At 44.3% G+C, this 144,179-nt stretch overlaps 4 protein-coding genes across 5 annotated transcripts; 3 read left to right on the plus strand and 1 right to left on the minus strand.

Annotated features, from left to right (window-relative positions):
• The first annotated feature begins 430 nt into the window (after window positions 1-430).
• On the plus strand, window positions 431-65,177 carry NOS1AP (nitric oxide synthase 1 adaptor protein). Of its 2 annotated transcripts, XM_053250663.1 has the most exons (11): window positions 431-796; window positions 21,345-21,416; window positions 47,154-47,249; window positions 49,297-49,355; window positions 51,879-51,987; window positions 52,637-52,778; window positions 53,238-53,398; window positions 54,914-55,081; window positions 57,254-57,419; window positions 59,666-59,818; window positions 64,788-65,177. In XM_053250663.1, exons 1-11 carry the CDS (start codon window positions 446-448, stop codon window positions 64,898-64,900), a joined length of 1,590 nt encoding a protein of 529 aa, XP_053106638.1. In that variant the 5' UTR covers window positions 431-445; the 3' UTR covers window positions 64,901-65,177. The 2 variants fall into 2 exon arrangements, with proteins under 2 accessions (XP_053106638.1, XP_053106637.1); XM_053250662.1 differs by lacking the exon at window positions 64,788-65,177 and having other exon boundaries at window positions 59,666-64,712.
• Window positions 65,178-72,853: 7,676 nt separating this feature from the next.
• SPATA46 (spermatogenesis associated 46) lies at window positions 72,854-75,414 on the minus strand. Its single transcript, XM_053250671.1, has 2 exons — window positions 75,243-75,414; window positions 72,854-73,510 (listed from the first exon to the last, which is right to left on the minus strand). Exons 1-2 carry the CDS (start codon window positions 75,346-75,348, stop codon window positions 72,954-72,956), a joined length of 663 nt encoding a protein of 220 aa, XP_053106646.1. The 5' UTR covers window positions 75,349-75,414; the 3' UTR covers window positions 72,854-72,953.
• A 139-nt stretch (window positions 75,415-75,553) lies between these two features.
• Window positions 75,554-86,572, plus strand: C4H1orf226 (chromosome 4 C1orf226 homolog). Its single transcript, XM_053250670.1, has 3 exons — window positions 75,554-75,699; window positions 80,213-80,528; window positions 84,483-86,572. Exons 2-3 carry the CDS (start codon window positions 80,224-80,226, stop codon window positions 84,934-84,936), a joined length of 759 nt encoding a protein of 252 aa, XP_053106645.1. The 5' UTR covers window positions 75,554-75,699; window positions 80,213-80,223; the 3' UTR covers window positions 84,937-86,572.
• Window positions 86,573-101,293: 14,721 nt separating this feature from the next.
• On the plus strand, window positions 101,294-125,798 carry UHMK1 (U2AF homology motif kinase 1). Its single transcript, XM_053250664.1, has 8 exons — window positions 101,294-101,920; window positions 104,508-104,800; window positions 105,826-106,017; window positions 107,755-107,849; window positions 111,446-111,522; window positions 112,374-112,472; window positions 115,230-115,318; window positions 121,737-125,798. Exons 1-8 carry the CDS (start codon window positions 101,647-101,649, stop codon window positions 121,881-121,883), a joined length of 1,266 nt encoding a protein of 421 aa, XP_053106639.1. The 5' UTR covers window positions 101,294-101,646; the 3' UTR covers window positions 121,884-125,798.
• The last annotated feature ends 18,381 nt before the right edge of the window (window positions 125,799-144,179 follow it).

Here is a 144,179-nt window from a genome sequence, read left to right on the forward strand (position 1 = left end):
GCGAAGTTTGAACGATAGAAAGTACCGGGGTCCGGGGCTCAAAGCTGCCTCATGACGCTCGGATGATGGGCTGGTGACAATTATGCCAGGGGAAAGTCAGATACTGCGCATATGTCTCCAGCCACCTCCAGAAAGAATCTGTCCCGGAAAGCGAGAACGAGCCGCCGTCGGATTCTAAATTTGAAATTTGGACGCGCCGAGTCCTGCCCGCTTTCCTTGCTGGAACCAAACGGAGTAAGCAGGTGGATCGGACGGCCAGACCTGATCTACCAATGCATTGCGAGAAAGACCTGAGCCACGAGGCGGCGGGAGAGGACACTTCCTCTCCCCCCCCCCCCCGTGGTTTAGTTATTGGAATTTGGAGGATCCTGGAGGAGGGGGAAAAGGGAGGAGTCCTGCAGTCTGGCGACCGCGACAACCCCACCTTCCTCCTCGGGATTAACGCATGCGCAATAGCAACAGTGGCGCCGTCTTGCCGTCCCGGCATTGCCCTACTTGGGGCGTCAGCAAGGGAGAGTCCAGCCTCCTCCCCGACTTCGCTCCTCCCCGCCCGGGTTCAGGCGGAGGTGGCGGCCGCGGCTGCTGGAGCGCTCTCTTCTCCGTCGCCAGCTGGACGCGCGCCTCACTTGGCTTGAAGCAACTTGCTCCGGGAGCTGCCCCGCTTCTCTCCGCGATGCCCGTCGGCGCCTCCCCCTCCGCCAAGTCTCGATACAACCTGGTGGACGACAGGCACGATCTTCGCATCCCGCTGCACAACGACGACGCCTTTCAGCACGGCATCAGCTTTGAGGCCAAGGTAGGGCCGCCCGGGGAACTGACTGACCGCTGCTGATTGGAGCCGGCCTGGGACCCTTTGCTGCGCGGCGCCCTAGAAATGTCGACACCCGTGCCTCTAACGTGTAGAGAGCCTTTTCCTCCCCTAGCATAGTTAAGCAATGCGTGCTTGGGGTTAGTCAGCAGAGAAGGTCGGGCTTGCCTTTCGGCAGGCTGAAAACCTGGTCTTACTCGGTGTATCCAGCCCCAGTGTTGTGTCCTGGGACGGAGCTTTCTCCGGAACTCTTTGGGCCGGCCGTACTTCTTTGGGGCGAGGAAGATGCCCTTTGCACGTGCTCGAGATCACCCTTGCTGTCTTCACAAGCCCCATACCCATCCCACGGAACCCTGCATTAGGTTTTGCGGCCAAATCCTAACGAGCCTTGGTCTGGACTCGTGCTTTGGGGTCTGGCTGTTTGGTGGTTGATGGAAGAAATCGGGAAAGGGAGAGATGAGCTTCCTGGCCGGGCGAATGGCTCTGGTGTTTGCCGTTTTCTGCCCCTTCCGTGCCTCGGACTGCGGTATTCTGTTGCTTGGGCTGCTTTTGAGGGGTTCAGCCTGGCATAGCTTCAGCCATAAGTGAAGCTCACACTCTGGTTTGGAGAGGGGGACGCAGTTGTGCTGCTGCGAAAGGCACTGCCAAGGCACCATTTCCAATTAACTTGAACTGGCTGGGTGGCTTTCTCTTTTCTTTCATTAGTTCATCCTCCGTGTAGCCTGACGTTCTTGCCTTTATTCTGGGGAAATTAGTTCTCGGTTTGGTTTGTATACTTAGCACGAACTTCCTCCTCTTGTTCAGCTCAGGTTCATCAACTAAAGTTCCAGGAGCAGGTGCTCTTGTCTCTATTCCAAGAGCAGGTGCACTGCTCTCTTTCATGCATATAAACAAACACTGCCACAGCAATTACAGGGTTGTGTTTAGCTCTTGGCTTGTTCTGGATCAAGAATTGGCAGCCCTAGAAATCCCATGGTGGATTGCTATCTTTCTAAAATCCCCACTCCATCAAATATCTTGGAGCAGGATCTCCCCATGCCAGATCCTTTGGCATCACCTAGTCATGCTAATAAAGTATATCTTGAAATAAAATTGGACCAATGTTCTCTTTTCTCTGAGATTGGCCTTGGACTAAAAGCAGGACTTTTCTACCAAGGATCAGATCCAGGGCTGAGAAAGTGACTGGTTCAACGAAATTCATAGGATTGTTGTTGGTTGGGTGGGGTGAATTAATTTATGCTAATTAATAATTAACTCTATAAGGAACTTTCTAATGCAATGTAAGATGAGATAACTTTTCTAATATTCTCTTATGCTGTTCACTCATTGCTGTCTAAAAACCTAACATTGCTCATGCGATGTCCAAGTTAGTCTTGACACAAGGCAAACCTAGATGGTTATCTAGGGCAATAGTTTGTAGAGAATAGCCCATTTTGCTTCAGCAGCAAGTGAGAGGGATTGCCCTCTGGGTACCATCTTGGTAGTTGCATGCTGTCCATGCAGGACAGAGGCAAAGGAAAGGTAAGAAGGCTTGATAGAAGTGATCTATTGCCTGCTTCTCTTGGAGCAGTCAACTGGCCAGGAAGGGCGGTATAAGTACTGTGGTCAGGATTTGGGCATAGCAAAAAGATGAGTTAAAGAGTATCAGCAGCAAACCACTGGCGTCTAGGACTCATTGTGGAGATAACTTACCCAATGTTGTACTTCAGGCAAAGCAAAATGGGCAAGTAACAGGCGCTCAAGAGTCCAGTGTAGGGGAGAGAAATTTGGACTCCTGAAATAATAATTTGCTGCAATCAAACTTGAAATCTTTGTAACTTCAATAAACTTGACACACTGACCAACAAAAAAGTCCAGCACCTGTTGTTTCTTGTACAACTTGCGTGTGTTATCTGTATTGCATCCAGTCCTTTATCTGTTTAGTGTGCAGTTTCTAAAGTATCAATCTTTATGCAAAAGACTTCATATATGTTTGGGAAGATATCCTTCTGCATCCACCACTCCATTCATTAGACTTCTGCAATTAGATAAAACTGGGTGTGTGCATTTCCACCTATTGACTAATCCCTACCACCCATTTTTGACTCTGGACGTGTGAGCAGCTTTATGCTTGCTTCCAAAATCATTTTGCATCCTTTGAGCATTGAAGTTGAATCCTTGGAAAGCTGCAAGGCAAATCTTAGTGTTTCTAAGTGCTTGAAGGGTGCAAATGCCAGCTCTCTCCCCTAGCTGTCACCTTGTCCTGCTTCCCCAAGGACCAAAACAAAAAAAAAAAAAACTCCACCTTGGAGGAGGGGGACAGAGTAGCAGCAGTGAGAAAGACCTGCTGGGTCTCTTCTCTTGAGAGAATGATGCTCTGAGCATCTTTTTCTCAACAGAGGCGAAATCTGGTTGGCCTTTTCCATCATTGTTGGAGCTTTCTGGGGGCTGCAGCCCCGTTCATGAGGTGAGGGGGGATTTGTCCTTGGAAGAGTGAAACATGGTAGCTGCCTTTGGAAGGCACGGGTGTGAGCAGAACTGAGTGACCTGTGTGAAGTGAGTTGTGCTAGGAACATAGGAAGCTGCCTTATACTGAGTTGGTCCATCTAGCTCAGTATTGTCTGCATAGACTGGCAGCGGCGTCTCCAAGGTTGCAGGCAGGAATTTCTCTCAGCCCTATCTTGGAGATGCCAGGGAGGGAGCTTTGAACCTTCTGCTCTTCCCAGAGTGGCTCCATCCCCGAAGGGGAGTATCTTAGTGCTCACACATGTAGTCTCCCATTCACAATCAACCAGGGTGGACCCTGCATAGCAAAGGGGACAAGTCATGCTTGCTACTACAAGACCAGTTCTCCTCGCTTGATTCTCACCTTGTGCTCATCTTGATTCTCCTGAGAGCAATTGAAGCTGAGATGCTCACATAGTAGAACATCTTAGATCGAATGCTCATGCTCATGTCATTCCTTGTTCTGTCATTACTACTACTGCTATAGTGTTCTGACATTGTCCAGCCCTGGCTACTTCTGAATCTCACAGAGAGTCATTGTTCGCTACTACAGCCATCAAGTAATGAGCATGTGAACCAGTCTTTGTTGGGCAGGTAAGAGCCTGTTCTCAACAGTCAGGCATATGGGCTATGATATGGAACTTTAAGGCTTAGCAGGTTAATTTGCCTCTGAGCAGGAGTTATCTCCAATTTGACCAGGAAAAGAAGCTTTATAGAAATGGATTTTTGTTTTGTTTATGCTATAAATTGCTAATGCAGGTGTGTCTAGGTAGATGATTAGAAAACATAAATGTGGACTAATGACTTGTTTGCAAGACTGAGATAAGAGAGCCAGTGTGGTGTAGTGGTTAGAGTGATGGACTAGGACCGGGGAGACCTGAGTTCAAATCCCCATTCAGCCATGATACTTGCTGGGTGACTCTGGGCCAGTCACTTATCTCTCAGCCTAATCTACTTCACAGGGTTGTTGTGAGGAGAAACTTCAGTATGTAGTACACTGCTCTGGGCTCCTTGGAGGAAGAGCGGGATATAAAATGTGCAGTAATAATAACCTGTATGAATGCCACCTGAGCATCTTGGAGAAAGGGCAAGATACAAACTTGAGAGATACATATTTCACCACCACATTGAACCTCCAGAGTGGGTTGTGATTCCAGAAGAATGAGGTAATTCCTTTGGCTGGCAAATATAATCATTAGGAAGAAGCCAGAGGTAGTTTTCAATTGACAGCCCTTTACCAGTTGAAAAACAAAACAAAAAAACAGGTTTGGGGAAAGTTCAGGTTCCTCCATGGGGAATCTCTAGCAATATACCGCCCAAAACTTGTGTTTTGGGCGGTATAGAAATGTTTTTATTAAATAAATAAATAAATATAAAGTTGCTTTGCTTCAAGACCTGTTTGCTCAATCTGTTATCCTGGTTTAATGCCTCCTACCTCTGACATGTGCAGGGGGGAGTAGATCAGAGGTTATAGTGAGCTGGTCAGCCAGCAACTTCTGGCAAGATGAGGGACTCTTGACTCTCCATTTCTTATTGTCGAGAAAGTAATCATGGCAGGATTGTTAACTTTGCATGGCTTTCAGATAATAAGTGGAAGTCCCAGGGTAGTCAGCAAGAGAGCCAGTAGCCTGCCCTTCCCAGTAATTCTTCATTTGGTTTTGTTTTGAAGGAGAGGGGGTTGCCTCAGGAGAAGATATTTGACATATTTGTGAAAAGAAGCCTTCTGTTACTATGGTGCAGCAGGTCAGACTCTTTGAGCAAGTTTCCTTAAAATCTCACAACAAAGTTTACCCCACAATTTGAAATTTTGCTTATACAAGAAATGCGACATCTAGCTCTGGGAGAAGGCGTGACAGCCAGTTGCTCCCTTAGCCCTGTTACCTCAGGAAAATCGACTGTTTTCCCAAACGGAAGGCAAAATTCATAGACATAATCAAGGAACAAGGCTACAGGTTTTGGCATAATGTTGTTTGTTATGTGGAGGAACATGCTGCACAGCTTGGGAGTTAGGAGGCCTAGTTTCCCTGGCCTTGTGTTTTGACATGTGAAGAAATCTTTGCTTTCTCATTCAGCTACCCTTTCCACAAGTTTGGAATTATTATGTAGGTCCATGTCTGATCAAGTCAAGCATTTTGCTTCCTTCAGACTCTTTGAATTGGTTCTTAATCCTAAACTATTCACTGTTCAGCTGTTGGTTAACTTCCAGGAAAGTTGGCAGTACCTGGAATCCCCTTGAGGGCAGTTGCTCTGACTGAGAGACTCTGGGCCTCCCTGGCTCTTGGAACCTGAAGCCATCCAGCTGCTCTCTTACTATATGGTAGTAGTAGAAACTAGCAAACATTTGGTAGTGCCCCTGCTAACTGGCAACGAGGCACCTCTTAAACTGGTGGCTCTCTCTTATAATCAGCAGAGGGAGAGCAACTATCTCTGTTCAGCCCAGCACCGCATCCTTCCAGTGACTGTCGCTGATGTCTCCCTTGCATTTCTTTTTATACTTTGGAGGCAGGCAACTATTGGAGGCAGGCAACTAGGATACCTTTTACCCTTTGGAGGCAGGCAACTATTTTTGGTGTTCCCTGTCCCTAATGAACTTGTTGCATTCCTTGAGAACCTGGTGCCGCTGTTGAAAAGCAATATATACATCTTAATAATAATGTATAGCTTAGAAAAAACAAATTCTTAGAACCACCATGGCAAAGCAGGTCAAACTATAACAGGCACAGTCAAACAGACAAACTAACGGGCACAGAAAACAAAAGAATGTAACCTTGCTGGCTAAATACACTGCAGCTGTGGCACCACTGAAATTGAAGGTGTTTCAAGGATGTAATTTTACTGTGTGCGTGATCTGGCCATTATTGAGAAGCACTAGGCCAAGGTGCAGAACTTGGTTACTATTCAGTCTGGGAATCCTGGCCAGAAGCAGAAGTTTATATTCTGATCTCAAGTTCTGGTCAGTTGGCAGAAAGGCAAAAGATTTTTTTAAAAAAATGTTCCAGATCTCTCTCTTTGAAGATAGCAGACTGTGTGTGAAGGACTTAAGTCACAGTGTAGTCAGTCTCACTGATTCTTTCCTAGATTTTATCAATGCCAATTAAATATTTAAATTTCAAATGCTGGACATAAACTAATTTCCAATAGGCATAGTAAGATTCTCCCATTAGAAAATGTTTTCTTATATTTATATCAACAGAGATGAGTTTGCTAGAAAAATATGAGACTTTAAATCTGTGGTTTTGGTAATCATAGTCCCATTACACTGATGTTGCAGTTAGGGTAGCATAATGTTGTTGTAACTTAAAGGTAAAAGTGAAGTGTGCCGTCGAATTGGTGTCGACTCCTGGCGGCCACAGCCCTGTGGCTGTCTTTAGTAAAATACAGGAGGGGTTTACCATTGCCATCTTGCACGCAATATGAAATAATGCCTTTCAGCAACTTCCTATATCGTTGCTGCACAATATAGGTGCTTCCCATAGTCTGGAAACATACGGTACTAGCGGGGATTCAAACCAGCAGCCTCTGGCTTGGTAGTTAAGTCATTTGAAATCTTATACTCTCCCAGCACAAAAGTTGAGAAGGAAAAACAACAAAAAGTTCACAGCAATCCTGCCAGCCACTCCTCTAGCATCACTGGCTGTCAGTGTGTACCAGTCCCGACCATGGGCACCAGGCAAAGAGAAAGCAAGTCCACCCACTGTGATGGGAAGAAGCCTCCTTGCATCACCACATCATAATGATTTCACATCTCCCTTGCATGAACTACTATGGGACAGGCAGCAAGTGCTGGGAATGGAGAGCTGCCGGAATGGAGATGTTTGAATTCCCTTATTACTTGTGTGCACCCACACACCATTAATAACCATCTTCTTGACTGCACAACACAAAGGGAAGAAAAATAGCTCCTGGGATGGTAGGGAAGAGTGGAAATGTACAATAAACACACAGGCCTCCCCAGAGCAAGACTTCAAGCCCTTCCCACAATGCCCCCCACCACCCCCAGAAGCAATACTCAACTGAGGGAAAGAACCCTTTTACTAGGAAGGAACATGAAATAAGCAGCAGAAGAAGCCTCAGCTGCTGTTTTCTAGGAGTCCTCTTCATTAGCTCACTGACATAATGCTCTGGCCTGGGAGTTGGATTGCATCAGAATCACTTTATTTCAGTCATCAATCAGACAAGATAACATCACATGAATACGTTTTGAGATTTGCAAATTATATAACAGAACTTGGCCACTGAATTAGAAATTATAGCATTAAAATTGTACAACAAGAAATCAAGATAAAAGTCATCAGTATGGCCAGAAATGAGATGAATTGCACTCAGATCCATTCATTGTTATGAAAGAATTGTATATGAAACAAATAGCAACATCCAAATTAGCATTATGCGCATGCAATACTCTAGGTTCCAGACTACCATTGCACTGATGCTTGAGTGGGGTAGCAGACTATTTTCACCAGCCTTCCCTTCCCTCATTCATTCATTCAAAGTCCATTGTAGATCTCCAAAAGATGTCCTCAAGGGTCTGAGTGACTGCCCCATTCATCAGATTTGCAGAATTATTACCCCCACCCCAGAGCTGCATTTGTTAGAGAGATGAGGAAGTGGCTAAGCCTCTTAATTAATACACAATACAAGTCATGTGTCGTTGGACCTGAGTTCAGATCAGAGTTTCTGGAGATACTGGAACCATGGTGAGATTCAACCCCCGGTTTCCTGCTGTATTCCTTCTCTTGTAAAGAACCTTCCCTGAAAACCACATCTTTGAATGTAGAGATACTGGTTGATGTGTTGCCAGAATTCTTTGGGGGAGAACTGAGTGGGATGGGGAGCTCACCAAGCTTTTTCCCCACCTGAGTCAGGCAGGGAAACCAGATGCACCCAACATTCTGCTTCAGAAAAAACTGGTGTCTGTGTCCTTACCCTTATTATTCCCAAAGGTCCCTATACATCAGAGCAAAAAAGCGAAGAAAGTCAGTGATTTTGATTGTTCTTAGTGGAAAGTCAGTGCAGGTTTCCAGCTCCAAAACCGCATTGTCACGGTGACCAGATGGGCCACAGAACAGAAGCAGCCTGCTTGCCAATACCAATACTCTGGGCTCCTCCAGATCAAGGATGAGAGTACAGTTAATCCCTAAAGCCCCAAGGGTTGACAAAAGGATGGAGGCAGCTTATACAAGAATTTCTGGGGAAACCTACACATAGATGTCAGACGGACTTGGCATATGAAGATATGGAAATATAAAGTAAGAGATGTCAGCCAAGACAGCAAGGCAAATGTGTGTCATTCTGGAGAAGCAGGAAAAGTGAACCAGAGTACTCTGAGCCAGCAAATAAATAAATCCAGGAAGCAGCAGATCCAGAAGATGACCCAGAATCCCGATATTTCCTATTACCAGAAATAAGACCTGAGACACCCAGAAGGACAGAAGAAAGCACTTTTCGGGAAGCTGGGCACATACTGCACAGCCCATTCAGAAGACCAATGTATACATTATATTGTTTAGTCCTGGATTGTTCCTATAAGTGTTCTCTGTGGAAAGATATGGATGCCAGAACAATACTTCTGTCAACTCCTTTATAATCAACCCCTTCTGCCCAATCATCATCATATATTAAGGTGTTTTACATGACCACAAAGAGGTGAGCTGTGGGGAGGCAGGAGCCAGCCTATCTGTCTTCCCCCACACAACCAGAGCCCGAACAGGCCTCTACCGCCTGCATGCCCAGATGAGCAGTGTGGCAAGCAGGAGGCAAGGGGAAGGAAGCCAGGATGCCAGGCATCCCACAATGCACAGAATGAGCATTGGGAATGCTCCCTGCTATTTCTTCCCTCGGGCTCTATAGCCAAGATGGCTGCCGGCAGCCTGGGACCACCCACACGGCCAGGGTATGAGGTAGGAGAACAAGCACGCTTGTCCTCCTACCTCACTTCAAGCCTGGATTCCAAACAAGGGCTACCACCAAGTGGCCTATTCAGATATCCCCTGGACACGTGCTCTGTCAGGACACCTTGTACCGCCTGTAGTAGTTCAAAACATGCTTCTTTTGATGTGCTGAGTACTGCCTGCTACACTCCTGCTGGGAAAACTCTCTTATGCTTTCTCATCTGCTCCCTTTTTAGATCTCTTTACCTATTATATCAGCCTGATCAAACCATTCCTTACCATTAGATGTCTAATTTTTGATACATAAAGCACACAAGGTGCTCACACAATTTAAAGCTAATTCTGCAGCTGCCTCTGGAGACATAGGATAAATATTTTTAGAAGTGTTTCTGATTCTCCCACCACCACCACCCCCGCCATCAGAACTCAAGGCAGCTAAAACAATTTTTTTTTAAACAAAACAAAAAAACACACCCCATAATAAATAAAATAAAAAACTAAATCCAGGACTGTCATTCCAGTCATGAAAAATGATTAGTTAAATCAAAATGACTAGCTTCAGGCTGTCTCAAACTGGGATACAGGCAGTTGTTGACATCCAGACTTAATAACTCATGAGTAGTCCCACTGAAGTTAGTTAGAAGTTAATATCAGTACTGCCTGAACTTGGAAGATAGAGGTAAATCCCTGGGCTGGATAAGGTTGGGGGAGGGACTTGCCATGTAATAATACAACTTGTTCTCTATAATACTCTAGCTTTGTAAAGTTAGCTTTGTAAAGAGAGCCAGAGTGGTGTAGTGGTTAGAGTGCTGGACTAGGACCGGGGAGACCCGAGTTCAAATCCCCACTCAGCCATGATACTAGCTGAGTGACTCTGGGCCAGTCACTTCTCTCTCAGCCTAGCCTACTTCACAGGGTTGTTGTGAGGAGAAACTCAAGTATGTAGTACACTGCTCTGGGCTCCTTGGAGGAAGAGCGGGATATAAATGTCAATAAAATTAAGTGATCTGTGTAATAGCCTATGTGTAACTCACTGTTTCCATTATAGGTTTTAGGATATTTTTGTAAACTTCTTTGGTTTAAGAGTTAAGGTGTTTGCAGGTTCACTCATTTGTTACAGTGGTATCTTGGGGGACCCAGAGCTTCAGGTGAGGGGATTTTGGTGAAAAAAACAGCATGGAGTAAACTTCTCCTTCTGTGCTATAGTCCCGGTCTGGATTAGACCTCAGCCTTGCTGATATTTCACCTTCAAGATAAGCCCTTGATGGGATGGTGTGGATAATGCCACTTTTAGTTTGGCTCAGCTATGGTGATTGCTCCATTCCGCTGACATCAGGATTTCAGTAAATTGGAATTGTCTGATTATGCCAGATGAGAAGTAACTGTAAACTCCCACAAAAATCGTCCTCTGTAGGCATTTCTATCTCTCTTTAGCTACAGTTCAGGCCTCCTGAGTATCTAAATCCCAGATGAGACTAAAGGATGGTGTGCTCCAACAGGAGGGAATGTACACATTCTCCTTGCTTAAAGATTCTTTCAGAGGACCCCTCAGGCATTTCACGCAGTCTTTTTTCCTCCCCCTTAGTCTTGCAGAGTTTCTTCAGTCAATTGGTGCTTGTTAGCAGATATTTTTAAAAGGTGAAACATGAGGATGAGTTGTATGAGCTCTTGTATATTAAGATAAGGCTTGACAAATCCCAAGTGCCAGGGAGCCATGGTGTCTAGAAATCTAAGGGTGAGACCTAGAATAGAATATCAGAAGTAGAGTTGTTTAATAAAACAAGTAGTTGTCTCTGTCAGCCCTGTTTCTATTCCAAGTATATTACCTGTAAAGGGGATAAAGAGCATTTACCCTCTCCCCACAATCGGACTCATTCCACACCCTCTAAGTCCGATAATTCTGTCAAGTGTCCATTATCTGACTCCTAAACTTTTGGGCTAGCTCCTAGATCCAAAGAAAATTTATCAGGTTATCAAATTTGACACCTTGACCCTTTATTAAGGCCTTCTAAAAGTTAAAGTATATCATCCTAATACACTGTAGTCTAGTTCTAAGTGAACATTGGAGGCAGGCAAGAGCCCCATTCAGACATTATAGAAAGAGGCTTTACTCTTGTACAGCAGCCAACTAATGGCGCAGTGGGGAAGCAACCCAGTAGCGATATAAGAAGGTGCTGAAAGGCATCATCTCATACTGCATGGGAGAAGGCAATGGTAAACCCCTCCTGTATTCTACCAAGAAAACTACATGGCTCTTAGGTTGCCAGGAGTCAACACCGACTCAACAGCACAACCTTTCCTTTTTTCCTACTATCGCACAGCCTCTGAAAACTTACCAGAAGTCCTGCTTGGCGCATCAATCATTCAGCTTTCCCTATACATCCCTCATGCCTACAGCATTCATCTAAAGAGGTGAACACTGTAAGCTTGGTGGCAGGCGCTTCTGTGACTGGGAGCACCTCCCATTCACAGAAGTGCCTGCCATCACACACTTAAAGCATTCACCTCTTCAGACGAACATTGTAAACATGAGTCCTGCGTTGGGAATGCTGAATGATTGACACACAGAGTGGGACTTCCAGTAAGCTTTCAGAACTGTCCCCAAGTACAGCCTCCTTTTTATAATGTCTGATTGGGGCTAAAGAGAGATTGCTAAGATGGAAAGAGCAGGAAGCCTAGTTTGGTAGAGCGCTTTGGGGCTGGAAACTAGGAAGAACTTTGGAAGATGAATTCAGCACCGGAACAGGCTGCCTATGGCAGTTGCGGAATCATAAGAACATAACAATATAAGAACAGCCCTGCTGGATTAGGCCCAAGGCCCATCTAGTCCAGCATCCTGTTTCACACAGTGTCCCACCAGATGCCTCTGAGAAGCCCACAGGCAAGAGGTGAGGGCATGCCCTCTCTCCTGCCGCAACTGGTATTCAGAGGCATCTCGCTCAGACTTACACGTGAGTGTTTGTGTGCGCACATGTACATGGTGGGGGTGAACTGTAGGAGAAATTCCTTCCCCTGGAACAACTGTATGGGGCCAATGGGAGGTTGAACCCTCCCTTCTCCTCCCAAAACAACTTGCACTTACGCGCGCACACACACACACACCCACCCCACTTCAAAGGGAAAGAAAGAGCTTAACCTCCCTCTGGCCTCAGTATAATTATTGGGGGAAGGGATTTGGATTTGGTGACAAAGTGTCAGTTGTCTTCAGCTGCTGTCTTGTTTCTCTTCCTCCTGGGCTCAGCCTTCATTCACCTACAAATCAACCATTGTGTGTGTGTTTGTGAAGGGTGGGTGTATGGATGTGTATGTGTGTCTAGGTTCCATTTGTTTTGGCTGGAGGAAGTGAAGAGTTCTTGCTTCCTTCAGTTAGCCTCTTGTCCTTGCTCAGGGCTAAACACTTGCATACTGCCCTCTGTTGTGGGATATGAGCGGAAAGAAGGCCCTCATCCACAGTTGGAGCTTGTGTTTGGGGAGAGGTAGGGGCCTGTTAATCTTGAACTAGTTCTCTGCAAGAAGTCTCTCTCCGCCATTGGCTGAGAATCTCTCTTACCCTGACCTCCCTGTACCATTTGCATTTTAAACATAGCTACACACCCACTTCACTAAGACTAGGAGATAATGTAATCAGGATTGGGGTTCTAAGAATCTGAGCAAATGACTGGCTAATTTGGCAGTCTACTGTTCTCCCTTGCACATGTGTGTAAAAGCTGTAGGTTAAACTTCTTGTCAGATATTCATGTAATGGAACACGTGGGCAATGTAGAATCATAGAATTTCCGAAGGGACCTTGGAGTTCCTCCACCCTCTGCTCTGTGCAGAGAAAGCTGCTACAGCCTCCCTGACAGATGGCTATAAAGTCTCTATTTGGAAACCTCCACTGAAGGAGAGCCTACATTGCATGAGGCAGTTGCACTGTTAAATATCTCCTCCTGTCTAGCCTGATCTACTTGCTTCCTTGCAATTTCAGTCCATTGGTCCTGGAGAGATGCCCTCAGAAGCAGCAGAGAACAAATCCACTCCTCCTCCTATGGGACAGATATTTGAAGATGGCTGTCCTATTTCCCTTAATCCTCTCCTTTCCAAGCTAAATGCACCCAGCTCCTTCAACTGCACCTCATAGGACTTGGGTTGCCCTCCTCTGAACCTGTTAGATTTTATCAATGTCTGTCTTAAAATGTGGGGCCCAGAGCTGGACACAGTATTTCAAGTGAATTCTGACCAGCACAGAAGAGAATGGAACTATTGTTTGTCATGATCTGGACACTATGCCTCTGTTAATGCAGCCTAAGATTGGATTTGCTGTTTTAAACAGCTGCACCATGCTGCTGATCTGCTTGTAGATTCAACTTGTACTTGCTGATTCAACCTGTAGTCCTCTAAGACACCTATGTCCCTTTTAACCTTTACTTCTACCAAGCCAGGTCTCTCCCACACCCCTATCCTGCATTTGTCTCTGTTAAACTTCATCTTCTTGGCTCTGACCCAATATTCAAGCCTATCCAGATCGGATTGGACATTCTTTCTGTTTTCCAAGGTGTTAGCTGTCCTCGCCAGCTTGGTGTCATCTGCAGATGTGATAAGCTTGCCCTCTACTCCCTCCTCCAAGTCATTTTTGAAAATGTTGAACAGCACAAATGTTGCATAGAGCCCTGTGGCACTCCACTCGATACCTCCCCTTCAGGATGATATGGAGCCTTTTAATTATAAATATAATTATAATTATTAATTTATAAATATAAATCAAATACATAAATTAGTGCTTGCTATAAATACTCATCCAACCACCTGTGAATCAACTGAACTATAGCATCAACTAGCTCACATTTTAGCAACTTGGAAACAAGGATATCGTAGGAGACTTTGTCAAATACTTTGCTAAAAATCAAGATACACTATGTTCACAGCATTGCCGTGATCTACTAAACTAGTAACTCTGTTAAAAAGGAGATGAGGTTAGTCTGGCATGACTTGTCCATCTGGCTCCTGCTAATAGCCACATTCTTTCTACGTGCTCACTGACAGACTGCATAATAGTCTGTTCAAGGATCTTGCTAGGTATCAATGCAGATATTTTTCTGTCAGTCTCTTTGCAGATCATTCACCTGCTTATGAATCCTTTGTGTACAAGTGGGAAGAATGGATGGCTTTAAACAGGATAGCACCTAGTGCGCGTTTCTTGCTCTCTTCTGTTTTGGAGAGGAAAGCTGCAGTGGTAGAACCTTAGATGGCAAAATAACACTTGAGCCCTCTGTCAATGAGCTGCTGCTGTGCCTGCATCCTCTTGATTATTTAGGCTGCTGCTTGGTCACATGCAGTTGCTCCAGGTTGCACATTTTGCTCATGTTAACTCTGCTTGTGTGATTCAGTAGCCACAGGAAGGGAAAGAAAAGGGCTGGCTTGCTCAGTGTCACAGGATACACTGACTCCTGCTTACTGTGTTCTGGTCTGAGATGATCTTTTTGACTGGATATGGCAATTCACTTCAGTGCTGTGTTCCAAATATTACGATGTGAGGGGAGTCGTGGATTTTTAAATTTTAGTGCAGAATAAGTGGAATGTGAATTTCCCTGTTTCCACTTTTAGTCTTTCCACTCTAGAAGCTTGTTGCTAAACCAAAATTGGCAAAAGATTAGTTTATTTTTCATTTTCTCTAGTTCTGCATTCAGGTAGTTGAATGCCTGTCAATTTGGACACAAAAGAAGGCCTCTCAAAATAAGGTAATGGTTTTATGTACTCAGGTATGCCTTATCTCCCTAGGTAGATAAGTTTGTAAATGGAAAGAAAACACACTTCATCATCATCAACAACAACACAACAAATATGATGAGATATTTATATACTGCTTTTCAACAAAAGTTCCCAAAGCGGTTTACATAGATATAAATAAATAAATAAAATGGCAAGAGTTTATTTATATAATTACAACTCAAATGGCTGATCGAGTTTCTATTTTCTGTGTGAGCGTTCAAAATGTTCAGGGCATATAGAACTCCTCTCATTGTCTGGAAAAAGGGAACTTGCATCTCTTCTGTCTTTGCTACCTTTTGTTAGATGAACAGGGCATGCTGTTGTTTTCCAGTTGCAGGCATGCTAAAATCCGAGATTATTCCTTTTTCATCTTTTTAAAATGTGTGTCTCTTGTACCAGTTCATGGTGTATTTCAATTGAATTGAATTCAGTTTGTGACTGGGGATGATGGGAGTTCAACAACAGTTGGAGAGCCCAGGTTGCCTCCCCCTGGTCTAAAGAAACTATCGAAATGGGTAAACTAAGTGAATCTGTCAGCCAAATCTATGGTTGAGGACAGTTGAAATGGAATGTGTCAGTTAGAAAAGACACAGGACAATGGGGGTAGGGGGACAAAGAGGGGAAATTGGCCTGGAACATAGGAAGCAGTTTTATACCTCATCAACCCATTGGTCCATCTAGTTCACTATTGTCTACACGGACTGGAGAGGCTTCTCCATGGTTTCAAGCAGGAGCCTTTCCCATCCCTTCTTGGAGATGCCAGGGATTTAAATTGGGACCTTCTGCATGCAAATTAGATGTTCTTCCACTGAGCTACAGCCCCATCCTCAAAAGTGACATACTAAAGAGAGAGAGAGAGCCGCCCATCCAGGTACTGACCACACCAAGACCTGCTTAGTTTCAGCAAGGTGGCTGTTTTGTGTGCCCTGCACATCAAGAGGGCTGGATCTGGCCTGCAAGGACTTATTTGCTGGCCCTGTGGCAACAGCAGGGGCCATCAAGAGCTCTTGGCCTTTCCTGTTGATGAGCAATGGCAGCTGAATGCAGTTGGCTGCTTGAGACCAGATGTCCCCTGTCCTAGGCTGGAGCCTACTGATACTTCCTCTCGCCTTCCCCCCAGGCTCCAACCTTCTGCCCCCCTCACTTTTATTAATATTTTAAATAATTACTTTTTAATATAATATGCTGAAAATTGACCTCGGCCCTGCGCAGCAAACATACCCACTGGGGCATTTGAGTTGTGCCCCCTTGCCTTAGACCATGTTCGGGAACTTGCTCATGCCCTAACACATCACAGTAAGCCCATTTGGATAATACAGGCATCCACTGCATGAGGAGAAGCATGTCCACCTGGTGCACTTTTTTTTCCTGTATCTGCCTAGTCGTCAGGGCGATGGGACTTTGAAGTAGTAAACTTTAAAGTAGTATTTAAATTGTGGGCTTAGGGGTGGTTCCGACTTTCTGCCTTCCCATATCACTATGCAGTGGAACGGCACAGTGCTGAATCAACACTGCCTCCCCTGCATTTTGCCAACTTAAAAACGAGCAGGGGGATTTTTGCTGGTTTCATGTAGGGCCATGAAACTTCCACAAATTGTTTGGGATAGATGGTGGTTTACCTGTTTCTTCTCCTCCTCCTCTTCTCTCTCTCTCTTAAAAAAAAAAAAATGATGCACCTCTGTGGGTGGTGGCAACAGCAGAACTTCCAGCACTTCTGCTGTTCTTGGTGCCTGGTTCCTGCCAGCCACTCCTCCTCACAGACACCACCCACCCCCGGAATGCTCCAGGAATGACACTATGGTCTTATATGAAATGATAAACATCATTGTGGCAGCAGGTGGATGCCACAGATATTTCTCCTGGAATGACGCTATGGAAAAGGTGACCTTGTATATTATTTTTCTTGGAACAATGTCTCCATGTCGTTGCCCCAGTGCATTTTTAAAAAGCAAATGACTTGAAGCTGTGCTTTGGAAAAAATGTCACTTCTCTGACAGGGGTGGTGGCAGCAACAATTGTTGGCGTATCCAGGTTTTCCGATCATAGGGAGGATCTTAAGAACAACCCTGCTGGATCAGGCCCAAGACACATCTAGTCCAGCTCCCTTTTTTCACACAGCCCTCTCTCTTGCTGCTGCTCCCCTGCAACTGGTATTCAGAGGCATCAGAGGCATCTTGCAGTCTGAGGCTGGAAGTGGCCTACAGCCACTGGACTAGTGGCAAATAAGAACATAAGATCTTGCCCCAGCCAGGCACAGTGTTTGTTTCTATTCACAAATGCTGTGTTTGTGGATAGTAAGGGGAGAAGCTATTGAGAGTGTGTAGGTAGGCTCTCTTATCTTCCGAGTTCAAATCCCCCCATACACCCATGAGACTTGCTGGGTGACTCTGGGCCAGTCACTTCTCTCTCAGCCTAACCTACTTCACAGGGTTGTTGTGAGGAGAAACCTAAGTATGTAGTACCCCGCTCTGGGTTCCTTGGAGGAAGAGCGGGATATAAAATGTAAATAATAATAATGCCAGCTCGAGTACTAACATAGTATGACTTTTGACTTGGTTGTGACTGAAAGGATCTCTTTTCTTTCTTGTTTGGGCCAATTTACTTGAAAGCTTAACTTTTAGAACATCTTGGGTAAATTGCAATTCATTTTCCCAAACTTTCACTTAAGAGCTTCTATGAGAAAGTCTGGTGTGATATACATGTGAGGATTTTAAAATCACACAAGAGTCCTGTGTGCAGTGTGATTCACTGTAACTGCAAAATTCCCCAGACGCAAACCTTGCCCAGCAATTGTTCAACTAGGTTCATCTTAAACATTTCCAGAGCAGGAGATTCCACCTTTTCCCCTTGAGCAACTAGTTGCATTGGCCTTTTGTTCTTGCTGATATGCAAGCAGAGCCTGCTGTTGCTCATCCATCTCTAAGATAATGGTAAACGGTCATTTCCTGTTTCGTGTGCCAGCATTTCAGATATGAATTTGGAAACAGCAGCAGATACCTTAATTATGTCACCTATGGAGAACAAGTTTTACTTGCATCACATCTCACTAGCAGTGAGGAAAAAGGCTTAGGGCTGACATGAAAACATCCAGCCTTGTTATCCTTGCTGGGAATACCATGGTATCCACTTGGAAGATGGAAAGGGGAAATGTTTTCAAGAATTCTTTGGTTTCTTCAGACCCTTACCACATCACACACATTTGGATTTTTGTTGTCATACATTTTATCATCTCTGCTGTCCTGAATCCTCTCCAGTTTGTTTGAAACCTTCAGGTGTGAAAGTCAAATGCAGTTTTGTTCTGTAATGTCTGTTTTTAGCCTACTTTCTTTAAGGAAAGTAAGCTTATAAAATCACCCAGCATTCTCTGTGTGTGCATGTCCCCCTCTATCAACTTCACAATGTTTGGACCAATATGAACCAAATTTGGTACAGTTGTGGTGAGTGACACATAGGGACACCTCAGTGGTGTAGTTTGTGGTGATGTTATCCACCCCAAATCAAGATGGTGGACATATGCATATCTGAGGCACAAGTGAAGACTCAATTAAGATTATAGTGAAAGGAAAGTAGGCAGATTAGTTCTTACCAGAACAACTTGTTGGAAAATATTACTGCTTTTGTCTACAGCACTGGCTTTCTGGGTCATAATTTAGCTTAATCATTATTTCTTGGCCCATCCCCCCACTATGCTTGAGGCTAGCAACTGGCCAGTATGACACTTGAGTTAACATTTGAGTTTTGCTAATCCAAGATATATGTTGTTGCCCACAGTACTCTTTTTCTCTAATAAACCAGTCATTTTATCAAGGAGGAAGCTAGGTTTATCTGATGTTATTCAGTCTTAACCAATGCCTCTTGGCTTTTTGTATAAGGTGGCTGTCACTGACTTTATGAGAACCTTCTGATGAAATACCTACTCCTGTTTTTATTGACTAAGAACCTCTTATGTGTGAATGATGCATGCCAGACAGAGCTCTTGAATGTCTGTACTAAACAAATAGCCTCACAGCTATGGATTCTCTGCTGGCCAGGGGCCAGAGGAATTGGAGAAGGTGAATGTGGGTCACATCACATATCTAATGCCCTGGTGTCTTATTGCTTAATTTTAGCATTATGATTAATGCACAAGATTATTTACCCTCTTTTGCAAAGGACATAGAAAACTGTTCCATGTAAACTGTGAAATAGAATGTAGAAGAAAGGTTCATCCAGTAACTAAATTGACAGAAAACTAAAACTTACAATGAATCATTCATTGTCTGTTTCTCTGCATTTCATATGCAAAAGATGTCCCGGATTTGTTGCACCGCCTGCTAACAAGGCAGTTTCTCAGCCTATCTAGATCAGGCTTCTCTCATAAGTGGGGATACTAGTTTTCACATGCATTAAAATTAAATTAATTACTAGACTAGGAAACGAAATGCATAAATCTATTTATGAATGGGCTATTGATGTCTTTCCCATAGCATGACGTCATAGTTATTTTTTTAATTTTAGAGAAAAGCCTGTTCTCTGCATGATGGCCGCATATTAGGGTCCAAACCTTAGCTGAGGAGCTTTAGGACATCGAGACTGATAAAAGCGCTTGTAACTGGCTTAGCCTGTTGCTGAATGTCTCCTTTCCATTTTTTGTCAATAGAACTCAAGGTTGTATATATGGAGTTTTGAGGCAGTCTCCCGTCCAGGCACTGACCAGACCCACATCTGCTTACTTTCATGAAGGTTAAATCATGTGGCTTTAGACTATAGCCTTGGTGCATGTATGGGCTGTATCACAGTTGCTATGTGCTGAACCAGTCAGGAGAACAAATCCTTTTGTTGAGAAAGTACTTTTTATAAGCTTTTGGATCCTGATATCATGTACAGTCCACAAGGGCAACTTAAAAGTGAATTGGTTGCACAGCCAAGTGTGCTTAAATTCTGCCAAAAACTTGGGCTAAACCAGACAGTGCACATATTGTGTGACTGGCATCTATGTTTTTATTTTTTAATGTAAATAGCTGCATAGAGCTCCAGTCTAGATTGGGGCTGTGGTAGAGGAGAGGGGGACTTTAATGCTCCCCGTCACATTCTCTATCTCAGTTCTGTCCCCATCCCCAGCAACAGCCACAGCTGCTATTCCATAGTTTGAATATTAGTCCTGTGAAAGGTACTGTCCCATTTGCTGTGGGTGGGTGTGGCAGGGATGATGTCCTGTGGGGTAATTCTATTTACAGTATTTTGATTCATAGAGAGTAATTTTACAAAGTGGTGCTGTTCTTGAAAGAGGTTTCCTAACCAGAGAAAATCTGACATGGATTCACTGCAATTTATCAGGCTCAGATCCTTATAGGCAGATGGTGGGGAGGAGCTTGGGGGATTGGGTGATCCATGGGCCTGAATGGAGCTGAAAGATGCAGTCTGGCCTGAATATGCAGAAGCTTGTGGCCTCTGATCAGAAAACATTGCTGTTGGGAAAATGATTTCTCTTCAAGCCCAGGACATCTTACCCTTACGTGTCTTGGGTCTCATGGGTATGGGCCCTGTCTTGCCAGACTTGGAACCTGGAAGCTTTTTCAGACAGCAACTTTACCACCACTTTACTTTGGGAGGGTGTGTGTGTGTCTTTGTTCACATCAGCCAGCTTTACCCCCAAGTCTGTGTGATATTTCAGAGAGCGCTTCACACACAATTCAGGTTTTTCCTCTGTATTGGAACCTAGCCCTATTTATGTCTGGGGTTAAAAAAAATTCCTCTTTTTGCATTGGAGTATCCATTATGCCCCGAACTCGCTGTCAGAAAAGCCTCAGAAGCTTCTGGAGATTCCTCTCTTTGGCTTATCCATTGTCTTCCTTTCCCCTATGCTCACTTCTTAACTTCTTATCTGGGAATACACATTTTCTCTTTCCGCCCCATCAATCCCCAAGCAGCCAGGGCCTCTGATTGTCCTGTTGGCCACCTGGAAGTGTGCCCCATCTCCTCACATAGTTTTTCAGAAGAACAGTGTTTGTTACAGTGATAAGCAGCTAGTTTTCCATCCACCACTGTCCATAAATGACCATTCAGGGCAAGACCCTTTGGCTAAATGTATGTTTACAGCACAGTGGCAGACTTAGCCAGGTGGATGATGGGTAGAGATTGGCTCTCCCTTTCTCCTACTTCCTTAGAGCTTCAAAGTCCACTTCCTTAGAGTCCACAAGAGTAAGAGCTACCAAGTTTTGTACCACTGTAAAGATTAACAAATCCATTTTTATGGGCTAGAGCTCACTTGGATATCTGTCCTGAGAGAGAGAGAAATAAATTCAGCATTTGGTAGGGGTGGGGGCAGTGCCCTGGAAAACTGATTTCCAAGGAAAGTTTGGCTATACCACTGTTCAGGATGTTTTTGGTAATACATTGTTCTGCCCTAAATTTGCTCTTTTCTCCACTTCCAGTATATTGGTAGCCTAGATGTACCCCGGCCAAACAGCAGGGTGGAGATTGTGACTGCTATGCGACGCATCAGGGTAAGTGATGGCAATGTCGTTGCTTTGATCCCAGGTTCTTTGTAGATCTCTACTGCATCCCAAAAAGAGATTGGGCTAGTTGGAATGATACCAAACTATGATTGGGCTAGTTTGCATGATGTATTGAATAAACAAACACCTCCCCAGCCTACATGGTTAAAAGGGGGATTCACCTACTGCATGCCTGTCATGACATCTTTCGTGATAACCTCACGCCCTCCAGGTGTACCCCTTTATTGCTTGAAGGACTGTTCATTCGAATTGCATCTCTGTCTCTCCCTCTCCCCAACTGAACAGCCCAGCCAACACGATAAAGGGATATGACAGGTGGGCATTGGGGCATACGTGATACCCTGCTCTGCATCCCTCTTTTAATTGCAGAGGCTGGGGAAGTATTGTCTGAACCAGCCCATAGGGGTGTCTAATTCAACATGTCTGCCTGGTTGAGTGTCTCTTGTATGCTGAACCCCACAATACTGTGCATTCCCTAGAGTCTTTATTAAAGAGGACAGTAAGCTAGCTAGTCCTCATGACTCTGAAGAAAAGGTCAAAAATCAAGAAGACCTGGCTGGAACGTTTAATACCTGACTGGTCAGCCTGCGCATGTCCCTCTCCCTAAGCAGTCATGGCTCATCTCTGCCCCATGTCCTCAGTTTCTGTTGTTGTTGTTCATAATAATATTAATAATAATTTATATGGTGTCAGTGTGCAGTGTGCACTTTGCAGTGCAACAGGAGGGCAGGTTCCTTTCCCAAGTACTATGAACAATCTAAGCTTCAGCAAAGGGCAAGCAGGAGAAAAAGATGGAGGCAAGAGTAGTTGGGGAAGAATATGCATTCTTTTTAGTTCATGCACATGAAATTCTTAGTTTTAGTAGAGGATGAAAGCATAGGCTTTCGATACTATTGACCAGTATCCTTCTGGAGCAGACTTCCCCAAACTATGGCCCTCCAAATGTTGCTGAACTACAACTCCCAGCATACCCAGCCACAATAAATTATGGCTAAGGATGCTGGGTTGTAGTTCAGCAACATCTGGAGGGGTGCAGTTTGGGGAAGCCTGTTCTGGAGCATCTGAAGGGGTTGGGGGTGGGAGGCACTGTTTTACAGTGATTCCGCTCCTACCTCTTGGACAGGTTCCAGATGGTGTCAATTGGAGATTGTTGCTCTTCAAAATCTGAGCTTAAGCATAGTGTCCCTCAAGGCTCCATACTCTCTCCAATGTTTTTTAACATCTACATGAAACTGCTGGGAGAGATCATCAGGGGATTTGGAGCTGGGTGTTATCAGTATGCTGATGACACCCAGATCTACTTCTCCATGTCAACTTCTTCAGGAGAAGGCATATCCTCCCTAAATGCCTGCCTGGAAGCAGTAATGGGCTGGATGAGGGAGAATAAACTGAAGCTGAATCCAGATAAGACGGAAGTACTTATTGTGCGGGGTCAGAACTCCAGAGACGATTTTGATCTACCTGTTCTGGATGGGGTCACACTTCCCCAGAAGAAACAGGTCTGCAGTCTGGGAGTACTCCTGGATCCACACCTCTCCTTGGTTTCTCAGGTTGAGGTGGAGGCCAGGGGTGCTTTCTATCAGCTTCGGCTGATACGCCAGCTACGCCCGTTTCTCAAGATCGATGATCTCAAAACAGTGGTACATTTGTTGGTAACCTCCAGAGTTGACTTCTGTAATGCACTCTACGTGGGGCTGCCTTGTACGTAGTCCGGAAACTTCAGTTGGTTCAGAATGTGGCAGCCATTTTGGTCTCCGGTTCATCTCGGACAGACCACATTACTTTGCTGATGGAATTACACTGGTTGCTGATAGGTTTCTGGGCAAAATACAAAGTGCTAGTTATAACTTTATAAAGCCCTAAACAGCTTAGGTCCTGGGTATTTAAGAGAGCATCTTCTCTGCTACGAACCCCACCGCCCATTGAGGTCGTCTGTGGAGGTCAGTCTCCAGCTACTGCCAACCTGTTTGGTGGTCACACAGAGACGGGATTTTGTCGGTTGCTGCCCCGAGATTGTGGAATGCGCTCCCTGCTGAGTTACATTCCTGTCCATCTCTGGCTATTTTTTTTTTTTTAAATTGAAAGCCCTTTTTTAACCCAAGCTTTCTCAGGTTTTTAATAAAAAATACTGTTTGTTTAATTTTATGGTTTTTAAATTATTGTATTGTTTTAACTTTATATGTGTTATATGTTGAACTGTTTTAACTTTTATATGTGTTTTAATTGTTGGCTGCCAAGAGACATAGGTTTGGGTGGGGTATAAATGTGATAAATAAATAGTTAAATAAATAAGTAAGTAAGGGTTTTTGCCAAAGGTGGTGTTTGAAAAGATGGGTTTTGAGGAGGCACTTGAAGGAAAAAAGAGGTGGCATCACATAGGTGTTTCAGGAAGTTTGAACAGTTCCTGCTGATAACAACAAAATTGTCTTCAACAGCCAAACTCAACATATATGAAATGCATTTATGGTTTATCTGATTTTGGAAGGAAGGGCTCGGTTCTTAAGTTACTTTGTAATTCATATGTGCACAAGAAGAGAAACATGAAATTTCATTGGAAGGATTACTTTAATCTTCTTGTATAACCTATTGAGTCACCTGCGCAACACGGACACTCTCCCCCCCCACACACACACACATTGCACCAAGAGATTTTCTCATTTAAGCAAAATGGAGAATGTGGAGAAATATTGTTGGAATTTCTAGAAAGGTTCAGGGAAAGGATAGATCTGGAAGCTTTATTTCCCCCCTTCCAAGCATTGGAAAGGTTGGCACACAGAGAAGGGGAGAATGAAGCCCCAGACTCGCTCCTGGTCACCTCACCCTTTCTAGAAAAACAGGAGTCTTTTCTTCCCTGCCTCTTCCCCCAACATCTGGTGTGTCCTGGCACAAAACACACCTTACCCTTCCTCAATGAGTGGGATGTGATCTTTCCAAAGTATGAGGCAGGTAGAGCTGGTTAGGGTGGGGTGTGGGAAGATTTGGGAAGATTTTATACCAGCTCTTACTATTCCACTTCCATCTACTACCAGGCCGCTTGTGACCAGTGCAGGAGGCAGTTTAACCCCCACCCATCCTTCCAGCAGAGCCAAACCAGCCAAAGTCGGTCTTCCCACAGCTGTTGCTTCTTCTGGAAAGCCTTCCCCTTGGCGCCAATCGGCAGTCGATTGTGTGAAACAGGAGGTGTGAAACAGGAGCTGGCTGGCTTACCTGCACCACTTCATTGTGGAGTATTTTCCTGCCCAGTAGAAGGCAGGGGCAGCGGCTGCAACAGCAGCAAGCAGTGGGTGAGCAAGTAAGCAGGGAAAGAAAGCATGCGGCTGCAAGTTGTTTGGCTGGCTGGCTGGCTGGCTTACCTGCCCCCACTGCCTCCTGCTGCTGCCAAGAAAGCTGAGTTCCTGAGACAGAAGTGGGCTGCTTCAGACAACTGTCTGCGGGGCACTCTGTTCCCCAACAGGAACAAGTGGCGATGGCAGTGATGAAGTAGCCAGTCAGTGGCTGTAGTATACAGTATACCAGCACTTGAATCACTGATGTGCTGCAGCCTCCAGTATGTTAAAAAGGGAAGTTAAAACACATTCACGGAGCTGTGAGCCTCCTTATAATGCTATGTATTTTTACTGTAAACTGCGTTGCCTGTTATTAAATGGAAAGGTGGGTTAAATGTGTTTATAAGAAATACATGTATGTGTATCCACCCTGAGAGGTTCTGCCCTCTTAACTTTAGCTGGATTCAGGCACTCCCTTGATGTCGGTTTTCCTGTTGGTCTGCTCTTCTGCTTGTTTGTAACTCTTCCCACCCGCCAGCCCCTTGTCAAGCAGGCTCACAAGGTGAAGGTCTCTGGCAGCTTGAAGTTCTTCCCAGAGTCCACTAGTGCTGAAGGCAAGTGTAGATATTTTGGTGGTGGTTCTGTTTTTCTTTTTCATTCCAAGTAGACATTTTCTACCCAAAGCGTATCTTTCTTCATTTGTTGGTATTAGTAGGGAATTTCTGAGCCTGGAGCTTCATATCTAGCCCTGAACCAGCTGCCTTCACTTGGAGGAAGTACTTCAACTCATAGCAGCTGCTGGAAGGCTGAAAATGGGTATATAACATGATATAAAAGCGACACAATTATGAAATGAATAGAATCTCTGTGTTAGTTATCTGTCCATATTTAAAATCCAACACTTTACAGTATTTGACCCAGTTATTTGCTACTTTCCTTGTCATATTCTTCTTTTTTTTTTAAAAAAAAGAGTCCAGTCATTTTCCACATCTTTTTTTATCTAGTGTTCTGCTAGGATTTAATCAAACTTCTTTGCTTCTGTACTATGTCAGCAATTAATAAATGTCTAAGTATCTCCATATTGCTTCTTGGGAATATCTTTGTTTTTTTACACTATACACGCGCACACACATACCCCTAAGTAATTTTGGAGCCTGGACCTAAAGGCCTTGGAAGGCTCTCCCCCCCCCGTCCCCAGTATTTTTAACACGACCACACCACCTGGGACAGACTAAAATGGATTTGGGGGTCCTCAGAGTGGATGGGGGCCCTGGACCTGGGCCCAGAAGTCCGGGGGTAAGAACGCCTCTGTGAGCGCACACCCCAACTTTATGCACTTCTTAAAAGGCTCCAGGGAAGAAGAAGACTTTTTTTTTTTTTTTAAGAATTTCACCCTATCCCAAGTCGCCATAAGTAATATTCATTCCTAATTCCACATCTCAAGCATTTATCATTCTGAGAGTCCTACAATTCATCTGCTGAGTTTCCCCTACTTAAGAATCAGCAGCTAGAAAGAAAATGCTAGACCTGTCTTTCTCCAGCATCTTGAACTAGGGATGTGCACGGAACCAGGTGGGGGTGGTTCGAAGGCGCGGGTGGTGCTTCATCTTTAAGGGCAGGAGAGTGTGCACTTACCCCTCCCTCCGCTTTCCCCCTGCCAGCGCTCCATTTTCTTAAATTCCACTGGGGCGGCAGCGTACCACCCTGTTGCCCCCTTTACCGGAAGTATCCAACACACCTGCATGCGCTGGGCACGGGTGCGTGTGTCACGCCTGGTGCGCTCACACACACACACTTGTGCCCGGCATGCACAGGCACGCTGGATACTTAAGGCAAAAGGGGCAACGGGGTAGCAAGGAGGTACACTGCTGCCCTGATGGAATTTAAGAAAACAGAGCTCTGGCGGGTCTGTATGCAGTCCTTTGTAAGGGGTGGAAGGACCTGGGTGTCCCTGTGACTTTGGGAGATTGCTGTCATTTTCATTTTCACTGTGTAGGGCAGTGGGCACATGGCAAAGGGTCTGGCAGTGGAGTGGATGAGAGGGGCCTGCTCTGAACTAGCAAGGGAGGGGAAAATCTGGCTGGACTGTGGCATGAGATGATACTGGCCATTCACGTGGAGGGGGCTAGTAAGGGAGAGTGAAGGAGCTACCCTGGCCAGGAAGGTGGATGGGATCTGTGGGCTGGAATGGATAAGAGAAGTTGAATAAAAGTGGGGAGAGAAGAGAAGAGATAGTAGAGGGGGTCCTTCTGGTAGCTTTGGTGCTGTCCTGAATGGCAGAAAAAGAGCACTGCTGCTTCTAGTTACTGTCTGCAGAATTCTCAGTTCGGGGTCTGGGGGTGGGGTGGGGGAGAGAGTACTTAAGGGAGGGAAGGAAGGAGCCCCAGCTTCTGCACGGTCAGAACCTAAACACAGGTGATCCTTTGCAGATATCTCAGATATCCCTCTCTAGGAAGACCTGTTCCCACAACTTGAGTCTAAGGTGTTAGGAACAGTCTAGAATCACACAGGATCAAACTATACATTACTTCTTATGTATAGTTTGACCTTGAATGATCCTAAGTTATTTCCCAAAGACTAGGTCTCAAACTGAGTGTGGCTTCACCCTACATATCTCAGTTTTATTGAATAAATAGCATGTGAGGTAGAGATATAGGAGGCTTGAACACTTTGGCCTTCTCCACTCCTAATCTAGATTGCCTCCTCCCCACATGTACTATTTATCTTGAGGGGGAAAGCTCCCTTTGGTATCAAAGGAAACTTTCCTACCCCACCCACAACAAGGTAAATAGCAGGCATGGGGGTGATCCAGATTAGAATTGCAGTGGGAGGAAAATATTCAAGGCCCCCCCCCCCCACCACCAGCCATTTGTGCTACTTATACAACAAGACCAAGACATGCAGGGTCAAACTATGAATTTTCAAATAACTTATATTTTGACCCTCACTTAATGTCCATGTGAAGAAGGCTCTGAAATTTTTTTGTCATTGGTGGTGAACACAATTCGGTGATACTGGGACAGGGCTTTCTTTCCTGGAAGTTAAGTGCTGCTGACCCAGTTATATTTGACCTGCTCAAACAGGCACCAATGGAATCTAGCCTCCTTTTTAAAATCTCCCCCCACCCACATCCCTAATCAGTCATGTACTAATTGACAAAGCCAAAATAATGGGCATTCCTGCCTTAATGTGACTGAATTCCATCTTGAGATAAGACAGAGTAGCCTGCCTATGTGGAGTCTTGAAAAGGGAGGAAGTCAAGATCTTACTGATATGGAGAACTTGGAATCATCAGGCTGGGGTGTGATGGAATGGTGGCAACACTTTTAAATGTAGAACAACCAGTTGTTCACTGAGGTTGGATCCTCTTCATTATTATTGACCAAACCTGCACTCTGTGCGACACAATGACTGGGAGGGAAAAATGTGGGGTATGCCAGCACCCAGGACTGGACTAAAAAGGATGCAGTGACTTAACTGAGAAGCATTTAAAATGCAAAACTGGTGTTGAAAAATATTTCATGTGCTAGCATTAGTTAGCAGCCTGAGGTTTTTCCAACTCTGCGTGAAATACAAATATGTTTACATTAGGATATCACCCAATTAAAGAAAGTTTATTCAATGAATCCTTTGAGTTTGACAGTCAGTTGATTTAGTGATTGGATTTGCACAATGAGAAAACAATAGTTCTGAAGCAGAGAAAACTCTGTCTATTTTTGGAGGATGCCCACATGTGTCATAGCAGGCATAATTTTAGAAATATTTTCCTGAGAGAGGAGGGATACTTCTTTTAGTATGGTACTTGCATGCTTCCGTTCTTGTCAGGAAAGTTCTGTGGGGTAGTGGAGAGCAATTGCTCATCATCTTCTCAAGATATTTTCAATAGAATGTGTATCTCATAGTTGTTTTTAGGGATGTGCACAAATCTATTTTTTGGATGCAATTTGTGCCTCAAAACAAATCACCCCTGAGAGCTCTTCTTCTTTGCCTCATTTTTTGCCTTTTGGATACCTTTTCTCCCCCCCCCTCCCCTGCTCTGTATCCAGATTGTGCAAGGGTGGGAAGGGAGCTGATCTTCTAATTCATCCTAAATTCCGGTAAACTAAATTCCGGTAAACTTTTTTCTGTTGCTAATTCAGCTAATTGGACAAACCTTGGATAAAACTCATTATTTTTATTTCATTCCCCATCTTACCTATGGAGCTGGCTCATGCCAAAGAGCTCCTTTGGGGCTCCCTCTCTGAGGGTTCACAGCTTCCGCAGGACTTGGGCAGCTTACAGCATGCCGCTGGTGCTTCCCTTGCACAGCCTGAGCTGGCGTTTTCCACTCCCCCCATTCCCTCCCTTGGGCCTCCTGAGTCACAGGCTTTGGGGGTCTCCCTCAAAAAAGCCTCCAAAAAGACCAGGCACTGTGGAGAACAGCCCCATCCTAAGAAGAAAAAGCGGAAGCACTCGCCAGGACCTGAGGCACTAAGCTCCGTTCGGCTCAGCAAGCAGCTGCTGATCAAAGCAGTCTGCTCCAAATCAAAAATGAAAGCACGTTCACACAAGCCGAAACTCCCTGAGACAGACATCCAGTGCCCTTCAGGGGGATCCCTGACATCCTTGCTCTTACCCATGAGGGACCCAGTGTCCGAGGGGAAACCGGCTAGCCCACGCATCTCCTCCGCACTGCCATCGGATCCTCCAACGCCTAGCATGCCTCCAGAGGTTTCCCTGGCTGAGATTCCAGTCCCCCCAGTTCCCGTAAATAACGCTGTCCCTCCTTTTACTCCATAAGTTGTAGACTGGCTAAGGGACTACAAAGGGAATGTGTAGCACCTAATGCTCATGAGCCACCTGCAGCTCCAAGCAATATGCCCAACCTGCCAGCCCCTGCGGTCCCTATCAGGCAGCGTCCTCATGTGTCTGGGGCTCCTAGACGGGGAAGGGAGTGTTTATCTTCCTCTTCTGATTCCAGTACCCGCAGGTGGGCCATTCCCCTTTCTGAGTGGGGTCTCTTCCCTCGTAGGAATTACGATTACTCTTCCTCTTTGGAGGATATACCACAACCAGTGCGCCCTAGGTGTCCCCCTTTCATACCCGCTTCTACCCCCCACAACCCTCCTCGGAATCCTATACCTCCTGTGGCTCCTGCACAACCTGCTGCTCCTTTGCCACCCCAGGTACCTGTTATCCTGCCCTCTCACCCCTCCCTTTCCCTTCCTCATGGTCCTCTCCCTCCTCCTGCCAGACCCACTCTTCCTGCATCTGGGTCTGAGTCCTCACATTCTGAACCTGGGGAACCAATAGACCCCATTGATTCCCATAAAGAAGACGGGGAGTTATCTGATGAGGAAGTGGCACTGCCAATCCCAGTCTGCTCCAGACTGTTTTCCTCAGCAGATTTTGACATCGTCCTCTCTAAAGCTAAGAGGACTATTAATGATATTGTGCCCTCTGAAACCACTGATCCTTCTCCATCACTAGATCAAAATGTTTTTCCTTCACACACATGTTCCACTGCCATGGTGCCCTTCCCATTGCTTTTTTGCAAAGTCATGTGTGCCGAATGTGTGCCCTGTGTCTCCCAAACCTATTGGCAATATCCCTAAAAAGGATATCATGATTTTTGAGAAGACTTGGGTGGGTGGGTGGGTGGGGCAGGGGGGGCAGAGGAAGGCATTATAACCTTCCACAAGATGTTATGTCTCTCCTAGCTACTCCAAAAATAGGCCCACCAGTGGCACAGATGGTCTTGGGCTCCACTGTCAACGCAGAGGGCCACAGACAGCTAAGAAATCGGGAGGACAGGAAGAGTGATTTACTTTTGAAAAAGGTGCATGATGCCATGGCCATCAGGGCAGTTACTACCAACTCTGTTTTTGCCCGTGCCTCTGTCCTTTGGGCCAAGGAACTTGTCACCTTAGTGCCACCAGAAAACACCAGGCTCCGTCAAGGAATCAACAAGATGGTCAAGGCAGTGGCCCTGGTGGCTGACTCCAGTCTAGACTGCATCCAAGAGGCCTCTAGAGCCATGGTGGCTGGGGTAGCAGTACGTGGGTCTCTTTGGCTAAAAGGGTTGGAACATGGACACCAAGTCCAAACTCGCCCTAGCCGCTCCCCCCTTTTCTTGTAACAACCTCTTCGGCCTGGCCTTAGACCCCATTCTTATTGAAACTAGAGATAAAAAGAAGCCCATGCCCTCTAACCGCAAGGAGTTCCTCAGGTTTTTTCAGGCTACACCCCAATCCTTTCACCCCTACAGGCAATTTCAAGAATCATCCTCAATCTGCCCACTTCAGAGACTACCGTGCCCAGAACTACAGAGGTTTCGGTAGACCACAGTGGTGCCAACGCTACAGAGGCAATTCCAGAGGAAACCATACCAGTTTCACGCACCGCGGAAGTAATGACTGGGCACCAGTGGGTGGTGGCAGGTTGTTGGAATTCACCACAACCTGGATGTCCATGTCTCATGACAAATGGGTCCTAGAGACCGTTTCCAAGGGCTATGCCATCAATTTCATCTTTCCACCACCTCACCGCCTCCTACCTTCACTGCGTTCCCACAATCCAGACAAACATCTTCGGATGCTCCAGGCAATTAATCATCTTCTACAGATTCAGGCAATAGAACTGGTGCCATCTATGCAAAGATTTCAGGGCATGTACTTCCTTCTTTTCCTTGTCCCAAAGAAAGACGGTGCCTGGCGAGTGGTCCTAGATCTGAAGCTCTTCAATCGATTTGTCCAAAGACAGAAATTCAAAATGGAATCGCTACACACGATCAAGGAGACCCTCCGGCCCGGGGATTATCTTGCACCAGCGGACCTCTCAGAGGCCTACCTCCACATCCCCATCAGGAAAGAACACAGAATTTTCCTCCGTTTTTCATACAACAACCACTACTTTCAATATTGGGCCCTACCATTCAGCCTTTCCTCTGCCCTCCCCCCCACCACCGCCCAAGTCTTCTCAAAAATCATGATAGCTGTCATAGCACACCTCTGCCTCCAGGGGTGCATGTGCAACTTATATCTAGACAACTTGCTCATCAGGTCTCCCTCATTCTAGCAAGCGCTAAACAACATTCATGTCACTCTCCAGTGCCTGCAGGATCACGGCTTCGTAGGGAACTATGAGAAGAGTAACCTCATCCCTTCCTAGTTGCTCATCCACCTGGGAGCCTTTTTTGACACTGCTCAGGACTCTATCTCCCTTCCACCAGACAGGAGGGAAGAGATTGCTGCTCAGTTGCACCCTCTACTTGCCGTCGGTCAGCGGACATCATGCTCATCTCTCAAGCATTGGGATCCATGATAGCGTGCATGGAATGCACCCCATGAGCCAGATGGCACTCCTACCCCCTTCAGTGGCTGCTCCTGCCATTCCAGGAACTCATCATGGCCTCCACTCACAAACAGATTGCCCTTCCCCAAACAGTCTGCCAATCCTTCAGGTGGTGGCTGTCCCCTAGCCCTCTATAAGGGCCTTCCACTGTCCAAACCTCTCCGACTTGTCATTACTAGACGCAAGTCTCCTTGGCTGGGGAGCCCATTGCTTCGGGCAACTAGCCCAAGCTCGGTGGTCCCCATCCAAAAAGAAAAGGTCCATAAATTGGTTGGAACTTTGGGTAGTCCGGCTTGCACTCATTCGCTTCTACCATCTAGTCCGAGGCAAACACATCCTAATAAGAACAGACAACGTCACCATCAAAGCACACATCAACCAACAAGGCAGTACACGTTCCAGGTCACTGATGAAAGAGTTGAACCTTCTTTTCCACTGGGCAGAGGCCAACCTGACATCCATAGCCGCCGAACACCTGAGCAGCATGGAGAACACTCAGGCCAACTGGCTCAGCCGCCAGTCCTTGAATCCAGCAGAATGGTCTCTCCATCCGGAAGTCTTTCTCCAGATCACCCAAATCTTCAGGATGCCACTGGTACATCTCTCCACATCATCCTCCAACCGCCGCCTCCCCAGATTCTTCACAAGGTTCCACTCTCCACAAACAGAAGCAGTGGATGCCCTGACATCACCGTGGCCAAAGGCCCTCTTGTACGCCTTCCCCCTGACTGTGATAATAATGAAGGTTGTCAGAAAGATGGCTCTAGAACAGGCAGATCTAATCCTCATTGCTCCACACTGGCCACGGAGGCCATGGTTCCCCGAGCTCATCAGCCTTTCAGTCAAGCCACCATGGCAACTGCCCGTTCGTCGCAATCTCCTCTCCCAGGGCCCTCTGCATCATCCAGATCCCGAATGGTTGAACGCGCAAAGTTAGCATCGCAAGGCTACTCTAAGTCGGTTCAAAATACCATACTGGCCTCCCGTAGATGATCCATGCATAGAATTTACCAGACTACCTGGTCTGCCTTTCTCTGTTCGTCCTGTTCACACCACAAAGACCCACTGCAAGCCGGTGTCCCAGAGGTATTGGCTTTTCTCCAATCTGGACTAGATCTCTGTCTCTGACCCAATACCCTGAAACATCAAGCTTCAGCGTTGGCATCGGTCCTCAACATCTCCTGCCCAAGTTCGATTTCTCCCTTGCTTCATCCTCATATCTCCAGGTTCCTTCGCGGAGCATCCAACTTTGCGCCACCTCCTGTGTCACGTTTCCCATCCTGGAATCTCAACAGGGTTTTGAATGCCTTTTCAAAAAAAAAAAAAAAAAAAACACCACCAAAAAAACCCTTCAAACCTCTGTCTCCTGTTCCCCTTAAGGTGCTGTCTTACAAAGTCCTCTTTTTAGTAGCCATTACGTCCACCCGGAGGGTGTCTGAACTCAGAGCACTCTCTGTATGTAAGGAAGTCTGTACCTTCCAGTCTGACTCGGTGGTCAGATATACACCAAAGAATCCAAACACTTGAAAAATAGTAACCACATATTTTGCTCCATAACTCCACTTCTACAAGGTCTAGAGCTTAGCTTTTTTATTATTATTATTTTAAATGAAAGCTGGGAATCTGGGGAAATTGATAAGAGGGACCTGAATCTCAAATCGAACTGAATCTAATCAGGCGTGATTCGATTTGTATCCAAATCTAGCCAGTGGACCACAGGGGTGATTTGTTTTGTCTCCAAATCACCTGAATCAGCTAGATTTGGGTACAAATCATTTTGTACATCCCTAGTTGTTTTCTTGTACATCAATCTGTTCAAAGGTACAAGAGGCGATTGGTTACGATCAGGCAGACAGCAACCAACATGACTGACATCATAACGGGCAGAACAAAGGATGTATGGCCTGGGAAGAATAAAACTACAGTACTATTCAATCATGGCCCTGTCCTCTATACAGACAGGAATGCATAGTTTATTTTAAAGGTTTGAGGTAATACCAAAAATCTAAACATCTTAAACAGAACTGCTTGAACAAAAATAATGTTTTTTGCAAAGCACACACCACCACCACCACCCACCCCAGAAGATACAAATGGATGATGGATCAGCATCAGATTCTACAGTGCTCTTCCTCCAAATATCTGGGTGTTCATTTTTCAGAATCCATGTCCTGGCAGCCTCATAAATCTGTAGTTAAATTATCAACATTAAAATCAATAAGAGCCTTTTGCAATTTTTTAAAATTAGAGGCAGGCATCTAGAAGCACCTATATTAAAGATATTTGTAAGGAAAATAATAGTGCAAATCCTCTGGTTCAGAGATCTGGGATTTAGCCAGCTGACTGACATGGAAATGATTCAGAATAATTGTATAAGATATACTTTGGTTCTCTCATCTAGTATGGAACATATTCTGGTTCTCTCACCATAGAACATCAGGGTGGTGTTCTGTGGGTGGGGACTTCAGTCATCTCCCCATTGTCATGGATGGATCACCTTCTGGTTAAGGTAGAACTTGCAGTCATGACCACCTCTGCAGGGATGAAGGATCTATTAGATTGGTCTGCCCGAGGAGGTTATTGGATCCAATAGGATTCCAAGAAGCCTTGGAAGGGTTTAAGGTTGGCTCTGCTAATGATTTTGATGACAGGTGCATAACAAGGTTAGAGTGGACCCAGAGACAGGATTTTAAATGCCCCCCCCCGCGCGCGCGAGCGCGAGAAGCTCAGCTCATTTTGTACATTGTGGACGATGCAAGTCATTTAATGGCACTAGAGAAAGACATGCTGTTCTGGTAGCTCCAGGTCTTAACACTCACCTCAATTTCGGAGGATGAATAGAACTGAAGGAAGCCTGGGCGGGTGCGTGGCTGGGGGAGTCAGTCATGTGACTTGCCTCTGGGGGGCCCCCAAGACACTTGGCCCCCAGACAACTGTCTCCCCTTGCCTTATTATAGTTACGCCCCTGTTTTATGACGTTCTGGTACAAAGATGGAATAATGAACTCACTGGAGCAGTAGACACAATAGCTCCTAAGCGTCCTCTCCAACTTGCCTTAAAGACAGCCTCATGGTGTTTGGATGAGTTACAGGAACTGAAGTGGCGAGGTAGACAATTAGAGCGCAAGTGAAGGAAGACTTGGTGTGAGTCTGATTGGGCACAACACAGAGCACATTTGAAGGCCTATGCACATTTGAAGACATATGAACAGCCTCCTAGAATACACACAAAGAAAGCAACACACACACACAGCTGCTCAACAGGGCTGGATTAAAATATGCTGAGGCCCTAAGATATGTGAAGCTTGAGACTCCATAGTAGGGGTGTGCACGAACCATTCGATTGCGAACCAGTCTGCCACAAACCGGGCCAGTTTGACAGTTCGGTCATGAACCAGACTGATCTCCAGGAGAGGTGGGCCAGTCCACAACCAAGCCCAGTCCTCAGTGGGCCAGTTTGGTGGTTTGAGGGGCTATGCTTGTAAAGTGGAATCCTGGCTTTAAAAGGTTTCTAAAGGGTGGCCGGGATGGTGATGGGCACCTTTAAAAGTAGTTGAATTTTTTTCTAAAAACATCCCCCCCAAAAGTCCTATAAATGGCTCATCCAGCACTCCCCCAGCAGCCTGCTTCCTGAATGGACATGGCCTGCTCCTGGCCAGACAAGCCACTTATGGGATTTTTGGGGCCTTTTAAAGCCAGGATTCCCCTTTGCTTCTAATCTTCACCAGATTCCCCTTTACAAACATAGCCCCTCTAGCTGGTTTGATTGAATGGACTGGACTGGCTGTTTCGACCAAACTGGTTCGTGCACCAGCTGTTTGCTCTGAATTTGATCCAAACTACTATGATCGGTCCATGCACATCCCTACCCCCTAGCATTCCAAAAAGCCATTCTAACAAAAAGGTTAGTGAAAATAGTAATGATAAATGTTTAATTTTTTCATATATACTTGGCAGAAATGCAATGAAAAACTAATAATCTAAGAAAAGCAGTTATCTTGCAATAAACTATTTACACTAGAAATATCTTTAACTGAAAATACAGTATGATTTCTTTAAAAATTTCAAAGATGTGTTTCTTGTAAAAACACAAGAACAGTTATGCAGTAATGCTGATTTCCAAATTGAAAGGGTAATGTGTGTGGTGGGGGACATATGCCCCATGAGCGCCTCCCCACCTTGTTTGGAAATAGCACACTCTTTGCTCTCCCCTCCTACCTCCCTGACGCAGGGGCAATCTGCTGGCTCCTGATCAAAGTGTGGAGAGTATATGTTGTTTGCACAGGAGTGAGAAAGAGGGCATGCCAAGAATGCTTCCTGCCTCCCAGTCTATTTCATTCTTCTGCAGCAAAGACACCAGGTGTGAGCAGGGAGAAGAGGAGGGTGAGGAGCCCCATCTCCACTTCTACTCCTTTCTGTGTCCCTGATACATAGAATGTCAATGTTGCATAGTTGGAACTTCAATATCTGTGGATTTGTGTATCCGCAGTTGGGAAATAGTCACCTGACCTTGACATATGTGGGGGAGGAACACATTGATCTTGCATATCTGCAGGTCAGGTATGGTCGGAAATGACCACAGAGATAATTTCTGGCTGCCATTTTGTGTTTTGGAGCCTCAAAATGGCCCCATTTAAAAAACAGAACAAAACCCGGTGATTTCCAGCCGATTTGGGGGCATCCCGGGGCACAGAATGACTCCGTGGGAGCAACTAAGTACAGTAGGCAGCTTCCCCCTACATCCCCCACCTCATGAAATTTGATGTTTTGTTGAGGTTTTCCCTGACTGGGAACCTATCCCCAAATTCTCCATTGCTGCAGTGACTCGATATTTGTGGTTTCTGTATCCGCAGTTGTTCCTACCAACATCCTATACTTACCAAAATGTATGTTTGGCAATTGTATTATTTATACATACTTAATTTACACAGTTCCAGTCACCAAACTGTTCAGGCCTCTCTGGTGTTTTAATCAACAGACTGAGCACCCTTACAGCCTTCTGTATCTTGGCCTTTGTTCCTCCTCCTCCTGCATACCAGGATGTTTCCCTCCTAAATGAAACATTATTTCTTAAAACAACACTACCTCAATCATCACAGTAATAAAGCCTATACTCTCAATGATATTTTTTCCTTTCTTTGTTTTTTTCAACCAATTATGTAAAACTTGAAATTTTAGTCATTTTCTGTATATAGAGGCCCTAAGCTGTAGCTTGCTTAGCTTGTGCCTAAATCTGGCACTGCTGCTCAATCACACACACCTGCCCTTATAGTCTGGAGGCTTAGTGCAAAAATATTTATCTTCTAGCTACCAGCATGTTGCAGGAAAATGTTGTATGTATATTGAAGTTTGCTCATCCACTGGGAGACACATTCTCACATGCATGCACTGGTCTTTAGGGGAGGCATTGCAAAACAGTCTCACTGTGTCATTGTGGAGGTTGCAGATGGTTAAATGGTATAAATGCCACTCTCTTCAACCTCTCTAAGTGGCCACACCTAAATGCACCTAAAGTTTTTCTTCTTCCAAATTTGGCTTGTCATATAGGAATTTTTGAATGCCACTCGTGTGCCCCAAAGACTCAGTCATATCACTTAAAGGACACATGGTACAGCAATAGCATAGCTTGGCAGCTAAGGCTAAGATCAAGGTTTTATGTATATGTGAATTTTTCCTATTCTGTTTTTGGAATTCTTCCCCCACCCCATTCCTTTGAAAATGCTACTCTGGATAGAGTCTAGGAATGAGCAATTGATGGCTCAATCCTGCTCCCTGCCTCCCATCCTGGCATGGCTCCCACTTTCAAGGCTGTCTCCCTTGATTACGTACCTCCAGATGCACCCTTCCTTGCAAGCCAATAAAAGGCAAAAGACTGTTCACAGCATGGCCCTGTTACAAATGAGTTGCCAGTTCAGGCTCTGGTCCTGCACTCCATCACTTTCAGATATCAGGGTGCTGTGCTTCAGCAGAGGAACTTCAAAGCGAAACAGCAGCACAAAATAGCTGAATTAGAATGTATCAAGATGTTCAGTTGTATCCACACAGATCTGAATCAAGATGATTTCCTAGCACATTATAGTGTTGATTATTGTAAGCCTGAACTAGAAGGATTTTATCAGCAATTGCTGCAGTTGTGTTGTGAATTGTCAGTTTGCTTACCTCATTTACACAGAATTTAGTCTGTAGTCCAATTCAGATGTTATTTAATGGAAGCTGTATTTGATTAGCCTCCATTAAATGATATCTGAATCGGGATTGTAACTCTTGCATTTAAAAACTATCTAGTGTGTGTGGTCCCCCCCCTTTTCTCTTCATCTGTGAAGAGAAACATATATAATCGTGTGTGTGTGTGTGTGTGTGTGTGTGTGTGTGTGTGTGTGTGTGTGTGGACACTTCTACACCTACCCAAGTTCCAACACTGATGAAGTGGACTGTTACTTATGAAAAGCTTAGTCTTTAGGGTGCCACAAGATAATTTGTTGCTTTTATGCTCAGATTAACACAGCTACCCCTCTGGAAGATATTGGGTTGTATCAGAAGAAACCTAGTCATGGCTAACTCCCACTAAAATTAACTTATCTCAAGTTAGTCACAACTGAACTTTTCTCGTTGATTTCAGTGGTGCTTAGTCACGGCTAACTTCCTTTGGACAAAATTCGTTGCTGCTGCTAGCTTATAGTCCAGAGTCAACTACGCACACATACAAATAAATCAATGAAAACGTATGTCAGATTTAAATATGAGGTGTGTGTCTTGCCCTTCCTCCTAACCATTTCTCTGTAGCTGCCTCTGGGCTGTGAGCTGGCAATAAATCCGGAACAATGTTAATATTCAGAAGCCAGATGAAAATGATGGAGTAGAGCTGATCTGGGTCTGGCAGATGGAATTCAAATTGGTACAGGAAATATGTTAAGTCTCAGGCACCACACAGAGCCCCTTGGCTACAGCTCAGAAAAGTCCTTAATACAGGCAAAGGTGAAAGGTCTCATACAGCAGCAATTCCAAGCATTCCAGACAAATGCCAGAGGCCACACTTCTTCCTCCCTCTACGAGCTGCTACTCTTCCTATCAGGCCATGAGATGTGGGAGAAATGAGAAGAGCAGGAGATGAGTTCAAGGAAGGAGGAGTTGGAAATGCTCCAACGGGCAACCCACACAGGCAAAAGCAGCACAAGCAGACAATGAAGGAACACCTGAGTAGCCATGGATTGAAGGAGCAGCTGAGGTAGAAGAAGAGTGCGCAAGCAGTCAGCCAGTTATAGAGCAAAAGGTTGCTATGTCACACTCAGAAACAGCACTCTCCAAGTGTGGCACAGAGATGCCACCGAGAGTCTCCTGGCATCTCCCAGTCTTCACAAGCTGAAAAAAATGGAATCTAGTCCAGTGCTGCTCTCTTTGCAGACTATATTATATGGCTGGAGAATGGGCCAACCAGATAGGTATACAAGATTTTCTCTAGGAATCAAGGACCAATGGAATGTGGAGTCCTGCTCTTGACTTGTGCTAGGGCTCAGCTCTGGAACTTCTTTTCATAACTGAGACACATACTGTGTTTCAGTCAGGATAATCTTATTTGCACATAGGAAGCTGCCATATACTGAGTCAGACCATTGGTCTGTCTAGCTCAGTATTGTCTTCACAGACTGGTAGCGGCTTCTCCAAGGTTGCAGGCAGGAATCTCTCTCAGCCTTATCTTGGAGAAGCCAGGAAGCGAACTTGAAACCTTCTGCTCTTCCCAGAGTGGCCCCATCCCCTGAGGGGAATATCTGACAGTGCTCACACTTCTAGTCTCCCTTTCATATGCAACCAGGGCGGACCCTGCTTAGCTAAGGGGAAAAGTCATGCTTGCTACCACAAGACCAGCTCTCCTCTCAGGATTGCTACGGAAAAACATACACCACCACTCAATAACCACAGCCGGTCTCCACACATCAGGGGGCTGGGCAGGCAGCTTGCAGGAAATTCTGAACCCAGCCTCCTCCGCTGTGAAATTAAGCATGGCCACATTCCATCCACCGAAGACAACATTCACTGGGCAGCAGTAAAACTTCATGCAACAGAAAGCTGAATGTGCAAGCCCAAACACGTCAGACAGAGCATCAGCCAGTGAGCACCCTCTTCCAGCTCACCGAAGCTTCCACATGGAAACAAACACACAGGCCCTTCTCAGCTTAGCTTTCTCCAGCACCAGTGCTGGGATAGCTTTTAAAGGCCCCCACCTTCACCATCCTGCATGGGGCAGTTGCCCCACATACAGCTGCCTCCTCACGGTCGTGGTTCTGAAATGAAATTCTGATTTTTCCGATGTGCACAGCCCTACCTCTGCTGCTCTATTCAGAACAGTGCCATTGACTGATTTGTATAAAAGAGCTACTGGCTCCAGCCTTTCATTCATAAAATTCTCTCTTGTATACAAGAGGTAGATCAGGTGCATCATTTCGCTGTTCTGTACCACTTGTTTGCATAAGGATGCTTGGACCCTCCTCCAGGTATACCAGTCTGCTAGTCTTCAATATGTATGACTTCACAGAGACCATAAAAGATGAAAGGCAGGTTGTTTATCATTCTTAAAGTACTCCTCTGTGCAGATGTAAAGTCGGCCTACCTTCCCCACTGCAGGCATCCTTGCTTTCTACAGAGCTATGTTTACAAAAGTCGGGCCTGAGTGCCTGCTCTCAAATCTTAGCTCTAGAACATTTCAAATTGTTCTGCACAAACACAACATCCCATATGGGTGACTGTACAGATGACAACTTGAAGAAAGCAATTACAGGTAAGCAACCTGGCTTTCCCCATTGCCTGGACCTGGGTGACAAGAGTAGGTAACTTTTAAGTCTTTGTGGAATAGAGAGAAGGAAGTACTCTGGAGACACAGAAAAATTGAAGAGTGGCACCCAAGTGACCCCCGCTTTGTATGAAAGGTTAGCCTCTTCGTTTAGTAATAATCTGGCAGAAATGTGTGTGTTCATGTTTCCCCCCCCCCCACTCTAATTTGTAAACTATAGAGATGTGAAAGCATAGTACTTTAAAACTGATGTATCCTATTTCAAATGCTCTTTTGAAAATAGACCCTTCTAGAGCTTTTGGCACCAAGCCTATGACCTTCTGTGACATAGTTCACTAAGAAGTCCAGCATTTTTCATAACATTATAATTCTCCCTCCCTGCCTCCAGCAATGAATATGCACAAAGACTGTTGGGTTATTTGTGTTTGCAAATGAAGAATTCTAACTTGGCCTCTCACTGAATGGATTTGGGCAAGTCTGCCTCAGTTCCTTACTGACAAAATGCGGGTAATAAAATTTACTGCCTGCATTGAGTTGCTGTGTGGATTAATAAGTGCTCTAGAAATTGTGTGAAACAGTTTCACGTTGTGCAGGATCATGTGGAAATAGTGCCTTTTAAAACTTGATACAGTTATTTGTTCACAAGGTTTGTTCTGACATTGCATGTGAATCGTTTTATGCATGTATGTATATATGTATGTTATTTGACATATTTATATACCACCCAAAACGCAAGTCTCTAGGCGGTTTACAATACAATAAAACAACAAATAAAAATGTTAAAACATTACAACAATTTAAAATTTCCCCCAAAAAAATCAAATATCTTTATTTCAGTCAGCGACAAGCATGATTAAAAATTTAAAACAATGTTAAAATTATTACAGTACAACTTGCAAATTAATGGTGGGAGAGGAAGTCTACATGGAGGTGACCTCAAGATTTGTGTGGAGGACTGTGCTGTACTTCATATCCAATCTGTTGTTGATGTTTGTACTTCACATAAGCTCAGTTAATAAAAATTAAAGGAGAGAGAAATAAAAGCAACAACCACCGTGGTGTTTACTATAGATAAAATGGAAGACATAGACAATGCTTTTCTTAGATTATCACATCTTCAAAGACACATTAGTAGGAATGAAACAAAGGTCAAGGAAGCCGTAAAACCATCGCTTGAAGAAGATGGTGAAATTACAGCAGGTGACAGAGAGGAGGTAGAGCTGCTTAACACCTGTTTTGCATCTGTCTTCTCCCACATGGGAAAGTAACCAAACTGAACAACAGATGCACAAATAAAGAATGGATGGACATGCACCTCAAGATACATAAATGTGAGGAGCAGGCAGAGGGGAAGCTTGAGAAGCGACTCAATTTTTGTGGGAGAAGAAGATAGATACTTTTTGAGAGGAGTTATGGCTTATTTGGTTTGGTGGGGAGAGTTCAGTAAAATAAGGGGACAATTTGGAGGGGATCTGTCCCTTCCCTGGTAAAGAGACAGTAAGATAATACCTAACTAAACTAAATGAGCATAAGTCTCCAGGCCTAGATGAATTGCATCCCAAGGAACTGAAGAAACTTGCGGAAGTGATCTCAGAAACACTGTAATTTTTGAGAGCTCCTGGAGAATACATGAGATGCCAGAAGACTGGAGATAAGCAAAACATGTCCAGCTCTGGGCTTCACATTTCAAGAAGGATGCTGATAAACTGGAATGGGTTCAGAGTAGGGCAGCCAAGATGGTGAGGAGTCTGGAGGAATGGTTGAAGAAGCTGGGTATGTTTAGCTTGGACAAGAAAAGACTAAAGGTTTCCCGTAATCTCCAAATGCATCAGAGTTTCAGGGGGGGTATAAACTTCTATATCTAATGAGATACCGCTTGTAGAAGAGTGACTATGATGTCAAATCCAATGTTTTTGAGGTCAAGTAAAACAAACATGTTGCAATGACTGTTGAATATATTGTAACTCAACCATGGTATCCTTCTGGACTGCCTTTCAAGTATGGGAATCAGAGATACTGCTTTGGAGTGGCTCCGGTCCTTTCTTGGGGGCAGGGTCCAGAAGGTGGTGCTGGGAGACTATTGCTCGGCTCCGTGGTCATTGGCCTGTGGGGTCCAGCAGGGTTTGGTTTTGTCTCCCATGCTGTTTAACATCTACATGAAAGCGCTGGGAGAGGTCATCCAGGGACTTGGACTGAGTTCTCAGCAATGTGCAGATGACGCTCAGCTCTCTCTCTCCTTGTCACCTGATCCTAGGGAGGCAGTGAATGTCCTGAATTGAGGGCTGGAGGCCATGATGGATTGGATGTGGGCTAATAAACTGAGACTGAATCCAGACAAGACAGAGGTAATGTTGGTCAGTAGGAGAGCCAATTGGGATGAGGAGATTTTACTGGTTCTGGATGGGGTTGCACTCCCCTTGAAGGAGCAAGTACGGAACTTGGGGTTATTACTGGACCCGTCTCTGCTTTTGGAAGTTCAGGTGGAGGCGGTGACCAGGGATGCTTTTGCACAGCTTCGGCTAGTGCGCCAGCTGCATCCCTTTCTCGAGAAGGCAGATCTAGCCACAGCTACCCATGCCTTAGTCACGTCACGGATGGATTACTGTAACGTCCTCGACGTGGCACTGCCCTTGAAGAATATTCGGAAATTGCAGCTAGTGCAAAATGCGGCAGCTAGGATTTTATCTGGAGCTGCCCATTGGGATCATATCACACCCATTTTGAAAGAGCTGCACTGGCTACCAGTTTGTTTCTGGATCCAGTTCTAGGTGCTGGTCCTTAACGGTTTGGGCCCAGGATACCTGAGGGACCACCTGCTCCCAAGGGTTGCTGCCCGCTTGACAAGGTCATATGAGGGGGCTCTGCTCTCGGTGCCGACAATGAGGGAGGCTCGGTTGTCGTGCATGAGGACAGGGCCTTCTCTCTTGCAGCCCCTAGACTCTGGAATGCTCTCCTGGTGTCTATTTGCTCCTCAGCCTCCATCACAGTTTTTAGAAAGCGTGTTAAATCTTGGTTTTTACCCAGGCTTATATATGATTGTCTCTACTTCTGCTTCTTTGTATTTTGTACAGTTCTTATGCTTGTATTTTAAATCTTTTTAGTCAGATTTGTTTTATATTTTAGCTTAATATTTTAATTTTGTCATTTTTATAGTCGTTTTTAATTTTTGTTTGAACCGCCTTGGGATTGTTTTAATGAAAGACGGCATACAAATTTAACAATCAATCAATCAATCAATCAGTCAACAAACTAATCGGAAGATATAAGACCAAACACAACATGACATTAAACACAAATTTACCTAATTGGGTCAGTGCTTTTATGCTAAAGTGGTATCTGTGTAGGATCATGATCATGATCTGGAATGCATCACAGAGGTGGTGAGCATTTAACCCTTGACTTATGTGCTGTTTCCCACCAAAATTCAGTTCTTCTTGGAAGAGCTGTTTAACTCTGAAAGAACCATTGTTAGTAAATAGCCCTCTCAAGTTTAAATAGCTACTTCAGGGGGGTTGAATAATGCAATTAACATAATGTCTGGTGTGATCCATAGATACAGACTGTTATGCCTTATTTCCTTCTTTTATACGAGACTGTATAATGCAGGTTACATATAGGAACATAGGAAGCTGCCATATACTGAGTCAGACCATTGGTCTATCTAGCTCAGTATTGTCTTCACAGACTGGCAGTGACTTCTCCAAGGTTGCAGGCAGGAATATCTCTCAGCGCTATCTTGGAGAAGTCAGGGAGGGAACTTGGGTCCTAGATTCTCTTCCCAGAGCGGCTCCATCCCCTGAGGGGAATATCTGACAGTGCTCACACTTCTAGTCTCCCTTTCATATGCAACCAGAGAGGACCCTGCTTAGCTAAGGGGAGAAGTCATGCTTGCTGCCACAAGACCAGCTCCCTTGCCAGATACAGTTCAGATACATTTTTTTTAAAATGGCAGGATATCACACTAGCATAGAGGTGTTGCACCCAGTGCTTGTATTCCAGACTAGTGTTGTGCTACAGCAAGAATGTGTGCACTTGTGTAACTGTGGCATGTCTCATTTGTTTTAAATGGAACTTTTGTGTAATTGTGCAAATCTTGGGTGGGGGGTGGGCACACAACTATTTCCCCCACTTTTCCTTTATTGCAATAAAGTTACAGTATGCAGACATAATCAAGGATAATAATCATACATGTAATTATAACTAAAAGAAAAAGAAAGTGGGGGGAAATTCCTTAACACAGTTTAACATAATAGGTTACAACCAACATGGGAGAGGAAAAGGAAGAGTTTGTTTTTGTATTTTTAAGCCCACCTTCTTCAAGCATATTTGACTTCTGTTTCAAAGCATAAACAGTTCATTGAAGTTCGACCAAATTGCTAAGAATTCTTCATGTTTACCCTGATCAAAACAAAAAACAGTTCAATGCAGACAAAGAACATATATCAGTAATCCAAAATTGTTATTCAGGAGTAAATCTGTCCTTTCAGTGTTGTATTATAATCCTTTTGGCAACACCCCAAGCATGAAGAATCCACAGTTCCTGATGTAGTACTAAATTCCATATGCTGGGGATATATTGAGATTACATGAAAGTCCTTAACGGGTAATGATAACCTCAATGTCATATTGACTACCTTATGAATTTCTGCAACCATTCACGCAACTAGGCTGTCTTGTACTTGTGCAACTCTGCTCATTAAGCAAACACTTCATTAGTTAGCATGTCAGCCAATAAGGTGAGCACATAATTACATTTATTATTAAGAATAAGAACTATAGAAATATATTTCAACCACTGATTTGATGGCTGTATCTCTGTTGCCATTATCACTTCAGACTCACTTTTACAGACATCAAGTATATAAAGCTAGTAAACCAGCTAGAATTAGTATAGTGGAACAGTTGGTGACACTATGTGTGCTTGTTGCTATAGAAATGTTTGGTAGGCAGCTCTAAGCATATGGGGAAGCAAGGTGCTGGATGTCGGAGGAAAGAGTCTCTCAGTGGCACAGTTATTAGATTTGGATTCCACCATCTAAACCTCAGCACCCTTTTTTGTGCTAGATAATGCTTTGCTTGTACACTTTTCACATGACCACAACATACCCTGACAGCAAATGCCAAAAGCCATATCGCAAATGATTTTCTTGTCACATTGAAATCTCTGGGACCATTCTGGAAAATCTAATTCTCGTAGGCTTCTTTTCATGAAGTCACGTTTGACTTCTGGCTGCATGTTTGTGTGTGACACACTCCTGTCTGCCACTGTATATGGTGTGCTTGCATATGTGTATGTGCATGCACATGTACATATAAGCATGCTATGTGCCACTGCGTGTTATTGCATGTTGTATGGCATATTCTGCATGTGTTTGTTCATGGATTGGTTGTAGGGGGAGGGAAAAAAGGGAATTGGCCATTAATTGAACTTAGTATAAGGAGGCATACCTGAAAAGAAGGTTTCACGTATACTCCTTTTCAGGTATGTCTCCTTATTGGCTCAGTTACAGATTTGCTCATCTCAGCTGAATTAGCAGCAAGCCCTGCTGCTAACCTCCTTTGCAGTGCTGTGAAGTCTTATTTCATCAGTAGTTCCTAGGAGCAGACAGGCAGGGACCAGTACTAGTCAAAGCACAGTTTAGACAGCAAGGATTAGATGCCGATCTTACTTAATCCACACCACCACCAGCAGTGATGGCCTGTGCAGATGCCCTGAGGTATGGCCATTGAAACTGGAGTTGTGGCTTTGTGTGCCAAAATGAAATTTTTGAATAATTGTGGTGTGATCTCACTGTGGGGATGTTGAATATTTGAGAGGGCAGTTTGATATTATGGGGGTTTGGTGTTGTTACAGTTAGCCAGGTAAAACTGAAAATGATGGTGGCTGATGCAGGATCTCCTTTGCCTAATCAGATTCACTGAGCTCACAAGGCTGTATTTTTCTCTCTCGATATGCAATTAAAGGGGGCTCAGAACCAGGAAGGCCCTTTTCATCCGTAGGCAGTGTATGGACCACATAAAGCCTGATGAATGTCCCTGATTGGAACTTCTACATCTCACTCATACACACCTACCTAGCTACCTACCTACCTTTCTTTATCTGCTGCTCACAGTGGGTACCAGTGTTCTCATCCAGCTGCCACATGTCCTTTATAATACCGCTCCTATGAAACTGGATGCACTTGCAGTACCACTAGGAAACACGGTGACTATGCACCAGAGGTGTATGACATGGGTGATGACCTCTGGGTTGTCAGGTCAAAGTGGAGCTGATATGCCCCACAGTTTATTTCATGAACACTGCTAAAAAAAAGTTTAATACTAATTGTGTTTTCCTCCACAGTATGAGTTCAAAGCCAAAAGTATAAAGAAGAAGAAGGTAAATCTGTTAGTGTCCGTAGATGGTGTGAAGGTGGTGCTGAAGAAGAAGAAGAAAAAGGTACATAGTTTCTCAAGCTGCAGGGAGCCTGAGCCCTGCTGGTGACATTCATTCAAACTACCAAAGGAGGCTTAGGTGCTACCTTTGGGGATTCTGCGCTCTGACATGCTGCCTTTGCAACCCCTACTATTCTCTGTGTGTCAAGCAGGATGAAGCCTAAGAGACTTCAGTCTCCCTTTGACCCTCACCCTGTAATCTGACTGCTCCTTACGATGCTATGATGCTTATGGCTTTGCACTTGCAAACCACTTCCCTGGTGAAAATCCTCATGTGAAATCTTCTGTCCACATCTGCTCATCAGGCTGACACAACTATTCTGTCCCATTCTTATACTTGTTTGTTGGTCTTAGTTACAATCTGGTCTCAATTGTACATGAAGTCTTGGGTGTGAATAATATATGAATGCTTTTCTTCATAGAACTGGCTTACATTCTCTAAGATACTAACTCCCCTGCTGTTTAAAAGAGGCCCATAATGAGGAACCCAATGGTGCTCCTTCCTTGGCAAGTTGATAACCATGGGGGGGGGGCACCATCTTTCTTGCTGCAGCCTCATTTCTATAGCTCTGACTTTGGAAAGCTGCAAACAGTGGCTGCCACCAAGGTCTGCGGAGTCACTTACCTCTCTGCCTGGTCCTGGCTGCCCAGCAGTGCGCCTCCTCCAGCTGAGAGTGCTGCCTCTGTGCTCTCACTGACTTGTGTTATCCCCAGGCTGCTGGACTCTTTCCTGCATAGGAAATCACTGACTTTTGCTCCAACTGTCTTGCTGAGATACTTGAGGGTGCTGGTTGCCACCTACCGCCCAAGTAGCCTCAATGGTCTCTTGGCTTGTTCTGTGCATTCCATCCCAGTTTACTCTTTTCCTTTTATTTGTCTGCCTTCCCTGTCTGTCCAACTCAGCATGTCCTGTCTGTAGCCTCCAGTCCCTGTGTGGATTTACCAGACTTTGCATGCTTTCCTGTTCCACTCCTCCACTTCTGCTTCTGTGATGATAACTATTGATATCCACCCACTTGTTGGACCACAAATATGCCCAGCTCTTTGCCCTCTTCCTAGAAAGACTTATATGCCACTGCTATAATTCACCAGTACAAGATTATTTAAGTTTATCTTAAATAAATAGACTCTCTTTCTTATTATTTAGAATACTTATATATTGAAGTTAATTATGTAGTAAGCAATTGTGACTTTTGTTGGTCATTGTTCCTGGAGATGTTGCCTCTGGTCGAGAGTCTCGCTTTCCCCCTGCATCCTGCCCTCCCCAAATTGCAAACAAGTCATGAGCAGTGTTCCCTCTAACAGGGATTCCTAGATGTTGTTGACTACAACTCCCAGAATCCCCTATTGCAGCTGGAGATGCTATTGCAGCTGGAGATGCTGGGAGTTGTAGTCAACTTCTGGGAATCCCTGTTAGAGGGAACACTGGTCATGAGGGCTGCACAGAAGGAGCCTATAGGCATTGAACTGGGGGTGGCAAAACTTGGGTTATGTATGATCTACAAAACTGGCCCCCAGTGGCCATACCAAATTTTAATTCAGGTGGGAAAGCTATTTGACACTTTAATGTTACATCTCTCTTTGCCTGTAGCAGCAAGGGCTTCACTGAAAGAGCACAAGCACCCAGGCACAAGTGATGCCCTGCTGGTGCCTGAGTGCATGCGCTCTTTCACTGAAGCCCTTGCTGCTACATTTATTTTATTGTTAAATTTATATGCCGCCTTTCACTAAAACAGTCCCAAGGCGGTTGTTTTGCTACAGGGTTTTGTCTTGATGGAAGAGTTAGACCACATACAGCCATCTGGGCTAGTGTTCTGGCAAGAGAGTGTCCCCGCACCCTGCCCCAATAATACAGAAGTTGGCCCTTGGTTCCATAAAGCCAGCAGGAAAATGCAGCTATAAAAAAGACTTGGCCTCAGAGAGAGGACGCTCTGAAATGACAGTACTGATGTCTGAGGGATGATCAGGGCATAAGACCTTCCTTAGGGGTTCTGCAGTCTGTGCCACTCAGTGAGGCATCTGTCCTGCTTATACGCAGCTCTCTTTTGCAGAAGAAAGAGTGGGACTGGGATGAGAGCAAGCTGCTGGTGATGCACGACCCAATCTACAGGTGAGAGCTTGTGAGCAAGGCAGGAACACCAGCTTGCAGCTGGCCAGCAGCATTGTTTACAGAGCTTGTCACTGATTGGAAGGACAGCATTAGCCTCTATGATATAGGGGAGTCTTTGATGAACCAGGTGAGGTTCTTTTTTTGCAGAAGACAAAATCGTATGTGGCCATGTTGAAGAAAAATCCACGGTAGGGGATTTTGTTATTGGGACCAACCAAAATGTAAGGAAGCAGGGGTGGAGAGGGGGCATGTTGAAAGTGTCCCAAGAATCTGAAGAAACTGTGTGAGATGGTTTCAGTGCACACACATAGGGCTGCTCTGTGTGTGTATTGAAGCCACCGCATACCATTCAAGAGTCTGTATAAAATCCTGTAAATTCCATCTTAGATTTTACAAACTGCAGACTGGGTATCACCAGCATGCCCTCTTTCTCCCCCACCCCATCCTCTTGCTTATCATGTTGCCTGATAAAAAGTTCTTTTAAAAGTTTGCTGATTGATGCTTTGCTATCTTTTGTTTGGTCCTAATGGATTCTACATTGGATTGTGAATTTTTGCAGAAGAAGCTTTTGAAGAGAGATTTGGAGGAAGAGGGAATAGAGAAGAGGAGACTGTTCAGTCAAAGCAAGCTGCCTGGAAGGAGGCATAGAGATGAGAGTTTAAAAAGGGCTGATAAATATGCCAGAAGACTCCAGAATTAAGGAAGTTTCTATCATATTATATGGGTCTGTCTCCTCCTATTCACTTTGGTACAGGCACCAGGCCATCTGAAATCTGTCTCCAGTCCAAAATGAATCTGTATTGACATCCAGAGACTTCTAGGCCCTTATGAGAGCCTCATGGTGTCATCACTGCCATGTGACAGCCTGGACTCAGACCATGCTTCAGCCTTCATTCTATGGCAGATCTCCTTCTTCACGCTACTTTCTAGAAGGCTTAGGCTACGTTCACAGTGTGAAGGCTGCAGACAAACTCTGAAGCCCTGCATGCTCTCATACATGAAGTATGCAAAGGGAAATAATGGAATCATGGAAGATGTAGTGCTAGAATTCCGATTATAATTCCAGCTGGGATGCTACATTCTGTAGGGTTGGCAGTAAGTGACTAATAATGTGCATCTTTAAGACATGAGATGTTCATGGAAACAGTAGGAAATGGCATTTGAATTTAAATGACCATGATGCACTTACAATATTAGCAATTTTGTTTACAGTTAAACTAAGCTGAAAGACACACACACACACACACACACACACACACACACACACCACCCTTTTCTTTTTTAGACTCTGCTGGCTATGTGAACAGCTGCCCCAAGCACGTTTTAGCCTTTGCTTGATGGTCATGTAGTCCCATTTTAAAGTTGAGTACAATATTCAATCCAAGTATAGAGTGTGGGGAAGGGTGGGGTGTGTCTTGTTTTGTCCTCTGCCCCTCTAATAATAAAATAATAATAATAATTATTATTATTATTATTATTATTATTATTATTATTATTATTATTATTATTTCTTGTTTGCACAGTCAAACAGGTGTTACTGACTGGTTTGTTTTATCCAGACATTGAGTCCTTCCCAGTCCTGGGATGCCAGAATTTTGTTATCACTATTGTTGTTGTTATAGGTATCGCCACAAAATATGGGCTGTTCCCAGTAAAGTTGTTTTGTTGTTGTTATTATTTTATTTATATAATAAGCAGGGCAGCTGTGTGTTCCACTGCTGAAGAGTAGGAGTACACAGTCTCCAAATAACTAAACCATGTTTCCAGCTATGGTTGATGAAGTGGTCAGGGAAGAATTATTGCAAAAGGAGAGGTTAACCTGTCTTTTAGAGTGGTGCTGGAGAGCCACAAGGAAAGGGTATTCTGTTTTCAAGCATTTACAAATAATATAATAAAATAAAAAAAATCACTAAACATGGAGAAGAAGTGGCCCGGCTAATCACTATACACAACTGATAATGGATGCCCTCATATTCACATTCCATGCTGCCACTGACAGGTGGATTTTTCCAGGAAAATTTATTTGTTTGAGGTCAAATGAAACTCGCATAGTGCTGAGCTATGTGCTGTCCCATCCACAAATATGTAGCATTGAGAGAACTGGACTGTTCACAGCTGGGATGTAACAAAGGCATCTTAATTTTAAAATGAGAAGAGCCTGGAAAGACCCTTAGTGTTGCTTGTGAACATGCCCTTGCATCACATGGAGCCGGGGGTCCAGTGTTCCCTATAACAGGTATTCCCAGATGTTGTTGACTACAACTCCCAGAATCCCCAGCTGCAGTGGCTTTTGCTTGGGGATTATGGAAGTTGTAGTCAACAACACCTGTGAATCTCTGTTAGAGGGTCATTCATTGCTGACTCATGCCCTGCATGCTAAAATAACAATTCCAAAGGCAGAAGTCTTTCATTTGAGCTTGCCCTGTTCCCTTCTTAGTTACTGGGAAAGCAACATGGGAACCCATTACTCCACCCACACCTCAGTACACAACACATATACACACTGTTGTGATGTTCCTGCAGGATATTCTATGTGTCCCACGACTCCCAGGACCTGAAGATCTTCAGTTACATTGCCAGGGATGGCTCCAGTAACATTTTCCGCTGCAACGTCTTCAAGTCAAAAAAGAAGGTAAGCTGCAAGCTGAGTGGCTGACCAATGGCAAGCCTGATACTCGTGGGTCAAATGGGCCATAACCCAAAATTGGGCTTTAAAAAAGCCAATCTGGCAGACTACCAAAAAGACACTGTCCTTGTTCTGCCTCCTGAGCTTTTGGAGTGCCAGTTGGCCTGCCAAATAAGATAAAGATGGATCCATCATAGCTCTAATATCAGAAACCAGAGCAAGGAATTGCAACCCTAGGGAAGAATAAGCAGGGGCTGGTATCTTTTAAACCATGACCATTGTGTTGTGGATCTTTCTCACCTCGTATGTGCTTTACAAAGGAGCCCATGAAGCCAGGTTGCCTCCGCCGCAGGTACCTTCTCAGTCGGAGTGCTGTTGGGCCTTACAGAGACTGTAGGGAACAACGTCTTCAGAGAAGCAACAGAGAGATGGGCAAGTCCATGGGCATACATACTAACCCTTCTGGACTGTTTGAATTGCCAGGCTCCTGGGTGGCTTTACAATTACCTCTGCTTCATTCCTTGGTGTTCTCCCTAGCACATGACAGGGGACTCTTAGTGGGTGGCCTGGAGCTCTGTTTCACAGCAACAGCTTGGCAAGAGGCCTGGGAGGAGCATCCTTACGTCTCCCTTCCTTCCCCCTTCTATTTCTGCAGAGCCAGGCGATGCGCATTGTCCGAACAGTAGGGCAAGCATTCGAGGTCTGCCACAAACTGAGTCTGCAACACACTCAACAGAATGCTGATGGCCAGGAGGACAGCCAGAGCGAGAAAGGCAGTGAGGACTTGGGGGCACCAGGTACATGGGCAGTGGGGAGGGAAAGTAGACTCCTGCTGCTCTTAGGTTAATACTCCTAAGGCTTTGCACCTTCATGGACAGAATCCAAGCCCTTAGGACAGGCACTCTCTGCCTAGACCAAAAAGACTGGCAAAAACTTCTATAGAGTGCAGAACGGCTCCCTGAAACTTGCTCATCATGGCATTCCATAGCAGACAGACTGAATGTGATGAGAAATGTCCCCTTTACAAAGCTTGAGGAATGCTCTGACCCCTCTAATACAGTCTGGGAGGGCCTTCTTCCTCCCTTTGTATGCTGGCCACATTTCAGACTCCACTGTCCCCTTCAACAGTGGAAAGTGGCTCACGGACTCATTGTCACTTTTTGCTAAGAGCCTCTTGATAGTCTGGGTCCCTTTATAGGGTAATATGGTTAAATGCACCATTCCCCACCTTGACAGTGCCAGTGTATCTCTTGCAGCCTCTGGTGTGTCTGAAGCGGAACCTGTTGGCACTGCTGAGGAAACTGACATTGATGCTGTGGACGCTGGGTTGCCAGGAAGTGACCACTTGGAGTTCAACCGGGGGGTGACAGACCTTGATGCTGTCAACAGAGGTTCACCTGGCCTGCTCTGCACCAAGGTAGGTTTGTCCCTATAAACCATCTCTGATGCCTTAAGGAAGAATGACCAGGTCTGTCTATGAGCCTGCCAGCTCATAGAATCAGAGGGCTGGAGAAGAGCAGATGGTAATCAAGAAAAGATGGTACTCAAGCCCAGCAAACACACATCCCCCCACACACAGGCACTTAACTTGATATCAGTGTGCCATAAACAGGGAGTAGGAGCAAAGGAGGCTCCCGAGGAGCTAAAGGCTACCAATTATTCAAGCAAATGCATCAAGCCACACAAATTTTAGGGAAACAAAAAGGTCCTCTTAGGTCCACTACTTGATCTGATCAGTGAGGATGAAGATGCTTTTTAACCTTTCTAGGATATGACAAATTATTTCAACCTCAGGGGATGGGGGAGGGAAAATTACAAAGAAATTTTATTGTTGATCCCCCACCCCCACAACAACTTATCTCAGTACTGGATGCACCAAAGAAAAGGGAAAACAATATTGTTCATAAACCCTCCTGAGTGGCCCAGACTGAAACTCCCCTCTCCAGTCCCAAAACCTGCTCTTCCTCAGGACTGTACTGCCAAGTAGCTATTGGCCCAGACAACTAGCTTCCATCTTTGGGGGTTTCCCATTCTGCTATCACTCCTGATCCTGCTCTCTTCACAGCCATGGTCCATGAGCCTGGATGCTGATGCCTGTTTTGATGGGGGCAAAAAGAGGGCAGGAGCAGCTTCTCACATGTAACAGTGAGTGGGCAGCCTTTTGCTCTACCCATTCCTGTTAGTTCTTGCCATAGGGCAGACATCCTATTCAACACATTGTGTTGTGTGAGTGAACAGATACTACAGAAAACAGATACTACTACTACTAGGAATATCTATATAATGCTTTTCAAAAAAAAATTCTCAAAGTGGTTTTTCTGTATATACTCTTGGATATGTTTTGTGTCAACTACAGTACACCTTTTAAAAGTGAACCTGGATACACGTCCCTCAAATGCATGGTAAAGATAGGAAGTGTACTGCTGTACCTGTGTTCACAATAATGTGTGAATAACTGTACTTCTGTACACTGTACACCTGTCGTATGAGTGTTCAGCATAATGACTGAATAGAGCTACTTTCACAACCAAAATGAAACAGTTGTGTTTTGAGAATGGGGATGGGGCACTGCACATGAGGAGATGATAGTGCGGGATTTTCTGACTCTACTGTTCAGACCAGTTCATATCCTGCTAGATATGAACCGGTTGAATGAATTGGTCAGAAGGGATATCTGTTTACTTGGTATCTAGCTTCCTGGAGAGTGGAGTTAGCATGTACTACTTACTATTACTATGCATTCTTATGTACTGCTTTATATAAGACATCTATAGGATGTAGCGACTGTGCCCTGTTCTCTGCAGATGTGACCATGAGAGCTTGTGTGGCAGTCTCCTTTCTTGTATGGGGGCAAGTTTGCTTTTGGCTCTTTAGCCCCATGCTTTCTGTTTTCTGATGGCTTTTGATCCTTGCATCTGTTTGTATTTTTCAGGACTTGCTTCATAAAGAGAACATTCTGATGGCTTCTCCCAAAATCCTTCTACCTTCCTCAGCCCAGTTGCCCGAGGCAGGGGTCCCGCTGTCTGCTCACCACCAAATGCAGTTTCTTCAGCAGCTCTTGCAGCAGCAGCAGCAACAGACTCAAGTGGCTGTGGCCCAGGTGACTAGCCATTCAGTGGGACAGCAGGAGAGAAGAATGCAGAGAAGCCTAGCACTGACTGAGCAAGACCAATACATGAAATGATCCAGCCTGAGCTCAGCTAAGAACCTAAACAGCAAAGCAAAGCTTCTTAGTGCTCAATTCCTGCTTTTTAGCGGAGAGCCAACAGGAACAGAAAAGAGTTGGAGTCCTGGCTTGTGGGGAGGCTTGAGTTCAAATCCCCATTCAGCAATGAAACTAGCTGGGTGACTCTGGGCCAGTCACTTCTCTCTCAGCCTAACCTGCTTCACAGGGTTGTTGTGAGGAGAAACCTAAGTATGTAGTACACCGCTCTGGGCTCCTTGGAGGAAGAGCGAGATATAAAAATGTTTAAAAAAAAATACAGGGAATTTAGGGGCCTTGGTGGTGGTGACATGTCATAGTGTATTAGGTCTCCATGACTCTGTTCTAAGGCATTTTCTTCCTATCTTTTGAATTGCTCACTCTGAAGAATCTCCTTGACTTTCTCCCACTTTACCCTGGGGATGGTTATGATACCTGCCATTTTGTCTCTACATGCTGTCCCTTGATGCTGAATAAATCTGATGGCTTCTGGTATCACCTATACACTGATGGCACACAACTGTTCCTTTCTGCCCCAATCCTGCATCTCCAAGTGCTTGTCTGATCGACTTGGATGTCTAATTACCATTTCAAACTCAATATGTGCAAGACAACTCAGTCTTTCCTCCTAAGCCTTCCTCTCCTCAATTACTCTCTGTATCCATTGGCAACGTCACCATCCATTCTGTAGAATTGGCACAAAGCCGTGTCAACTTTGCTTTGATTATTCCCTCCCTTTTGCTCTCAGCATTCAATCAGTCGCCCAGTAATGTTTCTCCCACATATGCAATTGCATCCAGATACATTCTTACCCTTCTTTCTGTTATCTTCCCCTCTTTACAAAATGTCCTCATTCCACTGGGCAAGGATGTGCCTTTTGGCTTATTTTACACCATAAAGCACTATGTACTGTACACCAGTAGTGCTATGTTAATAGTAACAATAATAATAACACTAGCTTAACCCACACAGAACATCTGCGTGCTAGTACTTGATTTCTCCCCTTACCACCTGCCACAGCCCCCATCACCTCAGAGATATCTCCACCCTCACCTGAGCCCCACTCCTGCTCCTCCTCCTCCATCCGGTTGCTTCCATCACCCCTCTTGGTCACTCCTCCATCCCTTTACTCCATACTCCTCACCCTCTTGGCGGTGGCTGCAGCGTTGCTGGCATCTATTGGGCAAGCTACAGCCCCCTATCCCCAGAGACCTCCCCACCCTCATCTGAGCCCTGTTGCTCCCTACAGAAGCAGCAGCGGTTGACCAGGCCTTTCCTCACTGCCGCCTTCCCTTAGGCTGCTGACAGGCCCGGGCTCATCCCTTGCCTGCCTCCCTCCCTCCACCATTGGCCCAAACAGCAACCGTGGTTGACTCAGTAGCCCCAAACAGAAGCAGTTGTTGACTAGGCCTCCTCCTTATCTGCATATGGAATCCCCACTGCCCAATCAGGTGCTTTTGCTCACGAACTCTTGCGAGAGCTGCCACACATGGGATTAGCCACGGGTATGCCTTAGAGAATTAAATATATAGATACTTTGCACCCATTCTGTTGACAGTGAGAGCTGTGTTAGATTGTGCTTTGTCATGGAGTCTTTTTTAGCTGTTCCTGATCACTAGAGTTTGCACACACACGCACACACCGTCTTTAAGCTAAACAAGCTGTTACTCATTTCTTCTTTGTGATTTGCATCCTTGATTGCAGGTTTGGGGTACTGCTGGGGTTTTTTGGTTTTGTTTTGACAGTTACAGTTATGACAGTTATTTCTTATGTCCTGATTCCTAAGTTTTGAATATTCTGGATTGATGCCTCTGAATTTAAGAGCTCTTTGAAGCTTTTTCAAGGTAACAATAGTGATTCTGGTTTAAAATAGAGCCATATCCCTGCTTTCTCTGGGATATCTGGTCTGAATGGCAAGTTGCCACAGGGCCAAACTGCTGCAGATGTGCAGATATTTGTGCCTGCATATATGCACAGCTGTAGTTTACTTTAGAGAGAGGGTTTGCTGGCAGCAGACCCACTTCCTCCACTCAAGTGCATACAATCAGGTCTCCTCTTCTGGTCCTACAGGTGCATTTGCTGAAGGACCAACTGGCAACAGAGGCAGCTGCCCGCCTTGAGGCCCAGGCCCGAGTGCACCAGCTCCTGCTGCAGAATAAAGACCTCCTCCAGCATATCTCACTTCTGGTGAAGCAGGTGCAGGAACTCGAAGCAAAGCTGTTGGGGCCCAACACCAGTAAGAGCTCCCCCTTCCAATCTGCTGTTTCTGCTTCTCCTTTATATTATACCTTCCATTTGGCAATTGTGTTTCCTCTGTGTTAATTCTCACCATGACACAGTGTAGTAGGGGACATCATTGTGTCCTGTAATACTCATGTAAGTAGCATTATGGGGATGGGACCATAGTTCTGTGGGTGAGCTCAGATTTTGCCGTAAAGGATATTAAATGATAAGGCTGAGAATGATCCCTGCCTGAGAGCTACTGCCAGTCGGTCTGGACAATCCTGGGTCACATGGACAGCAGTCTGATTCAGGATAAGGGAGATTCACCATCTGTATTGTTATTTTAGAGAGGTAACTGAAGCAAAGGGCATGTGACGAATCCAGAAAGACCTTGAGCCTTAACTCACTTCTGGCTCAACTGAGCCTTTTTCATGTCAAACGGAATTATGCAAAAACTCCTCTGAGAAGTCGCTGTTATCCTATCAACATTCTATTTTAAGGCTGAGCTGAAAGTTTTCATAGAACTTTTGCCTCAAAATTGGGGAGCTTATGGGGGAGCACGAGGTTTCCCAAAACCACCCCACCCATGAACCATTTTTCACTGCTGCCACCACCTGTGTTGTAGCCATAGTGGCAGCAGCGTTTGGATTGGCTTCAGAATGATACGGTCATCATGTAGCATTGCTCTGAAACCAGAGGCAGCACTTCCTACCCCTGCTCTAGGGACATGCAGGGGACAGAGAAAATAGTGCCCACTAGCCACTAGTACTCTACTCCCAAGAACTCTGTTGTGCTGGCAACAAGTTCATTACTGGCTTGCATGCAATTTTCCTCTTCCCCAGTAGTGAACTGCCCTGCTTTTCCCTGGAAGTTTTTCACAAAGGGCATTTAAATCCCTTTAACTCACATTGCCTCCGGAATGAAGGGCATGTGTCCACATATCAGCCAGATTTACCCCAAAGTCCCTGTGAGTTATCAGGGAGCAATTCACACGCATTGGGGTTTTCCACTGCACATTAGAGTGTAGCCCGATTTATATCCGAGGTTAAAAAAAATCCACTATTTGTGTCAGTTTTTTGGGACAACTTCAAGTTCACAGTAAAGCCTTCCAGTAAATGCGTGGTAAAGCCTTCTGTGTGTAAAAGTTCCTGGAGATTCTTAATAGATGTTTTTCCTGAGCAAGACTTTCAGATTTTGCTTTAGGTGAAAATACGTGGCAATTGGGAGGTGTGTGACTCCTCCCCCGCACACCTTCTCTAGAAATTCCTACCAGTGTTTTGCTTGAAATTTAGTGGCAATCCTAGTTCTGATTGGCCTGGCTGCATCCCATCATAGAACTTTGGTGACCACCTTATCTCTGCTGGCATCTTTGATTTTATGAAATTAATACCTGTAAAAGTAGGGAAAGGGGCTTTATGCACTGAGGGGGGCAGGGTTTGTACTAAAATTGTTGGAGAATGCAGGTTTCTCATTTTCACTTGAAATTTTTTTGCAAATATTTTTATTTATATTTCCAGTTATAGGTTCTGTTGTGTTTTTTTAGGAATCTAGAAATATAAGGGAACAAATTCTGCATTTATAAAGTTTTGCCCTTAAGACTGTTGATAAAATTGTGTGAATGTTTCATGCCAGCTGCAATGTACAGCAATATATTAATGACTGTCATCCAGACTGAACCTTGTGCCAATGCACCAAGTTTTCCATTGTGCAAGGGGCAGGGGCAGTTTTGGTGATCCCCCCAATTCCCACTATAGCCACCTGTGCCTTTTGAAATTATGTCCCTGAAGGTCTCCCAATACTCAAGGACATAATTTTGGAAATCACAGGTGGCTGCAAAGGAAATGGGAGATTACCCCCCCCCCCCAAAAAAATCACACCATTATCTTATGCAAAACTCTGGTCTGTCAGTGCAGGAATTTTCTGGATGTCAGCCAGAGCAGCTGGGTTGGGCTTCTTCATGTTTCCCTTAGGCCCAGGATGGAACGAAATGTTACATCGGGAATCCCATGTTTCCCTTGTATGTGGGTATTGAGGAGACAATTACAGGGAAGAATAGTGGGCAGGAAATTATAAGGTCCTTCAGAGGCTGTCACGCTTAGCACTGGGCAATGAAATATTGAGAAAACCTGGACTAGGGCCAGAGTGCAGGGAATTAGCTTCTGGCACAGAGGACAGCAGCCCTGAAGCTGGAAATTCTCTGAAGGTAGGTGCGCTGCCTTCTCCAGGTTAATGACATGGTGTTGCTTTTTCTCTCCTCAGTGGGTTCTCAAGACAGCTTGCTGGAAATTGCTTACCGATCGGGTGCCCTACCTGTGCTGTGCGACCGCAGCACTCCTATGCCTGAGGACACCCACCTTCTCCAGCTGGACCACAGCTTCTCCAACATTGCCAGCTCTCTGGGCAGCCCCTTAGGTAGGAGTGACTGCTTGGCCAAGCTGGAATGCTTCCGCTTCCTCTCCAGCACCACCCCTCCTCTGGGCAGCTTGGAGCTCATCAAGTTCCGTGAGTCTGGGATCGCCTCTGAGTACGAGTCCAACACGGATGAGAGTGAGGAGTGGGACTCGTGGGCCCAGGAGGAGCCGCTTCGCCTGCTCAGTGTTCTGAACAAGCAGGGGCTGGGAGATAGTCTGGATGATGAGATTGCAGTGTAAAAAGGAAGCAGCAATGTCTTAGGGGTGTGACAGCCAGAGGGTTTAAATTGCCTTGCAAGGAGGCCTGAACAAGCCTGCCTCTCTCATTGCAAGTAGCCTCAGAGCTGTTTTCTATGTCAGGGTACAGTTCTCTCAGCAGAGAAGAAACACGGCCTCTTGGGGAACAAGGTGGCAGTGGCAGCTGGCATCGCTTTCTGCTGTGAGGCCTCCATGAGAAATGGGAGTCAGACGACTGTTTTCCTGCTGGAAGTAGTGGCCATTTTGCAGGGTGTCCTAAGACCCTACAAACTCTTAGCACTATGTACATCCTATGAATCCACCCTTGCACTAAAAAAAAGTGCAGAACCTGGTATGAGGTGCAAAGTTGAATATCTTGAGAATCTTGGCCTTTCTTTCAATCAGGTTTCTAGCCTGTAGTTAGCCTTAGAAGCCTGATGAAATCTTGAAAGCCGAAGATGAGACTGAACAGGGCTTCTGGTGACCAGGAGTGTCTGGTTCTGTACCATGTATAACTCTTTGCTCCTCCCCATAACTATCAGCAGTGGAACAAATTAGGCAAATCAAATCAGTGTTTGATTTTTTTGCTCTATTTGCATCATATTTGCATCAAAATTTGCTCTATTTGCATCATATATACCAGGTGATAGAAAGCAGGGCTTTGCCTGCAGAATCTGATTGACTTTGGTGCAGAATTGTATTGTGTGTATTTTGAGTTAGAGTAGAGTATATGCAGCCCTGCTCTTAGCTGAAATGTTTCTATTTGATGGCTTCCCTGTTGAGGACTGCCACTGTTTAACATCCAGAAGGAACCAGTAGCCTTAAATGTATGCATACTTATGAAAGATACAGTTTAGTTCAGTTGTCTGTGGAGAGATTGCCCGACATTGGTTGAGCCTTCTCTTGGAACTGTGGACCTAGTCATTTCCCATATTGTTCTTGATTTTCACTTACCTTGTTGAAATGCCAGTTCCAATGCCAGAAGAGCAACCATATTGTTTTATCATTGCTACGGCACCTTAAGAGATTTACTGACTTGGTGTGGCAGTAATCCTCCACCATACCTCAGAATTATTAGTGTGTGCACGTGTGTGTATAACCACCCACCCACCATGTCTTCGGAGATCTTTATGTTCCCCTTCATATGTAGCTGCAGCGATATGAGAGCAGCTTTCCCGTGGTGTCATCCCACACAGTGCAAGCTGTGTATGACTGATGCAACTTGATGGGCAGAGCAGTTTGCATGGGCCTTTTATACATGTTCGGTTCCTTTCCTTTCAGTTGGGTGCTGATTGCACAGGAAAGACCACAATGATGGTGGTATCACACCACAAGGAGGCAACCCCCATGCTGCTGTAGCTACATGTGAAGATCCACACCTTCAAATATTGATACAGACTTTTGTCTCCAAAAGCTCAGGCCACAGTGAATTGGACTCTAAGGTGCCCCATCTGTAGTGCTGCTTCTGTTTTAGTCCTAATGATGTGGTAGAACAATCATTGCCACAGACCTTAATTAAGCATTTACCCTCTAAAGCAAAATATTTCATCCATTCCAATGCTACTATCAAGCACTAACAGAATACCTGGCATAGACTGCACTGATACCACACACATACACACACACAAAAACCTACATATAAATTATGTAGCTACTTCCATGATTTGTCACATGTATTTATGTTTCTAGAAAGGCCCCACAGGAACACTGCAACTCCCTCCCTGGCACTCCTATCCAACTCATACCCGTTTTTACCAAGGTGATTTCCAAAGGCCAGATCTAGCAGGTGTTGTCATTTTGCCTTCTGAAACTCTGCTCTGTTTTTTTCTTAACAAAGTAGCATCCAGACTTTTCTGTTTTAGAACAACTTAGTAGAAAGGCAAAGCCTCCAATACAAAAAGTGAGCTAGGCAGAGAGGAAAATGCTTAAAACTATGGAGTGTACCAAGGTAAGGTGAAGGAGGGAAGAAGGTTGCACTCTCTTCCCCTGCTCTCCTTTTGTGTAACAAGGAGACCCACCCCTGCTCTATATGTGAATGGGGCAAATACATATTAAACAAGAAGAGACCTGTTTCCCCTGGGCTCACCACTGCCTCTAAGGCAGGCCTGCTCAACTTAGGCCCCCCAGCTGTTTTTGGACTACAACTCCCATAATTCTCAGCCACAGCAGCCAATAGCCAGGGATTATGGGAACTGTAGGCCAACATCTGCAGGAGGGCCGAAGTTGAGCAGGCCTGCTCTAAGGATAGCATTGGCAGCAGCAAGAACACCAGAAAACCTGAGAAGAGGCTTTATCATTGCATTCCCGCAGCACCTCTCTTATCTGTCCCACCAGCATAGCTTTGTATTGAGTCGTAAAATCTGTTACAAGCCATCCTGGGGATTTTTTGGATCAACACGTAGACTATAAATCTTCACAATTAATACAAATACATAGTTGCCCAATATATTCAGGTTGGCCATAACACTCATTAATGCAAGGGATCAGTGTTCCAAAAATTACATTTCTTGGAACTAGAACTATGATGGCTGCACCATATTATGATGGGCAGCCAGCCAAAAAGTGCCTGGCCCCTTTCCAGCTTATAACTGTAGCTGGAGCGGGGTGCTGTAGGGGGCACTGATGAGGAGAGCTGTTTTTGTGGTAGCAAGCATGAATTGTCCCATTTGCTAAGCAGGGTCCATCCTGGTTACTATGTGTGTGAGCACTGTAGTAACCAGGAAACAACATGTGTGAGCACTGTAAGATATTCCCCTTATGGAATGGGGCCACTCTGGGAAGAGCACTTGCATACAGAAAGAAGATTCCAAGTTCCCTCCCTGGCATCTCCAAGATAGGCTGAGAGAGACTTCTGCCTGCAACCTTGGAGAAGCCCTGTGTAGACAATACTGAGCTAGATGGACCAGTGGTCTGACTCGGTATATGGTATGCTATGTGCCTATGATGTAGGGGAAAATAAACATTCCCTCACTCCCTTTGAGAAGCAGTGCATTCCCAAACATGTTTTGCTCAGTTTGGCTTTCCCTCAGAAGTTTAATAATGTTTTTTTAAAAAATCTTCTGGATTTTGTTCTGCTGTCATTGTGGGCATTGCTATTGTTCCATTCATAGAGAATTCCCTTGGCTTGTGAGAAATGATTATGTCCAATCATTCAACCTGGGGGAATTAAGGCATTCATGGAAGATCTACAATAGGGCATTCTGTGTGCTTGTGAATACTGACTATGGGATGTGGCAGGATGTGCCTGTGGTGTACATGAAAAGATATCTGCAGCTACACAGGGATATGTGGCATTGGGTAGTGTTTCCTTTAATGTTCAAAGGTGGGCTCCCACTCAATTTTTCCCCTCTTTTAGTTTTTTCGTGTGTGTGTGTGTTCTTTATGTGGTTTTTGAATAGTTGTGCAGATGAAAAGCTCTTGAAGATCAGTGAGGAAGGAGTTGCTTCAAGTTGCATCACATAATATGCAGATGGTTCTAAAATTTCAGCTGTTTCCAGTTTTCAGCACTGGAAGCTACTGGACATCAGAGTAGACCTTTTAGAAGGGAGGACTATACTTTAAGCAACTGTATGTGAGTGACTGGGATGGGAGTATAATGGGGGAGTATGGCAGCTCTGAGGGCAAGTAACAAGTAGCTCCAAGGGAAAGACATTGTCCTGCCTATCCTGAGGAGATTCTTGAGGTGAAAGCTGAGAAAGGCAGGCTGAGGAAGATAAGGCCTATCTTTCTTTTCTGTGGTGGCCCATTTCACCACTTTCACCTTTACGAACATTCTGGATCTTCCAGACACCAGGCCAGCTATAGCCAAATGATCCTCCCAAAAGAAGTCAGGCTTGTTATTTGCTCATTTACTGAGTTTTCTGGTATCAGACTCAGGGAGAAGTGCCTTCAGAATGAATTGGGAGGAGGATATATTTCACTACCCCCATTCTTTAGGCTGCCAGTGAGATAGAAGGGGTTAGCAATTATTTCTGTGGCGTGGCAACAGTGACTAAAGTGCTGTGAGAGAGGTAATTGCTATTCCTAATGCATGCTGTGTATCCTTGATACTAGGGCCTGCTATGGAAAAGTAAATCCAAGGTCTTGGTAAGGGCAAGAGGGAAGCAGGGTGTGATGAGCTGGAGTATCCAAAATGAATGTCTGTAGATGGAAAGAGTATGTATAGTTTGAATGGGTGGGAAAGCAGATGTTCAATGATATGAAGAATGAGAACAGAAGGAGGAGGTCCTCAAGGATGAGGCCTGCAACAGAGCAGGACTACCAGCATACCCAGCAGTCATCTTGGCAGGTGCTAAAGATGCAATACCAAAATGAATTGGCCTATTCAGCTCAGCCGTATCCTCTTAGCAGGTTGTGGGGTGTTGAGCAGGGACAGCCCATCCACCACAGCAGCAGATCTGTGGGCTTGAGATTATATCCCAAGGGCCTTCCCTCATATGATCTGCTCCGGAACCCGCTTCGCATTTTTGTACGTTAACATTACAGATGGTTCTTGCATAAAGGTCTTTCATTATGGGATTTCTGTGTCTTTTTGTTCTTTCCTTTACTAGAACAATTGTTGTTACTGAATGACTTTCTATGTAAGTGCACTTAACCCTGGGTAGGGTGGCAGCTTCTTGGCTTTTGCTAAATAAATCTTTCTTATTTCCAAAACATAACTGTTGTTTCTGCTTTCTTTGCTTCCTTTGCTTTCATTCTGTTTTCCCAAACCTGCCTCTTTTGTCTTCCATCAGATGAAGCTCTAAAAGAGATGGCCGATTGGTTCAAGGTTCCGTACAAACATCAGTGCAGCAACCTTCATTGGGAAAAAGACCTTAAATGCCCCAATTTTGGAAACGTTTCATGAGAATCCACCACCAGTAGTGACAAGTCTACGGCAGTTTGTGCACACCCAAAGACTGCTTGAAAATACCTGTTTCATGCCTCTGTAGAGGAACATTCCCCACAAGAATAGCAGAATACAATACCAGCTGCACCAGACACTTTATGAAGACCTGGAGCTCAGGGGGCAGGATTACCCAAGTCCAGAGAATCACTTTAACCAAATTAAGTTAGAAAGCCCTCTTGTGGCACTTCATCCATCAAAACTTCCTGGCACTCTGATTCTAATGTTGTATTGCAGACAAAATAAAAATCAACATCGTCTTCTTCACTAGTCAGTCAACTGTTCAGGAGGAGAGTAAGGTTCAAACAACACACTAGTCTTAGTGGCCAGTGATGACTTGCATAGCCTTCCCTGGGTTAGCCCCAAAGGGACAATGACATGCTCACTGAACCTAGGCTGGAACAGGTCCTGCTCAGAAAAACTGGTGCCTTCCCTTTTTCTCAGCATAATATATTTATCTTTATGGTGGTACTTACATAATAAGGAATAAATGAGGGCAATATAGAGTGGATGTACAGCCTGGATCCTTTATCTAGGCAAATAGATTAAATGGTAAAAGGCAATATAAGAATCCAAGTGTTTTTAGATAATGTTTTGGGAAATGACATCATTTGGATGGACCCCTTTGCCTTTCTGTGGTAGGAAGTGCCCACCTACCTACTCTTCAGGGGTGGAGAGGGAAGAGTGGAAAGGGAGTTATTTCTGGTGCTCTTGCCATGGCTGTAAGGATGTAGCTTCCACCCAGTGGAAACATTCAAAGAGAAAGTAAAATGGCCATCTGGAGCCAAGGTTAGGAGCCAAACGTATCCTTCAATGATAATATAAAAAGAGCTCTCCTGGGCCACACCATCTAGCCAAGCATTGTGCCTCACACACTGGCCAGCTTGATGCTTCCAGGAAATTCATATGAGGAGATGAAGGCAGCAGCTGTCCCTTGCTCTTTGTGCCCCCAGCAAGTGGTATTCAGAGGAATACTGCCTCTGATCCTGGAGGTTCCATATAGCCATCATAACTAAGAGCCATTGATAGTTCTTTCTTCCATGAATTTGTCTAATCCCCTTCTTAAAGGACACTGGCCATAATGCCAACTGAACTCCAGTGAACTCCATCCATCCATTATATATTTTGAGAATAAGTCTTCATGCCTTTTATTAGCTTCCTTGACTCTACTCATTAACCACACTGGCATCCTTTTGGATCTTCTTCTTCTTCTTCTTCTTCTTCTTCTTCTTCTTCTTCTTCTTCTTCTTCTTCTTCTTCTTCTTCTTCTTCTTCTTCTTCACTTCCTTATCTTAATTCTGTGTTCTGTTTGAGCTTCTGTTGTCATGGTTTTAAATAGCCTCCAAGCTTTTTGAAGGGATTTGACCTTGACTATCCATTTCTACCTCCTTTTAACTAATAATCTCATCTTTAAGAAGTTCACTCTTTTGAAGTTAAATGTGATACTGTTGGACCTTCAGGGTAACTTGCCGCTCACATCTGTGTTGGAACTGGCAGTCCTGTGGTCACTGTTTCTGAGGTGTTCAACAGCACTTCTACTGTACACCAGATTCTGGGCACCACTCAGGATTGCCAAGAGTTGCTTCTCTTATAGTCAGCTCTGTGTCTAGGGTGTAGCCATTTATATCCTCTAGAAATGATAAATGAATGTTTGTCATGATTCAAATGTACACTTACCCAGTTGATGTGAAGATGACTAAAATGATCCACAACTACAACATTTCCCCCTGTGGCTATCTCCCATCCGAAGATTACCCTCAGAGCTTTGACCAGGAGGTGATGATATGCCCCCAGTATTAATTTACTTTTGGGGTCTGGTATAAACACCCAGAATGATTCTGTGAAGGATCCTAGCTTATTGTACTCTCTGCCATCATTGAGATACAGAGCAGTGCCACTCCTAATGTGATTCCCCTTGTCCCTTCTATAGACTTTATGTTCAAGAAGGACGGTACTCATGGCTTCTCACTGTTCCACCAACTTTCAGATAGGCCCCATGTCTATATTCTCTTTTAGTACTAGCTACTAAAATTATCAAAACTATTCCAGTTCCCCCACCTTGGCTTCAGGGCTTCTAGCATTAGCAGTGTTTCTTTCCAAGTGTCCCTGTTGTGTGTAATTTTATTCTTTAACTCCTTGGCCCCTTTAAATGGATTCTATTTGTTTCTATGAGATTATTGTTAAATTCTACCATATTGTTGTCAAGCTCTACCTTACCCCACTTGGACAACTGAAGCATCTACACCATCATCCTTAAGGGATGAGTCCTGATCCAGAGGCTCTCCAGTCTGTCAGCTTTCCTTCATAAAATAGCTTATAAGCTGCTCTAGAACATTTCTGATAAGCACCAGCCATTGAGTTCTATGGCTGTTCAAGTGACACCTACCCTTTCCATACAGGCTCAACTTGTTCCAAACTGTTCCCCAGTCCTAAAAAACCTAAAGCCTCTTCTTAACATAGCCACCTCTTTCACATATTGAAATCCCTCAGCTCTGCTGGCCCCGGATGTGGAACAGACAGCATTTCTGACCATTTTACTGTGAGGTGCTGGATTTCAACATCCTTGCAACTTTCTGATGATGTCTACTTGCTACCTAATGACCAAGTCATAATGAGTCAACATGCCTATTGCAAAGTCATAACTCTAATTATCAGATTTCCCACCACCATGGTGCCCATTCCCATGTCCTTGGTGAGAGGATTAGTATTCAAAGGCCCCTTCTAAGGGATTGTTTCCCTCTTCCTCAGTGTGTTGCCACTGAGACGAATCCAGAGACTTTCATTCTCCATATAAGCAGAGGAGCTGTCAGAATGGAGAGTGGGGCCTTTCTGCTATGTTCCAGAGGGTCTTGTCTAAGCTGCTCTCAACTTTTACAGCTCAGTTCACCTTGGCTTCAAAACTTGTACCTTGGGAGCTCATTACATTGAACACATACTCATGACTTTTGCCCAGTAGGTAGGCAGTCATACATGTGGTCACCATGTCACCTCTTCCTCTCTTCTTGTTCTGGCTTTAACTGGATTCAAACAGGCTGATCATTTGCTGAGTTGGTTCACCCAGTGAAAGATCAGCCCTGCACAACTTAAGTTAAATCTAGGGCAAAAAGGGAGAAAGATAGAGGCAACCAGGGTGCAGAGAGAGCACAACACAGCTGTGGACAGTTCTGTGCCTCCATCCCATCCTGCCGCCCACACCCCAAATCTAACCAGCCACACCTGACTCTGCAGAACACAAGTTGGTTGAGAATTAAGCTTACTGAAAGAGAGAGGAGAGGAGGAACTACTGCCCTGATTTCCTTTTCCTGTTACTAAATTTGCACTGCTTGTCGATCCTTTTCTCAGTGCTTTGACTCTGTAGCTCCCATATGCTCACAGTGATTACTCAGCATGGGCAACTGACATCAGTGATCTTAGATTTGAAGTAGGGTGGCTGATGTTGGTTGCCCATGCCAAGCAACCACGATGGTCCCCTCCCCCAGGCAGTCACCTCCTGGTCCTTATCACCACACAGACTAGGAATTGGGAGTGTGCGCACCTCCTTCCTCTGCCACCAAACATTCAGGAGCATAACTACAATTGCCAGTTTGTGAGAACCAGCCTGTTTTGATTCAGCCTCTTTTCCCCAACCCACTCCCATGTATTCATGCTGCAGCTGCATCGTTTGAGTTGTTATTTGGGAAAGGATTTGGCTCCTCCCCTCCCCTCTAGATGGCTGAGAATTTTTCCCCACTGGGTAGTGGCACCATTCCTTGCAGGCTCTCTGAGGAAGCTGGCAAATTGGATGCAGCAGAAAGTGGTCCCTGATTCCCTGCCAGGCTTCCTCACCCTGCCAGCACTGAAGGGGAAGCAGTGTAAGACACCTCCTGTTCCTTAAGCAGAGGATGCACTTACAAGGGAGGGAGGGAGCAATTTGTATCAATTGAAAGTGCAAGATGTGCAAGATCTCTTCTGAACAGAAACTTGGTTTCTGCTACTTCATTCTGTATGTATGGAAGTGGAATGAGATAGCTTGTCAAGCAGGGCTCTTAAAGGAGAGAAGGACATTAGGCACGTGGGTCATCAGGAGAAGTGGAATGCGGAAGCAGCTCTCGTGCTCATCAGAGAATGTGCTGAAAACCTTCAAGCACTACAAAGTGGAATGAGAAATGTTGCCTTTCTCTATGTGACTGGGAAACATATAGGCTATACTCACAATCGCACGGGAGGGCGGGGAAAGGCAGGAAGGAACCTACCTTCCCCAAAGACAATTCTCTAAGGTCCCATAGGCGTGCCGCTGCGCATCAACATGATCTGCACTGCACGGAGCCATGTCGTCAAGGCCCGGCCTCCAGGAACCCCACAATGCACTGCACATTGAACGCGGTACATTGGAGGATTCCCCCAGGAGTCAGACGCCCTAGGCACCCAACTCTGTGTATGCTTGGGCTGCATGCACAGAGTGCACACATACACACGACCCTGCACCTGGGGTAAAGGTGTGCTTGCACCCTTCAACCCAGATAAAAGCTCGGGTACAAAACCCAGGGTTGCAGGGGTGGCAGCGCTGGGATCAGGATTGGTCCCAGTACTGCACACAAGCAGCCCTCCCCTTTAGCCTTATAGGTTTTTCACATAGCAGCCTGTCAGGATCTTTACCAGAGTCTGCTCATCGTAGTGCCCACAGGCTGCAGTAATACACTTCTGTGCAGGCTCTTGTCAATTCTAACAATCTGAGCTTTCATTTTTTTAAAGCAAGTTTTTATCCTTTGTGGTTACCAGAAAGAAGTACTAATCATGAGAGGTAACAAGAATGGAAACCAGAGAGCAAGCAGAAACACCAAATTGGTTTTTCAGCTCCAGTGACTGATTTCTGCATCCCTCCATTGCTTTTCAGTGAGCGCCTGACCTTTCATATTTGCATATAATCATTTCAAAACAGCAGGATCATAAAATAAGTGCTACATGTCTACCAGCTGTAGCAGATATCATGCCCCGACATTCTAACCTACGTTACAAAAAGCAACAAAATTGAAGGGGCCTTGGGGCGTGGGGAGGCTCCAGCTCCCATTAGTTTCAATCCACTCTAATCTCATCTTTTGGATCCGCAAAAGAACATCCCCAGATTTCCCCCACTTCTATTACAGGGAGTGGTTTACTGTGCCTGAGCCAGGATTTAAAATCTTTGGCAAGGGTTGCTACTCTCGAAACACAGTCCTCTGTTTCTGTCTCCAAGATACATGCACTGAAAAAGCTGAGAAAAGCCCCTAATTACCAGAGGCTATTGTTGTTACTCAAAAGACGTTTAAAGGCACAGAGGCTTTGTGCACATATAGAAGGCCTTTTCTGTTGAATGGAACAAAGTAGATTTTTTTTAAACTCAAAAGGATTTAAACACACAGTGCCTTTGAGCTTAAATCCGTACACAGCAGTTACTACCTCACAGGCTTGTTGTGGGGATATGGTGGAAACTGAGGTTTTGTTCCACAGATTATTGTGCAGCTTTATTTCAGCATATATGCAAATGATGCATCTCTTAACAATGCCTTCCATTTGCACCACCTTGATAAATGGCAGACTAATGAACATGAGGATTCCATTTGTTTATTCATGTTATTATTTGCACTCTTCCTCCAGAGCTTCTTGTTCTGACAGGTGGTTAGACTAGAAGAAGGTCCCCTCACCGACTCTGAAGTTATATGAAGTTGTAAGCTCAGGGTGGTGCATGTGGTTCTTCCACACCACCACCACCACCATCACACACACACGTTTTATTTGCACATCTACCGTGAAATACATAAGGCTGAAAGATAGTGACTGCTAAGTGAGGAGTTAAGCCCAAGTCTCCCCAGGTTCCGTCTGGGTACTTGGTCCTCTATGCCTCGCTGATGTGACTTAAATGACTTCCCATTTTCTGTTTTGGATTTTAGCTCTTTGCCCAGAGGCACTGTGTGTTTAAAGCCAGTCGGAAGACAGGAAAATCATGTATGCCACACCAGCAAGTGTTATGGTGCAGAGTGCTCAATGGGAATCAGGCAGGCTTGGGTTATACCGGTGTGGCATAAATGATTTCCTTATCTCCTGTTTGAATTTAGCAATTGGCCCAGAGGCACTGTGTGTTTAAATCTGTTTGATAAAGCACCAACTATGTTCCATTCAGAAGCACTGTACCTTTATATTCTTTCTGAGGAACCACATTAAGTGAGGGTGGTAACTGGGAGTAGCTTATCAAGATTTTTCAGTGCATGTCTACTGGAGATGGGGGTGGGGGTTGCATTTGGAGGGCAGCAGCCCCTCTGTCCACATTTGCCAAAGGTCGAAATCCTTCACCAGCAGAGACAGAACTGGACAGCAGGTCAGAGCAGCTCCATGTTTTACACAACTAGCATGTTTGCTGCATGTCTGCCTGCTGCAGGAAACAGCCATATAAAGGGTGGATGTCATGCCTGTGTCTTTATTATTATTATTATTATTATTTTACATTTATATCCCGCTCTTCCTCCAAGGAGCCCAGAGCGGTGTACTACATACTTGAGTTTCTCTTTCACAACAACCCTGTGAAGTAGGTTAGGCTGAGAGAGAAGTGACAGGCCCAGAGTCACCCAGCTAGTTTTATGGCTGAATGGGGATTTGAACTCGGGTCTCCCCGGTCCTAGTCCAGCACTCTAACCACTACACCACGCTGGCTCTTTAACAATGTACATACCTCTTGGAAGGAACCCTGCTTGGGCCGGGGTCCCCAGACATATGGAGCAGAAGGGGTGTGTGTGTGTGTGTGTATGTAGACCTATATGTCATCCACACTGTCTTGAGCTTTCCATTTGCTATAGGGGAAAGCAGCATACATGCAGCAAACATGTTTGCCAGATAACATGTGGAGCTGCCCTTAATACAGCAGCTTTTAAGCCAGGCACACGTTTGATGGGCAACTGCAAAAGTCAGTTGTTTTTCAGGCAGCAAAGCTGGGCTATTATGTTTGCCTGAAACTGTTCTCACTAAACATTTTCAACAATGCCAAGTAGTTCATATATCACAACCAAACCACATACACATTGAGAGTGTTGTCAATCCCCATCTTTCCTCTCCCCAACTGCAGGAAATGCCTTGCACTTCCCTCCCACATAGCTTTGCTTGGCGGGTTCCTCTTTCTACATGTATTCCAAAGGGGAAAACTCACTTGATTGCTAGCCTAACCACGGCCACAACAGGACCTTCACTCCCATTTGGACGGTTGGTCTTCTGTTTGCGGTGGGATGTGCTACAATGTCTCTTCCAGAGGCGTTTGGTGCAAATGAGGGAGCTGAATGAGGCATGTGTGTCAAGCAAGTACTCATTCTCCTCGCACACCAAACTGGCAAGGTTGCTGGGCCCTCTTCCCTGCACTAGTTTCACAGTCATCCCTGCTCACCATGTTGGAAGGTGAAAGGCTGGAGAGCTAAAAGCCACACACACACACACACACGGGTGAACAGCACATCGTCTTTCTCACCTGCCCACCCTCCCGCAACATTCAGACATGCCTTTAATGACTCTGTAATCTGTGTGTGTTGTTGAATCTGCTGCTTTCCAGGGCACTCGGGCAGAGCCAGGAAGAAGCAATTGCTGGCTCCTGGCATGATTCTGGCCCATCTTGCCCTGCTGCTGTATTGTACTCACGTCAAATGACTCAGGACAGTGCCTAAGAAATACAGAGGCCTTAGCAAACAGCAAATAGTGGCTGGAGGGTGCAGGAGGAACAAGCAACAGACAAGCTGCGCTAGTGTCAAGGAAGCAGCCGTGGGAATAATCGGATTTGGTGTGGGCGGTGGATTGCATAAGGAGGTTATCTCTGTTTGGGGATGGAGACTTTAGATGAGGAAGGGAGAGGAACCGTTGGGGAGCTGTTTGCAAGTAGCAGCCCTGCAGGCAAGAGTGGGGGCTGCAAGGGCCTATGGGTGGAAAGTCTCGAGTGACATCAATAATTTGCTTTATTCTTGTTTTGCTGGGAGTCCAGGAGCAGATGTCTGATGGCGATTGTGCTTCCCACACACAGGCAGGGCTACTTGAGCATTTTGCTGCTGCTGCTGCTGCCACTGCCTGCTGGGCGACTGCTGGACCGGCATTTGTGTTCTTTCTCGCACAGGGCTTTGATCTTGTGGTAATAGACCTTGCAGCTGAAGCCCTCCTTGGATCCGCATTTGATGTGGGTCTTGAGGGAGTGCAGAGTAGGGAACATGCGGCAGCAGGCCATGCATTTGTAGCCGTTCTGCTGCAGGGGCTGCCACTTGGAAGCCAAGAGGATGTCCTGAGAAGTAATGCAGTCCTTGGCCTCACTAGCAATCCTCGTCTTCCTGCCACTACTGCTGCTGTACTGGGGATAACCTTTCTCCAGGGAGCCAGAGGAAGAAGAGATGCTGTCTGGAATCTCTTCAGCTTGGCGAGCATCTGAGGGGCCTTCTCTGCCATTGCCTCTGAGCGTGTCTGGAAGACTGCAGGAGTTCACCTGACTGTCTTTGTCCATGCACACAAAGTAGCTGTAAGGAGAATACCAGGGCCGATAGATGGTGCAGTTCCGTCTCAGGGGCTCATTGCTCTGCATTTCTGTAAGGAGGCAGTCTGACAAAAGGAAAGATGCAGTGAGCCAAAGAGCTCCTTGGGCCTTTCCAGACCTTGCTTGCACAGCCTGCTAGCCGATATTCTGGGAAGAGCACTGCATCCCTGTGGGAATACTCAAACCATGCCATTTGGGAGAGCAGTGGCCAAGAACAGTTGCTTTCTCAAGAGCTGTGTTCTTTTTCTGAGGCCTATACATCAGGCCTTACATTTTCTGAGGCCTGTACGTCAGGTCAGTGTCCTTCTTCTACTGTGGGCCATTGTGCCCTTCTGCACAAAATGTCAGTCAGCTGCTGTTTGTCCTTGTTTCCAGCAACCCCGTCAGCAGCAGGACACCCTTGCTGCTCCCCTTTATGAACTATTATGTCCTTATATGTGACACTAAAACAAGCAGTCATTTCCCAAAATCAAGATGGACGCTTTACTGTGAGGCCCTGTCCAGCCCTGACCTGAAGCCACCTATGGCACACATGACAAATAAGAAAAGCTAGCCATAGCACAGCCAAGATCCCTGAATGGCCAACACAGAAGGATGATGGCCACCCTTGCTTCCCTCTTTCTTTGAACTGAAGTAACAGCTGGAAGCATATGTGACTGAAGAAACTGCAGACAGTCCCCAAAGAAGAAAAAACCTGTCCATAGACCAGATAGCATCCTTCCTGGGAGAGAGGCATACACTAGGAGACAGGTGGAGATGCTGAGGCTGGGATTGCCTTGCACAGAATATGGGGGTGTCTTGCCAAATGCTGCCATACCAAACTAGCTGCCCATGCTTTGTGCAAAGCTAAAATTAGACACTTCAGCCACAGCTGACATCTTCTTTTTAATTCCTACGCTCCAAGCACATCAAGCAAAATTATAGAACAACATCTACAATCTGAGAGCAGTCCCTTGGGGGCTTTAAGAAAGCCACTTTGGCAGTACAGGAACCAGAAGGGAAAGAACCAAGCTGACAAAGAGCAAATTTATAATCTTTCATCTAAATACATTTTCATTTGCTCCTGCTGGCTCTTGGTTGGGTGCCTAACAGTCTGTTTATTGAGATTACAGGAGTAGAGATGGTGGCTTTTACTCCCACAAGCAGCTTCCCTGGCAAGCTGATTGTGTGTGTGTATAGGCCATGTCAAATCAGGTATGCTCCCTCCCTATTCTGGGTTGTCTAGTGTGAAATGATTTGTGGTTTTTGTGAGGAAGCAGAGCAGGGATGCAGACAGGCATTTCATGTGTTGTTCTCCAAGATGTGGGGAAAGAGACCCAGAGAAGGGCAGAGAGCCTCCCTTCCCCAATCCAGCAGGATTGCCTCAGTTCTCTCATTCACAACCCAGTCCAGGTTGACGTTTCCCGGCAAGCTTCAACCCTATGCAGAAAAGGCTGATGTGAGGCCCTAATAGCCTGACACTGACTATCCAGCAGTAGAAATAATTTAAAGGGTAGGGGGCTGATCTCCTACACCTGATATTTAGTCCCCTCTCTAGCAAAATAGCCACAGTCATTCTGGCAGTGGCCAGGTGCTGCCCAGAACCTCATCGTGCTTGCAAATAATGCATAGTGCAGTAGCTTCAGCTGTTCCAAGGTAACCATGAGCTTTTTGCAGATGACCGCAAAAGCTCCCTGATATTCATGCTACTACATGACAGAGTGCTCCTCCTGTTTTCCATTTCATACAGAAAACAGAATTCTGTGTGCAAACTCCTGAAGGATCAGTGGGTACCTTTTACTCCCACATGTAGCTTACCTGGCAAGCTGGCTGTGTGTATAGGGCATGTCAAATCAGGTATGCTCTTCAGGGCAAAGCTAGGGAATCGTGGCCCAGAGATTGTCAACAGGGAAAAATTTTCCATTTCTTCTGAGATGCTGCTTAACTATATGGTCTCCTTTGTTATGCAAAAGTATCTCAGTGCAAATGACTGCCCATGCACCTGACATTGTGACATCATCTGCCAACATCACAAACAATTGAATGTCAGCAGCTTGATATGACTATATAGTACCTAATGGGTAAGGATGGTAAGTTGGAAGAGCATTGCTGCATGGAGCTAATGCTGAATCCTGAAACAAAGCAGATGTAAGAAGGCTGCATAGTTTCATGGTACATGTGCTGTCAGTGGCAGTTTTGTGCCTTTCATGATATACAGCGATAGGCAGCCTTGGCTCTCCAGCAGTTGCTGAACTACAACTCCCATCATCCCCAGGTGCAATTTATGGACTCTGACCCTGATCTGTCTAATGTATCTCCTGTAACAAAGCCAAGAACTGTAAAATTGAACTATAAAAACAGGACAGGTTCTGACCATAAGTTTACGGATGAAATGCAGGAAAGAAAAAGTGAATAATTGTAGGGGAGAAGTAATGGAGGAGAATCACCTGAAATAGTCCAATAGAAGAGATGTTTTTCAATAACCAAAAGATGTTTAAAGAAAGGATGTTTCAGTAATATGGTTTAGCCGGGAGGAAATGGCATTTGCAAGGAATGGAGAGAAGTCTTTGACTTGAGATTTGAGTCAGAGTAATAAAGTGAAGAAAAGAAAGAGAGCACAGGAAGAAAGTGTGGACACTTAAATGACAAGAAAATCCATAGTGAATATAAAATGAGAAAGGAAGCCAATGGAGAGGAGAGACATGATCATAATGACGTGCATAGGAAATGAAATGGTAACAGAGTTAGACATTGAAGAAAGATCCAGAAAGAACAAGAGGAGATCAAGAGAATAATAAACAGAAAGTCACAAAAAGGTTGAGAACAAGCAAGAAGAGGAAAGAATTGAGAAAGAGTAAAAGGAAAATAACTATGAGAGGAAAAAGGAAAAAGCAGATCCATCTCCTTCTCTCCCTCCTCCTCCTCAACAACTTTGGACTGACTCTCCAAAGCCACTCTCTTGATCTTGTATTCTCTAGGAACCATTCTATGTCCAACTTCTCCACTGGGGAATTCTTATTAAGAATTCTTATGGCACTTCATGCTCCTCACCTTCCTTCTTTGCTCCTTCTATGACTAATGGTTCATCTGGGCAGCTTTCTTAGAATCTTTTTTTTTTTTTCCTGTTACTTCTTCTCACTCCTTTGACTTTACAGTCCCCATCAACTCCTAAGCTAGACTTTCACCCTACTCATTTTGAGTGAAAATCAAACTGTTCACTCACTAACTCTCAGCTCTAGTTTACCCTCTTCAGTCATTATCTCTACTCATGCTATTGGGCTGCTGAGTGGCTCTGGAAAAACGTTGAGTATCTGGCTGGCTGTTTTAAATTCATGCAAACCTTTTTCTCCTCTTCCACCTGCTTCAATAAGCTACATCACCCTGACCCACAATCATGCCAACAATCCCTGGTGCCTCTTCTCTACCTTTGATGCTCTAGTAAGGCATGCTTCTCTCCTTCCCTCACACTTTCCTGCCAGAACTTTTCATCTTTCTTCAGTAAAGTAAGTTATCCAATGTAATCTCTCTACATGACTTCCTTACCCTGTCCTTCCACCACACTTCTCCTCAATCCAATCTGTCCTCATTTAATCACTCTGCATGTTCCCTTGATCCCATTTCTCTCCCCCCCCCCCGGCTTCAGGTTGCTATCTTACCCACTATTATCCCCAATTCCATCATATCATCAATATAGCCCTCTGCTCTAGCTCCTTTCCCTCTGCCATTGTCTCACATACTTTAATCTCACATACTTTAAAGTGGAGAGGAAAGCTGGTCTTGTGGCAGCAAGCATGACTTGTCCCATTAGCTATGCAGGGTCTGTCCTGGCTGCATTTGAATGGGAGACTAGAAGTGTGAGCATTGTAAGATTTTCCCCTCAGGGGATGGAGCCGCCCTGGGAAGAGCATCTAGGCTCCAAGTTCCCTCCCTGGCTTCTCCAAGATAGAGCTGAGAGAGATTCCTGCCTGCAACCTTGGAGAAGCTGCTGCCAGTCTGTGTAGACAATACTGAGCTAGATGGACCAATGGTCTGACTCGTTATATGGCAGCTTCCTCTGTTCCTATGTAATCCCTCAACCCACCCTCATCCTCTCACTAGCCAATCTCCATTCTTCTTTTGCTTCCAAACTCCTAGAATGTGCTTTTCCTTGGCCTCCAACTATCTGACTTCCAGTCTCTAAGTGAAATGGATGTACTTCTCCCTGCCAGGTAGAAAAGTGTGTCCTCCTCCTCCCTGAGCTCTCTGTTGCTGCTCAGGTGTTTGCTGTCTCCTGCTTAGCTCCTTCAAAGGTTTCCATGTCTATTCTCAGCCAGTTTTTTCTTAACCTGTCAGATCACTCAGACAAGCATTTCCAGTGGAAATGCTTTCCCTCAGACTTCCCCCTCTCTGTTGGGATTCTGCTGGAGTCCCCTACTCTTTTCTTAGGCAACTTAATCAAATCCCATAGCTTTCCATCTACATGCTAATTACTCCAGCTTATATGCTTAGACCCCACCTATTAGATTTACAAATACATCTTGGATGTACTTCAATATCTCATCTCAGCCCCAAACTCAAATTCAAGACTGAACTACTTGGTTTTTCCTCCCAAGCCTTCCACTCTGACCACTTACTATATCTATTGGCACCATCCATCCTGTGACCAAACATCACTTACCTTTGATTTCCCCCCTCTCCTTTGCTCTCCACAATCTGTTGCCAGATTTAGTCTCTAATCCTTGTGTCTAGAAAAGAAAGAGTAAACTTAGTGTTTTCCCAAACAGTACACAAAAGCTCTCCTGTGAACCAACAAAATGGTACAAAATTTCTATATCAAGAATATGTTGACTAGGGCAATGCATATAAATTTAAATCGTATCAATTTTTAAAAATGCATTCATAAAGTAGCGTACAGTCTTGAGATGTATTCAGGAAGAACTGTATTCCAAAGCCCACATAAACATGTAGATGTGACTGAAGATTTGAATTCAGTTGGTGAACTTCTCTCTTTCTTCAAATCTCTCCTCAAAGTTCACCTTTTCAGCAAAAGTCTTTGGCTTAACAGCTTAATTCTCGTTCTGAACTTTAATCAAGCTTCAAATATAGGTATTTGTGTTTGCTGACATCATAGCTTGCAACCATTATATCCCATCCTGTTCCTGTTGTCCTCAGTCTATTGGAGACTGTAAGCTCCTTGAGGATGGGGACATATCTGGTTTTGCTTATAGAAATCGGTGATGTGCTCTATAAAACTCAGATGGTGTTATATTAATATGACTACCACCACATCATGCACGCATGCATTTAATGTCCTTCATGCATAACAGAGAACTGCTGATATAGGAGGAGACCCTGACAAAGCAAGTGGGGGAAGCTTCAGTGGAAAGTAGATTTATAGAGTTTAATGCCATCTTTGCCTGCAGCCAGGGTTAATGTCCTGAGAGTAGATTCTCAGGCAAAAGAGGATGTTTTTCCTAGTTGTTTTAAGATACATTGCTCAACATATTACATAAGAACTCAAGGTCAAGACTCAATGCTGTGTTCTGTTTTTGAAAGCAGAATTGTGAGATGTTGTAGTGATCAGCCTTCCCTCCCTCTAAAGAGTTAACAGGGAGTGAACCTTTGTCTCGACTGACAGGCTGGTGAACTCCAGGGTAGCCAAAGGGTACACCAGGTGGGTGGGACCTAGAGAGCAGTTGCTAGGAATTCTGGGAACAAGAAGGGTGGTCTTTCTTGGAGAGAAGCATGTGTGGAAAGGCTTAGTGAGAGACAATGGAGTTTTGCTCCCTCATGGTTAAAGCCAGTATGGAGATTTCTGTCATGGAATAACTTTGTAGATCCTTAATAGAAAGGATTGCAGGAAGCTTGATTCTTATCAGGAATTGGATGAGTTCAAGGAGAAGGGAATTCAACATAGGGAACAGTTTTAGTCAGACTGTGCATTAGGAACTTCTGTTTCTTTGTATGTGTGTACTTTTGCATATTCCTGATACTATTCTATTATTGTTTACCTGTAATGTAATTTTAAAAAGGAACACTAGCCTACGCCCACCTTACCTAGGGCATTGCAAAAGACTCTAAACATTTAAGCGTGCCTAAGACAACCTATTTTTGTAATCTACTAAGTATTTTTGAGTGTATCTAAGAAAGCTAGAAGCCTCAGACAGAAGCAGTCTGTAGTAATTGAATAAAACTGGGGGTTTTTTTGTTCTTTTCTTTTTACAAGCCTCTCAGAGTTGGTTTTTAACTCAGGAAAATGGAAGGGTGGAAGAGGGATTTCTCTGGTGCAAAAGCATCCTCAAGCGCTCAGCAGCTATTGGTTTTCTCATCACATGTAAGGTTTTTGTATTTATCCAATAAAGAGAGTTTTCCCTGGAATTCCACCCCAAGCCCAGGGAGGTTCAAGCTCTGTCTCTAAGAGGGGGTGGTTGCAGCAGCATTTTAATTCTACAGGAAATATAGATTAGTTTTAGGAGAAGCCTACCCAGGCAGCTCACTATCAATGATTCAGATTTAATTGGCTACAGGTATATAGGTCACTAATAGAGTAGTAAGAGGAGGAGGTCATGAGGGAGGAGCATGTAGCCACAAAACCCACTGATACTCCATCTACTGGGCTTTGGAACTATTTATAGGTACTTTTGACGTAGTTTCAAACACACCTTCCTTGCCAGTTGCCACTTTCCACATTATAATGCCACTGTTAGGTTTGCTCACTCCAGTGGATGGTCCATCAGGCTAAATGAGGCAAGATGCTTCTTCCTGAGACTTCTTCCACTTATACAGGTGTTGCTTGCTTTCTTTTTCAGGTGACCAAAGCATGTTTGAGAATTCGAACACTGTCCCTACACCAAAGCTGCCACCTGCCAAATCTGCTTCCTTGCAGTGCAGATCCTCCTCAGGTATGAGTCTACGAGGCCAGTCCACTGCTTTTGAATGGGTAGGTGGCAACCAGCACCTCAAGCATCTCAGCAAGACAGTTGGCACAAAAGTCAGCGATTTCCTACGCAGAAAGGAGTCCAGCAGCCACAGCAGCCTGGGGGTAACAGAAGTCAATGAGAGCGCAGAGGCAGCACTCTCAGCTGGAGGAGGCACATTGCTGAGCAGCCAGGACCAGGCAGAGAGGTAAGTGGTAGGGATGTGCAAAAAATTTAGGGCACAGAACGATCTGTGCCCAAAACGAGCAATTTCGGGTGATTCGGGGCCGAACCGAATCACCCCCGATGTCCCCCGATATTTTTCGGGCCCGAGCCGAATCACCCGAATTTCGGGCATGAAAAATTTGGGTGATTCGGTTCATGGTTGATTTGGGGGGATTTTTTGAAGTTTTAGTGACTTTGGGGCAATTCGGGGGCATAGCATGGGATCTGGGCAAAAAGAGTGGGGTGGGGTGGTAGTGCCTAATGGGAGCAGGCTACCACCCCAATTTCAGGGGGATTGGGCAAAGGGCTGATTTTTGGTGAATTTCTGAAGTTTTCATGTCTTTGGGGCAGATTGGGGCAGAAAGTGGGGACTGGGGCAGAATAGTGGGGTGGGGTGGTAGTGCCTAATGGGTGGAGGCTACTACCCCAATTTCAGGGGGATTGGACAAAGGGCTGATTTTTTGGGAATATTTGAAGTTTTGGTGTCTTTGGGGCAGATTGGGGGCAGAAAGTGGATCTGCCCCAAAGGAGTGGGGTGGGCTGGTAGATAGTGCCTAATGGGTGGAGGCTACCACCCGTCCCCAATTTCAGAGTGATTGGGCAGAGGGGTGAATTTTGGTGAATTCTGAGGTTTGTCTTCATAAGGTGAAGTGTGCTAAATTGATTACTTCCTTATATTCATAGTAATTGAGAGTGTGAAAAAGTGAAAGTGGGGTCATGAGAGTTGTCTAATTGAAAAAAATCTCATTTGCTATGATAGAATGAGAATTCACACCTCAGAAAAAACTTGGGGACGGGTGGTAGCCTCCACCCATTAGGCACTATCTACCAGCCCACCCCACTCCTTTGGGGCAGATCCACTTTCTGCCCCCAATCTGCCCCAAAGACACCAAAACTTCAAATATTCCCCAAAAATCAGGCCTCTGCCCAATCCCCCTGAAATTGGGGTGGTAGCCTCCACCCATTAGGCACTACCACCCCACCCCACTCTTTTGGGGCAGATCCACTTTCTGCCCCCAAACTGCCCCAAAGTCACTAAAACTTCAAAAATTCTCAAAAAATCAGCCCTTTGTCCAATCCCCCTGAAATTGGGGTGGTAGCCTCCACCCATTAGGCACTACCACCCCACCCCACTATTCTGCCCCATTCCCCACTTTCTGCCCCAATCTGCCCCAAAGACATGGAAACTTCAGAAATTCACCAAAAATCAGCCCTTTGCCCAATCCCCCTGAAATTGGGGTGGTAGCCTGCACCCATTAGGCACTACCACCCCACCCCACTCCTTTTGCCCAGATCCCATGCTATGCCCCCAAACTTCCCCAAAGTCACTAAAATTTCAAAAATTTCCCCAAAATCAGCCCTTTGCCCAATTCCCCTGAAATTGGGGTGGTAGACTCCACCCATTGGGCACTACCACCCCACCCCAAAATTTTGCCCCTGGGCCCCTTTTTTACCCCCCGAATCAATTTGGATTCGGATTAAATCCGAATCCGAACCGAATCAAGGGTGATTCGGGTGGCCCATATTTGGGCACAAAACAGAACAGGGGTGATTCAGTTCGGGTCCCGAACCAAATCACCGAATTCCCGAATTGCACACCCCTAGTAAGTGGCTCCGCAGGCCTTGGTGGCAGCCACTGTTTGCAGCTTTCCCAGGTCAGGGTTGTAGAAATGAAGCTGCAGCAAGAAAGATGGTGCACTCCTGCACCCTTCTCAATGGTTATCAGTGCCAAGGAAAGAAGAACATTTGATGGAACTTATTCAGGGCATGAGGCAGTTGCCCTGGGAATATGATACGACATGATGGCCGCCTCCTGCCATTCTCACAGAAGACCAGAGCAAGCCACCCTGTAGGAAACCTGGATGTTCCAATGGGGCATCAGCCATCTGACTGCTGGTGATACCCTAAAACATTCAGTGATTTTGGCCCCTGCATAGCCATATTTTCAATTAAAAGAAGGGGGTGTTGTGGCACTCTACCATTATGTGTGTACCAAAAGTGTTGCTCGCCACAACAGGCAGACTGAAGATCGAAAGAAGTTCCAGCTGAATTAGCTCTGTGGCTAAAATCATCACCAGGGCTGTGGTGCTCTTGGAAAATACTTTTTCTTTGGAGAGCTGAAAGAGGGTTATGCTGGTCTCCAAACTGTGCTATCCTATGGATGAAATAGTTGCCACACTTTAACTGCTTTCTGAATAGTTCATGTACTGCCTTTTGGTTTAAGCAACTGCCATTTTAAAATCAATTTTACAGTTATTACAGTCTAATGTGGAGGTGTCCAGCAACTCCTCTTATGTGGTTATCCTGGTTATAACTACATAAGAAGCAACTGCTCTTATGCGGTTATTTCAGTTTGTGACTCCTGATTATGTAGATAAGCTGCCTGGAGTGGTATAGCCTACCACCTGTTCGCTTGACCCTTGTCCGACATGGCTTAGACTATCTGGCAGGGGGGTTGTTGTAGAGGCCCTGGTAGATAGTTTAAATGATTATCTAGACCCATTTCAAACTGGTTTTTGGGCGGGCTATAGGGTGGAGACTGCCTTGGTCAGCCTGATGGATGATCTCCAACAGAGAGATGTCAGAGAGTATGTGACTCTGTTGGTCCTTTTGGATCTCTGACAGCTTTCAGGATTATCGACCATAGTATCCTTCTGGGCTATCTGAAAGGGTCGGGAGTATGCCTCTAAGGCATGCACGTGTGCTCGTGCTCACATTTTTTTAAATGTCTGCAAAATTAATGTTAGCTCCCACTCAGGTTGAATCAGAATGCCCCCACTCTGAATGCACTGTGCACACACTGCCTTGATACTGCCACCAAATCAAAACTCATTCCACACATAGGTGAAAATAATTAGAGAGAACTCTTGTTGGGAATGGGAGGCATTGCTTTGCAGTGGTTCCTCTCCTACCTCAGGCAGATTCCATATGGTGTCACTTTGCAGTGATGAACCTCCTTTCCCTCTAAAGAGTTAGCCGGAAGTGAACCCTTGTCTTGACTGAAAGGCTGATGGCCTGCAGAGATCACCCAATCAGTCCACTGGGGTGGCGGCGGGGACCTAGAGAGCTGTTGTCAGGAAGTTCTTTGTTGGAAGAAGCTAGGCAGGAGGTGCACATGAGGACATGTGGCCAGGAGATTGGCTGCAGGAGAATAATTCTGCAGATCCTTGGAAGATAGGAGGGCAGGAAGCTTGAATTCTCATCAGGAGTTTGGTGAGTTCAAAGCAAGGAGCTAGAACTTATGGCTTCGGGAAGTTTAGCATAGGAAACAATTGTCAATTTTGATCTGTCAGTTCTGGATCACGGTCACACTTCCCCAGAAGGAAAAGCTAGAGAGTCTGGGAGAACGCTTTTAGACCCAAAGCTCTCCCTGGTGTCTCAGTCTGAGGCAGTGGCCAGAGGTGCTTTCTATCAGCCAGCTGATAGCCAGAGGTGTTTTCTATCAGTGTCGGCTGAGATGCCAGGTGCATCCAGTTCTTGAGATAAACGACCTCAGAACAATAGTACATGTGCTGGTAACCTCCAAACGACTACTGCAATGCACTCTATGTGGAGCTACCTTAGTATGTTGTCTGGAAACTGCAGTTACAGAATGCAGCAGCCAGGTTGGTCTCTGGGTCACCAAGTCTTTAAAGACACATTCATTCACCCAAGCTTTTTAACTAGGCTTGTGGTTTAAATTGTTTTAATGTTTTAATTTCTGGTTTTGTTTTATTTTGCTGTAAACCATCCTGAGATGGAAGTTTGGGGCAGTGTTAAATAAATAAATAAGAAATAAGAAATAAAATATATTTTTTCTTAACTGCCTGGAACAGCCATATTGTTTATATTGTCCCTCAAAGCAGTGTTGATTCCAGGTCATGGTTTCTGAAGGATTTGCTAAGGCAGGGTACTGGTACAGAGTCCTTCTCTTAATGGCCTTTTCTTATGCTTATAGGCAGGTACCAATTGATTCCATTCCCCAACTCAGCCCACCCCCACTGATTACCAAAAAGCGAACTCCAAGAGCACTGAAAACCACCCAAGATATGTTGATTGCTTCCCAACCATCGATGAAGAACACAGATGGTTCCATTCCAGAGGAAAGCCAAGGGGGTCCATGCCAAGCTGCCAGGACAGAGGAGTGGGAGGCACAAGAGGATGGAACCAGTCCCAGAAGGGCTTTTGGTGTTCCTGACCTCATTCATAAGGACAACCTGGAACCCAAACTGAATACTGCCTACAGAATATGCCCCATCTCTTGCGCAGAGAATTCTGCTCTCAGTCTCATTTCGAGCCCTGACAAAAGCCTTCCTGAGTGCCTGTTGCAAAGCAACATGGATCCCTCAAAGGCAAATATATCCACTCTGGAAAGTGAAGGCCACAGCCCAGACTTGCTGTCCTTTGAGTAGTGCTGTGTCCTTTCATCAGCAGCTGGGTTTATACTCATTTCATAGCCAAGTCCATCACCACCATTGTTTAAGATTTCCTGAGCCAGATGTCTTGCTACTTGGAATATTTCCAGAGGGCCGCTTCCTGTGCACTGTAGGACAAAGTTGCAGCAGGAACCATCCCAGAAGCCAGCCACTGGGACTCCACAACCTGTGCTAACCCTGCATCAGTCCCTGGATGTACTGGCTGGGGACCAGCCTGGACTAAGGTAACCTGCACAACCTGACTGTGGGGATTTGCGGTATTGAAATTACACATCCAAATGGAACCACCTGGATGTACTCTTAGGCTACATTCCTACAGAATCCTGGGATGTATACATGATCCCAGAAGAAATTACCTCTCCAGATCCTAGAACTGGTCCTGTGAACAGATAACGAAGATGCTCTTGTTTTGCTGGAGCTGGGTCTTCCGGCCATTCCTTCCGCTCTGCACTCGGATCACCTCAGGTGCTGTCACACTTCAGAGCTTCATAATGGTGACTCAAGTGCAATTCAAAAGTGAAAGCACTAAGAGAGGCATTTCTATTGCTTCTCCCAAAGCAATGCTCCATTCCTTTTCATCACTAGCCCTTTCCTGTACAATACGTCTCTCAACCAATAGTGCTGATGGGTATGACTTGAAGGAGTAGCGATCCTGGCTTCTGTGAGTTATGCTAAAGGTTCTGCACAAGCAGGCACTTTAAATCAACTTCAGGAATGCCTTAATGTAAGCCACAGCCTCTGCTTTAGCCACTCAAAGACAGTAAGAGGCCAAATCTGTCTGCATCAAATCTTGCCGCCTTTATTTGAGCTGTTGACCCCGACAAGCTTCCTGATAGCACTTCCACTGGAGTTCTGTTCATCCAGATGGCCAGGGACCTTAGTCTCTTTTGCCAGATTGATGCTCTCAGCAAGAGCTACATGCCTGTTTTAACCAGTTCTGGGGGAAATTCTCTACAGCAGCATGGTGCTCAAGTGCCATCCTTTATGCTAGTGTCTGCCAGGAAGTACAGTCTATACTTGTGCTGCTACCCTTACCACCCCATGATCCTTCTAGAGCCTGTCGGGTCCTGATATCCCTCTTGTACGCTATCCAACACTAGGTGTTTTCAAGCTAGAGAACAAGGCATATAAGCCAAGCAAGTTGTTGCAAATTATTCTCTGTAACTTGTTCCCTGACCAGCCACCTGCTGCTGCTGCAGTAGCTTCCACTGCCATCACTACTGCTGCCACCGCCACCACCTTTCCCTCCCTCTCACAGTGCAAGCTATTTCTACAGCTTACACTGTAGAGGTCTGAGCATATTTTGGTTGCTGACATGCATATCCAGAAAATACCATTTGCAGATGTCAGCCTCACTGTGAACACTTCATTTTTTTAAATTAAGTTCTGTCATGCATAGTGCAACCACTATGCAGATGCTCAGATGATTTCCAGATGATGGACCCATCTGGGAATCTGGCCACAAAACTTTCTTGTCAAAGGACTTCCACTACATCGGTGCATATTCCCCTCCAGAATTGCTCTCACCTTTTCTTTGTATGGTTGTCATTTTTTCCAACAAAGCTTCTGTACACTAGAGCTGTAATAAATATGCACTAATATTTGAGCTTCAGTTGATCTTCCAGTTTTGTCACTCGAATTTTGAATGCGAAATCTGAATTCAGGTTTCAAATGTGCAATTTTACTTTGAATTTTGATAGCTTAAGATGTGTTTGGCATCTCTTGAGTATCTTGATTTTTGCAGGCTCAAATGTGACATATCATAAGCTGCCAATTGTTGAATACTGCCAAGTAATAATTACCACTGCATGTTACCTACTCAGTGCTTCAAGAGAAAAATCTGTTACATGTGAACTAGCAAAATACTAAATCATATTGCACACCGACAATAAAATATGGTATACTAGTGGCTTTCAAATTGTCTTCTAGGGAGCCCTGGGTTCTTTGAAACCTTATCAAATGTTCTTCAGTGAGAACAGCTCCATAACGGCAAGTAAGATTCCCTGGAAGACTGCCACTGATCTTTCTCTGTCTTACAGATGAAATGTTAAGTGTTCTCTAGGGCACAGTGTCAGGTGACAGTGAAGCCATAGTTTGCATTCACAGAGTGTACAGCCTAGGACATGCCCCAGAATCCTCTGCAACTTATGGAGCGTTTCTTGGCAGACAAGGTGTCATTACTCCTACCAGAGCAAGGGGAGGAGGAGGGAGTTCACTGGGGTTGAATTCTTGTCTGTAAGGGATTCACAGTAGGCTTCACCATCCATTTTATTTTAGTGTGAGACAAACCACTCTTTCTACATAAGATTCCTGGGGGACGTTAAAGTGGCAAAACCCTCCCAAAAAAGGCTGAGCAGTCTTAGGTCTTGGGTGACTAAAGCAGACCCAAAATGAAGAGTAGCACACTTCAGCAATGAGGATTTTTTAGATTTAAGGGGAAAGGTATGCAATTAAGAACAATTGTAGAGGAGAGGAGAGCTGGTCTTGTGGTAGCAAGCATGACTTGTCCCCATAGCTAAGCAGGGTCTGCCCTGGTTGCATATGAATGGGAGACTTGATGTGTGAGCACTGCAAGATATTCCCCTCAGGGGATGAAGCTGCTCTGGGAAGAACAGAAGGTTTCAAGTTTCCTCCCTGGCTTCTCCAAGATAGGGCTGAGAGAGATTCCTGCCTGCAACCTTGGAGAAGCCGCTGCCAGTCTGTGAAGACAATACTGAGCTAGATAGACCAATGGTCTGAGTCAGTATATGGCAGTTTCCTATGTTCCTATTGTGTTTTCATAAAACAAATTATAGGAGAGTGTTTTCATTAAATTAGGCAACTTGTATTCCAAGCAATACAAAAAAGAAAAATAACTGTCCTCACGCATCTAACTGTACTGGTCCTTATAACTCCTTCTGGAAGGCTGCGTCCTTCCCATGTCCTCACCAGCTCAGCCCACTGCTTCCTCAGGGCCCTCCTGGGACAGACTAACAAGCCAAAGCTTCTGCTGGTAGCTGAGCCAGAAATCCCTGTCCAGTCCTTTGGATTGGTCCCTTTGATTTGAACTTCCTGGGCTTTTTAGCTTTTTAGTGAAGCCCACTCTCCCAGCAGTTGCTCTAAGTGAGGCCTAGTCCTCCCTCCAACCTTTACTATCACTACACAAGGTTATGTTGGAAATGTTGCCTGAAGGTAGAACCTCATTGTGATTTAACACTGTATATCAGCTATCACTACTATTATACTAAATAACACTGCATGTTAACTGTCAAATACTGCCAGATATGAAATTGATTGATTAAGTGCCGTTACGTCGGTGTCTACTCTTAGTGACCACATAGAGAGATTCTCTCGAGGATGATTTGTCTTCAACTTGGCCTTTAAGGTCTCTCAGTGGTGCATTCATTGCTGTCGTAATTGAGTCCATCGACCTTGCTGCTGGTCGTCCTCTTCTTTCCTTCAACTTTTCCCAGCATTATGGACTTCTAGGGAGCTGGGTTTTCGCATAATGTGTCTGAAGTATAATAGTTTGAGCCTGGTCATTTGTGCCTCGAGTGAAAATTCTGGATTAATTTGTTCTATGATCCATTAGTTTGTTTTCCTGGCTGTGAAAAACAGATATGAAATATTGAAATCGAATATACAGATTATCAAATATTTGGAAAATATTCAAGCATGGATTGCATATAAGGAGAATATTCACTATCAAAATCTGCAAAGAATAATTCTGAAGCAGAGATGTGAGAACAAATCCATTTTAGCTCCTCTTATAACAAATACATGATAGGAGAAAGTTGCTGGTGACATTTTTTCCATCCTTGCCCCTCCATGCTGGGAAAGTGAACCTTCTGACTTTCTGTTATGCAGCTGTTAAATGCACAGAGCCTGTGTCAAGAGCAAACAAAGGGTAGCTAATCCTTGTATGGAATAAGGCACAACTACACCTCCTGGAGTAAATTAATTTAAGCACAACTGGCTGACATCCAGACTAATGAAGCACTGGTGAAGAGTTATAAACTAATGCTGCATTGTTGCTTGTGTGAGGACAATGCATTTTTGATGAACTCCTTGGAAGCACTCTGTGCCACCCAAAAATATGTCACTGAGGACTGTGCAACCCTCAGGGACATGGGGGGAGCACAGAGCACTTCTGGGGCAAGGGAGGTTGTCAGTCTGCTCCTACCCCCATCCCCACCCCCACCCCCACCCTCACCCCCGCTACATGAGCAGTAAAGCTGAGTGAGCTGCACTCTTTAGAAGCACCAGAACTTCTCCTGTAGCACTGATAGCACCAATGTTTCAGTACTCTGGACGTTAGCCACTAATTACATGTGATCAGGCTGTGGGTCAATCACTCATCTCCTGCATATATAGAAATGTAAATTATGAGTAAAGCTTCTACTCTGATCAAAGTGAACAATATACATTCCTGAACTGGTTGGACATGAATTTTTAAAGACAGTTGAAGGTAGGTGGTCAAACTAGAGATTTGTGAAATGGCTTAACCCCAAAGCCATCCAAACAGGGCTGGTTTGAGAATGGGGGAGGCCAGTGGGAGGAGGGGGAACCTGGAGACCCCCAGAGGCGGTGAGTTCTTTTTTTAAAAAAAAAAAAAAATCCCCATTAGAACAACTGGACAGGCTCACAAATGTGTGGGACAGGACCAAACATGCCCGGTTCCATTCAAGTCCAATTCGGACTTGAACTGAACTAGCATACTGGTTTTATGCACAGCCCTAAGTCAAACTGAGTAATCATTCAGCCAATCCTATCCATATTAACTCAGACCAGTGTTCCCTCTAAGGCATGCACACAAGTTTTTGATGTCCGCTCAGTTAATTTTAGATCCCGCTCAGATTGAATCAGAAAGGTACGACTCTGAATATGTGTGTATGCTCACTGCCTTGATATTGCCATCCAGAACAAAACTCATTCCGTGCACACTGATGAAAAAAATTAGAACAGACTCAGTGTGCTAAGGTCCACTCTGTTATAGGGATGTGCACATAACTGGTTTGGAGGCCCTTTATGGGCCTCTGAACCGGTTCGAAGGCAAGGGGGGTTCTGCTTTAAGGGCAGGAGAGGGTTCACTTACCCCTCCCTCCGCTTTCCCCCTACCAGTGCTCCGTGTTCTAGAAGTCCACCGTGGCGGCAGCATACCTACCTGCCACCCGTTGCCACTTTTACCGGAAGTAGGTGGAAGTATCTGACGCGTCTGTGCCCACAGACGCGTCGGATTCTTCCGTCTACTTCTGGTAAAGGCAGTAACAAGGTGGCAGAGAGATATGCTGCTGCCCCGGTGGACTTCTAGAACACGGAGCACCGGCAGGGAAAAAGCAGAGGGAGGGGTAAGTGTACCCTCCCCTGCCCTTAAAGCAGAAACAACAATACCCTGCCTTTGAGCCTCCCCCACCCGGTTCCGTACACATCCCTATTCTGTTTTGTGGGGGCTTATTCTCAAGCAGATGTGTACAGGATTACAGCCTTAATTTCCTGAGGAAAGAATCACCTGAAAAAGTATGAGATATTTTCATCACTTTCTATTGAAAATGTATGCATTTTTCAACTTTCTAAGGCTGTAACACAAATATCTGTTTCAGATATGTAAGAAGTGTATGCTTTTGCTTCCTATATAAATTTGTAATGTATTGTATGCTGGTATGAAGAAATGTAAGAAAGATTCTGTATCAACTTTTAATGAAAGGAGAGGGCTAGCAGCTGAAAATCACAGTTTGTATCTATTATTTAAATTGGTTAGGTAATGTCTATAGTATTTGATGATCTGTTCAGATTGCACAATAAAAACTCTTTTCATCTTATGAGACCTACTCATTTATTTGTGTGTTTCTCTACCTTGCCATGGCTTAAGATCTGCAAAAGAGGCCCCCTCATATTGGGAAGTTGAAATGGTGGGGACGGTCTAGGACCCTGCCCAAATGGTTTTTTGTTTCCAGTTGTTTCTCGGGCACCTAAGCCTCAAAGTGATAAGCCCACCTGCATCTAATGAGCAAATTCACAGGTGAATTCTCCAGTGCATACTTCAGCACTTGCACCGCAAACCTACAATTATTTGGACAAAGAGTCTGACCACTGTTTTGATAGATACCTTAGAACAATGTTTCTCAATGTTTTTTTGAGTCATGAACCGGTACATTCTTCGTGCGTAGTTTCCCGGACCAGCAGTTAGTAAAGCGGTTGCCCCCTCACCCCCAGGTGCACACACTCCCAAACAATTTTGAGCCAGTGGGAGCTCTCTGGAGCTCATTTCCAGACAGCCCTCACTGCTGGATAATATACATTTTGATGAAGCAAAATGAACATTATCCAGCACTGAGGGCTGCCTGCCTAGAAATGAGCTCCGAAGAACTCGCCCAGGCTCAGTGGATTCCGGGTCCCGCCCCTCTGCACATGACATCACACAGAGAGGGGTGGGGCCCGGGATCCACAGAGCCCAGGTGAGCTCTCTGGAGCTCATTTTTAGGCAGGCAGCTCTCGCTGCTGGATGATGCTGATTTCACTTCCTTGAAATGAACATTATCCAGCAGTGAGGGCTGCCTGGAAATGAGCTCTGCAGAGCTCACAACGGCGGCCCCCACTGGTCGGGTGATTTTTATTAGTGATTAATATTCTTGATACCTTAGAATTGGTGTCATATACTAAGCCCGTGTGCCAAATCTGAATAAAGTGCACTGGTGTGCCAATGCCATGCAGAGGCTGCACAGTACCACACACACCTGGTGAGGAAGCTTCTTCATGGAGAGCTGAACCCTGAGTCAGCACATGTGGAGATGTGCGTGGGAGCAATGAGGGGGAGGTACTTCGTTTGAGTGCTTTCCCATAAAGTTATCAGGCAAAGGCTTGGAGAAACCGTCACTCCCCACACACACCTCCCATTGCACCCTGCACACTTTGCCAGCCACTGCCAGGGTGTGTACGGGGCTCAGCCTCCCATAAAAGATCACACACACACACTGGATGCATGTGGCACTGTGCAGAGACAGCTGTCCTGCGAGCGGGTACTGTAGAGAGATTTGGAGCAGTTGAAGCACTGATCTGGCACCAATTCCGGTTTATTAAATTAAAATACACCTTGGCTCCACATGATGTGGGAACTTAGCCACTGCTTTTGGCAATGAGTGTGGTTCTCCAAGGACATTAGACATATTATTTATTTATAGAGCACCATCCTTGTGTGTGGTGCTTTGTATAGAGGTGGATAAAACAGCATAGCATGATGGGATTTGAAGCTTTATTATCATTGTATTGTCTCTTATACAGTTGAATAAGAGAAAAGAAATTCTGGCTTGTAAGAGTAACACAACATGATTTCTGACTTCACTGGCTACATATGTTCATGAAAAAGGATTCACTGTCATCCAAACTTGAGGTGATACATAAATAGTTGAGTCTGTCATGGAATTCTGAGTTCTCTAACAGTCATTGTAGCAGATAAGAATGCCTCATTATACTAAACATTATACCATCAAGGCAATTTGCCTTATTTACAAGGAGAGTTTATGTTGCAAGAGCTATAAGATGGCCAAGTACCAAAAAGATTGGATTAGAAAAGGCTGAGATGAAGAAGTGTGTGAAGATCTTACCTTAAAATGCATGTTTCACCTACTGTATTTGTGAGCATTTTTAATGTATTCATTATATCTCTAGTTTTTCCTTTTGCCTGTTTAAATTCTATCAAAAACTCAAGGAATTTGTCTTTCCTGGTTTGATGAAAACCTGTAGTTAGATTAATAACATTATGAGTTTTTAATCTCCCAATTTTAATCAATTATATATCATGCATTGACACCTTCAAACTCCATATTGCTTTGAGTTACACTCCTCAACTTTTAATGTTTTTTTCTGAATAAAATTGCACTAGATAATTGTTTAAAAGTTGTTCGGGATCACTCTATATCAGGCCTGCACAACAAAAAGGCCCAGAGGCTGGATCCAGTCCACAGGGACTTTTTTGTTGGCCCCCAAGGAGGAATATTCTGCAGCAACAGTAGGAGCCTTTAAGAGCTCTTGGCCTTTCCCATTGATGAGCGGCAGCAGCTTAATACAGTTGGCTGCTCGAGACCAGATGTCCCCTGCCCTTGGGCTGGAGCCTACTGACACAATCCCGCTTTCATAGGAACACAGGAACATAGGAAGCTGCCATATACTCAGTCAGACCATAGGTCCATCTCACTCAGTATTGTCTACACAGACTGGCAGCGGCTTCTCCAAGGTTGCAGGCAGGAATCTCTCTCAGAGAGGGAAGGAACTTGGAGCCTAGATGCTCTTCCCAGAGCAGCTCCATCCCCTAAGGGGAATATCTTACAGCGCTCACACTTCTAGTCTCCCTTTCGTAGGCAACCAGGGCAGATCCTGCTTAGCTTAAGGGGACAAGTCATGCTTGCTACAAGACCAGCTCTCTTTCCCCTTGCCTTCCCCCCCTCCGATCCTTTGCCCCCTTGCTCTCCCCCACACTCCAATCCTTTGCCCCCTCACTTTTATTAATACTTAAATGATTAATTCTAATAATGTAATAATTAATACACTGAAAATTGACCGTGGCCTCATGCAGCAAGTCATGGTTGGTTCCGGCCCATCAGGGCATTTGAGTTGTGCATCCCTGCTCTATATTTTGATTCTAATAATGACAAGATATGAATCTCCTATAAAATAAGTAATTTTTAGAGTCTCAAAAGATGTTTCACATTGAAAAAAATGGATTCCTTGACTTCAAATATCCCTCTTTAGACACACAAAATACCCACCTCAGATGTCTGTGAGAGAAAAGGTGATAAAATTACTGTTTGGTGGTGGCCATCTTGCATTATTGCATCGCAAATTTTGAGAACATTGCCCTGGCCCAATTTACTCCACCCTTCTAAGGTAGCAAAACAGCTACCATACTTTGTCTGAAAAAAATGGTAACTGAACCTTATTATTTTGCCTTTACTTAAAAGGCCATTTCCCCCCAATGATGGGACAAATTCTTCCTTGTCCTGACTAGGTTGACCATATCCTTGCCTAGAGCTTGTGTATTGGAGTTATCAAAGAGCACCTTAGAGCACCATCTACAGCCACAGGCCCAACAATCCTCTTCCTAACACAGAGCAGCCAGATTAAACCTCCTCCCCACATTTGCCTTTTACGCTGTGCTCATGTGTAGCTATAATTGAGCAGATGGGTTCAAAGAACCCGGACCACACAGCTCCTGAGGGCCCTCAGCTCCACCCCTTCCTGTTTTCTTCATGGTCTCACTCACTCCAAGGGGCGAGGAAGGACGCTGATTTTCTCTGCTCCGCTTCTTATCTTTAATCACTATTTGTTTTAGTTTGTTTTTTCTACGCTGTCAGTGCTGAAGCTGATAAGGTGGCAGAAATATGAGAAGAAAGCAAAACAAACGAGCTATAAAGTTGAATAAGCAACTAGAAGAGAGACCCTCAGCTCGGGAATTCCTGGAAGAAGAGGAGTTTACATCTCAAGTAAACCAAACATTTCAAGTGGAGAAGGACATATTTTCTGAGCAACCAGGACAATTGCAGCAACCTCAGAATGAAAGTAAGCTGAATTGCAGAGCCACTGAAGATATTCACAAGGATACTCACGCTTCTGATAAATTAGGTCTTGGAATGAGAAGCAGCTCGGTGGGGTGTTGTTTTGAATCAAAGTGTGAAGGCTACAAATCTTCCAAACCGGTTAGTAATCTAAGTGAAGCGGATGAGCTTTCTTTGATATTCTCGAATGACTCAGCTGATCTATCTCCCCCTATTCCTAGGAAAACGTCCTTACCTGATTCTGGTGAGGATTCTTCCTCAAATCTGGCTTTATTAGTGCTGGAAACTTTGAAATATCTTTTCCAACGCTTTTCTAAAGTCTCAGAACAAATGGATCAACTGGCTTTGGAACTGAAGAAATTATCTAAGTCTGTTTTAAATGATAAATGTAGGGCTCCTATAGTAACAAGTCTGAAGGAGGACCACCAGCCTGCTGATGTTGGTGTGCAGACAGAAGTCCAGCCTCCACTTACAAGTCAAATACCACTGTATGGAGGTTCCAGTATCTGTGGAGGGGTCCCCTCTTTGATTCATTCTGGACATCATAATTATGGGGATAATGTGAGAACATTTCGGTTAGTATACCAACCCAAACAACTTATTCTGGATATTTGTTTGAATTCAACCAACCGCCAGAGGTGGTACTCAAAAGTGCAAATTTGTAGGTCTCTTGCTCAAATTTTGGCTTTTCCTGTACAAGCCATTGATTTGACGATGTTTTCAGAGCTAAGACTTTCAAAGCGCATATGCTTAAACTCTTGCTCACATTTGATCATGCTTTGATCCCGCAATCACTGATAAGAATGAGGAGTCGTTTGGCTGTGTGGGAAATTTCCCCCACGAGGGTCTTTGAGGAGTTTGTGGATACGGATATGAACCGGATGAACTCTCCTAATAAGGCTGTGAATCCCAGTTTGCTAGAGCGGAATCTTAGGCGGAAAGAGAATTTCTAGAAGGGAGTTCAAGGTAGACACCCCTCTTCTGTGGCGCAGAATCCTCTTCAGGACTGTTGGCCTGGAGACTCCGCTTTGGATGGCCATGTCTCATCTAGTTCGATTCCCCCGCCTTCTGGTGAACACAAAGATTTATCTTTTACAACAATTTCGGAAGTTGGAAAACTGTCAGATGATTTTGATTTCTTGCAGATTTTGGAGGATGAGGAGTCTCCTGAACCAGAAGATCTGAGTGGTCCAAACCTTAAGGATCCTTTGATGACCCCTGGGTCTCAGAACTTTTGTTCTCCTTTTACCCCTTCTAATTCCAGCTCATTGGGATCCTGGGCTGAGGAAAGCATCTCTGAAATAAACAATGGATCCCTTCTTAAGTATGGCCTCTGGGCTAATATCAGGAAACTAACCTCACTAACCTCTCTTGAGACTATTTTAGCAGAAAATCGCAAGCACAGAAAGAAGGTGCCTGAGGAGGCTAATGGGAGACCTGTATTGTTTGAGAAGGCTCCTGCTGCTTCTTCTAATCAATCGAATAACTTGCCTACTTTAGATTCCCATCATCTTAGACAGACCAAAATCTCCAATTTCTTTTTCCCCTCTGCAAATATAAGTGGAGTTTCAGAAAAGCTGGTGGAATCCCCTGTGCAGAAGTGACATCTTCTGCTAGGTTCTCCTAAGCGGGGATTTTACAATCCAAATGTTGATTCTGCCTCATTTGATGGTGGAGTGGCCAGTCTTGCAACAATGAATCCCCCGCTGGCTACATCTAGGCTAGGAAGCGGCTCTAGATCTTCACCAATAGAGATTTCATCTGATTTACATCCCTGTGTTGAATTGGAGGAATATAATGTAAATTGTAGGCAATCTGACTAGAAAATTCTTAGCTGGAACATAGCTGGGTGGCTTGGGGAAAGGTCTGATATGGAGTTTATTACCTTCTTGCAGCAATGGAACATTTTAATGTTTCAAGAGACTTGGTCCAAAGAAGACTTGAATATTAGTGGCTATATTGTTCATGCATTGAAAGCCCATTCAGATAACAACAGGGGAAGGTCTAAGGTGGGTTTGGCTTGTTGTGTATCACTAGCCCTTAATGTTGAATCTATTCGTTTGCCTGATCTTCCTCCGTATGCTATGACTATTCTCCTTAAAGCTCTAAGTGGGGATATATTGCTGTTCAATGTATATATCCCTCCAGGTTTAACCTCCAGTTTATCCAATAATATCTGGCAACAATTAGATTTATATATAATGGAAGCAATACTAAAGTACCCGCATGCTGCGGTCGTCCTTATGGGTGATTTCAATTCTAGATGCGGTACAGATGACAGCGCCTTAATGGCTTCTCATTTATGGAACTGGGGGGATTGCACTGAGGGATCTCTTGCACCAACTCGGCAATCAAAAGATCAAGTTATCAATAGGTCTGGAGTTCAACTGATCCACTTGGCTAGAATGTTTGAGTTGGTATTACTAAATGGTACTATATCACCAGATATTCCAGGCGAATATACATTCATTTCTTCGTGGGGGAGTAGTGTAGTTGACTATGTTATGGTTTCCCGCTCCCTGCTCCCCCAGGTTACATCTTTTGAGGTGGGTGAGCAAACTTTTAGTGACCATCTCCCGATGCTCACTTGTTTAGATCTACCTCGGGTGAGGGGGGACACCCCTTTCCCTTGCTTGTTTGAGCAAAGATCAGCTAAGTTGGGTTGTAAAATCAAGTGGTCAAAGAAAGTTGAAAATGAGCTGAATACCTTATATGATTCCCCTGAGGGAAGTAATTTGTATAATTTAATTGTATTAGATCAACCGGGTCCACAAGCAATTATTGCATATGAGGACCTAGAAGGTATGTTGTTTCAAAAGATTTCGCTCTCTAACTATCCACACTCTTTTTGTGTGTATAATGGAAAATGACCTAATAACTGGTTTGACTCACATTGCAGGAGGCTGCGTGATCAGTTGAAAGGCATATATAGAGATTATAGATTGAGTTCAGATCACAATCTTCCAACAACATATTTTCTGATAAAGAAGGCCTATAAAAGGAGCCTTAGATCTGCCAAGACTCAGGCATTAAAAAACACCTGGGACAAGCTAATATTGGCTACAAACCAAAAAGAGAGCCGTGCTTTTTGGAAAATTGTTTTGGTGGCAAACCATTCTAATATGTTGTGTAGGATTCCAGCTAGAACATGGGAATCCCACTTTTATGCTCTCTATAATGATGCTCAACCCACACAACTCTCTGTGCCACCTTCATTTGAGGTGCTACCCTTATGGCCTCCGGTTATGTCAGGTGAAAGAGTTGATTTGCTTAGCTGTCTCAAAACTGGTAAAGCTCCTGGTCCTGATGCTATTCTTCCAGAGGTTTTGATAGCCAATGTGGATTGGTGGGCCCCAGTCTTAGCTAATTTGTTTACTTCAATAAACAGTACAGGTATCTTCCCTGCTAAGGGGAGGATAGCAATAGTGGTTCCGGTCTTCAAACGGGGTTCCCATCTTGACCCGTCTAATTACAGGCCCATTAGCCTGCTTTCGGTAGTGGGCAAAGTATATGCCCTTTATTTGTTATCTAAACTTGAAACATGGATTTCTGATCAGCAGATCCTAGGGACCGAACAGGCAGGCTTCAGAGCTGGTCGCTCTACACTTGACCACTGTATGATTCTGAATCATCTTGCATGTAAATAATCTAGTGCTCCCAAGGGTAGACTTTTTGCAGCTTTTATGGATTTAAAAGCTGCTTTCAGTCCAATTCCTAGGGAATTATTATGGTCTAAGCTTGGGAAATCCTTGATGGACAAAAGATTGTTGTTTTTGATTATGCAGCTCCATGTCAATTCTTCTATCCGAGTCAGATATGCTCCCAATGGGGCACTAACTGATTCAATCCCAAACACTCGCGGGGTCAGGCAGGGTTGTGTTCTGGCCCCTTCATTGTTCAATCTTTTTATCAATGATTTAGTGCAGTGTTTAGAAATGATAGATTAACATGCCCCCAGACTGGCTGACATTCGTGTGCCAGTGTTGTTGTACGCGGATGATGCGGTGTTATTGTCCCAGACCCGTCTTGGTCTTCTTAGATTGCTGGCAGCCTTTGCCCATTATTGCAATGACAACAACTTATCTATTAACTATGAGAAATCTAAGGTCCTGGTTTTCACTAAAGCTAGGAAACTTTATAAGAGGGTGGTAAATAAGGAGAATATCGAGCAGGTTTATAAATTCAAATACCTTGGTATACATTTCCAATATAATCTCAAATGGAAATCTCAAAGATTGTATTCTATCTCTATTGCTCGTAAAACTCTCAACGCTTTTTTGCGATTCTACTATTCTAAAGGAGGCCAGTATATACCTATGGCTCTCCAAGTTTTTCGAGCAAAGATTGTAGCTCAATTACTCTATGGTGTCCCACTTTGGATTCAGGGAGAAACATCAGAGATGGAAATGGTTCAGTCATTATTTCTTAGGGCTATCTTTGGGGTACCCAGATGTGTACCTTACTCAGCATTATGTTTGGAATCTGGATCCCTTACTATTTTTTTTAAAGCATGGGAACTTACTTTCACCAGATGGATTAAACTTTGCTTGGATATTCAGGAGCCCTCCTATTTTTTGTTTCTATGGAGAGACTCCTTTCCTAGCCCTTGGCTGTCATATGTTAACAACAAAATATTGCAAATGGGTCTATCTCCCTCTGAAATTTTACTCCTGGGAAATGAGAAGGCGAAGGTTACACTTATGCAACGCCTTCATGACATTGAGCACCAGAATCTTGTTTCTAGGGGAAATAGGACCTGCTCTCCTCTATTTTTTGGTATCATGCCCCCTTCGGGGAATAGAGGTGCTAAATATTTAGCTTCCCTACACTTTTTAAAGTTTAGGATAGCTTTCACTAGGGCCCGTATGAATGTGTTGCCTTCAGCCCTTTTGGAAAAAAGATTTAACAAGGGATCGTCAGATTTTGGCCTATGCCCTTGTGGTGAAGGCCTCCCTGAAACAGTTTCGCATGTGCTGCTATATTGCTCCCTGTACTCTGATACCAGGAAAGAACTCATATTCCCTCTATTAGAGCAATTCCCAGGAAGAGCTGACCCCTTTTATTTGAATTTTTGTCTCGAGGATCAAGATAATGAGATTACTAAAGTGGTGGCGAAATTCTTCTATGTCGCTATCAGATTACGATCCTGTTTAAGATCTAATTTTTAGGAGCTATTGTTTTGTCATGATAATTATGTATTATATTACTGCTGGTATATTTTGCTTTTAATCTTGTTTCAATTTTTGTATGTTTTCTGTATGGCCTATGGCTGTAATAAACTGATTCATTCATTCATTCATTCATTCACTCCAAGGGGCCACTGGGGAGAGGGGCAAACACAGCCCCCCCTCCCCTAGTTACACCCCTGACTCTGCTTCCCTCACAGCGTAAGCTGCTATTTCAGGGAAATATTGCAAGTTCCACATCAAGGCAATGGAAATCCACCAGCCTGGATTATATAGGTCTTTGTTATTGTTCAAGCCATGGAAATATCTGCGGTAAAGGGGTTTCCATTTGTTTATTGTAGATTATTAAAATATTTTATCTTGCTCCACAATTAAGCCTTAAAACATAAAATACAGAAACAGCAAGAGCACCAATAACAATATTAAAACTAATGAACATTATGACCACTGACCTAAATTATGATTGTCATCTTTGAAAGGCATTCCTAAAAACACATTGTTATTCAAAGGAATCTAAAGGCACAGTGCCTCTGGACACATGCAGAGGGCCTTTCTGCTTGAATGGAACAAAAAAAAATTTTTTTAATGAAACAATTGAAACACACTGTGCCTGAGCAAATTGTTGAGATCCAAACAGAAGATGCCATACAGAGACACCAGCTCATCACTGCATGCTAGATAAGAATCAGAAAGACCGGAGTTTAAATTCTTGCTCAGTCAGTCCCTACCTCTCAAAGTTGTGACTGTGAAGGCAAAATTCTCTGGTGGAAACTAGTTTTGTTCTGAGAATTAGTTGTGCAGCTTTATTTCAGCACATATGCAAATGATGCATCTCTTCAATTGGCACCACCTTAATAAAATGACAGACTGATGAACATGAGTGTTCAGTTTATTCATTAGATTTTTATCTTATTCTTCCTCCAAGAAGCACAGAGGGGTATCCATGGTTCCGCTCACCTCACTGCATCCTCACAACAACCCAGTGAAGTAGGTTAGGCTGAAAAGTAAGTGACTGGCTGCAAGAAACCAGGGAATTGCATTAAGATACAACAGAGATTGGTGTCCTCCTGAACTGCAGCTGTAACTAGGAAATAGAAGAGATGGACAAAGACCTGGAAGAAAGATTGGGGGATGTCCAGTGGTGGCTGAAAGAAGAGAAAACAAACTGTGCTACCCAAAGTTAAGCTTACCTTGCTGAAAGGCTGAGAAGGAAGAAGTCAGCTCAGGAGAACAAGATTCATCTTCATTTCTTAATTCTTTTATATCATGAGTTCCTCATTAAACTCCTACTGCACAATAATTTAATTTTCGTTGTTCAGGGTTTTTCTCACTGCATCAGATGTGTCCAGATGCACATTAGACAAAACCCTAAGTACCTGTATTTATGATTGCGCCCTCCCCCACCCCCAATTCTGTTTTGATTACTCGGAGTCACATTTTTAGGTAAACGATTGACCTAACTGCTGTCTTGGGAGTAGAAAAATTGAAAGGGGCGGTATAATAAATACATAAATACGATCACCGTAGCCCGCCCACCACAAAAAACAACAACACCCAGAACTTGGAACTCAGGGCATGCGCAGAGCGCCCTTTCCATAATATCTCCAGGACTGCCCCCCCCCCCGCTCCGGCAGTGCCCTCTCCGAGTCCCTCAAGCCCGAGCCCTCTTTTTTCGCCCACTACAGGCTTGGCCCGAGGGAGCTGGCCCAGGCCTTCGGGCAGCGGATGCTGCTCCCCCAGCCCCTCTTCGTACAGCGCAGGTGAAGGAACTCCAGGAAGCCGCCTCCGCTCGGCGCACTTCAGGGCGTGCATCTGCCACTGCACCGCCGCCGCCTGACGCGCGAGGGACGAGGACCTGCTGCGGCGGCGGCTGCTGTTGTCCTGGTCTCCGTCCGCGGCGGGGACCCGGCGATGTGACGCGGCCTCCCCTGTCGCTTCTTCTTCTCCTCCGGCTCCTCCTGCCCTCCCTCAGGATGGCTGCGGCGGGGTCGCCTGTGGTGGAGGCGCTGGGGCGGCTGTGGCAGGTGCAGGCCCCGCTCGGCAGCGGCTCGTCGGCCGCAGTCTTCCGAGCGCGCTGCCTCGGCGACCCCCGCGCCCCGCCAGCCGCGGTCAAGGAGTTTCTGTCGCCGGGCTCCGGAGCGTTGGCGCTGGGGAGCCCCGGTGGAGGAGGCAGCGGCGGCGGCGGCGATTACGGCTTCCGCAAAGAACGAGCTGCGCTGGAGGAGCTGCGAGGTCACCGCAACATCGGTGAGAGGGAGGGAGCGAGAGCAGGCGAGGCCGGGAGGGTCGGCCCGGGGATGGTTGGGGGAGCGCCGGGCTAGCAGCAGCAGCAGGGGCCGCGGCGGCGGGTCGCTCCCCCCAGGTCACCGCCCAGCTGCGGTCATGTGGGGAGAGAGTTAGTAAACATGGCGGGCGGGCGAGCCAGGGCTTAGTCTGTGGTTTGCAGTCAGTGGGTCAGAACTTGGCACCGAGTGCGTTTCAAATGCAGCCCTCTGACATTTAGGGAACCAGACGCTGCTGCTGCTCAGATGCCATCGCTGACTGCAGAGGGGGGCCGAGAAGCAAGTGCTTCTCAACCCCAGCGCCTGTGCAGCAGAGAGAGACACTTGGCTTTTCACTCAACGGGAACACATCACAATCCTCAGCATTTGCTAGCTGGGATGCAACTACCTCCCCTATCCCTGGGCACTTCCTGTTATCCCTCTGCCTCCAGGATCAAGGAACCGCGAGCCCTCAGTGCACTTGGGAGCTATGGCTTGCTTCCTTTCCAAGAAGTGTCATGGTGGTCGTACCCCTACCTGTTTATCTGCCCTGGGCCCAGCACCTTTCTCTGCTGCTTATGATCGTTACTGGCTTGTGCAGGGGGTGGCTAGGAGGGACTGCAGACGGTATCAGTTCTTGCTGCAGTTGGTAGGTGTACAGTGTATCACACAGTGCAGCCAATGCTGCAATTGAATTGTGTGAACTGTAATATTTAATTAAGAGGAGTCCTCTGCTTCCATCTTTATCTCACCCCCTGTACTGGCTTCCACCAGCTGCCTAGAGGCATATACAAGTATCACCCACCAGAAACAATATGATCAACACTTCTGAAACCTGATCCTCTTCCAGGTATTGGAACCAATCCATGCCGTTGTTTTATAGTTTACAAATGAGGAATTAATAAAGGTGTTTTCTCACCTATCTAATCCAACATCCATTTGGAGGATTAGAAATTGTTCTTTTGACAGTCAGTATCTACCAGGCCTTTCCTGACTCCAGGACCACATCAAAAGTGTGATGTGACTAAGGGCCAAACTACTTATGTTAAACATCCCATCATTAATGCTGATGGCCTTAGCAATGGAATTTTTTTTTAAAAGAACAGCTGTGCGGGGTGGGGAGGGAATCCAGATGCCTGACTATGGAAAAGATTAAGGGTTAAAAAACCTCTTGCCACAGTTCCAATCTAGATCCAGCCCAACCCCATTCTGGTATTCTTGAAGAAAAGTCAAACCTATCAGCACTAATGATCATCTAGCTTGGCCCCAGCTCAGGACACACATTTTTTAAAATTTATTTTATTTATTTATTTAACATATTGTATAACGCTCAAAACACAAGTCTCTGGGCGGTTTACAACAAAACAATAAAAAACAACAAGTAAAAAGGTTAAAACATTACAACAATTTAAAATTTAAAACAGTGTTGAAACTATTAAAAACCATCAAACTATTAAAACAGTATCTAATTAAAAGCCTGGGTGAACAAATGTGTCTTGACTGCCTTTTTAAAACTTGTAAGAGGTGGGGAAGCCCTTATATATGCACATATGCACACACAAGTCTGACACTCCTACTCAGTGCATCTGATTTTTGCCAGGTATACAATATCAGGAACCTGTTCTGGCCCTTGATAGTCCTCCTGGTAATTTGGGAGAACTACTGAATCAGCATCAGCACATTCCCTATATAGCAAAACAATGCCCCAAATTTTATACAGCATTGTACTGGAAATGGTTTAAGTACTATTGATTGGTGTGTGTGTGTGTGTGTGTGTGTGTGTGTGTGTGTGTGTGTGCGCGCGTAAGCTTGAGCTAGAAACAAATGAAGCTCCTATGTGGACATGCCCTTCATGACTCTTGAGGAAGCACATCACAGTGCTTTAATCTTTCTTGACCTCTCAAAGTTGCTATCAAAGGGCAATTACAGATTGCTACGTGGTGGCTGCTTCTTAACCTTCTGCAAGATACATGCTACCATTCATTTGTCTAAACTTACTGTCTGGCCAGGTAATTTGAGGAATTGTACCTTCAATAACACATGACTCTCCATGTTGCTGCAGTCAATCAGTTTGCCATGTTGGATCTGTGCAAAATAACCAATCTGTTCTGGAATTTGAATTCCCTTTGTAGCCAGATTAATGTTGCCAATGACTGTCTCTGTAATTGAACCACAAACCAAGCTATACTGTAGTTAGTACCTTATTTGTTGCAACATATGAACTGTTTGGTCTAATTTGTTCTTCATCAGTTTCACTTTGGCAGTCAGTGGGACTGGAGGTACACTTCCAGGTTAGAAGGTATATCCCAATAAAAGAAGCAGAGGCCACTTATTTGGCAGTGGGGTAGGTGCCTGTCTACCCCAGTAGATAGGCACTTAACCTAGTACCAAATATATACCCTAAGCCCATATATATCCTAGAAAGAGTGCCTGAAACAAATGAATCCTGCATTTTGCAAATAGAACTTCTTGTTGGTAATTGTTGCAATGCTAAATGAAAAACTGCTCCCAAAGACTGTTGGTTCTACACTGTGTAACCCCTGCCAATATTTCTGGATATCTTCTCTTTGCAGTGACTCTCTATGGTGTGTTCACCAATTGTTCTTCTGCCAAAGGCCCATCATATTGCCTTTTATTAGAGTTGTTGGATGTCAGTGTATCAGAGCTGCTTGTGCATTCCAGTCAACATGGCTGCTCCATGTGGATGACCCAGCACTGTGCTCGGGACATCCTGGAAGCCCTGGCATTCCTCCACCATAAAGGCTATGTGCATGCGGATCTGAAGCCACGTAACATCCTATGGAGTGCAGAGGAGGGATGCTTCAAGCTCATTGATTTCGGACTCAGCTTCAAGGAGGGGAATCAGGTTGGCCAAGCTATACTGAAAACTTTTTAGCAGTACTTCTAGCGATCTCTCTCTGGAGGCAAGGAGGCCACCAGGGAGATAAGATGGCTGCAGGAAGTGAGTGATGAATATTTTCAGATGGTCCCTGACATGAGACCTAACTGCAGCATCACATTCTTATTTTTGCCCAGGCTTTCCCCCCTCTTTATACAGTATGATCCTTGGGTGGAAGGAAACAGGTGATAGTTGGGATTCCACCCCACCCCCCTTTTCAGAAAGCTAAAAGAGAGATTACTGCTGGTGACCTGTACACTCATCTAACTTTTGCCACTAGTAAACAAATTTTATATTGTTTTTAAAAACCTATTGTTAAAAAAACCAAAATAAATGTGTGTACAGCATAAAAGGTGGCACCTCTCTCAAAATATTGAATTCTATGAAAAACTGTTGTCTGTCTCCAACCATGAAACCATTTATACACTCATAAGCTAGAAACAAGAAACCTCCGTTCTGTTTGTATGTGCACAAGTGCACGCTCTTATTAAAATGTCTCCTGTATCCTTCGTGGAAAGAAAGAAGAAACCTAGATATATTTTTCATCACTGTTGACCAAGATGACTACCAAAAAAGTTTACTCTTCTAGCTATAGTAGTCTAGTGGCATGTACAGATTCCTTTTCACTGTTGCACAAAACATCTTAGCCATAGCACAAAATCTCTGTGCAGTTTCAAGAATTTTGGTTTGGAGAGGAAGCTTTTTAAAATTAGTTCTTTTTCTTTGCAAACTGTTGAAAAATGCTTGAGAAGGAGACAATATTATAACAAAAGGCTGTCTTTATAGAACTTTCTGCTCTTAGTAAAGCAGTACTAAGTGGACAGTCCCTATGGACCCACTGTCGGGGAATGGGGTGGGAAGAGAGGTAGGGAGATAGATATATTTATTTCTGTCAAAGACCAGGTATAAGGGAAGGTAATATAAAGCTGCAGAACCAAAGCAATTCTTAGTTACAAATATATAGTTCTAAAGAAGTGCTTGATCTTCCACAGGATGTGAAATACATTCAGACTGATGGGTACCGGGCTCCAGAAGCTGAGTTGCAGACCTACCTATCCCAGGCTGGACTGCAAGATGGAACTGAATGTACTTCTGCTGTAGATCTCTGGAGTCTAGGAATAGTATTACTGGAGATGTTCTCAGGAATGAAACTGAAACATATTGTCCAATCTCAGGAATGGAAGGTAAGTAGCTACACCTTACAGGAGATCAGTTTGCTTTTTGATCCCAGAAGACATTCTCCACTTTGATGCTCGATACTCTTCAGGAACTTTAAAAACTCCACCTCTCTTTAGGAAAGAAGTATATAGCTTGAATTTACCTTGCTGGACAGATGAAATATTAAAGCTTCTTTGATAAGCCTTAATTATCTATGAAATTAACTACAGTTAGCTTGGGGATGGCATCTGAACTGAAACTAATGTCCCTATAGTATTCCCCCACCTTTTAAAAATCTCCCAACCTAGTAACATCAGATGCTCACTGCTTCCTCTGTCCTAAGCCAGGTGTGTTTGTGCCCTCCTTCAGAGAAAAGCAAATACACTTGTGCTAACAAAATCCCAGGACAGGGAAGTATCAGAAGATCATCAAATCTAGCTCCCTCCCTTTAAGGCAGAATCCTTCACTCAGTAGGGCCCCATATATTTATCCACACAATCCAGACCGTACACTATTACCAGATCCCAAATATGGCAATCAAAGCATTAAACTAGATCTAAACCTATCCACAGAAGTTCCCTATTTGTTTTTCCTACTTGGAGGTGCCACAACACTTAGATTCAGTCTGTTGTGTGCCTTGGTTCAGTCTGCTGGATTGGCTGTGATCATCGTACAGGTGGCTGAAGAGGACAAAGGCAGAAATTATATGGACTGATTGAAGGATGTACATAATGTTTTGAGCTCGAAATGTTCCAACTCGAAATGGGCTGTTTTGTGCTCAAAACAGAATGCACTTCAAATGAAGGGCTTGTCTCAAGCTCAGAACATTTTGAGTGTTCCGAGTGCCATTTTGGAGGCCTGTTTTCCTCTTGCTGACTGGTTTTGGCACTGGCTTCCGATTGGCTTGCAATGCCCTTGCTTCTTGGCTGGCTTGTTAACATACGAATCAACTTGATTTATATGATAACAAGCCAACCAAGAAGCAAGGAGATCACAAGGCAATCAGAAGCCAGTGCCAAAACCAGTCAGCAAGGGAAAAACAGGTCTCCAAAATGGTGCTCGAAACACTCAAAACTTTCTTAGCTCATCCTGTCGGAACAACCGGCTCAACTGGAATAGGAGCATAGGAAGTTGCCATACATTGAGTCAGACCCCCGTTCCATCCAGCTCAGCACTGTCCACACAGACCGGCAGCGGCCCCTGCAAGGATGATGGAACATTCATGGCATTTGTGTTCTGCTGGGAATGGAATGCAAAGCCTGTTCTGTGCACATCCCTAGAATAATTTTAGGAATGTGTTTTACTGCAAAATGTGTGCTTTTATAATAAGATTCTTGATGTGCTGCAACTTTATTTGCTTTAATCTTGTATTATAAAGAAATACAATCGGGAAAGTTAAACAGTTTATTTTTTTATTTACATTTTATATCCCGCTCTTCCTCCAAGAAGCCCGGAGCGGTGTACTACATACTTAGGTTTCTCTTCGCAACAACCCTGTGAAGTAGGTTAGGCTGAGAGAGATGTGACTGGGTAGTCACCCAGCTAGTATCATGGCTGAATGGGGATATGAACTCAGGTCTCCCTGGTCCTAGTCCGGCACTCTAGCCACTACACCACGCTGGCTAGTTTTATCCTAAAGCTGAAATTTTAGGGGCTATCAGCAGTAACCAACTCTGCTACATCCCTCTTCAGTCTGATCACTACAAGGAGATACAGCTGTTGTTTTTGTTCTGTGACTCTTGTTTTCTTTCTCTCCTTTGCAGGCAAATAATTCTGCCATTATTGATCAAATTTTTGCCAGCAAAAGTGTGGTGAATTCAGCCATCCCAGCCTATCACCTCAGAGACCTCCTCAAAAGGTATGCTGTTGTGCTATTCTCCTTTCAAAGTAAGACATGAACCAGTTTTCTCTTTCTAAGCAGCTGTAGTATAGCCCCTAAATGTAGTTCAGCAGTGGAAAGTGCTACCTGCCAATGATGTGAGATTATCACTCTTTGAAAGTGTTTAAGAAGAAGTTGGGCAGCCACATGTCACAGAGGATTTAGGTATAAGAGGTTTTGTAGTGGAATGCTGGCTAGATGACCCACTGGGTGTCTTTCTGGGCCGCCTCTCGAGTATGGGAATCAGAAGCATTGCATTGCAGTGGTTCCGGTCCTTTCTTGGGAGGAGGGTCCAGAAGGTGGTGCTGGGGGACTGCTGCTCGGCCCCGTGGCCATTGGCCTGTGGGGTCCCGCAGGGATCGGTCTTGTCCCCCATGCTGTTTAACATCTACATGAAGCCGCTGGGAGAGGTCATCCGGGGACTTGGACTGAGTTGTCAGCAATATGCAGATGACACTCAGCTCTATCTCTCCTTGTCATCTGATCCTAGGGAGGTGGTGGATGTCCCGAATCGGGGGCTGGAGGCCATGATAGGCTGGATGTGGGCTAATAAACTGAAATTGAATCCGGATAAGACGGAGGTACTGTTGGTCAGTAGGAGAGCCAATCGGGATGAGGAGATTTTACCGGTTCTGGATGGGGTTGCACTCCCCTTGAAGGAGCAAGTACACAGCTTGGGGGTACTACTGGACCTGGCTCTGCTTTTGAAAGCTCAGGTGGAGGCGGTGGCCAGGGGTGCCTTTGCATGGCTTCGGCTAGTGCGCCAGCTGTGTCCCTTTCTCGAGAACGCAGATCTGGCCACGGTTACCCATGCCTTAGTCACGTCGCGGCTGGATTACTGTAACGCGCTCTACATGGGGCTGCCCTTGAAGAATATCCGGAAACTGCAGCTAGTGCAAAATGCGGCAGCTAGGGTTTTATCCGGAGCTACCCGTTGGGAGCACATCACTCCCATTCTGAAAGAGTTGCACTGGCTGTCGGTTTGTTTCCGGGTCCAATTCAAGGTGCTGGTTTTGACCTTTAAAGCCCTTAACAGTTTGGGCCCGGGGTATTTGAGGGACCGTCTGCTCCCAAGGGTTGCTGCCTGCTTGACAAGGACATCTGAGGGGGCCCTTCTCCAGGTGCCGACAATGAAAGAGGCCCGGCTGTCGTGCACTCGGGACAGGGCCTTCTCTGTTGCTGCTCCCAGACTTTGGAATGCTCTCCCAGTTCACTCCTCGGACTCCATCACCGCTTTTAGAAAGCTTGTTAAAACTTGGCTTTTTATCCAGGCTTTTACATAATCGTTTTTACTGCTGCTTCTGTGTGTTTTTACCTGTTGTATTGTTTTTATGCTTGTATTTTATAGATTTTAAATTTGGTTTATTTTTATATTTTTTAGCTTAATATTTTTATTGTCTTTTTATTGTATGTTTTAACTTTTGTAAACTGCCTTGGAGTTGACTTTTAACGAAAGGCGGTATATAAATGCAACAATAAATAAATAAATAAATAAAAATAATCCCTATATACAGTAAATAGGGCTCCAAGATTTAATTGCTGGGCTAATCAACTACAACTTTAGTCAATTAAATGATGTGGAGCATTTTGAATTAGTGACAGTAATTTTGCAAGAGGTGAGACTGTGAGTTAAGGACATACTTGTTTATTTGAGGTTATTTTGGTTTAGGTTTGTTGTAGTAGGGAATGAAACATAAAATAGTCAAGATTACCTTTCCTTCTAGTAATAAGTGGTAGCTTCGTTAAAATCTGCAGGTTAATGGGTACAGATGATTCATTCTCCTGGGCAGAAAGCAATACAAGAACATCTAGGGTCCTTAGAGAAGCCAATGGAATGTCCTTTTTTTAAAAAAGACATGGTCAAAACAGGGATGGCAGGGAAGAAAAAAATGACCTTCCATACAAATATTAAAATAGAACTCTTGAGCTCTGGGGACAGACAACAAATGAAGTGAAAATATAAATGCAGGAGGTATGTATATATTTTTCCTATTTCTGTAGCATGATTCCACAGAATAGTACTCAAAGTGCAACTATAAATAAAATAAAATAATACAATAATAAAAGTATGTTAAATATAATACATTCACTAACAAGCAGTCATAACTAGCTAATACCATTTATAAAATCCGCATAATCATAAAGCCATTGAAATCATAAATACAGCTGCATTAAGTGTTTCAAAAGGCCTAATGAGACAGATTTTCACTAGCCCTCTGGAAATCAGTAGAGATGCAGTATGATGGGTTTTACAGGGCACTCCATATCTGTAAAAACCCTCCTCTGAGAATAGACAGATGATGTAGTTAGTAGAGCTTCATCTAAAAGCATCCTGGGCCTATTCCCATTAGGGCTTTATAACAACAACAGCCAGTGTTGCATAGTCTATGAACACAGTTTAAGAGGTAGGAAGCCACATTCTGAACCAGCTGTAACTTCTGAATGTTCTTCAGTAGCAGACTTTTATAGAGCATGTGTGAAGCACTGCCATCCTGTCCAGATATAAACACCAGCTGGCCAGAAGTAGTGGAGGAAAGCTAATGTCATGGGATAGCTGCCTCAGCATGAAGGCCCATACCTTGCAAAAAAAAAATGTGTTTGGGAATAGATCTGGGGAAAGCATAGGAGTTGGGCAGTTGCTGTTGGTGAAGGCTCCCGCAACTGTCACTCTGCAACCCAGCAAATGTCGGTCTCATGCCTCCCATTCTTGCCAAAGGAGGGGTCTGTATTTGGGTGCCTCATGCTTATCTGAGAGAAACATGGTTGGGGTTTGCAAAGCCAGATCAAATGTGTGGTGATTCACAAACTATTTGCAATGAAGGAAGTGCTTGCCTGAGAGGTAAGTGCCTTGGGGCATACAATTTATATACAGTAGACAAGGGCTGTGTCTTCCGAGGCAGTGATACAAGGGATGATCCAGCCCCCAAGGTCCACAATATATTACAGTAGTTACTACTGAAGTTACTAGGGCATGGATGTCCCTGGCAAGACACCTGTTCTTCAAGGAAGAGGTGCTATCTGGATAGTCATTATACGGGTATCCAGTGTAACTATTGAAATGTACTCCTGCCCAAAGCCATTGCCTGGGAATCTAGCAAAACTAATTGCAAATTGCTATCAGTATGAAGCCATCTAAAATAAGCAAAATTACCACCTCTGGGTCTTGTAGATTGTCATCTTCCATTAGAAAGACAGAAAGAAAGACAGAAAGAAAGAAAGAAAGAAAGAAAGAAAGAAAGAAAGAAAGAAAGAAAGAAAGAAATGCTATTTAATCTCTCTCTTTTCTCCTCCCTCCCATCATCTTGGATGAATACATCTAATACATCAATTGTTGTAGCAATAAAGGACCCATTATTTATATTAATCTCGGTTGATCAAGGAAGCTGCCTCTGTTATTGCAGTGTTCCCTCATTCTGAATCTAAGCATGGATAGAGCACTTCTAAAAGTGTTTTGTTGTCTCCAGCAGATTGTTGTCTGGCCCAGCAAGGGGTGAAGTTGTGTCTCGTTTTTTTCAAATAGGCTGTGGATATGTTGTAAACGACAGTGTAAACTAAAGAATGCCTTTGCTTTCCAGCATGCTTCATAATGACCAAGAGAAAAGAGCTACTGCTACAAAGGCTTTGTGCAGCCCCTTTTTCAGCATTCCTTTTGGTAAGTTATATAAAAATTTTGTTTTGTGTTCGGCACTCATAAGTAATGCAGTCATAAGCAATCCCTTCATTCATTTTATTTTAAACTAGCTGACCTGGCTCAGAGCATCTGCGCCCCTCGTTCTCCCTGTATCTCCCCCCCCCTCTTCATTTGGTTCTCCCCCCCCCCACTTATAGGAATAGAGGAAGTTGTTATATACTGAGTCAGACCATAGGTCCATCTAGATCAGTATTGTCTACCCAGACTGGCAGTGGCGTCTCCAAGGTTTCAGGCAGGAATCTCTCTCAGCCCTATCTTGGAGATGCCAGGGAGGGAACTTGGAACCTTCTGCTCTTCCCAGAGCAGCTCCATCCCCGAAGGGGAATATCTTACAGTGCTCACATGTGGTCTCCCATTCATATGCAACCAGGGCAGACCCTGCTTAGCTAAGGGGACTAGACCAGCTCTCCTCTCAGCCCCATCTAAAAACAACATGGTTAGGTCTCTCTGGGTGAGAGTTAGGGCACTTTACCTATGATAAGCTGTGATAAAGAAGAACAGAAATATAATACTCTAGAGATTGATTCTAGCGATTCCACCTGTCAAGCAGTGTTCTTTCTAAGGTGTGTACATGTGCACGCACTCCCAAGTTTCTTTTTAATGACTGCTAAGTTAATTTTAGATCCCAGTCAGGGATTAGGAAGACCCCATTCTGAATGCACATCTGCACACACACTGCCTTGATACTGCCACCCAGAACAAAATTCATTCCACGCACAGATGAAAAAATTTAGAGGAAATGCTGCTGTCAAGTGCAGGTTTCTTTCAGCATACTGACTACTTTGCCCTTTAACTATATGCTATTTAAACAGCTCCCCATATTGAGGATCTGGTGATGCTTCCAACTCCTGTGCTAAGGTTGCTAAATATTTTGGGTGATGCTTCTCTTCAGTGTGAAGAAGAATTTGAAGGTTAGTGCACAATTCTTTTCCATATAGTTCCTCATTCTAAAGTACACTGCAAAATATACTAGCAGATAAGATGGTTTAAGATGCAAAAGGATTATTCCCTAGAGATGCCAGTTCCAGAGGATGGCAACTTTGGGAGACAATTCTTAATTTGAGCTGGGGAAATGCATGCTGCAGCATCCACACACATTTTGATCTATAACCTTTCTGTTCTGTCCTATCCATCAAGGAATTAGGGGTGATGAACCTTTTTTCACTCCCATTTAATCTTCAGAACATCTCTATGAGTTAGATTAGGTTGACTGGCCCAAGGTCAACCAGTGAGCTTCACACATAAGTGGGTAACTGAATCTAGGTCTCCCCAATTGTGGTCTAGGAAAGGAAAGGTTGTGCTAGTAAGTCGGTGTCAACTCCTGGCAACCACAGAGCCATGTGGTTTTCGTAACAGAATACAGGAGGGGTTTGCTATTGCCATCTCCCACGCAGTATGAGATGCCTTTCAGCACCTTCCTATATCGCTGCTGCCCGATATAGGAGTTTTCTATATTCTGGGAAACACACCTGTGGGGATTCGAACCAACAGCTTCCTGCTCTCTAGGGAGGTTACTTCCCCGCTGTGCCATTAGGTGGCCAATTGTAGTCTTAACACTGATCATAATCACTGTACCACATTGACTTACTTTTGAGGGGATAGCTGGGTGGAATGGGGCAAATAATTTCTATGCAAGCATGTTTAAAGCAGGCTGGGCAAACCTGGCCCTCCAGCTGTTGCACTACAACTCCCATCATTGCCAGCCACAATAAATTGTGACTGGGGTTGATGGGAGTTGTAGTTCAACAACAACTGGAGGCCCAAGTCACAAGCAAGTCCATGACCAATATTTTAAATAAATCAGTCTCCTGAAGAGTTTGGATAGAACAAAATGTTGTTGTTGGGAGGTGGGTGGCAGGAAGGCACTCAATGCTTTTGTGGCCAGTCCAACTCAATATAAACATGGACTGCCTGGAAGCGGCGGGGCATCACCAGAACCAGAACACCAACCACCTGCCTCAAGCTGGCCGGTCTCAAGAACAAGGTGTGGAGAGCACCAGGTGTTGTGCAGCCATGGCTTCTCTTGTTGCTCCACAGCAAGCCTGGAGTTGCCAAGCCAGAGGCAGCTCAGAGAAAAAAAGCAGCCAGGATGTGAAGCAAAAGAGGACAAGAAAGGTCTTGGCTGAACAGTATCCTTTTGGGGCCACTAGAGGGCAGTGTGGTATAGGAATGTCACCATACTCTGTAAGCCTCAAGGATCCCTATATGACAAGGCAGTCTCCTCTCTTTCTGACTTATAAAATTGGAGATCGTATGTACAGCGTGCTGCATTCATGTTGGGAGTGGAGACCTTGCTCTTTGAGGTTGACCCCAGTTCAACCGTGACTGTTATAATGGCAGGTGCATGTTCTCAACCCTGTGTTTTGCCCATATAACAGGGATGTGGAACGGTAGCACTTATACAGAAGGGAAGGTAGAAGGGATGGATGTTTAATCCCTCCCCCAACTCTTAATTCTCCCCTTCAAGTGCCCTTCCCCCCCCCCAGCCTTTTTTGCCCATTGAGTCTCTGTTCTAGTTTTGGAGCCTGGCTGGGGGGGGGGGGGACTATTTAAAATTATCTGGAAGCATGCTTGTAGAGGAGACTCAGCAGAAGGGGTCAGCACCTTCCTCTTGAGCCACTGCTGTATTTTTTAAAAAATGCACATTGCTCATTTGACTAGAATCTAAAACTACAAGAGCAGATGATTCTCCCACCCTCCTGAGCTTAGAAACGGGGAAAGGCCCTCCACTGCTGCTTCATCTTCTTCCCTCCTCCCCTGCCCACCTGCCTGTCTGCCTTGGTCGCTGCCATCACATCCAATTTTACTCTTCCTCCCTCCTCCCTTAGAGTGAGAGCCAAGCCGCTGCGTCCCTTTCCAGCATCGATCAACACTAGGAATTACTGGGCATATGGACAGCCACTGCTAACCACCACATAATGCTTGTGCACACATGCTTCGGTCAGCTCAGGCTGACAAGGATGCACTGTGTGGAGGGCGGCAGCAGCAGCTCTTGCGTTGAGCACTTCTTAGTGCCGAGAGCTGCTAAGGAGGAGCAGGCTTGTATGTTCAGCCCTGGCTGGTGCTGTAAAGGGAGGCAGGAGAAGGAGGTGGAAACATGCCATTCAGTGGGCAGTAGTGGCAGCTTGTCATGCTTGCTAGAGGGAGAGGCGCTCTCACCAGAGCGTGTGGGGGAGTGGAGTTGTGGACTTTTGCAAATAAGTTGGTTGCCTCCCTTGCTCAGTCTTGGAGGGACTGTTAACAACAGAAATCAAGATGCTGTTTCTGCGTAAGTCTATACAGACTTTTTATATTTTAGAAACATTTTATTTTGCTCTTCATCTAAAAATGTGTTGGAGAAAAATACAATAAGAAATGAAAATTAAAGAATGTGTCTGTATGTATGCATAAAACTATATGGAGCACTAAGTTTGTGGAAATGCTTTATGTGCTTACAAATGTAATTAATATCTTTCCTTTCCAGCAAGGAGCTTAAATCTGTGGTTTAGTCTTGCAACAGCCCTTTGCAGTAGTTCAGACTGAGATGTAATTACTTGCCCAAGGCCCCTAAGGAGCTTCATAGCTGCATGAGCATGCTGCAAATAGGATTCCTATGTTTAAGTCTAGCGCTACACTACACCAGTTCTTTGGCATATGTCTCCAATTTGGTTTCTTTTCTGATTCCACAGATACAGTGGATGACATAAGAGAAGAATGTTGCAGATATGGACAGATTGTTTCCCTGTTTGTTCCAAAGGACAACCCAGGCAAAGGCCAGGTAAGTACATGAAGATGTGGACATAAATCTTGGAGGTGTGAAGTTGACCCACTTACGTATTCAACCCTTGCCCTTCCTCTCTGTTTAAGGCAGCTGACTTGGGCTAGCTGAGTTTATAGAACAGCTGCTGAACACTTCTTCTGCCAGTAATGTGGTGAATCTGTTGTTGAAAAAGCAGCTCTCGTTCATTATCTCCTGGTATCAAATATACCATTTTTTGAACAAGCTGCTTTTGTGTGTGGTGGCAACTTGGGTATTTTTCAATGAGACTGATTCTCTGGTTTCCCAAGCTGGTTTTCAAACTGAGCCTTGGTTACTCTGCTGGGTGGCCTACACTAAGAGTTAAACTGGGGGAGTACATTCCTGTTGATTCTACTAAACTTCTCAGCACCTTTTGATACCATTGACCATGATATTCTTCCAGACTGCCTGTCTGGGGTCCAACTGGGGGCACCATTTGGAGTGGTTCTGCTTCTTCATGGAGGGCAGGTTTTAGGTGGTAGTGCCAGGAGACAACTGCTCATTGCCATGGCCTTTAGCAGATGGAATCTTGCAGGGTTCCATCTTATTTCCCCATGCCATATAACATCTACACAAAATCACTGGGGGAGGTGGTGCAGAGATTTGGCATATAGTGTCATCTGTATATGCTGATGATTCTTGAGTCTATCTCCTCTTCTGTCATATTCTAGAGGAGGAGCTGGGTCTCACGATCAGTGAGACCCGGTTTGTAAAGGTAAGCGGGGAGAGCAAGCTAAGTCCACTCTCCCCGCAGACGCGCAGGGTGGAAGCCCTGGGTGGCCAGATCGGCCACCCACACAACTGCCAGCTCCATGACGGAGCCGGTGGGGGCTGGGAGGATCGGGGGCCACATGGGCCCCAGAAGCTCCAGTATGCCCTGCGTGAGCGCACCGGGCATACTGGGGAGACCCCTGCTTTTCGACCTCCCACCGGGGGTCTACTCGTGAGTAGCTGCGCCGCAGAGCCACACCACAGCTACTCATGATTGCTTAAACTGGGTTGCGGAGCACTCGCTCTGCAAACTTGGTTTAAGCACGAGGCTACAGAAGCGGGTGACCCGATTGCAAACCACCAGGCTTGCAGCCTCTGCTAGCCCAATTTTCACCCATTGTGTGAATAACCTCGAGATGTCAAAGTCCTAAATCAGTATCTGGGGTTAGTAATGGACTGGGCGTGGGCTAACCAACTGGAACTTGATACAGACGAGAAAGAAGTGCTTCTGGTAAGCAGTACCACTGATTGTGGGATAGGAATACACCCTGTTTTGGAAAGTGTTGCACCTCTCCTAAAAAAAATAGGGCTTGCAATTTACAGGGCTTGCATTTGGGGTGTTCCTTGACCCAGCTTTGCCCCAGATGGTCAGTTGGTAAGTGTGGGCAGAAGTGCTTTTGTGCAGCTTCAGCTGAGCCCATTTCTGGAGAAGAAGGACCTCATGATGATCACATGCAATGACTATGATGTTCATTGTTGCATCGAGTTTGGATTACTGTAACAAACTCTACATGAAGCAGCCTTGGGGAAAATGCTCAGAAACTTCAGCTGGTCCAAACTTTGACAACTAGAGTTCTGTCTGGGGCCAGCTTTCTGGAACATGTGACTCCACTGCTATTCAAGCAGCATTAGTTTCCAGTCAGTTTCTGAGTCCAATGTAAAGTGCTGGTTTTCACCTTTTTCACCCTCATCCAGATTTTGGGGTAGATTTCCACCCCTAGCTGCGTAAAAGGTGCATAAACAAGAAAACCACTGCACTCCCATTTATGTTCTTGTCAAACCCTTGCCTGCACTTTGGTACATGATATATCCACATGTATGGTCCCTCACCAGTTACGATATTTATATTAATACAAAGATGACACAGGGTAGAAAACAATGCCCAGATGAATGGGCTTTCTGTGTTGGGGTGGTTTCTATCCCATGCCCATTATAAGTCAATTGGGAGAAAAACCATCCCAGAAATAAATGGGCTTTCTATGGTGGGGTGGTTTCTATCCCATGCCCATGTTAAGCCATTTTCTCTTTGGAAACTTTAGTTTTGTTTCCCCTGATGAAGATGGTGTCTCAAAACCAGTCTGAGGCACCACATAGTTCTGTGTTCCCGAGTTAGGGCAGATAAAACCAGCCCCTCTCACAATGTCAGACCTAGTATTTGGAACCAGTAAATCATTCAGAAGCAGCTGATCTCACAAAAGCAGGAATTTTAGTTAGCAGAACAAAGCCAGGAGGATCAAAACAGCAGCAACCACAAAAATTCAGCTTCAGTAAGCCTGGCATCAATGGATCAACTATCCACAGTACATCTCTGGTCTTTTCCCATTTCTTCTAGTGGGATACAAACCAGAAAAGAAGGGGAGTCCACTGGAACTTGGTTCCAGGTGGAGAGGGCAAGAAGATATAAAGGTGGGCTGTGTGACACTGAACAATCTACTGAACCTCACTCACCTGCCAGTGAAGGTACCACTGGGTTACATAACAAGCAGGAATGGCAAAAGGTGGTCTACAACCAGTCTGTCAGTCACCCACTACACAGTGGTGAAGTGGGTCCTCTGGTGAGAGTCCAAACTAAGAGACGTTTAGACCAGCAGAAGGAGGCAGTGAGTGAAGCAACTCCAAATATATCCTGGAGAACCACTGCCAGCTTCTAGCTACTGCCTAGTAACAGATAGTGCTGCTCTAGGTGGACCAATGGTTGGCAGTAGGCAGCAGGTCTTCTTCCTGCAACTTGATGATCGCACATATGTAGGGCAATGTTCATCTGAACCTACCCTCAGAGAATTGTGGTGAAGGATAAGTTTTTAGCCCAGTGTATAACTGGCAGAGGCTCTCCTGTAGGCTTCTGCGCATTCAGAAAATTTGGATCCGATTTCGACTGTGTCGGATTCTGATTCTCTGGGCTCTGGTGATGTCAGATATCAGATTGGATTCCAAATCCAAATTCTGATTTAAATTATGATCCCACCACCACCACCATAGTGGTCAATGGGGAAATTGGTATGGGGGGCACCAGAAATCACTGGATGTTCCTTGAGCCTTGAAACATCACACATGTGGGGAAGGCGATCAGGGACCCCTGTAGTGAATTTGAAGAGAATTTGCCAATTCGCTGGTGTTTGGTGAATTTTTGAAATTTAGGGGGAAAGTGGCTAAAAATAGTGACATCTGGCTTGTTTCAAGCAAGAACTTTACAAAAACCTCTGAAACTGAAGACCCTCCTTAGACCATCATTACACCAGCATATGAAGGAATCTGCCCTTTGCCTTTATGAAAAGGGATAACAGCATGCCCCTTTTGCCTCCCCTTTTATATTTCTGGAATGGATGGACATACAATTATGAAATCTGGCACCCATGAAGTCCACATTGGCAGGACTCTGTTATTATTTTCAAAGCTATGGGGTTACTCCTCTAATTTTTTTAGTAAATTGGGGGAGGGGAGGCTTAAAACTGTGAAATCTGGCTTGTCTCAAGCCAGAACTTTACAGAAAGTTCTGGATCTGAAGCCCCTCCTTGGACCATCATTCTACCCCCGCCCCATGTGGAGGGAAAAGGACATTTCTTTGATTGTATTTTTTCCCCTTCCCCATTGCAGGAATAGGCAGACCTTTTGAAAGGGATTAAAAGGACTTCACATCTTTTAATCTTTTAATGGCTAGAAGGGAAAGTGAGAAAATCTTTCTAACCACAAAAACAGGAACATTGAAAGTACTTTCACTTTTACTGACTGTGTGCTTCTGCAATGGGGAAGAAATTTTTTAACAAAAATTTCAAGAAGTCACCAAAAATCAGATAATTAGTCTGTATTCTTCAAATTATTTACAGGGGGCTCTGACCTCCTTCTCCACATGTATGGCAAGCTTCAAGGTTCTAAAACCAACCGGTGATTTTTAGTGAATTTATTTCAATTTCCCCATTCACTTCTATGGAGGGAAATACTATTTTTTAAAGTTTTAAAATGGTGTTTTCCGTCATTTTGTACTTCTGACCTCCCGACATTACTCCTTACATGAATTTTGACTCCCCAACATCATATGGGATATTTCTAACCCAATATCAGAAAGTCAGTGTCGGATTGGAAATGTCAGGGTTTTGTTTTTTTTTATAATCAAGTTTGCAAATTTTGGATGAATTTCCAAACTAACTTTGCACAGGCCTAGCCTGAGGCCATTTGGCAAAAGGCTCCTTGGTTGGCCACTGCCCTCTGCCACTCAAGAGTCCTCTCCCTCCAAAAGAAACACAAGCTAAAAGCATTGCATTTTTAAACTTTTGAATTTTTTTCAACCTCCCCCTGTAAAAACAACACTAAGAACATTATTATAGCCACTTCATCGAACCCCTGTTGACACTCCCACCAAAATGCACCGCAGGCTTCATTTTGTGAACTCCAAAATTCCAAAGTATTTCCAAAAATAATGTTATTTTTATTTTTTTAATTTTAATTCTTTTTAAAAATACTTTACCAATCCAATTTAAAAAAAATAAAAATAAAAATTTTGATTCGGATTTTACCGATATTTACAATTTCATGCAATTTCAGATAAAATCTGAATTTTTAATTCCAAATTTGCACAGGCGTACTCCTCTGAGCAAGGGCTTGACCTTTGTAGGCACTGTGAGACACAAGTCAGACATACCTCCAGAGGTGCAACCACATACACAAAGGGAAGCACTGTCCTCTGTGTTTGGCTTGGATGGACAGAAGACATTGTTACTGTGTATACCCAGGAAGTGTACCCCCTGCCCCCACGGCAGCTGACAAGAAAACAAGCAGAAGATGTGATGATTGTGTGTGACTGGCCTGTAGAATGCACTTGACCAGCTCCCAGATTGCCTTTAGGTCATCACAGTGTGTTCTTTCAGCTGAAATGCAGAAAACAAAGATGTTGAAGTATGGAGCCTCATTAGAGTGGGGTATGTAATTATCATTAACTTATAGATAAGAAACATTCAAATACTTCAGCAATTGAGGCTCTCATTGGGGACAATATTGATTAGTTATCAATATTGTTATCTCTCTAGGAGTGTTAAAAGAATTTATTATTGATATGTAAAATATGGATAAGCATCCTCCTAACAACAAAATTGGAATTAATACACTCTCTGCATTGACCCCATATTTTAGCAGCATTATCTGCACTGTGGCATTATCTGAACTATTAAGTAAATATCAAAATATCAATTAATATAAACACACCTGTTCTATAATATTGCATTGTGTACCCACAGGTTCTAACAGCATCTCGTTTGCCCTATGCACTTCAAATATTTCCCATTTCTTTTTCTTTCTTTCTTTCTTTCTTTCTTTCTTTCTTTCTTTCTTTCAGGTGTATCCGTCGCTAATCTCATGCGTGGCAGCTCTCACAAGAGTTTGCAAGCAGCTGCCCGAATAGCGACAGGGACAGGGGAGAAAACAGCAATGGCGGCGGGCAGGAGGAGGGGGCAGGCCGGTGGGTGGAAGGAGGCGGCTGGCCAATGGACAGCCAGCCTAAGAAGGTGGGGGGAGGGCGGACGGGGAAGAAGACGGCCTGTGGGCTGATGGGAATGGGAAGAAGATGGCCAGCGGAGAGTGGGGGAGAAGACGGCAGGCAGGGGAACAAGAAGAAGGCAGGGGTGGACGTGCAAAAAAGTGGCAGCGGGGTGGGGGGGGAGGGAGAAAGCGGCGGTGGCGGCGAACTAGAGGTGCCGATGCTCTTTGCCCGGCCCAGCTAGTTTAATATATTACCTGTATAACATGCTCTTAGCAGCATGTTATAGCAGCATGAAATTCTTACAATCTTTCCTTACCAACTAAACTAATATACTGTATTTAATATCTTTAACTTTGTTTCTTATCTTATAATCTATGAACTTTTAATACACTCTGAGTTCATTTGGGAACTGATAAAATATTCAATTCTGATGTCTTAGAGAGCAATCAGACATCAGGAATATCAATATGGTATGGTATTCCAACCATTCTTCCTCAAGTGGGGGGGGAGTTGCATGAACAGTGTTACTGGAAAAGAGAAATGATCCAAGTTTTCTGGCTTTGGTTTTCAGTTTGCCAAAGAGCTAAGCCTCTCAATGTGCCTCTTGGCACCCCTGCAAGCTTTTGCTTCCTGCCAGTAACTCTTCAGGCCGTGCCTCCAAGCTGTTATATTTGAGAGCCACCCCCTACTACCTACTTGATCCAGAAGGACAGAAGTTGCCATTCTTCTGTGGAAAGAAAGATGGTGGGGTACTGGTTTCTTTCAGGGGGCAACAAAGAAGTGGAGTATCAGCCATGCTATAGCTCCACCATACATCTTCCACTTCTCTTACTTTCTGCTTACCTTGATCTTTTCCCATCCTAGAATAAGAATGTTGGGTACATTTGTGTGCAAAAAAGCAAAGGGGATTAACATTCCTCTGTGTGTCTTTTTCAGGTCTTTGTTGAGTATGCAAATGCTGGTGATTCCAAAGCTGCCCAACAAGCACTGACTGGAAAGAGATTCGATGGCAAGTTTGTTGTGGCTACATTTTACCCACTGAGTGCCTATAAGCGGGGGTATCTTTACCAAACTGTGCTTTAGTCTGCAAGAGCAGTCAGGAGAGATATGTGTACCCAAATCTGCCTGGCTTTGCCTGAGTGGTGGTGTTATCTTCAGAGATAGAATCCACATGTGTCCTCTCCCTTTCCCATTTTGTGGCTTGCAGAAGAGGCCCCGATGTTTTTATTTTGCTGCACTTGAAATCTGCCTTCCCCTTCCCCTTGGTCGACTGATTTCTGTGGTAACCACAATACTATGAAATGGATGTCTGAGATTAAAACAAAAAAAGGCAATGTGAAAGTCTCAAAACAACATTGATGGTTAGACACTTAGCTCAGCGTTACCGAGCACTGAATGGTGGTGTGAAGGGTTGATTTTTGTCTTAAAGATTCCGTGAAGAATCACTGAGCTTCTCATGCCACACGTCTTGGCAGAAAGCAGTGGCATTTGCTTTTCTTAGTATCAAGGACCAAGGTTGAAAACCCCAGGAAGCTTTCAAGGCCTTCATGCACTAAACTTGAGCCTGTAGAGGTGCCTCTGCAAAGATTCTCAACAACTTCAGTAGTGTGATCCCTGCATTACAAAATGACATTGGCCCAAGAACAGGACTGCGATCCTTAAAGCAAAGGATCTGTGGCAAGGTAGCCTTGCCCAAATGCACTTTGCTGGGTAGAGACAAGAGGCTGGACAGCCATTCGTTGAAGGTATTGATAGCACGTGCTGCTTCTAGCCATTCCTTGAAATGTGCGGTGCCCTTCCTCCTAGAGACTTGTAAGCATGGTGTTATTTGCCTTCATAAATCCTTGGGATTCTTCAGTCATAGACACAAAGTTGACTGTTAATTTCTGGTTTTCACATCCTGCCTTGATTTCTAATCTGTGATCTATAAAGTAGGTGAGAGGGAGGTAACCTGTACTGACTGAAATACATGGGCTGGCATCCTGACTAAAATATTCAATGGAAATCTCATTGAAATTAATAAGACAGGTTAGTTAAGACTAACTTGCCTATTAACTTCAGTGGGACTTCTATTGAGTAATTTAGTCAGGATATCAGCCATGGGTTTGTCTATTCATTCATTCATTCATTCATTCATTCACCCACCCATCCACCCTGTATGCTGGATTTTGTCTGATGTAGGTTTTGGGGAAGTGATATTCCTGATTCTGGAAGACTAAGATTCTCAAGTCTTGTTGCGGGGTGGAGGGGAAGAGTGCAGTATTAGCTTCCCACTTCCACAGTTTTACTGGGTTTCAGTGCTCCCTTGCCCTTTTACGTCTCCATAACCAGGTTGAGTAGAATGGAAAGCGGAATTCCTACCAAACATGCAATGTCTGAAGAGGGCTAGTGTACTGGAACATGATTAAACCTTGTGTGTTCTCTTTTTAGACAGTACTCTTTTTTAGTAGGAATTAGTAAGCAAAGCTGATTCTTATATCTGCAATCCCACTTGTTAGAAAACACCACACTACATGAAAGCAGCATTGGGCACTTTCCTGTGGCTGCTGTGATACTTTGATTTTACATGCATTTAGAATCCCCACACTTAGGTCAGATTGGCTTGGAAATGAGTGGAGCTGTTTCCCCCAAAAACCCAGGAAATATTTCAGAAGTATTCATTTCAGAATCAATATAAATTCTCTAATATCCACCCCCATTTTCACAGGTCCTCTAAACTCTTCATCTCACCCCTCCTTTCCCTTTAAACCCTGCTTTCTTTGCTAGTGCTGTGAAAGGGAAGTAGAGGGTAAAGAAGATACAATCCCAGAAACTGCTGGTAGGCAAAAATCCTCTTGGGTCAAAAGAGTCCTTGAACACAAAAAGTGTAGTACTCCAAATGAGATTTAGAGGTGGGGAGGGGGAGGAATCCGAGTATTAATGATGTATGGAAAAACAACCAAAATACATGCAAGGATAAACAAAATAACCATGAAACTATTAATATACAATTTTTTAAAAACTATATACTACTCAGTAAAATCACTCTGACTTCATTGAACATTATATAATTTGTTACTTCATGTTGTAATTTTTGCCCCTTTGCTGTTCTGACTATTACTGAATACTACATAAAGAGTTTTGATAAAATTTGTGTATTAATAGTTTCATGATGGTTGTTTTGTTTATTAGATATCTTTGAATGTATTTTGAGTTTTTCCATACATCATTAGTACCCAGATTCCTTCCTTTTTTCCCTTATCAAAAGAGTCTTTGGCAGAAGAATGGATATTTAGCCACTACTAATAGTGTTGGGGAGGGCATCCTTGCACAAAACTAGGTAGTGGGGAAAGAGATGTGGGGCTTATGGAAGTCAGGGGGCTAAGCAGAGAGTATGTTCTTTTTTGGGCTCACCCTTTTTTGAGGTAAGCAAAGCAAGCCCCCTAAACTCGTATTTGGCTCTGAGCTCAAAAAACTTCAGCAACATCTCTACTCACTAACATTTCTACATGAGTCTCTGTAATTGATGTTAACCTTGCCAGATGGAACTCTTGAAAAAGGTGCCACTAAAGAGTCCAAATGACTCTACCTGCAGGCTCCACAATTTCTAGCTATGTCTACCTAGATACCTGCATTGTAGATACTTGTGAAATTCTGGAGGTATTTTTGGTGTCCAGGACTTAATTATGCCCATTTTTTTTACTAAATTGATTGATCGTGGGGAATGTAATGATGGTGTTGATACATTGATCCATGGGATAAATCTCTTTATTGTAGATAGACTTGTATACATATGTACAAGCACGCACCCAGATGATGACTTTAGGTATGGATGCAAGTCCATCAGATATTGTCTCAAGCCAACGTAACATTAAGAGATAGAGGAGCAAGTGTTTGTGGCTTTGTGGGGTGGTGCAATAGTATGTTGACCTAGGAGGCTGGGTTAGAGGTCTTGTACCTGCATTTGGGTACAATCACAGGCCTCATAGGCAGCGACCAGGTCACAAGAAGAGATGCACAGCCTCTGGGAAAGAGAGCACCAGCATCAGATACATTCTTCCTCACAGTTACTCTTGCATTACCAGGACCAGACTTCTTGACAAGATGGCTTATTGGGTGAAAGCTGATCCCTCCTTGGCCAACTTTTCATTCGCTTTGTGAATATAACTTTAACTGACAGAGAAGGATGTGTTTCTGATTGGAGGGTGGGGGGAGGAGGTCTGGCCACTGTAAGGCCTGGACCACCACCTTGCATATTGTTTTAAACTTTCACAGTTTCAAGCCAAAAGCTCTGAAAACTATTATTTAAAAACTAAATTTGAGAGTCAGAAAATTTTGAATAGTGTACCAAATTCCAGATTTGCATCGGTGGTGGATGTGTACACTAGACGCAGTCATAGCTTAGGTGGGTACCTACTGCATGACAAAACATGATGGCCTCTGCAAAGAAACTGGCTGTTGAAATCTTTCTGCCTCATACTTTGTGAATTGTATCTACTCTGACATGTTGGATTGACTTCTTCAGGGACCATCTGGTCTCTCTTCTCTCCCAAAGGTTCTGCCACCACCATTCTGTGCTTGCTATATGAGCTTATGCTTAGCAGTGACACACTGTAGATTTGCTGCCCTGCTTGCTGGGGGACTAGACATTTTTCTAGTAAATTTTAAGCCACAAGCTACAACTCCACTAAAACTTGAAGGTCTTTATACTGTATGTGCAGACCGTTCTGTCTGAAGACCAGTGCATTTGTTGAGCCATACATCTGATCTGGAGTCAACTTTGTTCCCAGTTAACTTCCATCTGTCTGCCTTAAGAAAGATACTACAGCACTGCCTGTCTTACTGTATTTTGACTGTTGGAGTGTTTACATGTTTCCTTTGCAAACTGTTCTGTAATCAAATGTCTTCTGTTCAAATTATTTAAAGAAATCTGCTGCTCTGTGCACCACTGCTGAGCAGTTCTGCTTGAGAAAGGTGACTGTTAAAGTACAACTTCAATTAAAAAAACAAGCAGATGTGTTCCGTTGTTGAAATATTATACCTATTTAAATCAAGCTATCTTTATTACAGACTGGGTTGTAAAAGGGAAATGGGAGTTGATACTGCATGTGGGGTGGGGGTGGGGTGGGGCCATCCCCTGTCTATGCCCATCCGTCTATGCCCCCCAAATGCTCAGTAAAATTACCTAGTATTTATAAGTGAGATTTAAAGTATTCAAAGCACACAACATACATGACCTTAAAACTGACCCTGTCTGCCTTAAATAAGAAGCAGGTAGTCATGGGGGGCGGGGTATATTTTCAGTAGAAAACAGTTGTTGCTGTCCAGCTTGGGAGCATTAATGATGAGAGAAGCAGTGTGGCTGTTCAATCACTTGTCCTACATGCTCTTCTGCTTAAAGCAGCCGGCACTGCAGACAATCAAGAAAACAGCTAAGGGAGCGCTCACTCATTTCACCTTGTTTAAGAGGCTGGCTCCACAGGCAGGTTTGCCACCGAAGCGCCACCAGGATCGGATGCGATCTTGGCGGTTCTTATGAACAGCAAAGATCAGGCTTGGCTTCCTTAGCCCACTCTTGGCTGTGCGTGAGAACAGCCTCAGTGTTGGTGATAGAGTGCAAACTTTTCTTTTCAGCTATGATACCACTGAGTAGTTCTAGGAAATCACTTCCAGCATGTGTTTCCGAGCTACAAACTGAGCATGATAGTGGCCATGTCTGAATTCAATAGGAAAAATTAGGGAGAGTTGGAAGGATCTAGATCCAATAATGTATCTCAGAGTACTTCAGGGTTTTGATCCCAAATGCTCAGGGAAAGCTAAATGTCAACAATATTGGGTCTTTTAAACACATAGAGCCCTTGCAATAGGCTGTCTAGTTAACTAATTTTGAGATTATAAAGTAATGACAATTTGCCTTCTGAATTTTTGCTACTGCTGATCACAGCCTGCAAATGTGCATTTTCAGTGCTTCCTGTGGCTTGAGCAACTCCTCCAGTTCTGGCTAAGAAATCCATTTTGCCTGTTTGGAGTGCCAGTCTGTTACCATTATTTGAGTTTCACTGCATGTTCTGAAAACATGCCAACAGCCTATTCTCTCCTCATTCTCCTGAAAATGTGAATGTACAGAATGCTGGATTATATTATTATTATTATTATTATTGTTGTTGTTGTTGTTGTTGTTGTTGTTGCTTCAATTTCTACACCACCCTTCCAAAAATAGCTCAGGGTGGTTTACAAAGAGAAACAACAAATAAATAAGATGGCTCCCTGTCCCCAAAGGGCTCACATTCTAAAACGAAACATAAGATAGACACCAGCAACAGTCACTGGAAGTCCCTTCTCTGTGACATATTCCAATTTCCTAAAGTGGTATAGCTATATTAAGAATTCCCAACTCTGTTATAGCATAGGTGGTAGAAGAGCTGGACCAAATTTGTCCAACAATGGTATCATTTCATTCCCCCCCCCCTTCAGTTGTTTCTGTTAGGGGCTCAAACAATGGCATTGCAACAACTCTGGTGATTTTGCTAAAGGTCTCTTGGAGTTACTAGACTAAGTTTCAATAGTAGCTAAGAGTGTTTATGAATAGGCAGGTGTACTTGTGGGCCTGATAGTATTCATTGCATTTATTACCGCCCCCGCAAAGGTTCTAGGGTCTGCAGACCAATGCCCCTCTAACTGAACACATAGACCAACATTTTTATCAGGCCTTCTGTTTGAGTTTGTGATGTTTCCACTGTATTGCTCAAGCAATCTCACCCAGGCAAATGTATTCTAATATATTTGTCATAGAAGCATAAAAATAACTATTTTCTGGAGAATCCATCATCAAATATATTTTCTGTCTCCTAGTTAAAATGATCTATATAAAATAAATATTCTATTCTAAATATTTGTTATTATATTGATCTAAATATTATTACAGAATATTAAAATATTCTAAATATTAGTATTATATAATACCAAATCAGCAATGTTGAATTGTGCAATCCTGTATTAATACTGTCAGCAGTTCCATGAGCTAGGTTAATCTTTGCAACAGTAAAATACAGTCCCAAACAGAATACCTGAAACACGTGCATATCCTATCGAAGACATTAAGCACACATTTAAAAAATACAACACAGTCCAGTTCTTGAGCTGGGAGTATCAAATACAAGAATAATCAACCTTAGTCAAGTAGCTGACAAATGAGTAGTGCAGAGAAGAAGAGAGGAATACTCTAACCTTTGTTATTGGGTGACCACATTGACTCTCTCCCTGTCAATATCTCCAGCTAATTAAGTTCGGACTCTCACTTCCTGTAAATTCCCAGGCAATCACTGCCTCTTGCTTTTGTTCCCAAACATGCTTTTTCATAGAGCTGCTGCAAAAGAACAAATTGGACTCAGATTCTTCATAATTTCTCAACAGTTTCTCAATGTACTCAACAGTTGCTCTTGTCCATCAAATAAGAAAAATCAGATGATGCATCTGAGCATCTGTGGCACAAGCAGGCTAGCTCTGCCCACCAGTGGGTCAGGAAGAGCACCAGCATCACAGGGGTTACTAGGGCTAGCTGCATTAAAACCTGGAAGAGCATCAGCAGCTTCACCTGTCTTTCCTATGCACCAGGCTGAGAGTGGTGAAGGGTGGGGCCTAGAGGGGAGAGGTCACCCTGCCTACCTATTTAGGACACCAGCGGGTGAGTACCCTCCACTGCCAACTCCCTATGAAGACTTAAGCAAGCAGTATAAGCTAAGGGTTCGAGCAGACATGAGAGCTGGCAGATGGATTAAGTCTCCAGATGGCTACAAAGCTCCAGGTAGGAGTGTGAGCTGTGCAGCCCAAAGAAGAGAGGAGATCATCTGAGGGGAAGGAAAGAGCGCTCCTGTCCCCACCAGCCCTGCCAACCCTGGGTCATGAGAATAACTTTAGTGAGTCAATAGGGCTCAGCATTCCACAGAAGGAGGCTTCAGAAGTTATCAAAGTAACACTGAATAAAGGAACACTCCACATTTTCTTATGAGGTTGTGCCCAGGAAGTTGAATCACTAAAACTTTGGGTTTAGTCTGGTTCAAGCTCATCAGTTAAGTTCCAGTTCAGACACTAGCTGACATGATGCACAGTTTCAGTGTCTCCAGTAGGACGCAGAGCCACTGCTGCAAACAGTGGCACCACCAAGGTTACTACACTTTCCCCCACTTGTAATAATGGGGGATGTCTTCCAGTAGCAGGTAACTAGCACCTCTCCTTTAATGGGCCCAGCCACCCCACTGTTCTGAAGAAAAGTTGGAGAGTGGCATGGGCTATGCCTCATCCATGGATCTCAGGAGTGCTGAAGTCGGGCTGGATGGCCCGTTGTGGACCAATATGCCGCCATAGGCCTCCCATTTGCTAACAAGTGGGTATCCCTCATGTGCCTGAACAGGAAGTCCTCCCCCTCCCAAAAAAAGCTCTTCCCCACGAGTGGATTAGTCATTAGGCTTCTGGCTGAGGCTGAGCTCACAGAACCTTGGTCCTGAACTATGTAGGGCTTTAAATAGCTTCACCCAGAAATGAACTGGCAGCCAGTGTGGCTGCTACAAAAGTGTTATAACAGGATCACAAAATCTGACCTCACACATTTCTGTGCTAGCTCAGGTATCCAAATGAAATGATCATCATGTCCCCAGATCCAGGAGCCCCTCCCCCAACCAGGGGAGGCGGCAGACCATTCGGGGATAACCCAGACACTGTTGGGACCTTCCGCACCAGGAGAACTAGGGGAAGTAGAGGACGTCCCTCCACCATGACCCAATGACATGAACATCCTCTGGCTAAGTTGTTTCTTCAGAACCTGCCAGCTCAAATAGATGTTCCCCAGCACTGCTAGAGTTAGTGCTTAAAAAATTAAGGCAGGCCTCTTCAAAACAGTGCCTTCCCCAGGGAAAGGCTGGAGCCAATCCACTCAATCTGGGCAGCAGCCATAAAAACTGCTGGTCAGGTGCAAGACTGGCCGAGAAGGAGCGGATGCCCAAGCAGCATTTCAGCAGTTATTCTCATTCACCACAAGGGGAATCACTGTGGTAGCAGTGCTTACGCAACCACTCGCTCTGAACCGTGTTCAGGCTCCCTGTGCATCCATAGCAGCCCCAGCATGGGGCATTCCAAGGACACTGGAATGCACAGGAGAACATTGTGCATCATGTCAACCAGTAGCATTTATGGACACAGGAATAACACAGTATCATTTACAAGGTTTCACAACATGTGATAGTATATATTGCCTATGTAAACGCCCATGCAAATTACTGTATATTGGTATAACAACTCACAAGTTGAAGGCCGCTGTCTAGGAGCATCTTGATGATACGAAAGGTAAGAAAAAATGAACCCCTGGTTCGCTCTCTCTCTCTCTTTCTCACTCTCTCTCTCTTTCTCACTCTCTCTCTCCCCCACCCTCCAAGGTTAGTGAGATATGGTTATGGACAGTAGAGAAGGTTTCTCCTAAGGATAAAAAATTGGAGAGATTCCAAAGAAGGTTGCAGCAAACTGTATTTGCTTGTTTCCCCTCTGTGTGCTTCAAAGTTGTTAAGTATTTTCAAGTGTTTCCCATCACATTTGAAAGAGAGGCTATTCCCACAAGGAGAGCCTAGCCCGATTTTTGCTGCTCATGTAAACCACTGGGCTCACAGGCGAGCTAGCCCACCTAGCAGCTAGCCCGCTTGAATAGTCCACCCCTTAGCCCAGGTTAGCGGATTGTGAGTTGCTGTGGTGACAGGCTCTGCACCTCAGCGACTCATGAGGAGACCCCCGACTGGGAGGCTGAAAAGCAACCTCCCAGCTCGGAGGTCTCTCCAGTATGCCCTGCACACTCGCACAGGGCATGCTGGAGCTTCTGGGGGCCACGTGGCCCCCGATCCTCCCAGCTCCTGCCGGCTCCATAACGCTGCCAGCAGTTGTGTGGGCGGCCGCTTCGGCCGCCCGGAGCAGACTGCTGCTCGTGTGCGGGGAAAGCAGGCTAAGCCCTCTTTCCCCACAAACCCTCCCCAGGCTCTTCTCACTAATCGTGAGAAGAGCTTCAGAGTCTGTTAGTGTTTACATTGTTAGAATCATACAAATAAATGCTTTTACATGGATATTTTAACTTATCCTTGAACAACACAAGACAACCCACCTCCATTAGGCACTGTCCTAATTTGTTCAGTGTCTCTTAATGAGAAACACCAGGAAGTGATGTGAAAGCCCCTGCAGCAAATGATATGTTGGAAATTCAGCCCCCTTCCTCTCCATACCTCTCTCTACCAATAACTCTCAGCACCTTTGGTCCCAGGTTTTTCCAGCAAAGAGTGATGAGAAGGACAGGGCTTAAATCAAACCTTTCTATGAATTTCCACATGTTTTCAATGTTGTACTGTTAAAATCCAGAGCTGATACTACTAGGGATGTGCACAAAACATGACTTGGCATCCGAATTGGGCACATCCCTTTAAAACCAAGGGCTTACACAGCCCCTTTAACGTGGAGGGAAGCAGATCCGTACCTACTCCTCTGATCATCACCATTGCTAGTGCTCCCCCTAGCTATGCCCACACACTGGCGGGGCATCTCCCAACTGCCCCTGTGCAACACCAGCATGTGCATGGCTACTGCACATAGGACTGCAATCAGAGTCAATACTGTTGGAAGTGAAAGACTCTGCACTGTCTCATGTCTCAATGACAGAGGGGGACAGAGTCAGAGGGCTAGAGGGGTCAAGACATTGGTCATCCCTTCTCTACTGCTCTGACACTATCCCTTTGATATGTAGATTGCTACTCTCAGGGACTTCCTTCCTGCCTGCCTTGCCTATTCCTCTTCCCTTTCTTCTCCCTTGCAACACCAATGCTCCTCTCTCCCTGCACCATGTGTGCAGAGATGCAGAAACCATCCTTCTGCATCCAGCTAGCTAGCTAGATCCTACCTTTCCACTTTACTATCTAGAATGGAGTTCACCAATAAAGACTCCTTATATTGATTTGAAACTATGAACTGGCTCCAAGTTTCTTTTACTCTCAGTATACACACATGCTTAGGCAGACTCCGCTGCATTGTGCCTCCGTGAGTGCACTCTGCTGTAATAGAAGGGTATCTCTTACCAGAGAGAATTCCCAACAAATACGATTTTAAAAAAACTTTGTGGGTCCTTCTGGGTGTGTCCTTGATCAAGATGCTAGCAAGGACAGAGTAGTAATTAACTTGTATTTCTCAGTTTGGTTTTCTAAAATCAAGAAGAACCATTCCATGGCATCTTATTGTCAAAACCTAACTCACTTCCAGATACAAAGGGCCTTTACTGAGCCTAGGTTTCAGGTGATGCCAACTGCTTACCTCGAAGGGAGGTATCTAGGCATCCCTAAGGTGAAACAAAATGTATCTATGGTTGTAACCAGGTGGAAGATGTTGTGCACTATTTGTTGGTTTGTCCTCTATATTTTGATCCAAAGAGGAAATTTCTACAGTCTTTTCTCCTGCAATACACAGATAAGAACTTTGAGGATTGAGGATATTGTAGTGGACCTGCTAGATAACGATCAGTAATATATGGTTTCTTTATTTACCCTAGCTGCAAAGAAAATATGAGCTTGTTACTTTAAAAATCTTAATAGTGAATCATGATGGTCATTCTCATGACCAATACCAGGGCGGGAGAAGGGGAAGGCAGGGTTCAACCTACCTTCTCCCCAGATAATGTCTCTGCTTGTTTTCAGCATGTGAGCTGCGCACCCACACAATAAGCATCTCCAGAGGCCATGATCTCCAGAGGCCGCACTGTAAGCGTGGATCCCCAGAGGCCAGGACGATGCATCTTGGCCTCTGGATATCCCACAATGCACTGCACAACAAGTGTGGTGCATTGGGGGATACCCCCCATGAGACAGGTGATCTAGACACCGGACTCTGTGTGCACTTGGGCTGCAAGCAGCCTGAGCATCCGCATGATCCTGGTGCTCATGCCCTTAACTTCAGCTAAAGGCCAGGCTTCAAAGTGGGGATGGGCAGGCAGTGCCTGGATAACAGCCTAACCCAGGCTGGGCTGCCCTCACCTGGGTTAGGCTGCTCGTGAAAACAGCCTTCTGTATTTAAGGATTAATATCTGCTTGGGCTATGATGTACTATGATTGTACAGCAACTTTGTTAGTTTGTGTGCATGGCTGTTTTTATTGTCATTTTGACATTGAGATGGCTTATGGATAAATACAATAAAGCTGTGATTGACTGAAATACATAAGGGGGGGGTGCACCCTGTGAAAACATGCTAGAGTAAATATAAAATGATAAAATACCACTAAAGTCTCAGCACCAATCATAATCATTTAAGAGTTAGGAAAAGTGCTTGTCTGTAAACATGTTTTCATTTGGTGGCAGAAAGAGAGTCAGGAAGTGGCTTTACAGATCTCCCTAACAAGAACAAAGTCTTGTGGCATCTTTAACCAATATTGGGGATCAGAGCACATTTTGTCAGATGTATGAAGTGATCCCCTAAAAGATGTGGTTGGTACATATATCCTGAGTACAGAGAAAAAGAAGAAGGCAAGGAATAACAAATATTTTTACAGAGGCTGAGAAACAGCAGCAGTAGTATCACATTAACAGGCAGATAATAAATGCATAAAAGATCCAATCAGTATGGCTGTAACCATTCCTCTCTGGTCGTATTAATCCAGGCCATACTATTGTGCAACTGTATTTGTGCAATTTTGTGTTTATGCAAGAGCACACAGGTGCAACTGCATGCATGTTACATTGCAATGCACATGGAAGATTACTCAGTGCATCAACCAGTGTAAAGGAACACCTGAGGAGAGACACTAGCTGACAAAAACCTTTGCTTTTGCTTCATTTCTCTTGCAGAAACCTCCTTGCTGAACTGGCTACTTGCCCCTGAACACGGCATTTGCTGCAGTGGCACCTTCAGGGACAAATAACCTCTTGTTATTGTGGATTTTCAGGGCAGGATGCAGGGGCAAAGGGTTAAAAAACGCTCCACCCCACATCATAGTCCCACTCTAGACTGAGGCTCCCTATGGCTGCTATGTTTAAAACAAAAAACAAAAAAAACATGCAGTGGACAATTGTTTTCTAGCATAATTATGCAGATATTGCTGCATTGTCAGGGATACAGTATGTCCTGTAGCACTTCTGCGAGGCTAGTGCAAGATTTGGAGGCTAAAGAGACATGGTTTCTCTTCCAGTTTGGTGCATCCATTTCCAGTGCAATAGTCAGGTGGAATGTGATTGCAGGGCTTTCATTTGTTGACACATGTGACATCACTAATGGCAGCTCCCCCTTGCCCCAAAATGCCAGCACTCTTGTGAACTTGTTCCATTAGTCATCTTCTTTACTTCTTTAGGGGCTGATCACCCCTGTGCTCTACCACTCTAGCAAAGAAGCTTAAGTAGCAAACAGCAGCATAGCTACCTGCCCCCACCCAGCAACCAAGCCTTGCCCCCCCCCACACACACACCACTCCCCCCCCCGCCTCTTTTGTATTTAGGGTTTTCTTTCAAGGACACGGGCTTACTCATGCTAACACAGGCATATAAATTCCTATGATTTTTTAAAAACCACACTATCCTTTCTGCCGTGAAATTTGCTCTCCCAATTATATGTGGTTGGGCTATTGTGCTACTGCTAGTCTGATTACGGTGCTAACGGGGGTGGGGTGGGGGGTAAGTCCAGGGTTATTAAGTCATCTGGATACACTCTAATTAGAATGTTCAATAGCATTCCAAGACTGTGTGTATGTGTTATCTATAAACTAGGGGGAAATGGTGAAATGAGAAGATTGCAATCTCATTGCTTAAGGGCATTTTTTCCAAAGTCTTTTCCAGTTAGATTGATAAATTATGGGTTTGTTTATTTAAATACATGCCTACTAAATTTCTATCCCAAATCTTAAAAGCAGGAAACAAGGAGGATTTTTTTTTTTTTTGCTACATGATCTAATATAATTAGAGAAGATATTTCTAAAATTAACAGCTGCCCCCTTTTGCAGTGGTGCCACAAAGCAGAATGTGCTACATTTCAGAATGAGCTAGTCAAAATCACTAGGAAAAGAGTACTATAAAAGGCACAGTAAAAAAAATTTCAGCAGTGGGTTTTATTGTATTTTGTAGGTACTATTCAGCTCTGGGTTTGCTTCAAAATTTTGTACAAACTGGTAATAAACTGCATACACGGTTTTAATTCTTGAGATCCAGAAGTGCTTTGGTGAAGATGCTCTAGTCAAGAGCGGCTCTCTCATTGGCTGGTTGTCTTTCAGGCTGGGTTGTCATGTGACTGCCTGTCTGTGCCTGCTGTACAGGTGAGAGGAAGTTCTGCACAGCAAGTGTAGACAGGCAGACACATGACAACTCTGTCCAGCCAGCCCCTTGGCTCCATCAGGGGACTCTTTGCTCTGTGTTTTACAGGACTGACTTCGTTGCAGGGGGAGACACTTTACAGAAGTAAACTTTAATACGTTAGGGAACTATCAAACAAAGAAGACGTTTTACTTTATTCAGAAAACATGTTTTTACATTACGTTTTTATTCTCCTGCCATTTACACAAGATGAGATTGCAACAAAATATGCATCCCAAAAGCCTTCCAAAAGAACAATGTTTGAATCCAGTTCAAAATATTGTATTCATGATTAACACTGATATGCTTAAAATTTAAAAGCCAATGGTTTTGCTCTTGGAAGCAAATACATGCTGGATTTCACAATGAAGGGTTATGCTTACAGTTTGTATTTATTTTGAGATAATTAGTCCCCAACATATGCACATAAATCTAACAGAATAATCACCTCAAGATAGAAGTAGACATTTTGAAAACAGTCTAGCTGACAGTTCTTGATCTTAAAGATCAGAATGAATAAGGAATCCTTTCTTCTCATTCCACTTGCAATTGTAGCTTATATTGCACCCAGAGGAAAATATATTAAAAACTGTCAAGTGTAAAGACAGACCTCAATTAAATATAAGACATACTATGAATGTGTTAGAAACAAGTAAGAAGAAGATTTCATCCTAAATATTCCAGAATAGCTATTTGCTGCCTTGCATCCTAACAATGTTACATGCAAATAGGGCAAGTCACAATGCAAATTAGTATTTGATTTTTGAGGAGGAAGAGGAGTGCTTATGAAATGCTATATACGAAATATAAATATTTCATACAAAGCTTTTTGCTTGTGTTGTGCTTCACTGTTGCAATCTAGCTACAGGCAGAAGTGTCTGTACAGGTCTGCAAAACTTAATCCTCAACACGCAAAATTGTCCAATAATGAAAGACCAGCAACCAAAAAAACTGGTTACAGTTCGAAGGCCTTTATTTAGCTGGGGGGAACACTTATTGGATGCTTAATACTATTTCATTACTTTGTAGTTTGTCATATGGGTGAAATATGTGTTATCCTTTTAAAAAATAAGAATAATTACTTTGCTGTTCTGGTGGATTGATTATATGTTTTTTTGAGAAATATCATCCATACTGAAGACTTTGATTGTAGAGTATTATCAAATTTTAATTGTTCCAATTGTTTTACAAACTTTTTGAAAAAAAGAGTCAACTGATGTCCAAGGGATGCCTGGAAGAATATAACAGGGGGTTTTCAGCTAGTGAGAGAAGTACTCCTCTAGATTTAAAATTAAAATTTCATTTTTTAGGACATTCAGACTTGTCATGTTGACATGTTGCTTCTCAACTTTCACACACATTTTGTAAAATGCTATGTTTAGGGGATGGTGTTGTTAGATACTGCAGAATAAACACACTTCTTTACGTCCCTGGGTGTAATGGAAGAATGTTTCACTCTAGTTGTGGCATTTCCTGTGCGACTCATCCCTCCTTAGCCCTTTTACACTAAGGTTTGTATTTGCTTTGTGTAGGGATTATCTTTGCCAGTTCATGCAAAGATACAGTTTTGAGGATGTATACAATGTGCAAATATGGAAAACTTTAGATAATTGTGCAAAAAAATTAGCTGTTCTCCTTTATAAACCTGATATAATCTTTATAATCCTTTTTTCTTTATCATTATCTCAAAAATACTGGAATTCTGGAGTTGCCTGTTTGTTTTGTTTACAGAATTTTCACAAGACAAGGACTGTCTCTACAGGCATTTCTGTGTAGAATGTGGGCAGAGAAAGTCTTAAAAATGCAAACATGTCAGCAGACAGCAATTGCTTAACTTGGGAGTGAAACACACAGAAATGCATGGAGTATATTTAGCTGTATTGTTTGGGTTTAGATAGCCACTCGAGATCATTTATGTGGATAATTGCATTCTTTATCCCATATGTGTTTTCTTTCCTAGTTAAGGAAATGGCATATTAAGTCTTTTTTCTAATCCCAAATCATGACAACTTTATATACGCGGCTCCCTACTTTCCCAGACTTTCATTTTTTGTTGTAAAATGAATAAACAAGCACATAGCATGAAATACACAAGGTTGCTTAGTATTTTTAAGATGTTAAAGAATTACATATGCCATTCATGTAACAATCTGGGGTTTTTTGGTTGTTGCTTTGCCCATCCTCCTGATCAAACTCATGCACTACAATACCAATTAATGATTAGACAGCGCTGGAACCTATAAACATTTGTTCTGTTTTCCAGGCTCCAACAAACAGTGTTTTCTTTCAGTCATCAAACATGTTCTCGTTTCCAGCCTAGTTCTTTAATATTGTTAAATTGCAGGATAACATTTGGTATAGTATATTTGATTTTATAACCAAATTCCTACAAATCTTATTTCGTGTTAATTACAAATAACAACTATTTTGTGGGGTGTGGGCAATCATACTTTGATCTTTGTGCTTGCTGAGAAATCACTGTTTCTCAAATAAATTTAAGTTCAGTTGGGGAATGAAGCTGTTTGATTGCTGTGTTGAAGCCAAATTGCTTCTCTCTCTGCTAACAATGCATACTTCTTCATTCCCTGGCCTTTGCCAGTTCTCCCTCTCTTTGTTTGCACTCTTGCCAAAGAAGTTCCCAGTACCTTCTAGTGAATAAGAATGATACGCACGAGAATAATATGCACTACATCTACATATGGCTTATGCCTAAGCAGTAAAATGTCTTCTAAGATTATCTCACTCCTGTTGTTTTCACAATAAGATGACGTTTAGAACCGGAATGTTACTAGTATTTTCCTCTTAAATCACATTCATAAAATTAAAACAATAAATTGTTTTTAGAATACTGTGAACATTCTGCAGCATCATTGTATACATGAAAGCCTATTGAAACCATCTTTGAGGAAGCTTGTTTTCTTGTTCTTTCCTGAACTAAAGCTGTACATATGCCCTTCCTAGACAGCCAAAAAATCATGCAAATGTATAGGCTGGCTGTAAAATTAATCCAAAGATTCAAATTAAATTAAAATTAAAATTAAATTAAAGCCATAATGTATGTAACATTAAATTTTTTATACATTTCTATTTTCACCTCACTGGGTTAGTTTGAATTTGGCTTTTAACACTTTGGATTTTAATGTGTGCTTGCTGTTTGCTAAAATACAATAAAAAAATAAAAAATATAGGTGATCAACTTTTTCATTATAAAGACTAATACAGAACATATGATGGTTAAGACTGCAGTCCTTATACACTCTTACTTGGGAGTTAGTCCCACTGAAGTCAGTCGGGCTTACTTATGAGTAACATGTATAGAGTTGGGCTTCATAGTGATAACTGGAGACTCACCAGTTATCACAGATTACTGCAGTCCAGCAATACATGATTGCAAAATCAACATATAGTCAACACAATACTGATTTTGGTGGAAAGAAAGACAGCAAAAGGGAGATTGGGTGGGGATTATTTGAGATGACACTAAGTCTACTGGGGGAAAATGTAATTATTATGTTTATCTATGTATAATTTTGCTTGTAATTATATTGTAAGTATCCTTAATTGCTGCATGTTAAATTAAAAACTTCATTCAAATAATGAAAATTGGTTTGTTAAAATATGCAGCTGCCTGATACTGATACCAAGGCTAGAGAAATGGCCTATGAAGTTAAGATGGTATCAAATTACAGCACAGACTTTTTCTATTATTCTCTCCATGAGGACCTCATTCAGTACAATGCCTCCCCGCTACCCACCCTAGCCTTAGTAAGAAAGGTTGGAAAGTCACCAAAGGAAACTTTTACCTCTATTGACAAATTCCATTTTTATCAGTGGGCTTCAAAACCCAGGAAATTTAGAAGTTCCCAAGTAAGAAGACCCCTTGCCCAGAAGTCTTAACCCAACACTGGGCTTCTTCCATCTGTAAGGCATTGATGCTTCAAGGGAGAAAAGTCAATACTGCCTCATTTCTTGACTTCTCATCTATTTATGTTACTATAAATTGTACCTAGTTCACAAAAGTCTTCCAAGAAGTGTTCCCTTTTGGAAACTACTTTTATGATAATAAGATGGATGTGGCAGCTGGGTTTTCAAGATGCTTATAATCTAGCAAGCTGATACTAAACACATTCATGTTTCAGTGACCCCTTGTCCACATGGGCAAGGCTATTGTGTGGCACATGGGTGGGGGGTGCAGATCCATCTGGGCACACAACCTAGTGCAGAATCTGGCTGCATGTGGAAAGCCAGTGCATCCCATGCAAACTGAGAGACAATTCACTATCCTTACTCTTAATGCTCAAGTAATTACCCAAAGTGGATGCATCTGAGGCAATCTGCCTCTTATCTCAGCAATGTACAGCTATCTGCAACAGCACTGGGATAAGATCTGTGTGCCTGCTTCCTTCAGCTTCTGTGTTCAGACCTACTTAGATGCACGCATCACGTTTGAGTATGTGAGCATCACTGGATGGGGACTATTAAGTGGAAGTAAGTTTCATTTAATTACAGAGAAATGTTCTATGTATTGTGGATGGGATCAGGATGCAAGTGTGGTAACCTCGTATAAACATGTATTTGGGAGTCTTAGGATAAAATTTTTTATAGTTTTCATTTGTACAAATAAAAATAATCTTAAATTGAGCTTAAAGCTCTGAAACATCTAAACATCAAATTGGAGCTGAAGACACCTTACTTAACATTTTTTCTACACTTCAACGTTAACTGTTGTTAGTATTTGCAGGTAATTCATAAATATGGTTAGTCATTTAAACATTTAAAATTACATTATTTTAAATGGGAGACATTGCATTTATTTTAAATACATCAGTGGCAATGGCACCATTTAGTTTTAATCATGCGCCCCACTGGACCAAGTTATACCTTTGTTTCTCTTGTGTGTGTGTGAGCCCAGCAAGGGAACTCCACTTTTCTTGCCTGACCGAACAGAGTAGGGAACATCACCTATTTCCAGGTTGGAGGTCAGAAGCTCTTCCAAAGTACGCAGGCCTTACCAGAATGTCTTCCATGCATTACTCAGAAGTCCTCCTTTTCCAGTGTGCCTGGGCAGTGTCCCTATTCACTAGCATGCAAAACCTGCGAAGAAAAATACTGTATATGAGATCTGAAAGAAGCCACCCTGGTCTTCTCCTTGGTTTTCTCAGGAGTCCATGCCGCTGCATTCCCTTGCCCAGTCTAACCAATGTGCAGACTACTGTACAACAGCATTGTCCTGAACAGGTAGTCTGAACACTGGGGCGACGGAGCAGGATAGGGTTAGGTTTACATTAATCCTTCTTTGGTCTTTGGGAGAAAAAAAACCTCCCTTCTCACATCACGATCTGTTCTCAGCTTTCCCTCAAATTCTGCAGCACTCCTTGAAACACACTGAAGTGCTGCGATTTCTAGCCTTGACGTGGCACATTTGCAGTAGACTGTGGATCTGGCAATGAATTTAGGACCAGCAGAAGGGGGAGGGCTGGGTCTGAGCATCCATATATGGGATGATGTCACCCTAGGGAGGTTTGGGTATGCACTGTGCCGCTGGTGAGACCGCTGGAATTGCCTGCTCTCAGACATGGGTCTGTGTATAAAATGGTACCAGATGTTTTAGTGTAATGTTAAGCAGTCATTTCATCTTGAGGCCAGGTTTTTTTCTTCAACTGGGCAGGAAATGGGCCCCACTATGGAAAAGCTGTAAAAACTCAAGACGTACAGTTTTGCTGCAGCAAGTTCAGTTCAGAGTGAATTAATGTAAATCTGCAAAGAACCCAACAAAAAAACACCTCTCATGAAGTAGTCATTAAGGGAAGGAACAATGTAAACTTTCTGAGACTTTTAGCTGTGCTTGCTTTTCTTTTATTTGTTGGCCTTTTGGACTCAGAAAAGAGTTCATTCTCTCTCTCTCTCTCTCTCTCTCTCCTTCTCACTCACTCACTTGCTTGGAACAGGCGAGCCACAAGCAGGCCGTTTTGGACTTGCACAGTAATTACAGCCACTTCCTGAAAGTGAAGCCCCCATGAAAAGTCTGCAAAAATGTTCTTTGTCAGAGACTCTACATAAGTAATTAGTTCCACATGTGCTCTTCCTATTTTCCTCCAGCTATTTGGGCTGGCTTGAAACCTTACTAGATCTCAAGTCTAGCTCTCAACTTTTCACTCCAAGCATTTGCTGTGAAACTCTTTCTGGTGTCATAATGAGTTGTTTCTGGTGCTATCAGTGCTATCAGGATGGATATCAGTTTTTACTAGCAGCCCTTCTGGTCCCATTTTGCTTTTATCGGTGCTTACTGGAGTTGTCATGCAATTTTTGTTACAGATATATAACTTCAAAGATATTCCTTGCTTCCTATTTCCTATTTTCCCCTCCTCCACAAGGATCAGTCCTTTCTCTCTTGCTCCTGGGAGGCTGCTGAAGAATCTGTTGGGTTTCTTTCCCCTTTGTTTTGGGCTGAGGATGAAGCACAATTTATCTCAGTATCTTAAAGTACCTCTTCAAGCAAACTTTAAAAAACCACATTAAAACTTAACTTTACATGAATATGATTTTCCAAAAATAATTCAATTGGCCTTCTAACAAAGAAATGAACTCCTGCAACATATTTTATAGGTGTTGGTTCAAACACTGAAAGAAAAATTAGACCTTCTAATGTTGGCTGGGTTAAGCATCTCACTTTCTATTGCACTCCCTGGCTGACATCCAGACTAAATTACTCAAGAGTTACTATAATGGAGTACTTAATTTCAGTGGCCAACATGACCCACAGCTGTTTCGGAGGAAAAGGGAGCTGTGGGGATTTTGCTGCCAAATGGGGAAAACTGTGGGTATATTGCTTATATGCCCATGCATCAGTAGCTGCATCCTCACTGCTTAGGAGTCTGCAACAGCATCCTCGCACCTCCCTCTGTCTCCATTTTTGACTGTGGATAATGTTGGCTAAAAGAATTTCTGTTGAGTAATTTATTCAGCAACTAGCTGACATACTGTGAAGCATTCTGTCTGCCTTGCAAGAGAAAGTAGTGCAGTTGCACTAGAGCTGTTGATCATGCAACTGCATTTGTGCAAGTTCCCATGTTTGCACAAGATTGCTCCTGCACAACTGCACATACATTCCATTACAAGGCAGACAAAACGTTGTGCAGTATATTAGCCCCCATGTTTAGTGACTCCAGTTTGTAGCTGTGGTGGGTGCACTAAGATAAAATTGCTTTCACAATATCTACTGGCTATTGCACTATTAGCAATCACTGACTGGACATTTTGCCCCAGGATTGTTGGTTTAGTAAGACCAATAACTCCTACTGATCCCAGTGTGCACCCTGAAGACACTTGTCAACTCTGGGGTAAAACTGGAAGAGAAGGATTGTCCCATACCTTGTATTTTAGGATCAACATGTCAGAGTTGCTGTCTTCTTCTTCTTCTTCTTCTTCTTCTTCTTCTTCTTCTTCTTCTTCTTCTTCTTCTTCTTCTTCTTCTTATTAATTTATTTTATTTATTCGATTTCTATACTGCCCTTCCAAAAATGGCTCAGGGCGGTTTACACAGAGAAATAACAAATAAATAAGATGGCTCCCTGTCCCAAAAGGTCTCACAATCTAAAAAGAAACATAAGATAGACACCAGCAACAGTCACTGGAGGTACTATGCTGGGGGTGGATAGGGCCAGTTACTCTCCCCCTGCTAAATAAAGAGAATCACCATGTTAAAGGTGCCTCTTTGCCAAGTTACAATTTATGTTATTGCTTCAAGGAGCACGGCTGTCAGGTTGAAGTGAGCTTGGGGGGGGGGGGCTTCTATTTTGGCTGTTGTTCCATAGTCTGAAAAAGGTGGACTGGTCGGATGGGTTCATGATGTTGCCTGTGGATTGGTGCTTCTCCTGGGTGGCTGCTGCAAGACATTGCCTTGAGGGGGTGCTATTATTGGTTACACTGTGACACCAATGGCCAGACGTGGCTTTAATGCACTATGCTGGTGGTGGAGCTATTGTCTGAATGTGGTGTCAGGTTTGCAGAGGGTGCAGCGCTTTTATCTTTGTGAATGGGGCTGCTGCTACTTTGCATTACGTTGTAATAGTAGTTAGGAGCTATGCTGATCATAGGATTTCCCTTAACTTAGGCAAACATGCTGTATTGCATCTTATTGCCAGGACCATAGACTGGGGTTGTAACAGGGGACTGAGAGTGAGTTCTACCGGACAGACTAAGATAAAGGTACTTAATATTCTCCTCCTCCTGTGTTGTTGTATCCTATCATGTTAAGCTGTGTTAAGGGATCTGCTGCTGCTCCTCCTCGTGCCCTGCCTCCTTCCTTCCTTCCTGCCTTATATTTTCATGTACTATTATCATTCTTGATTATGTCTATACACAGCAACCTTATTGCAAAAAAGAAAAAGAAAAATGTTGCCTGCAAATAGGTTTCTGTTCTCAAAACCATCAAGGGCATTTTGTTTAAATATCATTCACCTTGATTCCTTCCACTGAAAAGCAATTTCTTCTTTAGAGAAGAAGAATTGTTCTAGAGAGTTGTTATCCATTAAAATGTTAAATGCTTTAACTGGACCAGCAGAGAGACATTTTGGCACCAAATCAGCAAATAAGAGAAAATACGGCAAATCACAAAGGATCTGCAAGGACTAGGCTAAGCAAGTTCCAGTTGTTCAGCCTTACTCCCCTCCACCTTTTTAGATGGAAAATGTAGGGTCAAACTACACATTACACTAAATATGGCATTGTGTTTCCATTTTTTAAAAAAACTTTTTTAAAGAGAGCAGCAGTCATTGGGGGATCAATCCAGATCAAGACCACAGGGTGCTCTGAGGGGAGGTTAACCCTTCCCCACCCCCCACCCCCATGCTAGTTTTGTGACAAAAATTCCCATTGAAGATGCTCAGGAGGGAAGGTTCTGAGTGTGTGTCAAGAGCAGCTTCCTACCCAGAGCAAATAGCAGTTTTGGAGAGAGGGAGCCATTTACATCAGAACCACAATGCAGGAAGAAAAAGTTAAACGCCCCTCCTCTCATGCTGTGGTTTTGATATCACACACACACACACACACGCA

The sequence above is a fragment of the Hemicordylus capensis genome, chromosome 4 (genome assembly GCF_027244095.1).
Source record: "Hemicordylus capensis ecotype Gifberg chromosome 4, rHemCap1.1.pri, whole genome shotgun sequence".
NCBI classification, from domain to species: domain Eukaryota; kingdom Metazoa; phylum Chordata; class Lepidosauria; order Squamata; family Cordylidae; genus Hemicordylus; species Hemicordylus capensis.

Bases quoted from the DNA above. Each gene is read 5' to 3' on its own strand.
- C4H1orf226 (XM_053250670.1), top strand. From the start codon at position 80,224: ATGTTTGAGAATTCGAACACTGTCCCTACACCAAAGCTGCCACCTGCC. The intron at 80,529-84,482 runs GTAAGTGGTAGG...TTATGCTTATAG, and splicing joins AGCCAGGACCAGGCAGAGAG to GCAGGTACCAATTGATTCCA.
- NOS1AP (XM_053250662.1), top strand. From the start codon at position 446: ATGCGCAATAGCAACAGTGGCGCCGTCTTGCCGTCCCGGCATTGCCCT. The intron at 21,417-47,153 runs GTAAGTGATGGC...TTTCCTCCACAG, and splicing joins CTGCTATGCGACGCATCAGG to TATGAGTTCAAAGCCAAAAG. The intron at 51,988-52,636 runs GTAAGCTGCAAG...CTATTTCTGCAG, and splicing joins TCTTCAAGTCAAAAAAGAAG to AGCCAGGCGATGCGCATTGT.
- SPATA46 (XM_053250671.1), bottom strand. From the start codon at position 75,348: ATGGAAAATTTTTCCCTGTTGACAATCTCTGGGCCACGATTCCCTAGC. The intron at 73,511-75,242 runs GTAAGCTACATG...TCCTTTTGTCAG, and splicing joins ACACACAGCCAGCTTGCCAG to ACTGCCTCCTTACAGAAATG.
- UHMK1 (XM_053250664.1), top strand. From the start codon at position 101,647: ATGGCTGCGGCGGGGTCGCCTGTGGTGGAGGCGCTGGGGCGGCTGTGG. The intron at 107,850-111,445 runs GTATGCTGTTGT...TTTGCTTTCCAG, and splicing joins CTCAGAGACCTCCTCAAAAG to CATGCTTCATAATGACCAAG. The intron at 112,473-115,229 runs GTTAGTGCACAA...CTGATTCCACAG, and splicing joins GTGTGAAGAAGAATTTGAAG to ATACAGTGGATGACATAAGA.